This window comes from Ascaphus truei, unplaced genomic scaffold (genome assembly GCF_040206685.1).
Source record: "Ascaphus truei isolate aAscTru1 unplaced genomic scaffold, aAscTru1.hap1 HAP1_SCAFFOLD_626, whole genome shotgun sequence".
In the NCBI taxonomy this organism is placed as follows: Eukaryota; Metazoa; Chordata; class Amphibia; order Anura; family Ascaphidae; genus Ascaphus; species Ascaphus truei.
The window spans coordinates 1-144,179 of record NW_027456959.1 but is presented as its reverse complement, the minus strand read 5'-3'; the positions used below and the strand labels follow the sequence as shown (position 1 = coordinate 144,179).

Sequence of the window (144,179 nt, the reverse complement as noted above, 5' to 3'; positions counted from 1 at the left end):
CAATGCTATCACATGCCCCTTTTGCTACAGGTTCGCTGACCTTTAAATACAGCTTTCCCACAATGCTTCTCTGCCGAGCATAATCCTTCTTGGATGTTCACTGTGTTTGCCACTACCACCTGTCTTGGCCACCTCGTTGCTGTTGTCATGTCCATGTTCATGTTCCTAGTTCCTGGTTCCTGTGCTGAAGCGTTGGATCTCCAGCGTAACTTCAGCTTCCTATTTCCTGAGGCCTGCTTCCCTTCCCATAGCAGAGGCCTGTCTCTGGTTCCTGGGGCCTGGTGCTCTCTCCATTGCAGAGGCCGTGTCCTGGTTCCTGTGCTGAAGCGGTGGATCTCCAGCGTAACTTCAGCTTCCTGTTTCCTGAGGCCTGCTGCCCTTCCCATAGCAGAGGCCTGTCTCTGGTTCCTGGGGCCAGCTGCTCTCTCTTCATTGCAGAGGCCGTGTCCTGGTTCCTGTGCTGAAGCGGTGGATCTCCAGCGTAACTTCAGCTTCCTGTTTCCTGAGGCCTGCTGCCCTTCCCATAGCAGAGGCCTGTCTCTGGTTCCTGGGGCCTGCTGCTCTCTCTCCATTGCAGAGGACGGGTCCTGGTTCCTGTGCTGAAGCGGTGGATCTCCAGCATAACTTCAGCTCCCTGTTTCCTGAGGCCTGCTGCCCTTCCCTTAGCAGAGGATGCTCTACTAGTCCTGAGGTCTGTCACTTCCTGTGGCGCTGAGGAATGGTTTGGATGTAGTTGTAGACAAAAGTTCCTTTCTGGACGGATTCCCTCAGAGAAAAGAGAGAAAACAAGCATACACACTGCAATAGTGCATTACCCAGGGACAACTAGGATATATAAGGAAGCACATTTATTACAAATAAAAATACAATAAAATACAATGATTACACTAAAAATGCATTGAAATATACTAAAAAAAAGTACTATCTGTGCCATTAGAACCAGATGACTTGAAATTTGCTCCTCTTGGGTGTAAAATTGGAAACCTACTCACCAAAAGTGTCTAGGACATAAGCGGTTTTTAAATGGTCTTGTCCACAGGTCAAACCGCAAGCTGTAGGTGAAGATACGTACAGCTTGCAGTTTGACCTGTGGACAAGACCATTTCAAAAACGCTTATGTCCTAGTCACTTTTGGTGAGTAGGTTTCCAATTTTACACCCAAGAGGAGCAAATTTCAAGTCATCTGGTTCTAATGGCACAGATAGTACTTTTTTTTAGTATATTTCAATGCATTTTTAGTGTAATCATTGTATTTTATTGTATTTTTATTTGTAATAAATTTGCTTCCTTATATATCCTAGTTGTCCCTGGGTAATGCACTATTGCAGTGTGTATGCTTGTTTTCTCTCTTTTCTCTGAGGGAATCCGTCCTGAAAGGAACTTTTGTCTACAACTACATCCAAACCATTCCTCAGCGCCACAGGAAGTGACTTTCCTCCACAAATACCAAATCTGGGAAGGAGATTCCAGATTCACTTCTTTGGGCAGCTCCAGGACTATCTTTGAACTTTTATCACAGGTTTTTGTATATCAGTGTTTACATAAGCGCTTCTTGTACACCTTTATTTTCACCTAGTCCTGATGTCTGTAGCTCTCTCTCCTTGCACAGGCTCTTTCTGGACTCCTGCGCTGAAGCATTGGTTTACCAGTGCTGCCCGGCGGTGTGCCCACTCCGACCTGCCTACTCTTCCTGGAGACCGTACCATGGACCATGGTCGCCGCTCGCGCAGAACCCGCTTCCGCCCTGCAGCTGCTTAGCTGAAGCGGGACCTAGTTGACTTCCTGTTACCGAAACTCCGCTTTGATAACGTTCACCCTGATGTCTCCTATCCTGACCCTGGCTCGTCCATTGACTACGCTGCTCTCTCCAGTCCCGACCATGATATGTACGACTACGAACTACGCATTCCGTATCAGTCTGCGCGGTCTAAGGTCGGTGATTATACAACCCCACCTCAGCCCCGTGGTCCGGTCCTGGTTTGTGGCGAGCACAACCGTGACATCCTCGTGGACGTACATATCCTCTTTCCGAAACGGAAACCAAGGCGATGAGGACATACATTGATGAGAACTTGAAGCGAGGATTCATTCGCAAATCCTGTTCTCCTGCTGGTGCAGGTTTTTTCTTTGTGGCAAAGAAGGATGTGTCATTGAGAGCTTGTATTGATTACCGGGGTTTGAATAAAATCACTGTCAAGAACCGGTATCCTCTTCCTCTGATCACCGAACTCTGATCGTCTACATGGGGCAACTGTTTTTACCAAGCTCGATTTAAGAGGGGCCCTGTAACAGGGGAGTTATCCCTGTTCAGGTAATGTGCCTCTAATTCCGCAGTGTGGTGGTTAACTGCTGGTAGTCAATATACAAACACCACCTGCCTGGTTAGATTGCTTAGAAAAGCCTGTCTTTTGAGACAGGAAGGGAGACTCCTTAGCTCACACCTGAGCTGAACTTGGAGACAAAGCAGAGATTGTCCCTTACTCTCACAACTTGTGAGACTGACATGGGGACAGACGTCTTGAGTCTACTGTACCAGAAGAGGCTGCTTGCAAGACACAGAGGAAACTTCTAAACCTGAATGCTGACAAATCCTGAAGAAAAGGTAGCAACCAGGAACAGAGAAGATTTTACCTCCAAACCACAAGGAACAGATAAGACTTTCATTTATAAGACTTTTTTTTATATCTGTTCATTTCATGCTATATGTTTGGGGCTGGGAGACATGCTTATCTAAAGGGAGTGGTGGATTGCATAGTATTTCACTAGAAATACTCCCAAGTGAATAGAAGCTTTGTTTACCCCTTGTTTGGATGGTTTCCTGATGCTAAGGAAACAGGCGCAATAAAAGCCTTATTTAATTTCACTATAACCAGACTCCCTTGCATACCTCTGTGAGTGTCCGCCTACATATGGTGTCCGAAGTGGGACGAGAGGTGGTTCTTGAAGTTAAAGAACCCGGAGTTTGGCTGTGATTTTTTTTTATGCTTTTTGCCTACAAACAGTCTGAGCAACGTAAAAAAATAAAAATAAAAAAAAATCTCATGCAGCAGAGACCAGAATTAAAGTGATACACACCCATGCAGGAAACTTACACTGCACTGAAACTTACAAAACCACAGATGGACTCCTTTCCCCAATCCCAAGAGGAGAGAGAGACTGCTGAAGCAGGTAAACCTTATTTGCCTATCACAATAATAAAGTGTAATATGGTCATTGAAATAGGGGGTTTTGCCTACCAGCCATAGTCAGGGTTCAAGAAGTGAGTTAGCCCTTGAAAGGGATAGGCGTTTGTTGTTTTCAAATGTTTAGCTGAAGCAGTGAATACAGATGGTGACCCATGAACGGTACTGATTCTGCAAGTAAAGGCTGCCACACCGCATAGGACTACCAGTTGTGAATGGAGTATATGCAGAAAAAATTGAAAATTGATGCAAAACTGTGCTGAAGCAGGGGAATTTTCAGTAAACAAGTGCTGAGAGTAAAATTGCCTACTAGAAAAAAAAGGAATTGCTGAACTGTGTAAAAGGTATCCCAAAGTGTGAAGAGTGAATGTCATAATACCCAAAGTTGAGACTGAACTCAAGCAGAAAATCACATTATTTGGCTGAAGCAGAGAGATTGCACCTAGCAAGTAAATGGTGTAAAGCAAACATAAGTTTTTACCTAGCAACTACACATTCAGCATACCTAATGAGATTATACCTAGCAAGTAAATGGTGTAAAGCAAATAGACGTTTTACCTAGCAACTGCACATCCTGTATACCTGATGAGAGAAAATGCATGCACAGTACTGCTGATATTGTAAAACTTATCCAAGAAAGAAAAAGTCTACAGAGATGCCTGTGAGAGCTACGACCTCTACAAGCAAAATATGCCCACCTGTAGGACTACCACAGTTGGGGGTTCTAGCAAATACAGTGGCAACAGCTGCAATAGCACCTCCTGAGGTCAGGAAGAACACTACACCTGAGAGCCCCAAAATGGAGGACAAGATGCAGCGTTCCTGTAATGAACCCTACCCCACGGAAGAGTGTCCCTTCCAGTCCAATAAGGAGGAAGACATCTCTTACGGGGAACCCGAACCGAGTCACACCTACAAAACACCCCAAGAATGGTGGGGGTGCCTGAACTCGGCATGAACAGAAAAGACAGCTCTCTATGATGACGAATATGGTCGACAAGAGAAAGAGCGGGAGCAGCAGATCACCCAATATTTCTGTCAGCTAAAGCAACTGCAAGAAAAGCCTGGCGTATATAATGAAGCTGTTGAAGTATTAAATAAAGAAGGAGACTCCAGTATTCCTGATGGGACAGAGTCATCCAAAACAAAAAGACGGAAAAAGAAAAGCGGTTCTTCACTTACCGTGGAAGGAACAGACACGTCTGCAGACCCTGTGGAGAAAAAGGGGGACCGAGATGCCCTGCAGCCTAGAGAAAATGGAGAACTCGTCCCGCGGATAACCGAATATCCAGAGGGCCCAAGGCAGAAGTCGTGTACCCCAAAGAAGTGTCTGTCCGGTGCCAACAGTGAGGAACCCTCAACCAACCATCCCAGGGGAGCGGAGCCGGAACCAGTGAGTGTCGATCCCTTGACCAGTCCTGAGGATGCCCTGAAAAATGCCAGGCGTGACTGTGATATACTCCGTGAACAATTGAAACAAAAGAAAGATGATTACGCGGAGATACTGAAAGATAATGCTGAGTTACAGAAGACGGTGCTCGCAATGTACTCTGCAGCCAGAACAGAATTGGATGATCTCAAGACTGAGCTAGATACTGCAAATGCTACTATTTCCACCATGGATGAAAAGCAGAGCCAATCTGATAAAATGATGGCTACGCTAAAGCGGAAGTATGAGGAGGCACTGAAGCAGATGACAGTCTTCCAGCAAGAGGTTCACACTTTTCGCATAGAGCTGAATGCCTCACAACAGGAGGTCAACAGTGTCCAGACAGAGGTGGACGTATCTCAGAAAGAGTTTCAGACACTCCGCAGAGCACTGGATGCCTCACATCATGGGATTAACAGCTGCCGCACAGACCTGGAAGTTTCCAGAAAGGAACTACACAGTCTCACTGAGGAGCTGGACATTTCTTTTTTTTTTTTACCAAAATTTTTTATTAGGCAATAATAATTGTTAACAAATTTGTTAAAACAGATCATATGTGGCCTAATACAGTTTTTAACATTTTGAAAGAAAGAGACTCCACGTCCCCCTGTTCCTCCGGGGTCAATCGGGGTAGCATGGAGTTGAAACAGAAAGAAGATGAAAGAGAAAGAAGAGAGGGGGGAGGAAGGGGGGGGGGGAGCGGGTGTATCACCCCCTCGTCCTGATCCGCCCAAACACTTGCCATATCCCATGATGGCCTCCAGGGCTGTATTTATGTATTAGTTCTATTGGTCTGGGTCATACGTGTGTACCACGGATCCCAAGTTTTGTTGAAGGTGGTAGTGGACCTTTTCACAAATGCAGACAGTCTCTCCATGTCTTTTACATCATTGATTCTGTTTATCACCGTCTGTCTGGAGGGGGGAGACACCTTCTTCCAGGCGGCTGCCACCGCACATCTGGCCGCCGTGAGAATAAAGGAGATTAATTTGCCTGTTGGTCGGTCCAGTGTCTCTAAGGGCCTGGCCAAAAGGTAGGTCAGCGGTTCAATTGGGATTGTGAGGTCTGTGACCTCTTTTATAAGATTATGTATAGTTTCCCAGTATTTTTGAATTTCTGGACATGACCACCAGATGTGGGCCATGTCCCCCCGTTGACCGCAGCCTCTCCAGCATAGGTCGGAGGCCAGTGGGTAGATTTGGCTAATTTTGGCTGGGGTAAGATACCAGCGAAACAGGATTTTATAAATATTCTCTTTTATTGTGGTGCATATGGAAGTTCCTGAGGCTGTTTCCCAAATACTTTCCCAATCCTCTCGGTCTATAACAATGTCCAATTCTGCTGCCCAATGCAGCATATAGTCGTGCATTGGAGCTTCTGAGGCTTTCTCAAGCTCTGCACATATTTGCGTTATAAGACCTTTCTGGTGGCCGGGCTCTCTGCAGAGCCTTTCAAAGCCAGTGAGAGGGGGAAATTCCAACGTTGGGGATAGTGTTTGAGTGAAGTGCCGAATTTGTAGGTATTTGAAGACGTTTAGGTCTCTTAGTTCATATTTGGTCCGTAGATTTTGAAAACTCAGGAACTGCCCAAAGCTCAGGAGGTCAACAATTGCTCTGATATTTTTGGTTTCAAATTGGTCAAATTGTCTGGGCTCACATCCAGGTGGGATATTTTGTGCTGCCTTTGTCCAATTTCTATTCCCTGGATGTCTCTATTGAGCCTTATTGCTGATGCCAGCGGTTCTATGGTTAGTGCAAAGAGGAGAGGAGATAAGGGGCACCCCTGTCGAGTACCATTTGTAATCTCGAACCTCTGGTTATTGCCGCCAGGTAATTTTACCGTTGCTGATGGGTTGTGGTATAATCTGCGGACCCCCTCTAGGTATGCGTCTTTGAAGCCGAATTTACGCATAGTTTGGTCCAGGAATTGCCAGTTTATCCTATCGAACGCCTTCTCTGCGTCTAGGCTTAATAAAAGTGCCTGTCGCAGTTGTGCGGCCAGGTAGTATCTTGACACGTCTGGGACTCCTAGTCCTCCTCTCCCCCTTGGGGCCAGAAGAACCGTTTTGGCGACTCTAGGTTTTTTACCTTGCCAAATAAAGTGGAAAATTGATTTTTGAATATTCTTTAATTCTGAGCCAGGGATGGGGACCGGGAGTGTCTGGAAGTAATATAGCAATCTAGGGAGTATGTTCATTTTAACCGAGACCATCCTCCCGATCCATGATATTTGGTATCCTCCCCATATGTTTAGATCTTGTTTGATTTTTTTGAACAGTGCCGGATAGTTATGTTGGTAAAGAGTTTGGTAAGTCCTCGATATCTTAACTGCCAAGTATTTGATACAGGAGGAGCTCCAACGATAGTCAAAATTTAATTTGAGGAGTTTCACCTCTGGCTCTGGCAGGCTTAGATTCAGGGCCTCCGATTTGTCTTGGTTTATTTTATATCCTGAAATTTGTCCAAATTCATGGAGTTCTTTATGAAGGTTGGGTAGGGAGATTTGAGGTTTGGAGAGGGTTAGTATGACATCATCAGCAAATAGGGATATTTTGTGCTGCCTTTGTCCAATTTCTATTCCCTGGATGTCTCTATTGAGCCTTATTGCTGATGCCAGCGGTTCTATGGTTAGTGCAAAGAGGAGAGGAGATAAGGGGCACCCCTGTCGAGTACCATTTGTAATCTCGAACCTCTGGTTATTGCCGCCAGGTAATTTTACCGTTGCTGATGGGTTGTGGTATAATCTGCGGACCCCCTCTAGGTATGCGTCTTTGAAGCCGAATTTACGCATAGTTTGGTCCAGGAATTGCCAGTTTATCCTATCGAACGCCTTCTCTGCGTCTAGGCTTAATAAAAGTGCTTTGGTCCCCGAGAGGTGGACATGCTCAATTATGTTGATTATCTTCCGAGTATTATCTGAGGCTTGTCTGCCCATTACGAATCCGACTTGATCTATATTTATGAGCCTCGGTAAGATGGGATTTAATCTGTTAGCCAGAATTTTACTATATAGTTTGAGATCACTGTTAAGTAGGGAGATTGGACGATAGCTTCCACACTGCATCGGGTCTCTGCCGTCCTTATGAATAATGGCCAGATTGACTAGAGACATTGATGCGGGAATCTGATTCCCTTCCAAGAAATGGTTAAATGTAGCTAGAAGATGTTTGGATAGTGTGGGCAGGAATCTTTTATAGTAAACATTGGTGAAACCGTCAGGGCCGGGAGACTTGGTGATCTTTAATGATTTGACCGCCATTTCCAGTTCCTCTTTTGTAATCTCAGCATTGAGGACTGTGTTTTCCTCCTCCGTTAAGGTGGGGAGTTGGCATTTATTCAGATATTGTGTTATATTTTCTATGGTTATTGGTGGAGAGCGGTCATTTTTGGATCTGAGGTTATATAACTCCGTGTAGTATTTAGTGAATTCTTCTGCGATTTTATTCTCACTATATTGTATCTCACCAGATTTACTTTTGATAGCTGTTATTTGGGATCGCTTTTGCACCCCTCTTAGTTTACTTGCTAAGAGTCTGTCAGCCTTGTTCCCTTTGTCGTAGTACAGTTGGTTTGTCCATTTAAGGGCCTTTTCCACATCCTCCAGCTGAATTTGCCTAAGTTTTGATCTAGCTGCAAGCAATTGTTTATATAGTTTTTTTGTAGGGTCTGCCTTATGGGCTTGCTCTATTGTTTTAATGTTATCGGTTAGTTCCTTGATTTGTATTAGGCGGGCTTTTTTCCTATGGGAGGCGATGGAGATGATTTTCCCTCTGATGTTTGCCTTATGGGCTTCCCATAGGATTGCTGGAGAGGAAACTGTACCTGTGTTGAAAAAGAAATAGTCCTTAAGTGAGGCTCTTATTTCCCTTTCTATCTCTGGGTGATTTAATAGCGAATCGTTAAGTCTCCAAGAGTAATTTGTTGTTTTTTCAAAGGGGAGTGATAATGTCAAGGTGATTGGGGCGTGATCCGACCAGGTGATAGAGCCAATGTCTGAATCAGTGGTTGCCGCCAGTACGTTTTTTGTGGTCAGGAAATAATCTATTCGAGAATAAGTCTGGTGAGGAGCTGAGTAAAAAGTATAGTCTCTCTGGCCCTGATGCTGGGATCTCCATATGTCCACTAATGAAAATTCGCTTAGAATTCCCCTAAACCTTTTCCCTTTGATCTGGGAGTGGGTTGTGCGGGGGGGTCCCATCGTGGTTGATCTATCCTCGGTGGGGTTTAGCACCATATTTAGGTCTCCTCCCACTATCATCGAGGATAGATATCCCGGGTCGACGCCCTCGAGAACAGTCTGTAGGAATTCAATTTGGTTTTCGTTTGGGGCGTATACATTGATCAGCGTATACATTGATCAGGGCAATTGTCGAGCCATACACCACTAGAAATCTGCCTTCTGGGTCCGCTGTTGTTTTGATATGATTGAATGGGGTGCCTTGTCTGATCAGGATAGCTACACCCCTTTTCTTACTGCTGAATGAAGCAAAAAAGCTTGTTGGGAACATTTTTTTGAATAAATTTGGGGGGTCCTGGGATGTGAAGTGGGTCTCCTGTAGGAATATAATGTCCCCCCCTGTTTTTTTCATTTCCTGGAGGGCCAGTCGTCGCTTTCTATGATTTTGCAGTCCTTTTACGTTTAGAGATCTGACTCTAATCGGGGCTGACGTTGCCATTTTAATGCTTTAAATTTATGGTACGTGGTTGATCTCTACTGAGGCATGCTCAAACCAAGTCATAATACATTTTACACCACTTGCCATGCGATATCTATGCGCGGGCCTTCAGGGGTCTATCGGATAGGCATTTAGACTTTACATGTGTCTCATTAGTGTGAGCGCACTGGGTCACATTTGAGATAAACCTGTGGCTGGGTACTGAGTCCCTTTTGAATCCCCGATAGTAATATTTAGGTTGGACCCATTTCAAGGGTTGGGGTTGGAAGGGGGGGAGGGGGGGCACTGGGTACCCGTGATTACGGGGGGGGGGGGATTGCCAGCTGGATTTCATGTCTAATTGGGGAGGGGAAGGGGGGAGAGGGGGGGGTGGTCCTGGGGAGGGTGGTGGGGGTGGTGGGGGGGAAGTGGGGAGAGGGGGGGGGCGGAGGGGAAAGGGGGGACGGACGGAAGGGGGAGGGGGGGGGAGAGGGGGGCGGAGGGGAGAGGGGGGGTGGAGAGGGGGGAGCGGGCGGGGGGAGAGGGGGGAGCTGGCGGGGGGAGAGGGGGGCGGGGGGATAGGGGGGAGGGGGGGGTGGAGGGGAGAGGGGGTGAAGAGGGGGGGGTGGCGGTGAGGGGTGGTGGAGAGGGGGGGGGGGGAGGAGGGGAGAGGGGGGAGGAGGGGGAAAGGTGGGGGGTGGAAGTGGAAGGGGGGAGGGGGGAGGGAGGAAGGGAGAGGGGGGAGGGGGGGGATGGCGAGGGAAGGGAGGGGGAGGGGGGGGGAGGAATCCACAGTTTGTATGGCAGACTACCAGTGGGGACATTTATATTGGTGCAGCTGCTGCCCTATGTATAGTCCACGACGTGTGTATGTGATTACAAATTGGGTCAACATTGTGCAGGTTACAATGAGTCTCTCTGAGACCAGTGGCTCTGGTTAGAGCTTCTTTGGGCTCATTCTGTGCTCAGTCTGCTGGTTGGCGCCGTCCTAGTTGGCGGTGGGTTCCAGGATTATTGAGTTTAAGAGCGTTCTCTTTTGGGCTAGTAAGGAATGGCTGGGGAAGGGGTAAGGGAAGCATAGGGGGGGGACGGGGAGGGGTTAGGGAAGCTAGGGGGCGGGGAAACAGGGGTGTGGGGATGAGGAGGGGAAAATGCTAGGGAGCGAGTGGAGGGAGGGTGAGCAGGGAATAGAAGGGTTAGGATGGGGTAGGGGCAGCTTTATTAATAACTCCTACTAACTTTAAACTTTAAACCTTTTAGGGATGAAGGTAAGCACTTGTCATTTTTTGTTGCTGTGCGCATGTCTGGCCTGGAATGTATTTGTGGGGGCTCAGAGGTCACCAGCGCAGACAGGTTTTATTCCCGTATGCTGAGAGGCCCCACTCGTAGCAAAAATGTACTTACAGTTTTCTGTTGGTGGAGGGGGGGCCCGATCTCGTGCCTGAGGTGGATCAGGATGCAATCTTTGTGAGTGACCAAGCACTCTGGGTCGCCGGCTGTTGCAGCCCAGGGATTAATGAGGGGGGGGGGGGGCGGCACAGGCAAGGGAAACCGTGGAGGGTTTCCATCCGTCTGATCTCCATAAATGAGTCCTTTCCCTCCCCCACCCACGACGCCCAGCCCCTCCCCCCCACCCAAAGGGTCGCTTTACTGCGACTCAGCTGGTAAGCTTTGTGCCGGTCCCATGGTTGGCTCCTCCTGGACACGTGATCGGCGCTCTGTGCTGGTCATTCTGGATCCACAGTCGGTCTCCTCGGCTCGCAATTCCAGGCGGGGATGGCGCCCTCTTCTGGTTTGTGCCGTGTGTTCCTCGTTGTGGTGCTCCAGGGTTGTTCCAGCTTCTGTGCAGGGAGCTTGCGTGAGGGACCTCATGCGGTGCAACGTGACAGTGCAGTACTCGAACTGGGAAAGCAGAAAGGTTTGTTTTTAAGGCTTTATTTTCTGTTTTTTCGGCCTGCCAGGCGCTCGGATGCCCTTACTGCAGGACCTTCGTTCTCTTGGTCTTGGTTATCCTGTGGGTCAGCACTCCACGATGGAGGGGGGGATAGTCCCACTGCCTTTGCCATTCTTGTCATCTCCGTGGGGTGTCTGACAATGTGGGTCCTTCCATTCCTGACGACGATCAGTTTAAATGGAAACCCCCATTTATACTTAATCTCGTTTTCTCTGAGGAGGGTGGTCAGGGGTTTAAGCTCCATTCTTTTATTAATGGTTTGTTTAGCTAGATCATTGTAAATCTGTAGGTTGTCGTCGCGGTACACAAGGGGGTTAGCCTTCCTGCAGGCTGACATCAACCTCTCTTTGGTGAGATAACGATGCAGCCTGACTATGGTGTCTCTGGATTTGTGCGGGTCATCTGATCTGGGCCCGAGGGCACGATGGGCTCTGTCCATCTCGAGGTCCCTCGGGTCCAGGTCTGCACATAGCGTTGTGAAGAGCCCACGGAGGTATGCCTGGAGTTGATCTGGCATGATTGTCTCAGGGATACGCGGATCCTCAGGTTTTGCCTTCTCTCACGGTTTTCTTGATCTTCCAGGCTATCTTTTAAGAAGTTGATCTCCCTGCCCAGTCTGTATAGTTCATTATCAGTGGTCGTTTGCGTTTGGAGGGAATCCTCCATTTTCGTTTCCAGCGCCGTCGTTCTCTCCGCGAGACCCGCTATCTCCTGCCTCAATTCCGTGACGGCTGCTTTCAGGTCTCGTTGGATAGAGACATGTAGCTCATCCAGCATGCCAGACATCAGTTCACGCATAAATTCTCTCGTGGGGAGAGACTCCGGGGTTTGCGCTGGCTCTCTCTGCTCCTTAGCCGCGGCCTGCTGTTTAGGGCCTCGTGCAGTACTCGGCCCGGCGCCGTCTTGATTTTTCGGCGAGGGATCCGCGCTCCGCTGAGACTGCGGGAAGAAATTGATTGCGCCCTGGCCCGGCGTCGCTCTTTGTTTGGTAGTCATCGCGGGGTGCTTATGTGGTAGGAGGTAGTTTTTTTTATTTTTTAGGGTCGAAGGGTGAATTGAAGGGTATTTGTGAGTGTGGTTATATGTTGGGGCCTGTGGAGCTCAGCTCTCACACGTCCATGTTCTTTGGCATGCCGGACACGCCCCCAAGCCCCCTCATTTCTGAGGTGTCATTTACATATGTACTTTTTTGTATTTCCTTGCTTCTTTTATTTATTTGTTTATTTCAGTTTTTTTGCTTTTTGTTCCCCTCCTCTGGGGGGCCGAACCCCTATTCCTTGATATTTTTGGTCCTCTCCCTCTATTTAGGGCCACCTCAAGAGCTGCACTGGGCCCAGTGGGCTCTTTGTGCTAGATATTGGGACTCAGGAATATAGTTGGAGTGGGGGGAAAGTGTGGTGAAAAAGCCTCTTTATTTATTTGCAGCCCGGCAGTCTGTTGAGAGGCAGCACGATCAGTGGGCTGCACGGTCGGGTGGACCAAGATGGCCGCCAGCCACCTTCAGCAGGGCCGCCCGTCACACCTATCAGAGCGCCTCCTCTCTCCCCGACCGGCAGTCCCTCTCGTCGCCTCCGGGGCTCACGAGACCCCCGAATCTCAGGCCAGGACACACTTCTCTCTCCCGTCGGGTAGACTGAGTCAGGCTCGGCGCCTCACATGTCGGACGGCGCCATCTTGTGACTCCGTTTTGGCGGGAGAGCGGGGATGCGTGGCGGTCGTGGGAGAGGGGCTGCTGGTGTTTCCCTCCTTCCTGCACCGGAATCAACTTGCCCCAGTGGCAGCAACTGCCCCTACCTTTTAATTGTGGACACGGTCACTTTTAAGGGGCTCCACTTTAGATGCGCCGCACGATCCCGGCAGCCATCTTGTATTTCCTGGTGAGGGGAAGCTGTGCACCAAGAGCGCTCAGACAGCACTTTTTAACTTGTTAGTCAGGTCTAAGGACCTGGTTTCCTGTGCTGGGAGCTTTGGGCAGTCTTTTAGGGTTTTTTCCCCTGATCTTAGAGGGCTTTTTTGTTGGTTTAGCTCGGTGTATTCGTGGAGCTAGGCAAACCTGTGACCAACTCGTTCAACCTCCAGGCCACGCCCCCCGGAGCTGGACATTTCTAAAGAAACGATTGTCAATCTTAATACAGATCTCCAAGTCTCCCAGAAGGAGCTTCAGACCCTCAACCTAGAGAAGGAAATCTCACGCCAGGAGACTGTCATTCTCAAAGCAGATGTGCGTAAATGGAAGGAGGACTGCAAGGAGGCCCTGAATAGTACAGAGACTGAAAAAGGAGAAAATTTAAGATTACAAAGAAAAAACTTAAACCTCAAAGAAGAGAATTTTAATTTGACAAACGACGTCAAAGAAAAAAAATGAAAAGCTGCACGAGCTTAAAGAAATAAATAGACTTTTGGAAGGTGAGATGTTTGAAGCAGAGCACCGACAGCAGAACCAACTGCAAGGTCTGCGTACGCACCTCGAGAAGGCCAAGGAGAAGCAGTGAACTCTGCAGGAAGACAATCTGCAGGCTGTTAAAGAAATTCAAGTGCTGCAGGAACGACTGATTACCCAGTATGTCCCCGCAAAGCAGCATGAGAAACTGAAGGCTACCCTGAGCGTCACCAAAGCAACGCTAAAGGCCAAGCTTAGAACCCAGGTGACGCGGCACAAAAGGGAGCACAAGAAGGTCCAGAAACTGAAACAAGTAACTGTGGCCCAAGCAAAGAAGTTCATAGTGCTTCACAATGCAATAAAAATGTGGAAGCAAGCTCAGGGAAAGCAAAGCATGCAGATAAATTCCCTGAGAAGAGACTTGCAAGACGCACTCAAAAAACAGGGATCTCTCGCGGATGAGATGAAAGTTCAACAAGGACAAGTATTGACCCTGACTAAGCGTCAGTATCCCACAGCCACAAAAACCCATGAAGACAAGGGTACAGTGAGAGCTGGGAAACCGCTCGTCTGAAAGACAAGGTTGCAAAATGTGAACCACCTAAACAAGCACTAGCAAAACCTTCAGCCACCCAACAGGCAATAAAAGAAGGTACATGTGCTGAATCAAAACTAGAGGAATCCTTAGCTGATGAAGCTGAAAAGATGGGACATTCTCCCGAAGTGGGGGTGGAATTACAACTTAATCCCAAAGAGGCTGAACTAGCAACCCCATTGAGTGGAAAAAGGGCAGAGAGACAGCTTAAAGAGCAGAAAACTCAAAGGGCTGTTTTTAAACGCTCTGCAAATAAACTGCCATACAGTCTGCCTACAATAAGATGAGCGCCCGACGTGAGGGAAATCTCATGACCTCTCACTAGCAAAAAGACTATACTTAGAAAAAGTCCCCCTCGAGCGACTGAGGAGTGCTGATGTCAAGCACCTTCGGGAGGAGACACGAATAAACTGGAGAAAGGGCTCCAATCCCAGCGGAACTGAGGGTTCTCTTCCTCCATCCACTCTCATTCAAGTCACAGAGATATCTAGAATGAGAGTGGAAGGATGGGCTTTGGCCGTGGCAAGCCCGAGCTTCCCACAAACAGGGGAGGTATGTAACAGGGGAGTTATCCCTGTTCAGGTAATGTGCCTCTAATCCAGCAGTGTGGTGGTTAACTGCTGGTAGTCAATTAACAAACACCACCTGCCTGATTAGATTGCTTAGAAAAGCCTGTCTTTTGAGACAGGAAGGGAGACTCCTTAGCTCACACCTGAGATGAACTTGGAGACAAAGCAGAGATTGTCCCTTACTCTCACAACTTGTGAGACTGACATGGGGACAGACGTCTTGAGTCTACTGCACCAGAAGAGGCTGCTTGTAAGACACAGAGGAAATTTCTAAACCTGAATGCTGACAAATCCTGAAGAAAAGGTAGCAACCAGGAATAGAGAAGATTTTCCCTCCAAACCACAAGGAACAGATAAGACTTTCATTTATAAGACTTTTTTATATCTGTTCATTTCATGCTATATGTTTGGGGCTGGGAGACATGCCTATCTAAAGGGAGTGGTGGATTGCATAGTATTTCACTAGAAATTCTCCCAAGTGAATAGAAGCTTTGTTTACCCCGTGTTTGGATGGTTTCCTGATGCTAAGGAAACAGGCGCAATAAAAGCCTTATTTAATTTCACTATAACCAGACTCCCTTGCATACCTCTGTGAGCGTCCGCCTACAGGCCCATAACCTGATAAGCATAAAGCAGGGTGACACGTGGAAAACCGCTTTCAACACACGCGATGGCCACTATGAGTACTTGGTGATGCCCTTTGGAATATGCAATGCACCACAGTGTTCCAATTCTTCGTGAACAAAATTTTCAGAGACATGTTAGACTCCTCAGTTATCGTATACCTTGCTGATATCCTCATCTATTCTAAAACCCTGGAACAACATCATCAGTAAATGAGGGTGGTTCTTAAACGCCTCCTGGAGAACAATCTCTTTGCTAAATTCGAGAAGTGCGAATTCGAGAAATCCCGTCTTTCTTTTCTCGGATACATCATCTCGGCCCAGGGCATAGAAATGGATTCTGCCAAGGTTGCTGCTGTTCTGAACTGGTCAGTACCTAAGGGATTAAAAGCCATCCAGAGAATCTTGGGTTTTGCAAATTTTTACAGGCGATTCATTCGGGATTTTTCTAAAATATTTGCACCCATCACAGCCACGACAAAAAAACAGGCAGATCACATGAACTGGTCTCCGCAGGCTCAGGCGGCTTTTCTGAAGCTCAAGAAACTTTTTTCTCTTCTGCACCCATCCTGAAACACCCCGATCCTCGTCATCCTTTTATCGTCAAAGTGGATGCCTCTGACGTTAGAGCAGGCGCAGTTCTGTCACAGGAAGTGAGTTTCAGGGTCGGTTACATCGTGTTCCTTCTTCTCTAAGAAGTTTTCTCCTGCGGAACACAACTACGATGTGGGCAATCGTGAACTTCTAGCCATTAAAATGGTCCTGGAGGAATGGAGACACCTTTTGAAGGAACCGCCGTAACAGTCACGATTCTTACGGACCATAAAAACTTGGAATTCCTCGAGGGGGCACGCAGGTTAAACACTCGCCAGGCTAAATGGGCACTCTTTTTCACTCGCTTTAATTACGTGATCTCCTACCGGCCGGGTTCCAATAATATAAAGGCGGATGCTCTATCACGCGAGTTCAGACGACAGACTAAGGCCCCATAATTCCTTCATCTAAGATTGTATCTGCTATTTCGATTTTTCATCGTATTTAAAAAGCCCAGACCAAGGGTCCCGCTGGAATAACCATTCCCCCATCCAAACTTTTAATTCCCCCTCTCCATCGGCAGGAGGTTCTTCGATGGGGACATGGATCCAAGCTCACAGGCCACCCGAGAGTTCTGAAAACATGTGAGCTCCTGGAGAGGACCTTTTTGTGGCCAGAATTAAAAACAGAGGTACAGGACTTCGTCTCGGCCTGCAGTGTGTGTGCCCAAACTAAGGTTCCTCGAACACTTCCTTGTGGGCTTCTGCAGCCACTGCCTATACCCTCCAGATTTTGGATGCACCTTTCCATGGACTTTATTGTGGAACTTCCCCCCTCTCAAGGCATGACTACGAATTTGATTATTGTGGATCGTTTTACTAAACAGGCTCATTTTGTACCCCTAAAAAAGCTTCCCTCCTTCTGGGAACTGACAGACATCATCACCAAGGAGGTATTTCGTCTGCATGGACTGCCTTTAGAGACCGTGTCAGAAAAGGGGTCTCCGTTCATCTCAACATTTTGGAAGGCGCTCTGCAGGCGATTATGGATTGATTTTCATTTCTCATCTGCTTATCACTCACAATCTAATGGGCAAACTGTAACGATGCTCACCACAAACAGGACTTAGACTGCGAGGCTGAGGTGGGGATACAGATAACCGCCGACCTACAACCGTGAGATCCGGGCCGGATTGCATAGTCAGGGTCGTGTAGCTGGGTCAGTGTAGGAGAGTGTGGGTAGGTCGAAGTACTTGCCATATTCAGGGGTTGGAGAGAGAAGAGTGGTCGAGATCCGTAGCCGTGGTCAAGGAGAGGACAGAGATGGAGTCCAGTAGCGAGCCGAGGTCCAGGGGTACGAGAATAGAGGGGTCCGGGCATGAGCTGGGGTCACAACAAAGAGAGCCAGACAGGCAACGGCACAGCACAGCAACAAGCAAAGAGCAGCTTGTAGCAAGAATGGCACATAAGCAATAGTTTATGCTCAGCAATGTAGCAGAGAGCTGACTGGGTATTTAAAGGGCAGGCAGCTAATGGGAGCAAGGCACACAGCTGCAGAGTAAGGAATGTGGAGCAGCCCACAGCTGCAAGGTAAGGGCCATTCTATAGTGTGTGCGCCCATGCCTGTGCGAACGCGTGTGTACGTGACGCACAATTTTTGTGTGTATGGAGTCCGTGTGACAGGCTGGAAAGGTGTGTATGTGTGTGTGTGTGTTATAAATACTGTAACAGGGGACTTATCCTTGTTCACAAATGTGCCTCTAATCCAGCAGTGTGGTGGTTAACTGCTGGTAGGCAATTAACTAACACCACCTGGCTGATTACAGGTGGTAGAAAAAGCCTGCCTCTGAGACAGGAAGTGAGACTCCTTAGCTCACACCTGAGCTGAACTAGGAGACAGAGCAGAGATTCCTTAGTCCACAACTGGGCTGAACCAAGGAAGGACAGATGTCTTGAGCGACAAGCTGACCACAAGACAAAGGGGACAAGATTCTAACCTGGAGCCCGGAGATTGCCTTAGCACACACGGGTGCGGATCCAAGAGAGCAGAGAAGCTTCCCCTACAGCAGCCCAGCTAACAGATAAGACTTTTCATATAAGACTTTATTTTTCAATGACTGTTGTCTATATATATATCTATATGACTTGGGCTGATGAATAGCTTGGGTAGCCACCAAGTTAAAAGGGGCTGGAATATGAGGATACATATATGCCAAAGTGGAGCAGGTTTTTGTTTGGCTCACTATTTCGCTTATGTTGATTTTTTTTGCTGTGTTTAAAGCGACAGGCACAATAAAGCTTTGTTTTAATTTCACCTTACAACAGTCTCCATTGTGTACCTCTGCACATGTCCTCCTACAAATACGTTATAAATACATTTGTTAATAAATTATTTATTAACATTGTACATACATATAGACACACACACACACACACACACACACACATATATACATACATTTCAGCGGCGGTAGCGGCGCAAATTCTTATTTTACTCATCTCCCCCCCCCCTGTCGGCCGGTTCCACACATACACTGCCGTGCATGCACGCGGCACCATCATAGAAAGGCTGACTAACCTCAGCCAACTATAACTGCCAAGCACGCGCACTGCGCAGCAAGTGCACGCAGTATAGAACAGTCCTAAAGAGCACTCAGACATAGACTGGCCACTGATAGACAGAGGCGAGGTGCACAGCAGGTGAGGAATAATTAAGAGAATTAACCCCTTGTTTGCTTATGTCTGCGCGTAGGCAGCGTGCGCCATAGGATGTCTGTGTCATCACGGGGATGAAGCCTGGGGATGTTTCCTGCTGTTTTTCCGTTCCTAGCAGCGAGGGTCGCCCGCAATGCTGTCCCCCGCGGTTGCATCACGGGAGCGAGGACCCGAAATCTCCTTATGAGGGATCCGCTTGTTAGTAGTGCGGCATGTGCGTGCAGATGGAGGTCCGCGCCTCTATCATGGTGGCGCGTGATGCGTCCGAGGGGCGGAGCCTAGCTCCGATCCTGACACAAACCGAGCGCACCAATCCCTGGAACAATACCTCACGTGCTATACAAATGAACAACACAATAATTGGGCAGAGCTCTTACCACTAGCAGAGTTTGCCCGCAACAGTCTATCACATGATTCCCTGGGCTGTTCCCCATTTTTCGCAGCTTGGGGTTACCATCCCCGTCCCCTTCCTTCTCCACCAGTAGATGTTCCAGCGGCGGATACCAGGGCACAGAATTAACAGGACCTTTGGAAGGGGATTCAGGCAACCCTTCGCTCGGCTACCGAGAGACAAAATAAATCAGCGGATAAGTGCCGGAACCCATCACACCCATACTCCGTCGGCGATAAGGTATGGCTTTCAACGTGAAACATCCGTGTAACAGGCGAGTTATCCCTGTTCAGGAAATGTGCCTCTAATCCAGCAGTGTGCTGGTTAACTGCTGGTAGTCAATCAACCAACACCACCTGGCTGATTAGGTTTTTTAGAAAAGTCTGCCCTTGAAACAGGAAGGGAGATTGTTCCTGAGTCTCACAAGTTGTGGGACTGACCATAGGGACAGATGTCTTGAGCCTGCCAGAGACTGCATGCTGTCTGCAAGACACAGGGGAAAGAACCTCTAAACCTGAATGCTGACATAGCCTGAGGAAAAGGCAGCAACCCAGGAAGAGAGAAGACTTTCCCTCCAACTACAAGAAACAGATAAGACTTTCCTTTATAAGACTTTTGGTATATCTGCTTGGGGCTGGGAGACATGCTAATCTAAAGGGAGTTGTGGACTGCATAGGTTTAACTATAAATACTCCCAAGTGGAACAGAAGCTTTGTTTGACCCCTTATTTGCATATGTTTGGTTGATTTCTTGTGTTAAAGAAACAGGCGCAATAAAAGCCTTATTTAATTTCACCTTACAAAAGTCTCTATTGCATACCTCTGTGCACGTCCTCCTACAATCCATTTACGCCAATCTTCTGCTAAACTCGGACCACGGTTCATTGGTCCATATAGCATCATCCGAAAGATAAATGAAGTCACCTTTCAGCTGGAACTCCCCTCCTCTTTAAAAATTCCCACCACTTTCCATGTGTCCTTCCTGAAACCTGTGGTGAGGAATTGCTTTTCTAAAGATCCTCCCCCTCCTAGTCCGGTAAATGTTAAGGGTCAAATTGAATACGAAGTGCAGCAGATACTTGACTCTTGTAACTCCAGAGGATTGATTCAATATCTGGTTGATTGGAAGGGATATGGTCCTGAGGAAAGGAGCTGGGTGAAGTCTCAGGATCTTCATGCTCCAACTCTAGTCAAGGCGTTCCATAGTCGTCAGCCAGAAAAAACAGGACCTGATCGCCCCGGAGTTCGACCCTGAAGGGGGGGATACTATAAGGGATCTGTCTGAACATCCAGGAAGTGACATCATCTGGTCCGAAGCTACCATGGCCTCCTGCTTCCTGGCAAATCCTGCCATTACTTCCCTGACAGGAAATAAGCCTCCTTTTGCCTCTCATTGATAGCAGCTGCCTCTGGCCTTAAATAGCAGGCACTTGCTACTAGCCTTTGCTCATGCAAAGTACTGGTTACCTTGTCCTGTCTGAGCTCCCCTTTGCCTTTGTTTTGCCTGTTGTCTGTCTTGACCATGGAACTGAATCTGACTACCCCTTGCCTGCCTCAATCTCAGAACTGGACCTGACTACCCTTTGCCTGCCTTGACCTCAGAACCGGATCTGACTACCCTTTGCCTGGCGCCTGCCTCGACCCCGGAACGTACCTGATTACCCTTGCATCCCAGGCCAAGGTCGGTGTATTGCTCCCTACCTCTTCCCCGCGGGTGCGTGTCCTGTTTACAGTCAGCAATGTTATTCTCACCATTGTTTATCCTTGCAGGTAGTAGTATACTGGTCTTGTATAATAAAAAGTAGTGGTACCCCGTAAAATCCCACTTTAATCACAGCACGCAAATGACCCCTGACGGGCGGCCTGGCCTTCCCTTCCTATTACGGCCCCTCATTCTCAGCAAATAAGAATTCATTTATTTCTTATTTCTCTTTAGTATATTAAGCCATTTCATGAGTGGACAAGGCAGCAAAAGACAGCAACACATTCCCCCAGAGACTGCAACACATGGGCATACCTGTGGGGTTAATTACAGTCCCCAAGGGCTACCAACAGGTCAGGTTTTCAGAATATCCCTGCTTCAGCACAAGTGGCTCAATCGGTGTCTCAGTTAATCATTAATCATCACAAGTCCTAACAACAAATACACGTGTTTCACATGATTTCAGATCTTTAATACGTGGGCTTAAAAGTAAGAAAAGTGTAACCTGTGGCAGAGAATTACAGGGTAGCGCCGTTATAGGATTAGTGATTCCAAGGTGAACCCAAGGGGAGGAGGGTGGGGGGTGAATTGTACCAAAATTATAAAACATTTTTCTTATCAGATGTTAATTCGGTGATCCTCACATTGTCTCTGCACTAACTAACCTCCCTGATATAGGGGTGGGTATCTGGCGGTTTTTAGGAGAGCAAATGGATGTCTTGAGAGAATAATCTGTGTGTGAGTAGTGAATAGTTGGAATGATCTGTGTGGGTTTGAGATGAGGTGTGTGTTTGAGATGAGGTGTGGGTTTGAGATAAGGTGTGGGTTTGAGATGAGGTGTGGGTTTGAGATGAGGTGTGTGTTTGAGATGAGGTGTGTGTTTGAGATGAGGTGTGTGTTTGAGATGAGGTGTGGGTTTGAGATGAGGTGTGTGTTTGAGATGAGGTGTGTGTTTGAGATGAGGTGTGTGTTTGAGATGAGGTGTGGGTTTGAGATGAGGTGTGTGTTTGAGATGAGGTGTGGGTTTGAGATGAGGTGTGGGTTTGAGATGAGGTGTGGGTTTGAGATGAGGTGTGTGTTTGAGATGAGGTGTGTGTTTGAGATGAGGTGTGTGTTTGAGATGAGGTGTGGGTTTGAGATGAGGTGTGTGTTTGAGATGAGGTGTGTGTTTGAGATGAGGTGTGTGTTTGAGATGAGGTGTGTGTTTGAGATGAGGTGTGTGTTTGAGATGAGGTGTGTGTTTGAGATGAGGTGTGTGTTTGAGATGAGGTGTGCGTTTGAGATGAGGTGTGTGTTTGAGATGAGGTGTGGGTTTGAGATGAGGTGTGGGTTTGAGATGAGGTGTGGGTTTGAGATGAGGTGTGTGTTTGAGATGAGGTGTGTGTTTGAGTTGAGGTGTGTGTTTGAGATGAGGTGTGTGTTTGAGATGAGGTGTGTGTTTGAGATGAGGTGTGTGTTTGAGATGAGGTGTGGGTTTGAGATGAGGTGTGAGTTTCAGATGAGGTGTGTGTTTGAGATGAGGTGTGTGTTTGAGATGAGGTGTGTGTTTGAGATGAGGTGTGTGTTTGAGATGAGGTGTGTGTTTGAGATGAGGTGTGGGTTTGGAGTACCCCTCAGTTCCTGAGATAATTACCAGTGATACCTGGTTTAAATCTCCCTCCAGGGTAAACAAAATGGCTTATAAACAGGAAGCCACAACATCATTGGTTCTGGTTTCCTGTTGGACGGCCATTTATATCCGCTTTAAAAACCGGGCCGTCGTATAGTACCAGTAAAATAGCATTTCACAGCTCTGGACGTCCCCTCTCTGGAGGTCTCCACTCTGTAGGTCCCCGCTCTGAAGGCCCTGGATATCACCGTTCTGGAGGTCCCCGCTCTGTAGGTCCCCGCTCTGTAGGTCTCTGGACGTCACCGTGCTGGAGGTCCCCGCTCTGGAGGTCCCCACTCTGTAGGTCCCAGCTCTGAGGGCCCTGGACATCACCGTTCTGGAGGTCCCCGCTCTGAGGGTCCTGGACGTCACCATTCTGGAGGTCCTGCTCTGGAGGTCCCCGCTCTGTAGGTCCCCGCTATGAGGGTCCTGGATGTCACCGTTCTGGAGGTCCTACTCTGGAGGTCCCCGCTCTGTAGGTCCCCGCTCTGAGGGCCCTGGACGTCACCGTTCTGGAGGTCCCCACTCTGAGGGCCCGGGACGTCACCGTTCTGGAGGTCCTGCTCTGGAGGTCCCCGCTCTGTAGGTCCCCACTCTGAGGGCCCTGGACGTCATCGGTCTGGACGTCAACACTGGCTCCAATCCTGTGCAGAAAAAATAATGGGGCTCAGGGCGGATTCCAATCTTTGGCTGCAGCCATGGTGAACACTGGAGAGGGCGCAAGCGTTCCCTCAGCTTCCCCGCCGCCTGCAGCAGGAGAGATCTGTGTTCTGCATGCAGAGTCAATGGGGAGGCGTGTTGAGGGGGCAAGGCCGTGACGTCACGGAGCTGGGTCGCTCTCACTGGGCGTGAAAACAGATTTTTCTGTTTCTTCCTGAATCTTGAGCGCCGGCGCCTCTGCTCCCGTGCGTTCGCGCGCTCTATAGACAGCCTTATAGAGGCACATCTATGTGATCGCGCCGCGTGCACCACCCTGCACACCGTCGCGATCACCATGGCTGCAGCCTTAGTGTCAGCTCCTTGTGACCTTGGGCAAGTGACTTAATCTCCCAAAAACATAGATTGTAAGCTCCGCGGGGCAGGGACAAGGCAGTGCTGCATATACTGTCAGCACTACTGTATATAAGAAATAATATCATTATTGAAGTGCACTAAAGAGAGTTTGTAATGTTTAAGCCTTAAGCCAGAGGCGCTCAACTCCAGTCCTCAAGCCCCCCCGCCCTTCCCCTCCCCCCCAACAGGTCAGGTTTTCAGGATATCGCTGCTTCAGCACAGCTCGCTCAATCAGTCCCTGCTTAAGCATAGGTGGCTCAGTCTTTGACTGAGCCTCTGTCACGCCTGTATGCCCGCAGACCTAGCAAGACCCCAGTACTGAGGTGGGAAGGGTATTACCACACACCCACAGCAGTGAGGGCGTGCCCGGCGTGTGGTATGGCATTGCCGGGCCTGTCGAAAGATAGTTAGTGATACTTGCAACGCCTTGGGTGTACAGAGTAGAATAGTGGTGTCCGTGCGCCAGAGTCCAGGGATCAAGAAGTCAGAGTAGTCAAGTTCGTAAGCCAAAGTCCAGGGATACAGAGGTCAGCAAGGTAGAGTTCGTAAGCAGGGTTCAAGGGTAACAGAGAGCAGAGTAGTCCAGGACGAGCAGAGGTCAAACCAGGGACCTGAGATAAGTCCAGAGATAAGCAGGAGCAGGAACAAGCTGGAACACAGAAGAGAGCCAAGCATAGGACTGCACACACAGGGATAACAGAAGCTATGCAGAGCAATGATAGAAAGAACAGACAGGGGTTATAAAGGAGGGAACACCAATAGGAGAGAGAGGAGGAGCAGAAGGTGGAGTGGGAGACAGCAGAGATAGGTGAGGAGGAGAAGAGGAGGAGATGGGGGAACCTGTAAGGGAGATCGCTTGCAGGGCATGGGAGGAGGAGTCAGGAGGCTGGAAACCCCTACAAGAGGAGCGTGTGCGCGCGCCCTCTGTAATCTGAGAGTGCGCGCACACAGGCTGCGTCACGAGTGCCGCGCCGTGGGGACACCCGCAGAGGAGGATGGAGGAACGGAGCGAACAGCCGCTGGACGTAAGGGGATAGGAGCAGATACCGAGGGGAGCTGAGAGTGGGGAACGCCGCAGCAGGGGCTCGGGAACCGCGCGGGTGCGCGAGACTTGCGGGGCGCGCGCTGTGGTAACGGAACGGCGTCAGAGGCTGCCGGACAGGGACAGGTGTGGGTAAAAGAAGGGAGACTGGCAGGGGAAGGGACAGAGAGGGTAGGTGAGCGTGTGACATCAGGGACACATGAAGGGGAAGGAATCCCCTGAACCGTCATAGTATCCCCCCCTTGAGGACCGATCTCCGAGCGATCCAGCCACGGTTTTTGGGGAAATTTTAAATGAAATTGTCGAAGAAGTTTCGGAGCATGAATGTGACGTGCCGGTACCCACGAACGCTCCTCCGGACCATAGCCCTTCCAGTGGACAAGGAACTGGAGCTTATTCTTAGACCAGCGTGAGTCGATGATAGATTGGACCTCGTACTCTTGTTGTCCTAGGGTGGACACTGGGCTGGGTTTACGGGAAGGGTCCGGAAAATGTGAGCTCTGTATAAAGGGTTTAAGCAGGGAGACATGAAAGACGGAAGGAATCCTCATGGTGGGGGTAGATCAAGACGATAAGCGACTGGGTTGACTTTTTCAATGATTTTGAATGGGCCCAGAAATCTTGGTGACAGTTTAGGAGATGGAGTTTTAAGCCTGATGTTCTCGAGGATAACCACACTCTGTCACCAGGCTTGAATGAAGGACCATTTTTGCGATGACGATCCGCCTTGGTTTTTTGTTTGGCAACAGCAGATTGTAGGGATTTGAGGATCCTTTTCCAAGAGTTCTGTAGGGTCGTAACATGAGAGTCGGCTGCAGGAACGCCAGAAGGGGGAGAAGAGATAGGAAGACTGCTGGGGTGAAAGCCGAAATTAATGAAACAGGGAGACTCCTGGGTAGACTCATTTTTGAGAGAGTTGATTGCAAATTCGGCCCATGGTAACAGGTCCACCCAGTTGTCCTGTGAGTCCGATACGAAACATCTGAGATATTGCTCTAGGGTTTGGTTCATCCTTTCGGTCTGACCATTGGTCTGTGGATGGTATCCAGACGAAAAAAGGAGGGAAATTCCGAGTCTCTGGGAAAACGCCCGCCAGAACTTAGAGATGAATTGAGACCCTCTGTCAGAGACAATAGAGATGGGAACGCCATGTAATCTGAAAATTTCCTTGGAAAAAACATCGGCCAGAGTAGCAGAATTAGGAAGACCCTTGAGGGGAATAAAGTGTGAATGTTTAGAGAATCTGTCTACTACGACAACAATGGTATTCATTCCTTTAGAATTGGGGAGTTCGACAATGAAATCCATTGAGATGTGTTTCCAGGGTTGCTCCGGAATGGGAAGAGGCATGAGGAGGCCAGAAGGTTAGTGGTGGAGCGTCTTACTCTGGGCACATACAGGACAGGCACTAGTAAAGTCAAAAATGTCTTTGTTCATCCTTGGCCACCAAAATGTCCGTTTAATAAGATCCGCTGTCCTTTTGAAGCCTGGTTGACCGGCAGATCTAGAGGAATGACCCCAAAGTAGAATCTTGTGGCGAAACCGTGGAGCTGCATATAAGCGCCCTTCTGGTACCCTGAACCTGCTGGGAATGTGAGCCTGGGTTTTGTTGATTTTGTCCAACACATCAAAATTGTTAGCGGAGATTATGCATTTGGCAGGAAGAATCGGTTCCGTGGTTTCATTAGATTCAGTTTCCGTGGCGAACTGGCGAGAGAGAGCATCTGCTTTGACATTTTTGGTACCAGGAATATATGAAATAGTATAGTTAAAGCGGGAGAAGAAGAGAGACGACTGAGCTTGGCGAGATCCTAACTGTCTGGCTCCCTCGATATACAGCAAATTTTTGTGGTCGGTGAGGATAGCAACAGGTTCCTTGGTACCCTCTAAGAGATGCCTCCATTCTTGAAGAGCCAATTTAATGGCCAAAAGTTCACGATTACCAACATCATAATTTCTTTCGGCAGATGAAAATTTCCGCGAAAAAAAACCACAGGGATGGAGTCTTTCTTGGGGAGAAGACCTCTGGGAGAGAACTGCACCGGCTCCCACGTCCGAAGCGTCGACTTCCAAAGTGAAGGGAAGAGAGGTATCCGGATGGCGTAGGATGGGTGCGGACACAAAAGCTTTCTTAAGAACCTCGAAAGCGAGAATAGCTTCAGGAGACCAGGAGGTGGGGTCAGCGCATTTCTTGGTCAAAGCGGTGATGGGAAGAGCAATAGAAGAACATTTTTTGATGAATTTCCTGTAGTAATTGGCAAAGCCGAGAAAACGCTGCACAGCCTTGAGCGAATTAGGCAGCGGCCAGTCGAGAACGGATTTTAATTTTTCTGGATCCATAGAGAAACCTTGGCTGGAGATAATGTAGCCTAGGAAGGCAGTAGAGGTCTGGTGGAACAAACATTTCTCCATCTTGGCGTATAGGCTGTTAGAACAGAGCCTAGACAGCACCAGTTTAGTATGTTGAATGTGTTCCTCCAGGTTTGTAGAAAAAATGAGAATGTCATCCAGATATACTATGACAAATGTCCCCAACACATCTCGGAATATGTCGTACATGAACTCTTGAAAGACGGCAGGAGCATTGCATAATCCAAAGAGCATAACTAGATACTCATAATGTCCTGATCGCGTATTGAACGCTGTTTTCCACTCGTCCCCCTCCCTTATGCGAATGAGATTATAGGCCCCTCGTAAGTCGAGCTTGGAGAAGATAGAGGCCCCTGGAGATGATCGAACAGTTCAGAGATTAAGGGAAGGGGATATCGATTCTTTACCGTGATCTTATTGAGTCCGCGAAAGTCAATGCATGGCCTAAGTGATCCATCCTTTTTCTTCACGAAGAAGAAGCCTGCCCCGGCCGGGGAGGTAGAGTTGCGGATGAATCCTTTTTCAAAATTTTCTTGAATGTAGGACGTCGTGGCCTCAGTTTCAGGAACGGACAAAGGATACGATTTCGACTTTGGAAGGATGGTCCCAGGAATCAAATCGATAGGACAATCGTACGGACGATGGGGAGGTAGTACCTCAGCTTGTACCTTGTTGAACACATCCAAGTACTCATGATACACGGTCGGCAGGATCGATAGATTGGAAGGAATGGAATCCAGGCCGGCAAGCACCGCAACAGGAGGAGCTAGAGGAGCAGAGTCAGCGGAAGAAGGCCACTGGATAGGCAGTGTGCCGGTCCAATCAATGCGCGGATTGTGGAGTTGAAGCCAAGGCAATCCTAAAATAAGTTGAACAGTAGGAGAATGAAAAATATCAAAAATTATTACCTCTTTATGACCGCCGGCCAAGGTCAATGTGAGAGGAATGGACTCCCAGATGATAAATGCTGGCTGGAGCGGTCGACCGTCGATGGCCTCGAGACCAATAGGTGCCTTTCTCCTGACCATAGGGATTTGATTCTCAGAGGCGAAGGTTTGGTCCAGGAAGTTTCCACCAGATCCAGAATCAATGAAAGCTTTTACCTGCAGGAAAAGGTCAGGGCCCTCCAGAGTGGCAGGAAGCATAAACTTCTTTGGGAGATTTTCAGGGAGAGAGGGGCAGTATCCAGTAAAAACCCCTCTACCTTTAATGGATGTTCCCGTTTCCCGGCTTCAGGGGACAATTCTGGAGACGATGATCTGAAGAACCACAGTAGAAACAGAGTCCTTTCAGACGGCGTTGCATTCTTTCCGTGGCCCGAAGTTGTTGGCTACCGACTTGCATCGGCTCCGGGGCATCCAGTGCCAGGAGGGGTGAAGTAGATGACCTGTGAGAGACAACAGAGGAAGGAAGAGAACGAGAACAGTGTCTCTCGTGCCGTCGCTCCTGGGTACGCTGGTCCATGCGTACACGCAGGGTAATCAACTCCTCCAGGGAGGAGGGCCGGGCATGGTTACGGCTCCCAAAGTGGCAAAACTAGCAAAAAGGTTGTAATCGCCAACAGCGGACAGCTTTAAAGTGTCCCCCTTTAGTTTGTTTTTTTTTCATCCTTTCATCCAAGATCATCCTTCAAGGTGTCTGAGAGTTCGTGCCAATATGCGGCGGCGAGTGCCTCATCCTTCCATTGGGTCTCTGCGGCAAGAGTACGGAACTCGATTGCATACTTGGCAGCAGATCTTCGGGCCTGAGAAATATGGAAGAGAGAGAATGCGGCTGTCTCGCGCCATGCAGGAGTATCAAACACTTGCTGAAATTCACGCCTGAATTTAGGATAGTCTTGGGTTAGTTCGCTCTTACGTTCCCAGAGGGGAGAAGCCCAAGCGAGGGCGTCACCGGTAAGCAAGGCGTAGATGTAAGCCACCTTAGAACGACCAGTAGGGAACAGGGAGGGGGACATCTCGAATTGCACCTCGCATTGGTTTAGGAAACCGCGGCAGGTGAGGGGGTCCCCATCGTAGCGATTAGGTGAAGGAATACGGGGTCCAGAGTTGGCATAGGTCGTGGCAACCGGGGGTGCTGGAGCCATAGGAGTCTCCTGAAGGGAGAGGTTAGCCAATTGCTGGGAGACTGTGGACAGCTGATTGCTCAAAGGCCTCAAATTGTACAAATTGTACAAATTGTAAGGCCTCAAGTGAAACACCTGTACCCACCTCATGGGGGGTCTGCATTTGTTGGGCTCTGCATAATGTCACGCCTGTATGCCCGCAGACCTGGCAAGACCCCAGTACTGAGATGGAAAGGGTATTACCACGCACCCACAGCAGTGAGGGCGTGCCCGGAGTGTGGTATGGCGTTGCCGGGCCTGTTGAAAGATAGTTAGTGATACTTGCAACGCCTTGGGTGTACAGAGTAGAGTAGTGGTGTCCATGCGCCAGAGTCCAGGGACCAGAAGTCAGAGTAGTCAAGTTCGTAAGCCAAAGTCCAGGGATACAGAGGTCAGCAAGGTAAGCAGGGTTCAAGGGCAACAGAGAGCAGAGTAGTCCAGGATGAGCAGAGGTCAAACCAGGGACCTGAGATAAGTCCAGAGATAAGCAGGAGCAGGAACAAGCTGGAACACAGAAGAGAGCCAAGCATAGGACTGCACACACAGGGATAACAGAAGCTATGCAGAGCAATGATAGAAAGGACAGACAGGGGTTATAAAGGAGGGAACACCAATAGGAGAGAGAGGAGGAGCAGAAGGTGGAGTGGGAGACAGCAGGGATAGGTGAGGAGGAGAAGAGGAGGAGATGGGGAACCAGTAAGGGAAATCGCTTGCAGGGCATGGGAGGAGGAGTCAGGAGGCTGGAAACCCCTACAAGAGGAGCGTGTGCGCACGCCCTCTGTAATCTGAGAGTGCACGCACACAGGCTGCGTCACGAGGCGCGCAGAGCACCGCGCCACGGGGACACCCGCAGAGGAGGATGGAGGAACGGAGGGAACAGCCGCTGGACGTAAGGGGATAGGAGCAGATACCGAGGGGAGCTGAGAGTGGGGAACGCCGCAGCAGGGGCTCGGGAACCGCGCGGGTGCGCGAGACTTGCGGGGCGCGCGCTGTGGTAACGGAACGGCGTCAGAGGCTGCCGGAGAGGGACAGGTGTGGGTAAAAGAAGGGAGACTGGCAGGGGAAGGGACAGAGAGGGTAGGTGAGCGTGTGACATCAGGGACACATGAAGGGGAAGGAATCCCCTGAACCGTCACAGCCTCTTATTGAGCCACCTGTGCTGAAGCAGGGACTGATTGAGCCATTTGTGCTGAAGCTGGGATATCCTGAAAGCCTAACCTGTTAAGGGGGTGGGCTTTGGGACTGGAGTTGAGCCCCCTGCCTTAAGGTTACCGCCCAGACCGCTTTTGCATGGCATGTCTTGGGATGCCCCAGTGACTGAATGACCAGCCACTTTCCTCCATCAGAGGTAAAGGGAACGTTTGCAGATAGTGTTAGGACAGATAAGTATGTAACAATGTCATTTGTCATATTGGATGTAGCTTTTTTTTTTTTTTTTTACAGGAATCGGACACCTACAAGTATTTTAAAATGATACAAAAAACATACGCTCACCGCACTCAAAAATGAAAAATAGAAGAGAAAGTGGAATTAAACCAACAAATGGTGTTTTACCGCTGGTAGGAAAATCCCATACAAATAGGTAATAGCTCATCACACTGCTGCACATAGAAATCACATACACGGACGCGTGGACGAGGAAGGATGGGGGGTGCAGGGGAAACGTAAGGACACCGTTAAAAGGCTCGGAGGAGATAAAGAGCCCATGGCAGAGTGCCAGATACTGTGCAATCAGAGAATCAGGCTGTGTCGTGGGGTATACTGTATATATCAAACAGATGAATATAGTAAGCAGTCAATTGGTGTTAAGCCAAAAAAGAGAGATAATAGTCAATATATAGGGGGGCATTGTTAATTTCAGGGTAAAAGACCCTTTTTTTTTTAGGCCCATTCCCACGTAAAATAATAGTAACTCTGTACTGCCCCTGACTGGATGCAACCCCCCAAAAATGGCATTGTGGCAGAGAGCCGCCCAGTCTGTGCCTGGATACCCCGTTCTCGCGCTCCGATGTCGTGACGTTAGTTTGTAAACATGGCGAGCGGAGACTTGGGAGGGGTTTGCTTTCCTCTCTCAGCTGTCACTGTTTATTCAACAGGAGTTTGCCCGGCAGAGCCCCCCTCTCCCCATATCGGCTCTCTGAAAAGGATGAGGTGGTCTAACACTCCCCCCATTCACAGGCACCTAAGAAATGCAAGTTCCAAAAAAACACATGATTGCTGTTGCATGGTTACATTTGTTAAAGGAGTGTACAATTAATTACAGGTTTGATACTTGGTCACGGGAAATTGCAGCTTTAAACAGTGAGTGGCTGTCACACCCACGGCCGGTGCGGGAGTATTAGGGGGGTATATTTGTGTCCTGCGGAGGGGCTTGTCAGAGGGGGCCTGTGAGAGGATGTCCAAAGAGGTGCCTGTCAGAGGGGGCCTGTGAGAGTGTCCGAGGAGGTGCCTGTCAGTCTAGATTATGCTCTGTGTCAGTGTATAATGCCGCCAGGTTATACTTCATGTCAGTGTATAGTGCCGCCAGGTTATACTTCATGTCAGTGTATAGTGCCGCCAGGTTATACTTCATGTCAGTGTATAGTGCCGCCAGGTTATACTTCATGTCAGTGTATAGTGCCGTCAGGTTATACTTCATGTCAGTGTGTAGTACTGTCAGGTTATACTTCATGTCAGTGTATAGTGCCGTCAGGTTATACTTCATGTCAGTGTGTAGTACTGTCAGGTTATACTTCATGTCAGTGTATAGTGCCGCCAGGTTATACTTCATGTCAGTGTATAGTGCCGCCAGGTTATACTTCATGTCAGTGTATAGTGCCGCCAGGTTATACTTCATGTCAGTGTATAGTGCCGCCAGGTTATACTTCATGTCAGTGTATAGTGCCGCCAGGTTATACTTCATGTCAGTGTGTAGTACGGTCAGGTTATACTTCATGTCAGTGTATAGTGCCGCCAGGTTATACTTCATGTCAGTGTATAGTGCCGCCAGGTTATACTTCATGTCAGTGTATAGTGCCGCCAGGTTATACTTCATGTCAGTGTATAGTGCCGCCAGGTTATACTTCATGTCAGTGTATAGTGCCGCCAGGTTATACTTCATGTCAGTGTATAGTGCCGCCAGGTTATACTTCATGTCAGTGTATAGTGCCGCCAGGTTATACTTCATGTCAGTGTGTAGTACGGTCAGGTTATACTTCATGTCAGTGTATAGTGCCGCCAGGTTATACTTCATGTCAGTGTATAGTGCCGCCAGGTTATACTTCATGTCAGTGTATAGTGCCGCCAGGTTATACTTCATGTCAGTGTATAGTGCCGCCAGGTTATACTTCATGTCAGTGTATAGTGCCGTCAGGTTATACTTCATATCAATTGTGATGGTAGGGATAGCTGGCATCACAAAACTGAAATGAAGCCCAGCTAGCTACCCCTAAATCCACGTAACTTGGCCACCTATGTAAGGTTTATTTCAACCAAATGTATTTAATATCCGGGGGAGAACAGAGAATGTATAATGCTCTATGTGAGAATGTATTCCAAATGCAATCCCCAAGTCTAGTTGAGCAAGCAATATGAGGTAAAGTGTTTGTGATCTATGTGTAAGCACTGTGATGGCATTTGGGAGTCAGCCCTGTAAAGTGTTTATTGGATTATGTGTATATTTGTATGGAGGAGACTCTGATTTAATCAGCTGAGGTTCCTGCAGATAAATGTGTATTGAGACAATGTTTGGGAGCGTGGAGGTGTTACAGACATTTGGTGAGTGAGAAAGAGTGAACAATCAGGGATGGGGATGGGGATGGATTCTTAGCACGCCCTCTGGCTGTTGTGGCACCAACCTAATCCTTGCTCTGATTGTCCAGCAGCCCCCTCCCATGCAACGGATAGCCACAGAGGGATATATAAGGGGTGCTGCTGATCAGAGAATTCAGATTCCCTCAGAGAGGCTAACAGAGGGAGAGACACTCTGGGAAGGAGTGTGGAGATCTACCTTCAGAGAGCATCTGAGAGCAAGAGAGGCTATCAGAGACAGAGAGACACTCTGGGAAGGAGTGTGGAGATTCCCTCAGAGAGGCTAACAGAGGGAGAGACACTCTGAGAAGGAGAGTGGAGATCTACCTTCAGAGAGCATCTGAGAGACTGAGAGACACTCTGGGAAGGAGAGTGGAGATCTACCTTCAGAGAGCATTTGAGAGACTGAGAGACACTCTGGGAAGGAGAGTGGAGATCTAAATTCAGAGAGTATCTGAAAGACTGAGAGACACTCTGGGAAGGAGTGTGGAGATTCCCTCAGAAGACAGACTGAGAGTCATTCTGTGAAGAAGTTTGGATCTTGACTGTGACCAGCTGGAGAGAGATCTCAGAGGGGCTGCTGTGTGATCAACTCTCTGAGATCCTGGATGAGAAGCGGACAGGACAAGCCTTCTTGAAGCAGCCCCTGCACCTAGCGAGGCTAGAGTCTCCTCCCCAGGCCCTGCACCTAGTGAGGCTAGAGTCTACTCCCCAGGCCCTGCACCTAGCGAGGCTAGAGTCTCCTCCCCAGGCCCTGCACCTAGCGAGGCTAGAGTCTACTCCCCAGGCCCTGCACCTAGCGAGGCTAGAGTCTCCTCCCCAGGCCCTGCACCTAGCGAGGCTAGAGTCTACTCCCCAGGCCCCTGCACCTAGCGAGGCTAGAGACTGCTCCCCAGGCCCCTGCACCTAGCGAGGCTAGAGACTGCTCCCCAGACCCCTGCACCTAGCGAGGCTAGAGACTACTCCCAAGACCCCTGCACCTAGCGAGGCTAGAGACTGCTCCCCAGGCCCCTGCACCTAGCGAGGCTAGAGTCTACTCCCTAGGCCCCTGCACCTAGCGAGGCTAGATTCTGCTCCCCAGGCCCCTGCACCTAGCGAGGCTAGAGTCTCCTCCCCAGGCCCTGCACCTAGCGAGGCTAGAGTCTACTCCCCAGGCCCTGCACCTAGCGAGGCTAGAGTCTCCTCCCCAGGCCCTGCACCTAGCGAGGCTAGAGTCTACTCCCCAGGCCCCTGCACCTAGCGAGGCTAGAGACTGCTCCCCAGGCCCCTGCACCTAGCGAGGCTAGAGACTGCTCCCCAGGCCCCTGCACCTAGTGAGGCTAGAGACTACTCCCAAGGCCCCTGCACCTAGCGAGGCTAGAGATTACTCCCCAGGCTAGAGACTACTCCCAAGGCCCCTGCACCTAGCGAGGCTAGAGATTACTCCCCAGGCCCCTGCACCTAGCGAGGCTAGAGTCTGCTCCCCAGGCCCCTGCACCTAGCGAGGCTAGAGTCTGCTCCCCAGGCCCCTGCACCTAGCGAGGCTAGAGTCTGCTCCCCAGGCCCCTGCACCCAGCGAGGCTAGAGACTGCTCCCCAGGCCCCTGCACCCAGCGAGGCTAGAGACTACTCCCCAGGCCCCTGCACCTAGCGAGGCTAGAGTCTGCTCCCCAGGCCCCTGCACCTAGCGAGGCTAGAGTCTGCTCCCCAGGCCCCTGCACCTAGCGAGGCTAGAGTCTACTCCCCAGGCCCCTGCACCTAGCGTGTCTAGAGACTGCTCCCCAGGCCCCTACACCTAGCGAGGCTAGAGTCTACTCCCCAGGCCCCTGCACCTAGCGAGGCTAGAGTCTGCTCCCCAGGCCCCTGCACCTAGCGAGGCTAGAGTCTACTCCCCAGGCCCCTGCACCTAGCGAGGCTAGAGACTACTCCCCAGGCCCCTGCACCTAGCGAGGCCTGAGTCTACTCCCCAGGCCCCTGCACCTAGCGAGGCTAGAGACTACTCCCCAGGCCCCTACACCTAGCGAGGCTAGAGTCTACTCCCCAGGCCCCTGCACCTAGCGAGGCTAGAGACTACTCCCCAGGCCCTGCACCTAGCGAGGCTAGAGACTACTACCCAGGCCCCTGCACCTAGCGAGGCGAGATTCTGCTCCCCAGGCCCCTGCACCTAACGAGGCTAGAGACTGCTCCCCAGGCCACTGCACCCAGCGAGGCTAGAGTCTCCTCCCCAGGCCCCTGCATCTAGCGAGGCTAGAGTCTCCTCCCCAGGCCCCTGCACCTATCGAGGCTAGAGACTACTCCCCAGGCCCCTGCACCCAGCGAGGCTAGAGACTGCTCCCCAGGCCCCTGCACCTAGCGAGGCTAGAGACTCCTCCCCAGGCCCCTGCACCTAGCGAGGCTAGAGACTACTCCCCAGGCCCCTGCACCTAGCGAGGCTAGAGACTACTCCCCAGGCCCCTGCACCTAGCGAGGCTAGAGTCTACTCCCCAGGCCCCTGCACCTAGCGAGGCTAGAGTCTGCTCCCCAGGCCCCTGCACCTAGCGAGGCTAGTGTCTGCTCCCCAGGCCCCTGCACCTAGCGAGGCTAGAGTCTACTCCCCATGCCCCTGCACCCAGCGAGGCTAGAGACTGCTCCCCAGGCCCCTGCACCCAGCGAGGCTAGAGACTACTCCCCAGGCCCCTGCACCTAGCGACGCTAGAGTCTGCTCCCCAGGCCCCTGCACCTAGCGAGGCTAGAGTCTGCTCCCCAGGCCCCTGCACCTAGCGAGGTTAGAGTCTACTCCCCAGGCCCCTGCACCTAGCGAGGCTAGAGACTGCTCCCCAGGCCCCTACACCTAGCGAGGCTAGAGTCTACTCCCCAGGCCCCTGCACCTAGCGAGGCTAGAGACTACTCCCCAGGCCCCTGCACCTAGCGAGGCTAGAGTCTCCTCCCCAGGCCCCTGCACCTAGCGAGGCTAGAGACTACTCCCCAGGCTCCTGCACCTAGCGAGGCTAGAGTCTCCTCCCCAGGCCCCTGCACCTAGCGAGGCTAGAGACTACTCCCCAGGCCCCTGCACCTAGCGAGGCTAGAGTCTACTCCCCAGGCCCCTGCACCTAGCGAGGCTAGAGACTACTCCCCAGGCCCCTGCACCTAGCGAGGCTAGAGTCTACTCCCCAGGCCCCTGCACCTAGTGAGGCTAGAGTCTACTCCCCAGGCCCCTGCACCTAGCGAGGCTAGAGACTACTCCCCAGGCCCCTGCACCTAGCGAGGCTAGAGTCTACTCCCCAGGCCCCTGCACCTAGCGAGGCTAGAGACTACTCCCCAGGCCCCTGCACCTAGCGAGGCTAGAGTCTACTCCCCAGGCCCCTGCACCCAGCGAGGCCAGAGTCTCCTCCCCAGGCCCCTGCACCTAGAGAGGCTAGAGACTACTCCCCAGGCCCCTGCACCTAGCGAGGCTAGAGTCTACTCCCCAGGCCCCTGCACCTAGTGAGGCTAGAGTCTACTCCCCAGGCCCCTGCACTTAGTGAGGCTAGAGACTACTCCCCAGGCCCCTGCACCTAGCGAGGCTAGAGTCTACTCCCCAGGCCCCTGCACCTAGCGAGGCTAGAGACTACTTCCCAGGCCCCTGCACCTAGCGAGGCTAGAGTCTACTCCCCAGGCCCCTGCTCCTAGTGAGGCTAGAGACTACTCCCCTGGCCCTGCACCTAGCGAGGCTAGAGATTACTACCCAGGCCCCTGCACCTAGCGAGGCGAGATTCTGCTCCCCAGGCCCCTGCACCTAACGAGGCTAGAAACTGCACCCCAGGCCCCTGCACCCAGCGAGGCTAGAGTCTCCTCCCCAGGCCCCTGCACCTAGCGAGGCTAGAGTCTGCTCCCCAGGCCCCTGCACCTAGCGAGGCTAGAGTCTGCTCCCCAGGCCCCTACACCTAGCGAGGCTAGAGTCTCCTCCCCAGGCCCCTGCACCTAGCGAGTTTAGAGACAGCTCCCCAGGCCCCTGCACCTAGCGAGGCTAGAGTCTGCTCCCCAGGCCCCTGCACCTAGCGAGGCTAGAGTCTGCTCCCCAGGCCCCTGCACCTAGCGAGGCTAGAGTCTACTCCCCAGGCCCTGCACCTAGCGAGGCTAGAGTCTGCTCCCCAGGCCCCTGCACCTAGCGAGGCTAGAGTCTGCTCCCCAGGCCCCTGCACCTAGCGAGGCTAGAGACTGCTCCCCAGGCCCCTACACCTAGCGAGGCTAGAGTCTCCTCCCCAGGCCCCTGCACCTAGCGAGGCTAGAGACTACTCCCCAGGCCCCTACACCTAGCGAGGCTAGAGTCTCCTCCCCAGGCCCATGCACCTAGCGAGGCTAGAGTCTGCTCCCCAGGCCCCTGCACCTAGCGAGGCTAGAGTCTACTCCCCAGGCCCCTGCACCTAGCAAGGCTAGAGTCTGCTCCCCAGGCCCCTGCACCTAGCGAGGCTAGAGTCTGCTCCCCAGGCCCCTGCACCTAGCGAGGCTAGAGACAGCTCCCCAGGCCCCTACACCTAGCGAGGCTAGAGTCTCCTCCCCAGGCCCCTGCACCTAGCGAGGCTAGCGTCTCCTCCCCAGGCCCCTGCACCTAGCGAGACTAGAGTCTACTCCCCAGGCCCTGCACCTAGCGAGGCTAGAGTCTGCTCCTCAGGCCCCTGCACCTAGCGAGGCTAGAGTCTACTCCCCAGGCCCTGCACCTAGCGAGGCTAGAGTCCACTCCCCAGGCCCTGCACCTAGCGAGGCTAGAGTCTACTCCCCAGGCCCTGCACCTAGCGAGGCTAGAGTCCACTCCCCAGGCCCTGCACCTAGCGAGGCTAGAGTCTACTCCCCAGGCCCTGCACCTAGCGAGGCTAGAGTCTACTCCCCAGGCCCCTGCACCTAGCGAGGCTAGAGACTACTCCCCAGGCCCTGCACCTAGCGAGGCTAGAGACTACTCCCCAGGCCCTGCACCTAGCGAGGCTAGAGACTACACCCCAGGCCCTGCACCTAGCGAGGCTAGAGTCTACTCCCCAGGCCCCTGCACCTAGCGAGGCTAGAGACTGCTCCCCAGGCCCCTGCACCTAGCAAGGCTAGAGTCTACTCCCCAGGCCCCTGCACCTAGCGACGCTAGAGTCTACTCCCCAGGCCCCTGCACCTAGCGAGGCTAGAGTCTCCTCCCCAGGCCCTGCACCTAGCGAGGCTAGAGTCTCCTCCCCAGGCCCCTGCACCTAGCGAGGCTAGAGTCTCCTCCCCAGGCCCTGCACCTAGCGAGGCTAGAGTCTCCTCCCCAGGCCCTGCACCTAGCGAGGCTAGAGACTACTCCCCAGGCCCCTACACCTAGCGAGGCTAGAGTCTACTCCCCAGGCCCCTGCACCTAGCGAGGCTAGAGACTGCTCCCCAGGCCCCTGCACCTAGCGAGGCTAGAGTCTACTCCCCAGGCCCCTGCACCTAGCGAGGCTAGAGTCTACTCCCCAGGCCCCTGCACCTAGCGAGGCTAGAGACTGCTCCCCAGGCCCCTGCACCTAGCGAGGCTAGTGACTGCTCCCCAGGCCCCTGCACCTAGCGAGGCTAGAGACTGCTCCCCAGGCCCCTGCACCTAGCGAGGCTAGTGACTGCTCCCCAGGCCCCTGCACCTAGCGAGGCTAGAGACTGCTCCCCAGGCCCCTGCACCTAGCGAGGCTAGAGTCTGGTCCCCAGGCCCTGCACCTAGCGAGGCTAGAGACTGCTCCCCAGGCCCCTGCACCTAGCGAGGCTAGAGACTGCTCCCCAGGCCCCTACACCTAGCGAGGCTAGAGACTGCTCCCCAGGCCCCTGCACCTAGCGAGGCTAGAGTCTCCTCCCCAGGCCCCTGCACCTAGCGAGGCTAGAGACTGCTCCCCAGGCCCCTGCACCTAGCGAGGCTAGAGTCTGCTCCCCAGGCCCCTGCACCTAGCGAGGCTAGAGTCTGCTCCCCAGGCCCCTGCACCTAACGAGGCTAGAGTCTCCTCCCCAGGCCCCCAGTTGGTATTGTATCTTGTTTTGTACATAGTCTACTGGCTGCCAGAATAAACACCATTTTATTCAACAACTTTGTCCTGTCTGGTGCTAGTGATCCCTGTGGTTTCAGTGTAAAAGTACTGATCTCCCATGACATCAGCGTATAATGCTGCAAGGTTATACTTCATGTCAGTGTATAATGCTGCGAGGTTATACTTCATGTCAGTGTATAATGCTGCGAGGTTATACTTCATGTCAGTGTATAATGCTGCAAGGTTATACTTCATGTCAGTGTATAATGCCGCGAGGTTATAATTCATGTCAGTGTATAATGCTGCGAGGTTATACTTCATGTCAGTGTATAATGCCGCGAGGTTATACTTCATGTCAGTGTATAGTGCCGCCACGTTATACTTTGTGTACAATGCCGCCAGGTTATACTTCATATATCAGTGTATAGTGCTGTCAGGTTATACTTCATATTAGTGTATAGTGCCGTCAGGTTATACTTCATGTCAGTGTATAGTGCCGTCAGGTTATACTTCATGTCAGTGTATAGTGCCGTCAGGTTATACTTCATGTCAGTGTATAGTGTCGTCAGGTTATACTTCATATCAGTGTATAATGCTGTCAGGTTATACTTCATATCAGTGTATAGTGCTGTCAGGTACAGAGTACAAGTGGGAGAGGAGTGACACACTGTGGAGGGGGGGAGGTAGTTGGGGCGTAGTTGGTGTTATGGGGGGAAGTTTGGGTAACAGGGGCTAAGGGAATGACGGGGACAGTGGTGGCCAAGAGGGTGATTGGGGCAGTTGGGGGTGATATGAGGGAAGGCTGAGGGAGACAAGGGGGCAGTGGGTTATTGCCCCTGCTTTGCTCTGCACTCCCTGCCCCATGTGGAGGTCCCAGCAGGCAGGGTGTATACTGTACGGTGTGCTGCTTGAGAGCCCACAAGGGGTCGCTGGTCCATAGGAGCTCAGGTGAAGAGCTGCTCAGAGGACGCTGTGGCTTCTCCTCTTCCATGTCTCTATGGTCTGTCTGCACTGTCTGCACTGTCTGCACTGTCTGCACTGTCTGCACTGTCTGCACTGTCTGCACTGTCTGCACTGTCTGCACTGTCTGCACTGTCTGCACTGTCTGCACTGTCTGCACTGTCTGCACTGTCTGCCGTCAGCCACGGCACTCCCACTTTTTATTTTTGTTTTCTTCAGGGGCCACACATGAGGCCCTGAAGGGCTGCATGTTGGCCACCCCTGATATAACCTATATGTACCCCCCTCTTATTTATTTATAAAATATTTTACCAGGAAGTAATGCATTGAGAGTTACCTCTCGTTTTCACGTATATGTCCTGGGCACAGAGTTATGATGACAAAAACATGGTTACAAATACAGTCACATAAGTGAACAAGGTTATACATTATATACAAGACATTGCGTGCACTGTTAGGGATAATATATATTATGGACGTATGTAGCAGTTACAGACCAGATTAAAATGGGAGACAGCCTTAGTTTTGAAAGAACTTAAACTGGTGGCGGCTGTGAGAGTCTCCGGTAGACTGTTCCAGTTTTGGGGTGCACGGTAAGAGAAGGAGGAGCGGCCGGATACTTTGTTAAACCGTGGAACCATGAACAGTCGTTTGGAGTCAGATCTCAGATAAGTGCTGCGTGTGGTAGGGGTGGGCAGCTTGCCCAGAAAGTATTTGAAGGCAAGACAGGAAAGGTGAACTTTGCGCCTAGGAATGGAGAGATAAGATCCGGTGCAACAGCAACAGCCAAAATGACGTCAGATCCGAAGTAGAACAAAAGTAACTTTATTGATGTAGACACACACTTGTAAAACAGCATGCTGCAGCACGAACAGCCTTCTGTGGGAGTGATACGCTAGTACAGCGTGAAACGCTTAGGCTGCGGTTCCAGTCACCGCCACAGCGCACGGCTCGGGGTGCGCTGTGCTATCAAGCCCCGCCCCCCAGTACCTCCGGTCCCAGTCCCTACCTTGTCGCGCACCTTTCCCCAGCGGTGCGTGACAGGTTTTCAGGGACGCAGGAGAATTTGAACTCGACATCTGCGACGGAGGCGTGGCCACGCCCCCGCCGGCAGTTCAGCCAATAAGGGCGAACCAGCCGCGGGACATCATGGCCACGCCCCCGCAAACCCACAGCCATGCCCCCTCCCATCGCAAACCTTTCCTCTCCCCCCAGACCGCAGATCGCGGTGTAGCGCTGTGCACACGTGCCCCCCCCCCCGCCGGGCGCGCGTGTCACAGTGAAGACTGGGGACTCAGGCATAGAGGAGGCTGTGCTGCAGCCTGCTGTTTTACAAGTGTGTGTCTACATCAATAAAGTTACTTTTGTTCTACTTCAGATCTGCCGTCATTTTGGCTGTTGCACCGGATCTTCTCTCTCCATTCCTACATGCTCATCTTGCCGGACGCACGCTGCAGGAAGGGCTACCAAGGAGCTACACGACCCAGGACGGAAGAGCTGACAGGGGTAAGATTACCTTTCTTTACCCCTGAGCCCCGACCACTCTAGCGGTCTTCAGATGCTCCGTATGCCGCCCATCCAGCCATTACACTATTGAGTGTTTGAATCATTTGGCGGGATGCCTGAGCGCATGGCAGTAACATACTTTAGAACTTTGCGCATAGACTCGAGTGATGACCAATCTAGTTCTTTGAGCATTTCGCAGTGATGTGTGTTGTAGTTGCATTGGATACAAAGGCATATTGAATTATAGCGGGTATCAAAGTTTGCTAAGGTGGGTTTGGGGTGACGAACCATATACTAATGTCTCCATAGTCGATAATTGGCATTAGCCTCTGCTGTGCGATACGCTTTCTGACCAGCAGGCTTAGGGAGGATTTGTTCCTATATAGTGCACCTAGTTTGGCATAGGTTTTGGTTGTCAGGATATCAATGTGCATTCCGAATGTTAAGTGGGAGTCCAACCACATGCCCAGGTATTTAAAACTAGTAACAGGAGTTAGGGTGGTGTTAGCGTTGGTTCTAATCAGGAGCTCAGTCACTGGAAACTTTAGAAATGTAGCCTTGGTCCCAAATACCATTGTTACAGTCATGTCAGTTTTAAAAACAGTTTGTTTTGGGAAATCCAATTTTAAAGTCTCAAAAAGTCAGACTGTAGTACAGTATGTGTTGAAGGTCAGAGAGGCTATGGCTGTGTGCATATAGGATTGTGTCATCTGCATACATGTGTATTGAGGCTTCCTTACAAGCTGTGGGAAGATCATTGATGAACACTGAGAAGAGTAGGGGCCCCAGAACAGAGCCTTGCGGGACGCCACAGGTGATATCCAGGGGGTTGGAGTTGGAGCCATGTTGGGATCTACCTGATAGGTAGGACTGAAACCAGTTTAAAGCATGTTTCCCTATTCCAGAGCTCTGGAGTTTGTTAAGCAGGATAGCATGATCAACTGTATCAAAAGCCTTTGCAAAATCTACGAATAGTGCACCAGTGAGTTGTTCCATTCCACACTGGATCTTGGGTACTACTACTGTAGTGCCGACGACTACTCTAAGACAAAATCAGGGGCAATCACCAAAAAGACCCAGGAACATGCTGCAACATTTCACACATTTCTGCAGAGACTAATGGCCCATCGGATTAACAGCGGGGGTCCCTGGCAGTCCCATTCAAACTGAAAAGGACTGCCAGGAACCCCCGCTGTGTTAATCCGATGGGCCATTAGTCTCTGCAGAAATGTGTGGAATGTTGCAGCATGTACCCAGCATGTACTCATCATGTACCCAGCATGTACTCAGCATGTACCCAGCATGTACCTGGGTCTTGTTGGTGATAAAACCAGATTTTCCAAGGCAAGTGTTAGAATACTCATTGGCGCACCTGTAGTTGTATAAGCGCATAACGGATTAACTGGGTGGGCTCACTTCGGTATTGCTCCTCCCCTGTATGTCTTGTGATGTCACTATAGGGTGTATAGAGGGTATATACCGCTGAACCCTATGTTCTGGAAACAGGTACTTCAGTGTTCTGACTGTGAGTCCTGTAAATAGGTTTATGTGTATTTAGAAGTGCCCTGTCACCATTTTTGTTGTTTTCTGTTAAGAAAGTACCCTTGCAGTTAGTGCCAGAAGTAAGGGCCGACCATGGTTCTTGCTGTGAATAAGGACGCAGCATGCTCTTGGTAAGGAGTTCTCAGCAAGTGGTGGGGTTTACTAACTCAGTGCAAGAGACTGCCAATTTATTCTTTACCATGGGTAACACGTTTAAGCAGCTCCCCAGCATAGGAGTGAGGGCCACCAGGGGATGAAGTCAAAGGTAATATAGTTTTGCCATGAGTTTTTGGCACGTATGATGTATGTCTATACCTGTGGAACTTTATAGACGGATGTCCAATAATGCACTTTTGTTTTATAAAAAAACCATCATCACAGGTGGCTCAATCAATAGCACCTGTGCTGAAGCAGGCATATGCTAAAAACCTTACATGTTGGTTGCCCTTGAGGACTGGAGTTGAGCCCCCCCCCCCTTTGCTCAAAAGCAGCAATACTACATTTCGACTTTTTTCCTTTTCTTATGTGTATATGTAAAGCGTGTGACGATGTATAATTCTACATTCTTACCTAGGCTGGCAATCGTTCGGTCCTCCTGTTATAAATCTGTCAAAATACTAATTGTGCGACTAACATAATGGCTGCCTTTCAGTTTCAATGAATCCTTCAGTCAGTAGCTCAGCAGCTACAAAGTATCCTTATATTACCAAGGTAACAATTATCTATTGTTACAGTTTGCAGCTCAAACGCCTGGGAACATATGCAGGAAATGATTACAATCAGTAAAGTGTAAGGCTGCGCATATAGTGCCAGCGACGTGACATCACTCCAAAACGAATGCATTGTCACCGTCGCACGCGCTTATACTGTAGTAAGCGCGACGTGAGCGACCAAAAATTTGGTAGCCGGTCAAATTTGATTTTTCAGAGGCTGTCGCCACATGTGACAGCCTCTGAACCAATCAATGGCCAGGTCACTAGCGCCGTCGCTGCAACACAAACTTCAACTTTTGCGGGTGGCGACGGGTGACGTCATCCGTCGCGGACACTATACGAGCAGCCTTACAAAGGTCTTGCACTGCTGGGGAGGCGTGTTCCAAGTTGCTATAGAAATCAAAGGGTGCTTTAAAACTCATTAAAAATGTGTTTAATAATATATATATATTTGAAATGCATTAAGTATCTAATACTACTAATAAGCGATTTATTTTAATAACAATTAAAAAAAACAAAAAAAAAAACCCATAAGATTTCCCGTTTGGCTGCTACAACCTCCTTGTGCCTGGCTATCCAACTCCAAATAACATGTAACGTGTGATCAGAGATACAGCATCGGCACAAAAAGCTTCATTAGTAAAACATATTTATTATTTGTCATATAAAATTTATATAGAACAGCAGAGACGCAGAAAAGCATTGCAAAGTGAAGAGAGGGGCTGCGCCCCCCTCCCCCCCCCCCCCCCCCGCAGCGACGCTCCGCAGACTTCTCCCCGGCAACAAGAGGCCACGGGATAATAGTTAAACAATTATTAACACCTAAAGTACCAAGCGTGCCACACATCATTAACCCATTCACTGCCGCAGGTGAGGCTGCAGGCCATTCCGGCAACAAGTTAAAAAGCCGCCGCTCACATCCGATATCTTCGCCCTCCCGCCCCCATCAAGAAATGGAGCCGTTTGCAATCAATACTGAGTATGACCACATCTGTTCAGCCATTGAGGTCCATATTCACTATTCCATAGGCTCCCTTAAAGGGAATGCGGCTTAGGGGGTCTTACGGAATAGCACCGCTTAGTAAATATGGGCCTCTGTTCTTCAGCAGATGGCATAGAAAGATACTCGGCACCATTATACAGTACTGCGAGTTTATTTTTGACAAGATACAAATTCTCCCTGCCCCAGAACATAAGCTGCTGCTGCTTTAAATATGATACGTGTCAAGATATGTACAGCTAATATACTCGGGACCCAAACCCGCCGTGAGAGATTAAACGCTGCCCACGGGGGAGGGGAAGGTTTTAGTTTCTGCTCCTCACCGAGGACTGGTCAAGGGTAAGGGCAGCACAGAGGGCCTCTTTGTGAGGGGAATGGTTAAGGGACGGGCCTCTGTAGCCCTCTGGCAAGGAATGATTAAGGTTGCAGGTGTCTGGAGAGCCTGTGCATCAGGGAGCAGGGCCGGCCCATCGTGGATAAGTGACAGGGAACAGGACCGGTCCATCGTGGATATGTGACAGGGAGCAGGGCCGGCCCATCGTGGATAAGTGACAGGGAACAGGACCGGTCCATCGTGGATATGTGACAGGGAGCAGGGCCGGCCCATCGTGGATAAGTGACAGGGAACAGGACCGGCCCATCGTGGGTATGTGACAGGGAGCAGGGGCGGACCATCGTGGGTATGTGACAGGGAACAGGACCGGCCCATCGTGGGTATGTGACAGGGAACAGGACCGGCCCATCGTGGGTATGTGACAGGGAGCGGGGCCGGCCCATCGTGGATAAGTGACAGGGAACAGGACCGGCCCATCGTGGGTATGTGACAGGGAGCAGGGCCGGACCATCGTGGATAAGTGACAGGGAACAGGACCGGCCCATCGTGGGTATGTGACAGGGAGCAGGGCCGGCCCATCGTGGGTATGTGACAGGAAACAGGACCGGCCCATCGTGGGTATGTGACAGGGAGCAGGGCCGGCCCATCGTGGGTACGTGACAGGGAGCAGGGCCGGCCCATCGTGGGTACGTGACAGGGAGCAGGGCCGGCCCATCGTGGATACGTGACAGGGAGCAGGACCGGCCCATCGTGGGTGACAGGGAGCAGGACCGGTCCATCGTGGATATGTTACAGGGCACAGGACCGGCCCATCGTGTATATGTGACAGGGAGCAGGGCCGGCCCATCGTGGGTATGTGGGGGTGGGAGGTTCTGTCGGGCCTGTTGGCGTCAAGCAATGGTAAAGGGGAAGGGTTTCAAAAGGGATCTTTTAATTAGGAATGGGTAAGGGGGGGGGGGGGCTTCCCTGAATTAGTTATTAGTGATTGAAGCAGAAATCCCCATAATTATATATATAATTTAATATAATCTGAACCAGGGGTTTCCCCAGACCTGATCCATGGTCCCCAGACTTCCAGGGACCCCCAGTTTCCGGATATCTGGGGAAGTTTGTACTGGACTCTGCAGGGTCGCGGACAGAAAGCTGCAACACCATCTCCCGACGACGTTGCGACTCTGTTAGCCTCAGGAGAAAGGCCGACCCTGGCGGCCATCTTGTCTCCACCCTTGCCCAGCGGAAAGAGTGCAAATATCTCGGGAACCGGGAGGTCCCTTGAAGTTGGGGTAGCGGGGACGGGTTCAGGTATAGCTAAAAAAATAAAAATAATAAATGAGCAGCATGGGCTGCTGCTTAAAACAAAGGTGAGCGGTCACCTCGCAGGCCCCTCTGTGAAACAACTAGGCCCCAGCGAAGGTCAATGTAACAGGAAAGGACGAGGGGTCGGGCGCTCTTCTGCAGGACTTCCGGTTAGACGCGAGAGCCTCTTGTCAGGCGTGGACAGAGGGCCTCTCAAGCGGAGAATGGTAAGGGCAAGCGAGGTTTGAAGGCCCGTGCAGGCTCCTCTGGCAGGGAATGGTCAGGCCCCTTGTCGTGTTACTAATTAAACGCCGACTTCAGCTCTTTGAAGGCAGCTCTGCGGTTTTTCTTCTCTTCCTCCTGCCGCTTCCTCTCGTCCTGTTCTGCACGGATCTCGCTTTCAAACTTGCTGGCTGAGGACAAGGCCTGGACCTGTGGCCGGAGCGATGACACGAGGCACAGGAAGAGAGAAGAGGGGTGGGGGAGGCGTGAGAAACACATTGCATAGGAAAACAAAAAAGTACAAGGTCTCACAAAGCCCTGAATGGGTTAAATTCAGAGATTAAAGTATATGGGCACAAGGGGTTAGTCCGGAGGGGTGGCGGAGGTCCCCACCAGTTCGGGATTTAAGGATTTCCCTGCTTCAGCACAGGCGGCTCAATCAGTGCCACCTGTGCTGAAGCAGGCATATCCTGAAAACCTGACCCGCTGGTTACCCTTGAGGACGCAGTTGCCTACCCCTGGGGGTAGTCAGTACTGCTACTTTTTTCAAATGTATTTTGTATTTAATTCAAAAACCTACAGTGTCACTTTTTTGTAGTGGTATATTTGGGGAGACTAGTTCCTTTTCTGCATGTTACTACGTACCCAAAGGATCTTCGCCCCAATGATTAACAGCTTGAGAATAGTAATGCAATCAGACACAGAACCACTGCGGCCACAGGTTAAACTGATGTTTGAAGGGACTGCAGGGGTTAAAAGGATGCTCTGTAGTTCTATCTAGGACTAGCGGGGTTAAATTGTTGCAGGCCTGTCAAATACGGAGGAAGTCAAAAGGAGACTGTGAAGGTCTGTCTAGCACTGAGGAGCTTCACGTGATGTGGTGTGGGCCGCTCACGTGGCCAGGCTGATTTCCACACGCTACCACCACTGGTTTAGACGACCCTCTGTGATAACAGCAGTCTCGTGTCCCTCATCTCTTCTTCCACCTCAACCCGTTCCTGCCGTAAACTGCTCTCCTTCTCTCCCATCTGCCACACACTTTGCCCGTCCCCTCCTGACCCTCACCTTGGCCTCGAAGAAGTCCTTGGCTCCCCTCACTCCCTCAGTAGACACATCGATCTCGGACAGTTTCGCCAGAGCCATCAGCCCGCTGTCCTGTTCCAGCTCTCCGGCAGCCGCCTTGCGAAAGATCAGCAGGAACTGGGCGGGGAGAGGCACACGGTCACAGGAGGGTATATAGCGGGGAGAGGCACACGGTCACAGGAGGGTATATAGCGGGGAGAGGCACACGGTCACAGGAGGGTATATAGCGGGGAGAGGCACACGGTCACAGGAGGGTATATAGCGGGGAGAGGCACGCGGTCACAGGAGGGTATATAGCGGGGAGAGGCACACGGTCACAGGAGGGTATATAGCGGGGAGAGGCACACGGTCACAGGAGGGTATATAGCGGGGAGAGGCACGCGGTCACAGGAGGGTATATAGCGGGGAGAGGCACACGGTCACAGGAGGGTATATAGCGGGGAGAGGCACACGGTCACAGGAGGGTATATAGCGGGGAGAGGCACACGGTCACAGGAGGGTATATAGCGGGGAGAGGCACACGGTCACAGGAGGGTATATAGCGGGGAGAGGCACGCGGTCACAGGAGGGTATATAGCGGGGAGAGGCACACGGTCACAGGAGGGTATATAGCGGGGAGAGCACACGGTCACAGGAGGGTATATAGCGGGGAGAGCACAAGGTCACAGGAGGGTATATAGCGGGGAGAGCACAAGGTCACAGGAGGGTATATAGCGGGGAGAGCACAAGGTCACAGGAGGGTATATAGCGGGGAGAGACCTTGCATACAGGTGAAAGGTCCGTTCGCTGCTGTTCTGGACCAGAAGGTGCTTAGTAAATCTGGTCCCATATCACAAGGTGCTCAGTGGTAATGTCACTGCCTCTGAAGTGCCTCCTGTGCCTTCCCACCACTATCCTATCACACACAGCCCCGTATACCCCGAGCCTCCTCCTGTGCCTCCCCACCACTATCCTATCACACACAGCCCCGTATACCCCGAGCCTCCTCCTGTGCCTCCCCACCACTATCCTATCACACACATCCCCGTATACCCCGAGCCTCCTCCTGTGCCTCCCCACCACTATCCTATCACACACAGCCCGTATACCCCGAGCCTCCTCCTGTGCCTTCCCACCACTATCCTATCACACACAGCCCGTATACCCCGAGCCTCCTCCTGTGCCTCCCCACCACTATCCTATCACACACATCCCCGTATACCCCGAGCCTCCTCCTGTGCCTCCCCACCACTATCCTATCACACACAGCACCGTATACCCCGAGCCTCCTCCTGTGCCTTCCCACCACTATCCTATCACACACACCCCGTATACCCCGAGCCTCCTCCTGTGCCTTCCCACCACTATCCTATCACACACAGCCCCGTATACCCCGAGCCTCCTCCTGTGCCTCCCCACCACTATCCTATCACACACAGCCCCGTATACCCCGAGCCTCCTCCTGTGCCTTCCCACCACTATCCTATCACACACATCCCGTATACGCCGAGCCTCCTCCTGTGCCTCCCCACCACTATCCTATCACACACAGCCCCGTATACCCCGAGCCTCCTCCTGTGCCTCCCCACCACTATCCTATCACACACAGCCCGTATACCCCGAGCCTCCTTCTGTGCCTTCCCACCACTATCCTATCACACACAGCCCGTATACCCCGAGCCTCCTCCTGTGCCTTCCCACCACTATCCTATCACACACATCCCGTATACCCCGAGCCTCCTTCTGTGCCTTCCCACCACTATCCTATCACACACAGCCCGTATACCCCGAGCCTCCTCCTGTGCCTTCCCACCACTATCCTATCACACACAGCCCGTATACCCCGAGCCTCCTCCTGTGCCTTCCCACCACTATCCTATCACACACAGCCCCGTATACCCCGAGCCTCCTCCTGTGCCTCCCCACCACTATCCTATCACACACAGCCCGTATACCCCGAGCCTCCTCCTGTGCCTTCCCACCACTATCCTATCACACACATCCCGTATACCCCGAGCCTCCTCCTGTGCCTCCCCACCACTATCCTATCACACACAGCCCCGTATACCCCGAGCCTCCTCCTGTGCCTTCCCACCACTATCCTATCACACACAGCCCCGTATACCCCGAGCCTCCTCCTGTGCCTCCCCACCACTATCCTATCACACACAGCCCCGTATACCCCGAGCCTCCTCCTGTGCCTCCCCACCACTATCCTATCACACACATCCCGTATACCCCGAGCCTCCTCCTGTGCCTCCCCACCACTATCCTATCACACACAGCCCCGTATACCCCGAGCCTCCTCCTGTGCCTTCCCACCACTATCCTATCACACACAGCCCCGTATACCCCGAGCCTCCTCCTGTGCCTCCCCACCACTATCCTATCACACACAGCCCCGTATACCCCGAGCCTCCTCCTGTGCCTTCCCACCACTATCCTATCACACACAGCCTGTATACCCCGAGCCTCCTCCTGTGCCTTCCCACCACTATCCTATCACACACAGCCCCGTATACCCCGAGCCTCCTCCTGTGCCTCCCCACCACTATCCTATCACACACAGCCCGTATAGCCCGAGCCTCCTCCTGTGCCTTCCCACCACTATCCTATCACACACAGCCCGTATACCCCGAGCCTCCTCCTGTGCCTCCCCACCACTATCCTATCACACACAGCCCGTATACCCCGAGCCTCCTCCTGTGCCTTCCCACCACTATCCTATCACACACAGCCCGTATACCCCGAGCCTCCTCCTGTGCCTTCCCACCACTATCCTATCACACACAGCCCGTATACCCCGAGCCTCCTCCTGTGCCTTCCCACCACTATCCTATCACACACAGCCCGTATACCCCGAGCCTCCTCCTGTGCCTCCCCACCACTATCCTATCACACACATCCCGTATACCCCGAGCCTCCTCCTGTGCCTTCCCACCACTATCCTATTACACACAGCCCCGTATACCCCGAGCCTCCTCCTGTGCCTTCCCACCACTATCCTATATCACACACAGCCCGTATACCCCGAGCCTCCTCCTGTGCCTTCCCACCACTATCCTATCACACACACCCCGTATACCCCGAGCCTCCTCCTGTGCCTTCCCACCACTATCCTATTACACACAGCCCGTATACCCCGAGCCTCCTCCTGTGCCTTCCCACCACTATCCTATCACACACAGCCCCGTATACCCCGAGCCTCCTCCTGTGCCTTCCCACCACTATCCTATCACACACAGCCCGTATACCCCGAGCCTCCTCCTGTGCCTTCCCACCACTATCCTATCACACACAGCCCCGTATACCCCGAGCCTCCTCCTGTGCCTTCCCACCACTATCCTATCACACACAGCCCCGTATACCCCGAGCCTCCTCCTGTGCCTTCCCACCACTATCCTATCACACACAGCCCCGTATACCCCGAGCCTCCTCCTGTGCCTTCCCACCACTATCCTATCACACACATCCCGTATACCCCGAGCCTCCTCCTGTGCCTCCCCACCACTATCCTATCACACACAGCCCGTATACCCCGAGCCTCCTCCTGTGCCTTCCCACCACTATCCTATCACACACAGCCCGTATACCCCGAGCCTCCTCCTGTGCCTTCCCACCACTATCCTATCACACACAGCCCGTATACCCCGAGCCTCCTCCTGTGCCTCCCCACCACTATCCTATCACACACAGCCCCTATACCCCGAGCCTCCTCCTGTGCCTCCCCACCACTATCCTATCACACACAGCCCGTATAACCCGAGCCTCCTCCTGTGCCTTCCCACCACTATCCTATCACACAAAGCCCGTATACCCCGAGCTTCCTCCTGTGCCTTCCCACCACTATCCTATCACACACAGCCCGTATACCCCGAGCCTCCTCCTGTGCCTCCCCACCACTATCCTATCACACACAGCCCGTATACCCCGAGCCTCCTCCTGTGCCTTCCCACCACTATCCTATCACACACAGCCCGTATACCCCGAGCCTCCTCCTGTGCCTTCCCACCACTATCCTATCACACACAGCCCGTATACCCCGAGCCTCCTCCTGTGCCTCCCCACCACTATCCTATCACACACATCCCGTATACCCCGAGCCTCCTCCTGTGCCTTCCCACCACTATCCTATCACACACAGCCCCGTATACCCCGAGCCTCCTCCTGTGCCTTCCCACCACTATCCTATCACACACAGCCCCGTATACCCCGAGCCTCCTCCTGTGCCTTCCCACCACTATCCTATCACACACAGCCCGTATACCCCGAGCCTCCTCCTGTGCCTTCCCACCACTATCCTATCACACACAGCCCGTATACCCCGAGCCTCCTCCTGTGCCTCCCCACCACTATCCTATCACACACATCCCGTATACCCCGAGCCTCCTCCTGTGCCTTCCCACCACTATCCTATCACACACAGCCCCGTATACCCCGAGCCTCCTCCTGTGCCTTCCCACCACTATCCTATCACACACAGCCCCGTATACCCCGAGCCTCCTCCTGTGCCTTCCCACCACTATCCTATCACACACAGCCCGTATACCCCGAGCCTCCTCCTGTGCCTTCCCACCACTATCCTATCACACACACCCCGTATACCCCGAGCCTCCTCCTGTGCCTTCCCACCACTATCCTATCACACACAGCCCCGTATACCCCGAGCCTCCTCCTGTGCCTTCCCACCACTATCCTATCACACACATCCCCGTATACCCCGAGCCTCCTCCTGTGCCTCCCCACCACTATCCTATCACACACAGCCCCGTATACCCCGAGCCTCCTCCTGTGCCTTCCCACCACTATCCTATCACACACAGCCCGTATACCCCGAGCCTCCTCCTGTGCCTTCCCACCACTATCCTATCACACACATCCCGTATACCCCGAGCCTCCTCCTGTGCCTTCCCACCACTATCCTATCACACACAGCCCCGTATACCCCGAGCCTCCTCCTGTGCCTTCCCACCACTATCCTATCACACACAGCCCGTATACCCCGAGCCTCCTCCTGTGCCTTCCCACCACTATCCTATTACACACAGCCCGTATACCCCGAGCCTCCTCCTGTGCCTTCCCACCACTATCCTATCACACACAGCCCGTATACCCCGAGCCTCCTCCTGTGCCTTCCCACCACTATCCTATCACACACATCCCGTATACCCCGAGCCTCCTCCTGTGCCTTCCCACCACTATCCTATCACACACAGCCCCGTATACCCCGAGCCTCCTCCTGTGCCTTCCCACCACTATCCTATCACACACAGCCCCGTATACCCCGAGCCTCCTCCTGTGCCTTCCCACCACTATCCTATCACACATAACCCGTATACCCCGAGCCTCCTCCTGTGCCTCCCCACCACTATCCTATCACACACAGCCCGTATACCCCGAGCCTCCTCCTGTGCCTCCCCACCACTATCCTATCACACACAACTCGTATACCCCGAGCCTCCTCCTGTGCCTCCCCACCACTATCCTATCACACACAGCCCGTATACCCCGAGCCTCCTCCTGTGCCTCCCCACCACTATCCTATCACACACAACCCGTATACCCCGAGCCTCCTCCTGTGCCTCCCCACCACTATCCTATCACACAGCCCCGTATACCCCGAGCCTCCTCCTGTGCCTTCCCACCACTATCCTATCACACACATCCCGTATACCAGGCACAGGAGGAGGCTCGGGGTATCCTATCACACACAGCCCCGTATACCCCGAGCCTCCTCCTGTGCCTTCCCACCACTATCCTATCACACACAGCCCGTATACCCCGAGCCTCCTCCTGTGCCTTCCCACCACTATCCTATCACACACAGCCCGTATACCCCGAGCCTCCTCCTGTGCCTTCCCACCACTATCCTATCACACACAGCCCGTATACCCCGAGCCTCCTCCTGTGCCTTCCCACCACTATCCTATCACACACAGCCCCGTATACCCCGAGCCTCCTCCTGTGCCTCCCCACCACTATCCTATCACACACAGCCCGTATACCCCGAGCCTCCTCCTGTGCCTTCCCACCACTATCCTATCACACACAGCCCCGTATACCCCGAGCCTCCTCCTGTGCCTCCCCACCACTATCCTATCACACACAGCCCCGTATACCCCGAGCCTCCTCCTGTGCCTTCCCACCACTATCCTATCACACACACCCCGTATACCCCGAGCCTCCTCCTGTGCCTTCCCACCACTATCCTATTACACACAGCCCGTATACCCCGAGCCTCCTCCTGTGCCTTCCCACCACTATCCTATCACACACAGCCCCGTATACCCCGAGCCTCCTCCTGTGCCTCCCCACCACTATCCTATCACACAGCCCCGTATACCCCGAGCCTCCTCCTGTGCCTTCCCACCACTATCCTATCACACACATCCCCGTATACCCCGAGCCTCCTCCTGTGCCTTCCCACCACTATCCTATCACACACAGCCCCGTATACCCCGAGCCTCCTCCTGTGCCTTCCCACCACTATCCTATCACACACATCCCCGTATACCCCGAGCCTCCTCCTGTGCCTCCCCACCACTATCCTATCACACACAGCCCCGTATACCCCGAGCCTCCTCCTGTGCCTTCCCACCACTATCCTATCACACACAGCCCGTATACCCCGAGCCTCCTCCTGTGCCTTCCCACCACTATCCTATCACACACATCCCGTATACCCCGAGCCTCCTCCTGTGCCTTCCCACCACTATCCTATCACACACAGCCCCGTATACCCCGAGCCTCCTCCTGTGCCTTCCCACCACTATCCTATCACACATAACCCGTATACCCCGAGCCTCCTCCTGTGCCTCCCCACCACTATCCTATCACACACAGCCCGTATACCCCGAGCCTCCTCCTGTGCCTCCCCACCACTATCCTATCACACACAACTCGTATACCCCGAGCCTCCTCCTGTGCCTCCCCACCACTATCCTATCACACACAGCCCGTATACCCCGAGCCTCCTCCTGTGCCTCCCCACCACTATCCTATCACACACAACCCGTATACCCCGAGCCTCCTCCTGTGCCTCCCCACCACTATCCTATCACACAGCCCCGTATACCCCGAGCCTCCTCCTGTGCCTTCCCACCACTATCCTATCACACACATCCCGTATACCAGGCACAGGAGGAGGCTCGGGGTATCCTATCACACACAGCCCCGTATACCCCGAGCCTCCTCCTGTGCCTTCCCACCACTATCCTATCACACACAGCCCGTATACCCCGAGCCTCCTCCTGTGCCTTCCCACCACTATCCTATCACACACAGCCCGTATACCCCGAGCCTCCTCCTGTGCCTTCCCACCACTATCCTATCACACACAGCCCCGTATACCCCGAGCCTCCTCCTGTGCCTCCCCACCACTATCCTATCACACACAGCCCCGTATACCCCGAGCCTCCTCCTGTGCCTTCCCACCACTATCCTATCACACACACCCCGTATACCCCGAGCCTCCTCCTGTGCCTTCCCACCACTATCCTATTACACACAGCCCGTATACCCCGAGCCTCCTCCTGTGCCTTCCCACCACTATCCTATCACACACAGCCCCGTATACCCCGAGCCTCCTCCTGTGCCTCCCCACCACTATCCTATCACACACAGCCCCGTATACTCCGAGCCTCCTCCTGTGCCTCCCCACCACTATCCTATCACACACAGCCCGTATACCCCGAGCCTCCTCCTGTGCCTTCCCACCACTATCCTATCACACACAGCCCGTATACCCCGAGCCTCCTCCTGTGCCTCCCCACCACTATCCTATCACACACAGCCCGTATACCCCGAGCCTCCTCCTGTGCCTTCCCACCACTATCCTATCACACACAGCCCCGTATACCCAGAGCCTCCTCCTGTGCCTTCCCACCACTATCCTATCACACACAGCCCGTATACCCCGAGCCTCCTCCTGTGCCTTCCCACCACTATCCTATCACACACAGCCCGTATACCCCGAGCCTCCTCCTGTGCCTTCCCACCACTATCCTATCACACACATCCCGTATACCCCGAGCCTCCTCCTGTGCCTCCCCACCACTATCCTATCACACACAGCCCCGTATACCCCGAGCCTCCTCCTGTGCCTTCCCACCACTATCCTATCACACACAGCCCCGTATACCCCGAGCCTCCTCCTGTGCCTTCCCACCACTATCCTATCACACACAGCCCGTATACCCCGAGCCTCCTCCTGTGCCTTCCCACCACTATCCTATCACACACACCCCGTATACCCCGAGCCTCCTCCTGTGCCTTCCCACCACTATCCTATCACACACAGCCCCGTATACCCCGAGCCTCCTCCTGTGCCTTCCCACCACTATCCTATCACACACACCCCGTATACCCCGAGCCTCCTCCTGTGCCTTCCCACCACTATCCTATCACACACATCCCCGTATACCCCGAGCCTCCTCCTGTGCCTCCCCACCACTATCCTATCACACACAGCCCCGTATACCCCGAGCCTCCTCCTGTGCCTTCCCACCACTATCCTATCACACGCAGCCCGTATACCCCGAGCCTCCTCCTGTGCCTTCCCACCACTATCCTATCACACACATCCCGTATACCCCGAGCCTCCTCCTGTGCCTTCCCACCACTATCCTATCACACACAGCCCCGTATACCCCGAGCCTCCTCCTGTGCCTTCCCACCACTATCCTATCACACACAGCCCGTATACCCCGAGCCTCCTCCTGTGCCTTCCCACCACTATCCTATCACACACATCCCGTATACCCCGAGCCTCCTCCTGTGCCTTCCCACCACTATCCTATCACACATAACCCGTATACCCCGAGCCTCCTCCTGTGCCTCCCCACCACTATCCTATCACACACAGCCCGTATACCCCGAGCCTCCTCCTGTGCCTCCCCACCACTATCCTATCACACACAACTCGTATACCCCGAGCCTCCTCCTGTGCCTCCCCACCACTATCCTATCACACACAGCCCGTATACCCCGAGCCTCCTCCTGTGCCTCCCCACCACTATCCTATCACACACAACCCATATACCCCGAGCCTCCTCCTGTGCCTCCCCACCACTATCCTATCACACAGCCCCGTATACCCCGAGCCTCCTCCTGTGCCTTCCCACCACTATCCTATCACACACATCCCGTATACCAGGCACAGGAGGAGGCTCGGGGTATCCTATCACACACAGCCCCGTATACCCCGAGCCTCCTCCTGTGCCTTCCCACCACTATCCTATCACACACAGCCCGTATACCCCGAGCCTCCTCCTGTGCCTTCCCACCACTATCCTATCACACACAGCCCGTATACCCCGAGCCTCCTCCTGTGCCTTCCCACCACTATCCTATCACACACAGCCCGTATACCCAGAGCCTCCCCACCACTATCCTATCACACACAGCCCGTATACCCCGAGCCTCCTCCTGTGCCTTCCCACCACTATCCTATCACACACAGCCCGTATACCCCGAGCCTCCTCCTGTGCCTTCCCACCACTATCCTATCACACACAGCCCCGTATACCCCGAGCCTCCTCCTGTGCCTTCCCACCACTATCCTATCACACATAACCCGTATACCCCGAGCCTCCTCCTGTGCCTCCCCACCACTATCCTATCACACACAGCCCGTATACCCAGAGCCTCCTCCTGTGCCTCCCCACCACTATCCTATCACACACAACCCGTATACCCCGAGCCTCCTCCTGTGCCTCCCCACCACTATCCTATCACACACAGCCCGTATACCCCGAGCCTCCTCCTGTGCCTCCCCACCACTATCCTATCACACACAACCCGTATACCCCGAGCCTCCTCCTGTGCCTCCCCACCACTATCCTATCACACAGCCCCGTATACCCCGAGCCTCCTCCTGTGCCTTCCCACCACTATCCTATCACACACATCCCGTATACCAGGCACAGGAGGAGGCTCGGAGTATCCTATCACACACAGCCCCGTATACCCCGAGCCTCCTCCTGTGCCTTCCCACCACTATCCTATCACACACAGCCCGTATACCCCGAGCCTCCTCCTGTGCCTTCCCACCACTATCCTATCACACACAGCCCGTATACCCCGAGCCTCCTCCTGTGCCTTCCCACCACTATCCTATCACACACAGCCCGTATACCCCGAGCCTCCTCCTGTGCCTTCCCACCACTATCCTATCACACACAGCCCCGTATACCCCGAGCCTCCTCCTGTGCCTCCCCACCACTATCCTATCACACACAGCCCCGTATACCCCGAGCCTCCTCCTGTGCCTTCCCACCACTATCCTATCACACACACCCCGTATACCCCGAGCCTCCTCCTGTGCCTTCCCACCACTATCCTATTACACACAGCCCGTATACCCCGAGCCTCCTCCTGTGCCTTCCCACCACTATCCTATCACACACAGCCCCGTATACCCCGAGCCTCCTCCTGTGCCTCCCCACCACTATCCTATCACACACAGCCCCGTATACTCCGAGCCTCCTCCTGTGCCTTCCCACCACTATCCTATCACACGCAGCCCGTATACCCCGAGCCTCCTCCTGTGCCTCCCCACCACTATCCTATCACACACACCCCGTATACCCCGAGCCTCCTCCTGTGCCTTCCCACCACTATCCTATCACACACAGCCCCGTATACCCCGAGCCTCCTCCTGTGCCTTCCCACCACTATCCTATCACACACAGCCCCGTATACCCCGAGCCTCCTCCTGTGCCTTCCCACCACTATCCTATCACACACAGCCCCGTATACCCCGAGCCTCCTCCTGTGCCTTCCCACCACTATCCTATCACACACATCCCCGTATACCCCGAGCCTCCTCCTGTGCCTTCCCACCACTATCCTATCACACACAGCCCGTATACCCAGAGCCTCCTCCTGTGCCTCCCCACCACTATCCTATCACACACAGCCCGTATACCCCGAGCCTCCTCCTGTGCCTTCCCACCACTATCCTATCACACACATCCCGTATACCCCGAGCCTCCTCCTGTGCCTTCCCACCACTATCCTATCACACACAGCCCGTATACCCAGAGCCTCCTCCTGTGCCTTCCCACCACTATCCTATCACACACAGCCCGTATACCCCGAGCCTCCTCCTGTGCCTTCCCACCACTATCCTATCACACACAGCCCGTATACCCCGAGCCTCCTCCTGTGCCTTCCCACCACTATCCTATCACACACAGCCCGTATACCCCGAGCCTCCTCCTGTGCCTTCCCACCACTATCCTATCACACACATCCCGTATACCCCGAGCCTCCTCCTGTGCCTCCCCACCATTATCCTATCACACACAGCCCGTATACCCCGAGCCTCCTCCTGTGCCTCCCCACCATTATCCTATCACACACAGCCCGTATACCCCGAGCCTCCTCCTGTGGTGCTCAACGTTCAAGACATACACAACGACGGTTTTCACCGCATAACCTCTGTCTAAGAGTCTAACATACCCAGGGACAGATACATAATTACTGGGAGCATTTTGGAGGCAGATACAAACACCTGAAGAATAAGCAGTTAAACAGGCATTTGGATAAACACATTTTATTCTTTTCCCTATTACTATCCCTGAGAGGGGATGTCCTAACAGTACAGGTATATGGGCTACAGCCTGAAAGAAGGAGGTCCCGGTACCTCCCACCACTTAAGCAAAGCATACATAAGGATGGCGCTTCTCTACACTAGTACCTCCCACCTTGAGAAAGCGCAGGTCCACGCACGCGCGAAACGTACGTCGGCATGACGTCACCACGTTGACGTCTCGGAGGAGAAGGCTAACTGGTGAGATCAGTCCATGTCATTTCGGCGACTGCGGGATAAGTAACGCTCAGGACACTGATTCAAGTGCCGGTATCAATGTATATTGTATGTGAATGCGGGCTAATATGGTGATGATTATATACAAATAGAGCCTCCGCAACATACAGCGTTTATCCCGAGATATAACAGTGTGCAGCATTAAGCCTGATTGGGTATTGTGTACCAGTCCTGTATACTAGATACTGTGCATCAACATATGTAAATGAGGGACATTCGACGACGTGCACACCACTAGATAGAGATGTATCTTGTATGCATGCATCTACCCATTATTTACCTATGCACACTGGAGTTACCTATGAGAGTGGAAATTGCCTTATAGCACTTATTTATATATCAACTGTTTATGTGCTGTACCTCTCACATTGAATTCTACTGGTAACCTACCTTGATTGCTAACCGTGTGACGACACCAGTTACCATCAGATTTTAATTGGTTTTATCTAGTTTAGAGTAAGCATTATGTGTTGTTTGTTTTGAATATTAATAAAAGATTTGTAATTTTGCCATTGGCGTTTTAGTGGTAATTGTCCGCCCACAGTGATGGGCACGGTTACTTACCTGTAATGTATGGTTGATTGAACCTCTAGCATTTTTGGCAATTAAGCCCCTTTATCACCGAGCCTTGTGTGCAATAACTGAGGATCTTTGGGGAGGATTCTTTACCTCCTCTATTTGTGTTTATGTGTATGTTTACCCTATCCTCTTTGCACCGGCTGGCATAGAGTATTATCATACTCGAAATATTTGAAATTAATATTTGGGTGAGCGGTAGACTACAAGTTGTGTTTACCTTCCCACCACTATCCTATCACACATAACCCGTATACCCCGAGCCTCCTCCTGTGCCTCCCCACCACTATCCTATCACACACAGCCCGTATACCCCGAGCCTCCTCCTGTGCCTCCCCACCACTATCCTATCACACACAACTCGTATACCCCGAGCCTCCTCCTGTGCCTCCCCACCACTATCCTATCACACACAGCCCGTATACCCCGAGCCTCCTCCTGTGCCTCCCCACCACTATCCTATCACACACAACCCATATACCCCGAGCCTCCTCCTGTGCCTCCCCACCACTATCCTATCACACAGCCCCGTATACCCCGAGCCTCCTCCTGTGCCTTCCCACCACTATCCTATCACACACATCCCGTATACCAGGCACAGGAGGAGGCTCGGGGTATCCTATCACACACAGCCCCGTATACCCCGAGCCTCCTCCTGTGCCTTCCCACCACTATCCTATCACACACAGCCCGTATACCCCGAGCCTCCTCCTGTGCCTTCCCACCACTATCCTATCACACACAGCCCGTATACCCCGAGCCTCCTCCTGTGCCTCCCCACCACTATCCTATCACACACAGCCCGTATACCCAGAGCCTCCCCACCACTATCCTATCACACACAGCCCGTATACCCAGAGCCTCCCCACCACTATCCTATCACACACAGCCCGTATACCCCGAGCCTCCTCCTGTGCCTTCCCACCACTATCCTATCACACACAGCCCGTATACCCCGAGCCTCCTCCTGTGCCTTCCCACCACTATCCTATCACACACAGCCCCGTATACCCCGAGCCTCCTCCTGTGCCTTCCCACCACTATCCTATCACACATAACCCGTATACCCCGAGCCTCCTCCTGTGCCTCCCCACCACTATCCTATCACACACAGCCCGTATACCCAGAGCCTCCTCCTGTGCCTCCCCACCACTATCCTATCACACACAACCCGTATACCCCGAGCCTCCTCCTGTGCCTCCCCACCACTATCCTATCACACACAGCCCGTATACCCCGAGCCTCCTCCTGTGCCTCCCCACCACTATCCTATCACACACAACCCGTATACCCCGAGCCTCCTCCTGTGCCTCCCCACCACTATCCTATCACACAGCCCCGTATACCCCGAGCCTCCTCCTGTGCCTTCCCACCACTATCCTATCACACACATCCCGTATACCAGGCACAGGAGGAGGCTCGGAGTATCCTATCACACACAGCCCCGTATACCCCGAGCCTCCTCCTGTGCCTTCCCACCACTATCCTATCACACACAGCCCGTATACCCCGAGCCTCCTCCTGTGCCTTCCCACCACTATCCTATCACACACAGCCCGTATACCCCGAGCCTCCTCCTGTGCCTTCCCACCACTATCCTATCACACACAGCCCCGTATACCCCGAGCCTCCTCCTGTGCCTCCCCACCACTATCCTATCACACACAGCCCCGTATACCCCGAGCCTCCTCCTGTGCCTTCCCACCACTATCCTATCACACACACCCCGTATACCCCGAGCCTCCTCCTGTGCCTTCCCACCACTATCCTATTACACACAGCCCGTATACCCCGAGCCTCCTCCTGTGCCTTCCCACCACTATCCTATCACACACAGCCCCGTATACCCCGAGCCTCCTCCTGTGCCTCCCCACCACTATCCTATCACACACAGCCCCGTATACTCCGAGCCTCCTCCTGTGCCTCCCCACCACTATCCTATCACACACAGCCCCGTATACCCCGAGCCTCCTCCTGTGCCTTCCCACCACTATCCTATCACACACAGCCCCGTATACTCCGAGCCTCCTCCTGTGCCTTCCCACCACTATCCTATCACACACATCCCCGTATACCCCGAGCCTCCTCCTGTGCCTTCCCACCACTATCCTATCACACACAGCCCGTATACCCCGAGCCTCCTCCTGTGCCTCCCCACCACTATCCTATCACACACAGCCCGTATACCCCGAGCCTCCTCCTGTGCCTTCCCACCACTATCCTATCACACACAGCCCGTATACCCCGAGCCTCCTCCTGTGCCTTCCCACCACTATCCTATCACACACAGCCCCGTATACCCCGAGCCTCCTCCTGTGCCTCCCCACCACTATCCTATCACACACAGCCCCGTATACCCCGAGCCTCCTCCTGTGCCTTCCCACCACTATCCTATCACACACATCCCGTATACCCCGAGCCTCCTCCTGTGCCTTCCCACCACTATCCTATCACACACAGCCCGTATACCCAGAGCCTCCTCCTGTGCCTCCCCACCACTATCCTATCACACACAGCCCGTATACCCCGAGCCTCCTCCTGTGCCTTCCCACCACTATCCTATCACACACAGCCCGTATACCCCGAGCCTCCTCCTGTGCCTTCCCACCACTATCCTATCACACACAGCCCCGTATACCCCGAGCCTCCTCCTGTGCCTTCCCACCACTATCCTATCACACACAGCCCGTATACCCCGAGCCTCCTCCTGTGCCTTCCCACCACTATCCTATCACACACATCCCGTATACCCCGAGCCTCCTCCTGTGCCTCCCCACCATTATCCTATCACACACAGCCCGTATACCCCGAGCCTCCTCCTGTGGTGCTCAACGTTCAAGACATACACAACGACGGTTTTCACCGCATAACCTCTGTCTAAGAGTCTAACATACCCAGGGACAGATACATAATTACTGGGAGCATTTTGGAGGCAGATACAAACACCTGAAGAATAAGCAGTTAAACAGGCATTTGGATAAACACATTTTATTCTTTTCCCTATTACTATCCCTGAGAGGGGATGTCCTAACAGTACAGGTATATGGGCTACAGCCTGAAAGAAGGAGGTCCCGGTACCTCCCACCACTTAAGCAAAGCATACATAAGGATGGCGCTTCTCTACACTAGTACCTCCCACCTTGAGAAAGCGCAGGTCCACGCACGCGCGAAACGTACGTCGGCATGACGTCACCACGTTGACGTCTCGGAGGAGAAGGCTAACTGGTGAGATCAGTCCATGTCATTTCGGCGACTGCGGGATAAGTAACGCTCAGGACACTGATTCAAGTGCCGGTATCAATGTATATTGTATGTGAATGCGGGCTAATATGGTGATGATTATATACAAATAGAGCCTCCGCAACATACAGCGTTTATCCCGAGATATAACAGTGTGCAGCATTAAGCCTGATTGGGTATTGTGTACCAGTCCTGTATACTAGATACTGTGCATCAACATATGTAAATGAGGGACATTCGACGACGTGCACACCACTAGATAGAGATGTATCTTGTATGCATGCATCTACCCATTATTTACCTATGCACACTGGAGTTACCTATGAGAGTGGAAATTGCCTTATAGCACTTATTTATATATCAACTGTTTATGTGCTGTACCTCTCACATTGAATTCTACTGGTAACCTACCTTGATTGCTAACCGTGTGACGACACCAGTTACCATCAGATTTTAATTGGTTTTATCTAGTTTAGAGTAAGCATTATGTGTTGTTTGTTTTGAATATTAATAAAAGATTTGTTATTTTGCCATTGGCGTTTTAGTGGTAATTGTCCGCCCACAGTGATGGGCACGGTTACTTACCTGTATTGTATGGTTGATTGAACCTTTAGCATTTTTGGCAATTAAGCCCCTTTATCACCGAGCCTTGTGTGCAATAACTGAGGATCTTTGGGGAGGATTCTTTACCTCCTCTATTTGTGTTTGTGTGTATGTTTACCCTATCCTCTTTGCACCGGCTGGCATAGAGTATTATCATACTCGAAATATTTGAAATTAATATTTGGGTGAGCGGTAGACTACAAGTTGTGTTTACCTTCCCACCACTATCCTATTACACACATCCCCGGGAGCTGGGCGGCACCGGGCACAAGGCCTCTCTCCCCCCACCCCTTGCATGCAGAGCGGGCAGGAGGCTGCTCATTCCATCAGGTAATCAAACACGCGTGTGTGTGCGCACAGCACTGAGACGTCTACCCTGTGCAGGCAGTTTCCCACACTGCTCACCTTGCTCCATAACCCTGGCCACCTGAGACACTTTAGTAGTTAGTGCATCATCACTTCCCCCCCCTGCCCCATGGCTGTGATACACTGGAAAAGGTCTCGCCTCTCAATGCGGAGCCAGAAACATGTACAGAAATAAACATGGGAAACACGCCCTCCCAGAACCAGTGTACCGATGCCAGCGGCGCCCGCCATCTTGTAGCCGACACCTTTCAGTCATTTCTGGAGTTGGTTTATAAACATGGAGAGCGGAGACTTGGGAGCTTCTTCCCTTTGTCTTCGTGATCAGCAAGAGTTTGCCCAGGCAGGCCCCCATCTGTCCCCCTCCCCTAATCCTTCTTGGTTCTCGGATAGGAACAAGGGGGTGAGGAATCACTTGATTGGCCAAGACTTTCCCATTCCGAAGAACAGCAATTTGTAATGGTTTTCCAAAAGAACATAAGCAGCCAAATCCTTGCTATTAGCACCGTTAGCTTTGTTTAAGGAAGCCAATTAGACTGTTACATTCTTTACCAAAAACTGTTTTGTGGCTGTTTACGTGAGATTGCTCCTGTAAAGCTGCGGCTCATTTTATCACGCCGACGCCAAACTAACCATGCGCCTCGCACGAAAAATCCGCGTGTCAAATTAGGAAGAGTCAAGGCACTGATACACACACATGTACGCGCTCCTATACACACACACACGTGTACGTGCGCGCGCTCCTATATACACACACATGTGTACGTGCGCGCGCTCCTATACACACACACACACACGTGTACGCGCTCCTATATACACACGTGTACGTGCGCACGCTCCTATCTACACACACGTGTACGTGCGCGCGCCCCAATATACACACACGTGTACGTGCGCGCACTCCTATATACACACACACATGTACGCACTCCTATATACACACACGTGTACGTGCGCGCGCTCCTGCACACACACGTGTACACGCTCCCATATACACACACACGAGTACGTGCGCGCGCTCCTATATATACACACACACGTGTACGCGCTCCTATATACACACACGTGTACGTGCGCGCGCTCCTATACACACACACACACGTGTACGCACTCGTGTACGTGCGCGCGCTCCTATACACACACACACACACACACACACACACGTGTACGCGCTCCCATATACACACACACACACACACACACACACGTGTACGTGCGCGCGCTCCTATATACACACACACACACACGTGTACGTGCGCTCCTATACACACACACACACGTGTACGTGCGCGCGCTCCTATACACACACACACACACACGTGTACGTGCCTATATACACACACGTGTACGTGCGCGCGCTACTATATACACACACACGTGTACGCACTCCTATATACACACACGTGTACGTGCGCGCGCTCCTATACACACACACACACACGCGCTCCTATATACCCACACGTGTACGTGCGCGCACTCCTATATATACACACACACACGTGTACGCGCTCCTATATACACACACGTGTACGTGCGCGCGCTCCTACATACACACACACACACACGTATACGTGCGCTCCTATATACACACGTGTATGTGCGCGCGCTCCTATATATACACACACGTGTACGTGCGCTCGCTCAAATTTACACACGTGTACGTGCGCGCGCTCCTACATACACACACGTATACGTGCGCTCCTATATACACACACACGTACGTGCGCGGGCTCCTATATACACACACGTGTACTCCTATATACACACGTGTACGTGCGCGCGCTCCTATATACACACGTGTACGTGCGCGCGCTCCTATATACACACACGTGTACGAGCGCGCGCTCCTATACACACACACACGTGTACGTGCGCGTGCTCCTATACACACACACGTGTACGTGCTCCTATACACACACGTGTACGTGCGCGCGCTCCTATACACACACACGTGTACGTGCGCGCGCTCCTATACACACACACGTGTACGTGCGCACACTCCTATACACACGTGTACGTGCGCGCGCTCCTATACACACGTGTACGTGCGCCAATATACACACACACGTGAACGTGCGCGCGCTCCTATATACACACACACGTGTGCGCGCGCTCCTATATACACACACGTGTACGCGCTCCTATACACACACACACGTGTACGTGCTCCTATATACAAACACGTGTACGTACGCGCGCTCCTACACACATACACACACACACATACACACACGTGTACGCGCTCCTATATACACACGTGTACGTGCTCCTATATACACACGTGTACGTGCTCCTATATACACACACACGTGTACGTGCGCGCGCTCCTATATACACACACGTGTACGTGCGCACGCTCCTATATACACACACACACACTTGTACGTGCGCTCCTATACACACACACGTGTACGCGCTCCTAAATACACACACGTGTACGTGCGCGCGCTCCTATATACACACACGTGTACGTGCGCACACTCCTATGTGTACGTGTACGTGCGCTCCTATATATACACAGACACACACACACACACGGGTACGCGCTCCTATATATATATATATACACACACACACGTGTACGTGCGCGCGCTCCTATATACACACACACACGCGTACGTGCGCACGCTCCTATACACACACACACACACGTGTACGTGCGCTCCTATATACACACGCGTGTGTACGTGCGCGCGCTCCTATATACACACACACGTGTACGTGCGCGCGCTCCTATATACACACGTGTATGTGCGCGCGCTCCTATATACACACACATGTGTATGTGCGCGCGCTCCTATACACACACACGTGTACGTGCTCCTATATACACGTGTACGTGCGCTCCTATATACACGTGTACGTGTGCGCGCTCCTATATACACACACGTGTACGTGCGCTCCTATATATACACAGACACACACACGTGTACGCACTCCTATATATATATACACACACACGTGTACGTGCGCGCGCTCCTATATATACACACACACACACACGTACGTGCGCTCCTATATACTCACACACACACACGTGTACGTGCGCGTGCTCCTATATACACACACACACACACGTGTACGTGCGCGTGCTCCTATATACACGTGTACGTGCGCGCGCTCCTATATACACGTGTACGTGCGAGCGCTCCAATATACACGTGTAAGTGTCAAATTAGGAAGAGTCAAGGCACTGATACACACACGTGTACGCGCTCCTATACACACACACACGTGTACGTGCGCGCGCTCCTATATACACACACATGTGTACGTGCGCGCGCTCCTATACACACACACACGTGTACGCGCTCCTATATACACACGTGTACGTGCGCACGCTCCTATCTACACACACGTGTACGTGCGCGCGCCCCAATATACACACACGTGTACGTGCGCGCACTCCTATATACACACACACATGTACGCACTCCTATATACACACACACACGTGTACGTGCGCGCGCTCCTGCACACACACGTGTACGCGCTCCCATATACACACACACGAGTACGTGCGCGCGCTCCTATATATACACACACACGTGTACGCGCTCCTATATACACACACGTGTACGTGCGCACGCTCCTATCTACACACACGTGTACGTGCGCGCGCCCCAATATACACACACGTGTACGTGCGCGCACTCCTATATACACACACACATGTACGCACTCCTATATACACACACACACACGTGTACGTGCGCGCGCTCCTGCACACACACGTGTACGCGCTCCCATATACACACACACGAGTACGTGCGCGCGCTCCTATATATACACACACACGTGTACGCGCTCCTATATACACACACGTGTACGTGCGCGCGCTCCTATACACACACACACGTGTACGCACTCGTGTATGTGCGCGCGCTCCTATACACACACACACACACACACACGTGTACGCGCTCCCATATACACACACACACGTGTACGTGCGCGCGCTCCTATATACACACACACACACACGTGTACGTGCGCTCCTATACACACACACACACACACGTGTACGTGCGCGCGCTCCTATACACACACACACACGTGTACGTGCCTATATACACACACGTGTACGTGCGCGCGCTACTATATACACACACACGTGTACGCACTCCTATATACACACACGTGTACGTGCGCGCGCTCCTATACACACACACACGCGCTCCTATATACCCACACGTGTACGTGCGCGCACTCCTATATATACACACACACACACGTGTACGCGCTCCTATATACACACACGTGTACGTGCGCGCGCTCCTACATACACACACACACACACGTATACGTGCGCTCCTATATACACACGTGTATGTGCGCGCGCTCCTATATATACACACACGTGTACGTGCGCTCGCTCAAATTTACACACGTGTACGTGCGCGCGCTCCTACATACACACACGTATACGTGCGCTCCTATATACACACACACGTACGTGCGCGGGCTCCTATATACACACACGTGTACTCCTATATACACACGTGTACGTGCGCGCGCTCCTATATACACACGTGTACGTGCGCGCGCTCCTATATACACACACGTGTACGAGCGCGCGCTCCTATACACACACACACGTGTACGTGCGCGTGCTCCTATACACACACACGTGTACGTGCTCCTATACACACACGTGTACGTGCGCGCGCTCCTATACACACACACGTGTACGTGCGCGCGCTCCTATACACACACGTGTACGTGCGCACACTCCTATACACACGTGTACGTGCGCGCGCTCCTATACACACGTGTACGTGCGCCAATATACACACACACGTGAACGTGCGCGCGCTCCTATATACACACACACGTGTGCGCGCGCTCCTATATACACACACGTGTACGCGCTCCTATACACACACACACGTGTACGTGCTCCTATATACAAACACGTGTACGTACGCGCGCTCCTACACACATACACACACACACATACACACACGTGTACGCGCTCCTATATACACACGTGTACGTGCTCCTATATACACACGTGTACGTGCTCCTATATACACACACACGTGTACGTGCGCGCGCTCCTATATACACACACGTGTACGTGCGCACGCTCCTATATACACACACACACACTTGTACGTGCGCTCCTATACACACACACGTGTACGCGCTCCTAAATACACACACGTGTACGTGCGCGCGCTCCTATATACACACACGTGTACGTGCGCACGCTCCTATGTGTACGTGTACGTGCGCTCCTATATATACACAGACACACACACACACACGGGTACGCGCTCCTATATATATATATATACACACACACACGTGTACGTGCGCGCGCTCCTATATACACACACACACGCGTACGTGCGCACGCTCCTATACACACACACACACACGTGTACGTGCGCTCCTATATACACACGCGTGTGTACGTGCGCGCGCTCCTATATACACACACACGTGTACGTGCGCGCGCTCCTATATACACACGTGTATGTGCGCGCGCTCCTATATACACACACATGTGTATGTGCGCGCGCTCCTATACACACACACGTGTACGTGCTCCTATATACACGTGTACGTGCGCTCCTATATACACGTGTACGTGTGCGCGCTCCTATATACACACACGTGTACGTGCGCTCCTATATATACACAGACACACACACGTGTACGCACTCCTATATATATATACACACACACGTGTACGTGCGCGCGCTCCTATATATACACACACACACGTACGTGCGCTCCTATATACTCACACACACACACGTGTACGTGCGCGTGCTCCTATATACACACACACACACACGTGTACGTGCGCGTGCTCCTATATACACGTGTACGTGCGCGCGCTCCTATATACACGTGTACGTGCGAGCGCTCCAATATACACGTGTAAGTGTCAAATTAGGAAGAGTCAAGGCACTGATACACACACGTGTACGCGCTCCTATACACACACACACGTGTACGTGCGCGCGCTCCTATATACACACACATGTGTACGTGCGCGCGCTCCTATACACACACACACGTGTACGCGCTCCTATATACACACGTGTACGTGCGCACGCTCCTATCTACACACACGTGTACGTGCGCGCGCCCCAATATACACACACGTGTACGTGCGCGCACTCCTATATACACACACACACATGTACGCACTCCTATATACACACACACACACGTGTACGTGCGCGCGCTCCTGCACACACACGTGTACGCGCTCCCATATACACACACACGATACGTGCGCGCGCTCCTATATATACACACACACGTGTACGCGCTCCTATCTACACACACGTGTACGTGCGCGCGCCCCAATATACACACACGTGTACGTGCGCGCACTCCTATATACACACACACATGTACGCACTCCTATATACACACACACACACGTGTACGTGCGCGCGCTCCTGCACACACACGTGTACGCGCTCCCATATACACACACACGAGTACGTGCGCGCGCTCCTATATATACACACACACGTGTACGCGCTCCTATATACACACACGTGTACGTGCGCGCGCTCCTATACACACACACACGTGTACGCACTCGTGTATGTGCGCGCGCTCCTATACACACACACACACACACACACGTGTACGCGCTCCCATATACACACACACACGTGTACGTGCGCGCGCTCCTATATACACACACACACACACGTGTACGTGCGCTCCTATACACACACACACACACGTGTACGTGCGCGCGCTCCTATACACACACACACACACGTGTACGTGCCTATATACACACACGTGTACGTGCGCGCGCTACTATATACACACACACGTGTACGCACTCCTATATACACACACGTGTACGTGCGCGCGCTCCTATACACACACACACGCGCTCCTATATACTCACACGTGTACGTGCGCGCACTCCTATATATACACACACACACGTGTACGCGCTCCTATATACACACACGTGTACGTGCGCGCGCTCCTACATACACACACACACACGTATACGTGCGCTCCTATATACACACGTGTATGTGCGCGCGCTCCTATATATACACACACGTGTACGTGCGCTCCTATATACACACGTGTACGTGCGCGCGCTCCTATATACACACGTGTACGTGCGCGCGCTCCTATATACACACACGTGTACGTGCGCGCGCTCCTACATACACACACGTATACGTGCGCTCCTATATACACACACACGTACGTGCGCGGGCTCCTATATACACACACGTGTACTCCTATATACACACGTGTACGTGCGCGCGCTCCTATATACACACGTGTACGTGCGCGCGCTCCTATATACACACACGTGTACGAGCGCGCGCTCCTATACACACACACACGTGTACGTGCGCGTGCTCCTATACACACACACGTGTACGTGCTCCTATACACACACGTGTACGTGCGCGCGCTCCTATACACACACACACGTGTACGTGCGCGCGCTCCTATACACACACGTGTACGTGCGCACACTCCTATACACACGTGTACGTGCGCGCGCTCCTATACACACGTGTACGTGCGCCAATATACACACACACGTGAACGTGCGCGCGCTCCTATATACACACGTGTGCGCGCGCTCCTATATACACACACGTGTACGCGCTCCTATACACACACACACACACGTGTACGTGCTCCTATATACAAACACGTGTACGTACGCGCGCTCCTACACACATACACACACACACATACACACACGTGTACGCGCTCCTATATACACACGTGTACGTGCTCCTATATACACACGTGTACGTGCTCCTATATACACACACACACGTGTACGTGCGCGCGCTCCTATATACACACACGTGTACGTGCGCACGCTCCTATATACACACACACACACTTGTACGTGCGCTCCTATACACACACACACGTGTACGCGCTCCTAAATACACACACGTGTACGTGCGCGCGCTCCTATATACACACACGTGTACGTGCGCACGCTCCTATGTGTACGTGTACGTGCGCTCCTATATATACACAGACACACACACACACACGGGTACGCGCTCCTATATATATATATACACACACACACGTGTACGTGCGCGCGCTCCTATATACACACACACACGCGTACGTGCGCACGCTCCTATACACACACACACACACACACGTGTACGTGCGCTCCTATATACACACGCGTGTGTACGTGCGCGCGCTCCTATATACACACACACGTGTACGTGCGCGCGCTCCTATATACACACGTGTATGTGCGCGCGCTCCTATATACACACACATGTGTATGTGCGCGCGCTCCTACACACACACACGTGTACGTGCTCCTATATACACGTGTACGTGCGCTCCTATATACACGTGTACGTGCGCGCGCTCCTATATACACACACGTGTACGTGCGCTCCTATATATACACAGACACACACACGTGTACGCACTCCTATATATATATACACACACACGTGTACGTGCGCGCGCTCCTATATATACACACACACACACACACACGTACGTGCGCTCCTATATACTCACACACACACACGTGTACGTGCGCGTGCTCCTATATACACACACACACACGTGTACGTGTGCGTGCTCCTATACACACGTGTACGTGCTCCTATATACACGTGTACGTGCGCGTGCTCCTATATACACGTGTACGTGCGCGCGCTCCTATATACACGTGTACGTGCGAGCGCTCCAATATACACGTGTAAGTGCGCGCGCTCCTATATACACACAAGTGTACGTGTGCGCGCTCCTATATACACACACGTGTACTCCTATATACACACCTGTACATGCATGCGCTCCTATATACACACGTGTACATGCATGCACTCCTATGTACACACACGTGTACATGCATGCACTCCTATATACACACGTGTACATGCATGCACTCCTATATACACACACACGTGTACATGCATGCACTCCTATATACACACGTGTACATGCATGCACTCCTATATACACACACGTGTACATGCATGCACTCCTATATACACACACGTGTACATGCATGCACTCCTATATACACACACACGTGTACATGCATGCACTCCTATATACACACACACGTGTACATGCATGCACTCCTATATACACACACACGTGTACATGCATGCACTCCTATATACACACACACGTGTACATGCATGCACTCCTATATACACACACACGTGTACATGCATGCACTCCTATATACACGTGTACATGGTTGCACTCCTAAATACATTAAAAAACATTTTTTTTAAAAGGCAACCTCCGAGATGTGACCCCTACACATGTCACGGACATTGGTTCTAGGAGGCATTGCCCTTTTAAATACCTTATCACGCATTGCCCCTTTAAGTGAAGCTGTGTTCAGATACAGTGTGGAGGTAAATCAGCATATGGAGATGAAACCTGTAATTCTGCATTAGTTTGTGCCCCGGGGAAGTTCACACTCACAAGGAATCTCATCTCCCTCCGGCCGTTTCCATCACCAAATTACTTAACCGTTTGGTAACACAGGAGGGAGAGGGAGTACGGGGTGTGATACCTTTTATTGGACCAACAAGTAGTTAATAATAGCATGTTCTTGTATAGCGCTGCTAGTTTTACGTAGCGCTGTTCAGAGACATTTTGCAGGCACACGTCCCTGCCCCGTGGAGCTTACAATCTATGTTTTTGGTGCCTGAGGCACAGGGAGATAAAGTGACCTGCCCAAGGTCACAAGGAGCCAACACCGGGAATTGAACCCCTGCAACAATCTCACTGAGCCGCTCCTTCTCCCAGGTTCCCCTGCTTCACACTCAGTGCCAGTCAGTGTCTTTACTCACTGAGCCACTCCCTCTCCCAGGATCCCCTGCTTCACACTCAGTGCCAGTCAGTGTCTTTACTCACGGAGCCGCTCCTTCTCCCAGGTTCCCCTGCTTCACACTCAGTGCCAGTCAGTGTCTTTACTCACTGAGCCGCTCCTTCTCCCAGGTTCCCCTGCTTCACACTCAGTGCCAGTCAGTGTCTTTACTCACTGAGCCGCTCCTTCTCCCAGGTTCCCCTGCTTCACACTCAGTGCCAGTCAGTGTCTGTACTCACTGAGCCGCTCCTTCTCCCAGGTTCCCCTGCTTCACACTCAGTGCCAGTCAGTGTCTTTACTCACTGAGCCGCTCCTTCTCCCAGGTTCCCCTGCTTCACACTCAGTGCCAGTCAGTGTCTGTACTCACTGAGCCGCTCCTTCTCCCAGGATCCCCTGCTTCACACTCAGTGCCAGTCAGTGTCTTTACTCGCTGAGCCGCTCCCTCTCCCAGGATCCCCTGCTTCACACTCAGTGCCAGTCAGTGTCTGTACTCACTGAGCCGCTCCTCCTCCCAGGTTCCCCTGCTTCACACTCAGTGCCAGTCAGTGTCTTTACTCGCTGAGCCGCTCCTTCTCCCAGGATCCCCTGCTTCACACTCAGTGCCAGTCAGTGTCTTTACTCACTGAGCCGCTCCTTCTCCCAGGTTCCCCTGCTTCACACTCAGTGCCAGTCAGTGTCTTTACTCACTGAGCCGCTCCTTCTCCCAGGTTCCCCTGCTTCACACTCAGTGCCAGTCAGGTCTTTACTCACTGAGCCGCTCCTTCTCCCAGGTTCCTCTGCTTCACACTCAGTGCCAGTCAGTGTCTGTACTCACTGAGCCGCTCCTCCTCCCAGGTTCCCCTGCTTCACACTCAGTGCCAGTCAGTGTCTTTACTCACTGAGCCGCTCCTTCTCCCAGGTTCCCCTGCTTCACACTCAGTGCCAGTCAGTGTCTGTACTCACTGAGCCGCTCCTTCTCCCAGGTTCCCCTGCTTCACACTCAGTGCCAGTCAGTGTCTGTACTCACTGAGCCGCTCCTTCTCCCAGGATCCCCTGCTTCACACTCAGTGCCAGTCAGTGTCTTTACTCACTGAGCCGCTCCTCACAGGTTCCCCTGCTTCACACTCAGTGCCAGTCAGTGTCTTTACTCACTGAGCCGCTCCTTCTCCCAGGATCCCCTGCTTCACACTCAGTGCCAGTCAGTGTCTTTACTCACTGAGCCGCTCCTTCTCCCAGGTTCCCCTGCTTCACACTCAGTGCCAGTCAGTGTCTGTACTCACTGAGCCGCTCCTTCTCCCAGGTTCCCCTGCTTCACACTCAGTGCCAGTCAGTGTCTTTACTTACTGAGCCGCTCCTTCTCCCAGGTTCCCCTGCCTCACACTCAGTGCCAGTCAGTGTCTTTACTTACTGAGCCGCTCCAGTTGATATGTTACAAGCTTTGGAACTTCTCCGGGTCAGGTTAACCCCCCGAGAGGTGGGAAAGCCTCTTAACTACTTGTTGTTCCAATAAAAGGTATCATACCCCGTACTCCCTCTCGTGTTACTCCATGGAAGAAAGGACCCCCACGCCCCCACCCTTCTTTCTAACCATATGGGTGTCCCATGACATGACCAGGGGCGGATTGTGCCGCCAAGAAACTGGGCAAATGCCCGGTGGGTCCATGGGCAATAAGGGGGGCTTGATGGCGGTTGCAGAGGGCCCGCGCCCTTCCTGACAACCAATGAACTGATTGAAGGGTGGAGAGCGCTAGTGTCTCTTCGGAGCGGTATCGCCCCCTGCGTCGCGTTGTCACGGTGACACATGGGAAGAGGGCCAGTAAGACTGATATCCGTCTCCGCTCCAGCCCTGGACGTGGATACCACATCATGAGGTCTGGCAGGTCGGGGCCCTCCCCTGCTCCCCCCATGACATAGCAGCGTCAGGGGCTTTGTTTAGCTCATTTGCTAGGGGCAAATGCCATAACGCCGGCAGAGGAGACTCCGGCTCTTTCGTACCCGTCACCGGTGACGTCACAATCAGGTGACCGATGGCGATGGCGATGCGCCGGAGGAATTCGGGCACTCAAAGGGTTGAAAAGGTGCATTCTGTGGCCCTCATTCAATAACCAGCGAAGCCCCTTCCCTGAACTGGAAAACGTTTTAGACCCAATTATTAGAATGGACCTGATCGTTTCTTCTGCCCTCGAAGCTGATCAGTACCATATACTGTACCACCAGGAGCCTATATATCGTTTCACTTCATACATCGCTCGCCTGGGGTCTAGAATGGATAGTGTGTTTTTTTTTGTTTTTACAGCTAGAAACGGCTTTAGATTCTTTATAATAGGATATGGCTGCATCCCCCCCCCCCCCCCCGATAAAAAAAAGGGATTATAAAAATGAGAAAGATGGGATTATATTATATTCCGCTGTATAACACCGCTCCCACTCCCCTGCGCTTTGTATTGTATACCCAATACATCTTGGTTCGAATGTATCTGCATTCATTGATTTTAATAGTGCATACTTGAGTACCGATTGTATGATTATTGGACTACGCCCTCTCTCTATTATACTTAAAGCAGCAATTTCTGCCGCTTGTTCCATCTTTGTTTTTCTTGCAATGTCCGACAACTGTAAAAAAAAAAAATATATATAAATATATATTTTTTAAATTGACATTGTCAATCAGGGGGTCCCAATCAGGGGGTCCCAATCAGGGGTCCCAATCAGGGGGTCCCAATCAGGGGGTCCCAATCAGGGGGTCCCTGGAGCGTCGAGCACCGTGGATGAGCAAAGGGGGACGCTGTGATTCAGATGGTTAAAAAAAAAAAAATATATGTTTTTTCCCCTGTTTTTAGTAAAGATAATTTGGAGAACTTTGCAATTCTATAAATAATTTCATGCGGAAGGCGGAACTGCTCGCGCTTTTTGTAAGATCTGAACGGGGGGGACGGGGGGGGGGAATGAATCGCCGCAGTCAACATTTAAGAAATGAAATGGAGCTGACTGACAATTTTCGGAGAAGATTGCACAATACGTTTTTATAAATAACTAGACGAGACCCGGAGTTGCTTGGGATTAAAATTTTGCGCTCCCTCCTCTCTCCACTCCCCCAGTCTTTCTCCGCTCCCCCCCCCTGCGCAGCTCCTGTCTCCCGTGCCCCCCCTGCGCAACTCCGGTCTCGCGCCCCCCCCCCCTCTGCGCAGCTCTGGCGCCCCCCCCCCCTGCGCAGATCTGTTCCCCCCCCTGCGCAGCTCTGGGCCACCCCCCCTGCGCAGCTCTGCCCCCCCCCCCTGCGCAGCTCTTGTCCCCCCCCCCTGCGCAGCACACAGTGTCACATACACAGTGAGACACACACACAGTGTGAAACACACAGTGTCACACACACACACAGTGAGACACACACACACAGTGTGAAACACACAGTGTCACACACACAGTGTCACACACACACACTATCACACCCCACCCCCCCGCGCCCATCTCCCTCCCCACGCGGGCAAGCAAGGGAGCGCCGTGGGGAAGGGGACCAGAGGGAAGGGGAGGAGCAGCCAGGCGGGACGAGTCACGGGACCGGCGCGTCACCCGCTCGCCGGGGAAGCTGGGGGATGTAGTCCGGCGGCGCAGTGACTGCGCACCACCACCCCACCCCCCCGCACCCATCTCCCTCCCTAGGTAACGGGAGCATTGTGCGCATGCGCAATGAGCTGCGGGTGAGGGGGGGTGATGGAAGGGGGGGGGAGCCGACGGGGAGGTGAGCTGCGGGTGAGGGGAGGTGAGCTGCGGGTGAGGGGAGGTGATGGGGGGAGCCAGCGGGGAGGTGAGCTGGGGGGGTGATGGGTGGGGGGGAGCCGGCGGTCCAGGCCGCTGGGTGAAGAGGACAGTGGCCAGGTGCTTGTGCGTGGCAGTGAGTGCCGAGGGGGAAGGTGAGCTGTGAGTGAGGAGGAGAAGAGAGTGGCAGTTGGGTGACGTCATAGAGCCACACAGGCCAATGAGAGGCGTGCGGGGCCGGGCAGGGATACGGACCAATCTGATTGGCCAGAGGCCGAGTGACAGACCCACGGACCAATCAGATTCACCACATCTACCAACAACCCCACAAATTACAAATTGATATATTATAAGATGTTTCCAACTTTTACCATTTCCATGGAAAAAAAGCACTTGGGGGGGGCGGGAGGGGGGGGGGGGTAGGGAGTTACAATCTGTAGCGAATGTCTTTTGGCGATACGGCGGCTTGTCAGCTATTAAAACTAAAGGTGAATGGTTGTCTTTGTTTTCATAGTAATTGTGACGCCATCATTAGTCAAAACAGGTCGGGGGAAGCGGCCGATATACAGAATACAGGACCTACATTCAGTTAGAGCAGATACAGTGCGGGCGGTTACATGGAAGGGGAACGGATTACACGTGTCAGCGGTGGGGATTACACGTGTTAGCGGTGGGGATTACACGTGTTAGCGGTGGGGATTACACGTGTTAGCGGTGGGGATTACACGTGTTAGCGGTGGGGATTACACGTGTTAGCGGTGGGGATTACACGTGTTAGCGGTGGGGATTACGGCTTCAAATCCCTTTAAATGCAGCAGGCCCCCCCCGGGCAGGAAAAGGGTTACCAAGGGATTTTATTGACATTTTAGAGCAGGGCGGCCAACTCCAGTCCTCAGGGCCACCAAACAGGTCAGGTATTAGGAATATCCCTGCTTCAGCACAGGTGTCTCAGTCTTCGAGCCACCTGTGCTGAAGCAGGGATATCCCAAAAACCGCACCTGTTGGTGGCCCTTGGGGACTGGAGTTGGCCGCCCCTGGTGTGGAATATAAGAAGTATTTTTCAATAAGTGCAATATAAGGGTTTCCTTAGGTGATACTACGCCCCCGCGAGGCTGGAGATGATTGACATTAAGGCCTCGCCCATGGTTATCGCCAGCGCCCCCTCTCCCGTCTCACGGTGTATAGTGACTGGGCAGGAAGGAAGCCGCTCCCACGCGAGGCCTCTGCAACCTATTACTTACCAGGATTCTGCCGGCTTCAGCACGCGTGACTATGGCAACGCGGAGTCAAATTACGTCACGGTTGCTATGGTAATGTAATGTCAAATTACGCCGTGGTTCATATGACGTCACACGACCCGCGGCGTCAAGGAGGGAGCAGCCAACGGAAAAGGTAAGGCTGGGGGGGGGGGGGGGGGGGGCGCCGCAAAAAAAGATTGCGCGCCCCCCGGCCTAACAGAAGGTTCTAGAGCAGAGGTCTCCAAAGCGTCTATCACTGGCTGTCACTGAGTAGGTCGCCCCTAAGCAGTGCCGCCGGTGCTCCGGCACCGGAAGTTGGGCCCGGCCGGCACCGGAAGTTGGGCCCGGCCAGAGGACTTCTGCGTCCGACTGCCAGGACTCGAGTTGACGGGCCTCTCTCCTGCTGGTCAGCACCGGAAGTTGGGCCTAAATTCTGTGGGACCGACGCAGCACCAGAGGCCTCCCCACAATGTAAGAGTGTGTGTGTGTGTGGGGGGGGGGGGGGGTGTGTGTGTGTGCATGTGTATTGTGTGTGCGCATGTGTACTGAGGGTGTAGTGTGTGCGCATGTGTATTGAGGGGGTATTGTGTGTGCATGTGTATTGAGGGGGTATTGTGTGTGCATGTGTATTGAGGGGGTATTGTGTGTGCATGTGTATTGTGGGGGTACTGTGTGTGCATGTGTATTGTGGGGGTACTGTGTATTGTGGGGGTACTGTGTGTGTGTGTGTGGGGGTATTATGCGTGTGTGGGGGGAGCGGGGGTATTGTGTACGTGTGTGGGGGGGTATTGTGTGCGTGTGTGGGGGGGGCGGGGGGTATTGTGTGTGTGTGGTGGAGGGGGGTATTGTGTGTGTGTGGTGGGGGGCGGGGGTATTGTGTGTGTGTGGTGGGGGGAGGGCGGGGGTATTGTGTGTGTGTGTGGGGGGGGCGGTGGTATTGTGTGTGTGTGGTGGGGGGGAGGGCGGGGGTATTGTGTGTGTGTGGTGGGGGAAGGGCGGGGGTATTGTGTGTGTGTGGGGGGGGGCGGGGGTATTGTGTGTGTGTGGTGGGGGGGAGGGCGGGGGTATTGTGTGTGTGTGTGTGGGGGGGTGGGGGTATTGTGTGTGTGTGGGGGGCGGGGGTATTGTGTGTGTGTGTGGGGGGGGGGGTATTGTGTGTGTGTGTGTGGGGGGGGCGGGGGTATTGTGTGTGGGGGGGGGTTGCGGGGGTATTGTGTGTGTGTGGGGGGGCGGGCGGTTGTATTGTGTGTGTGGGGGGGGGGCGGGGGTATTGTGTGGGGGGGACGGACGAAGTATTGTGTGTGTGTGGGGGGCGGGGGTATTGTGTGTGGGGGGGCGGGGTATTGTGTGGGGGGGACGGACGGAGGTATTGTGTGTGTGTGGGGGGCGGGGGTATTGTGTGTGGGGGGGGGGCGGGGGTATTGTGTGTGTGGGGGGGACGGACGGAGGTATTGTGTGTGTGGGGGGGGGGGGGGTATTGTGTGTGGGGGGGGGGGCGGGGGTATTGTGTGTGTGGGGGAGGGTGGGAGATTTGGGGGAGTTTTTTCAGTCTAGGTTTCAGAAGCTCGGGACCTTTTCATTGATCGGAAGTAGCTTTCACTACAGACGGGGTGGAGGCCCCGGGTATGGAGGTTCGGTTACTCGGAGTGGCAGGGAGAGGAGCCTCGCAGGTCTCAGTGTATAGATGCGGTAGTAATCCCGCCCTGTCCTGGTTGTTGTTGTGTAGTCGGGGAACGTGTCCTGCCCGTTAGCCTGCGCAGTAACGTTCTGTGCTTAGAAGCGCTCTGCATTCACCCAGAGGAAGCGTGTGTCCCAACGGGGCTCTCCACGCAGTGCCCGGCCATAGCCGTACCGTACACAGTAACCGGGGTACTGATCCCAATGAGGGAGCAGAATCCCAGGAGGGGCCCAGTGACACGGAGTATAACGGACACGATACAGGACACGGACAATACAGCCAACGCAGGAAAGAACATCTTCTGTGACGTCCCGCAGCGCTGCCGCCGAGCAGCACAGGGATTATACCAGGGAGCCGGGGGAGAGCAAGGAGGCGAGGCCTTGAGCGGTTCACCCTTATTGGCTGGAACCGCTCACGTGACGTGGCCGTCACAAGCCAAGAACAAACCTGCAGATTGCGCCAGGAGACAGCCGCCCTGCAGCTCCACGCGGCGCGCACGCCGCGGCAGGTATGGGCGCTGCTGTTGTTTTTCAGGCGTGTGGCGCCGCTACACGTGGCACCGCGCGTGGCTTCCTGTATAATCACGGCCTGACCTAGGAATAAGCGTTAATGTACAAACCCTATAATTTCCCCCGTGTGTGTGTAACGGAAGAATGTTTTACATGAAGAGCGTGATCACGCCCAGCCTGCACCCAGCACCCTGACCAGGTCTGAGAGACTGAGCCCAGCCTGCACCCAGCACCCTGACCAGGTCTGAGAGACTGAGCCCAGCCTGCACCCAGCACCCTGACCAGGTGTGAGAGACTGAGCCCAGCCTGCACCCAGCACCCTGACCAGGTGTGAGAGACTGAGCCCAGCCTGCACCCAGCACCCTGACCAGGTGTGAGAGACTGAGCCCAGCCTGCACCCAGCACCCTGACCAGGTGTGAGAGACTGAGCCCAGCCTGCACCCAGCACCCTGACCAGGTGTGAGAGACTGAGCCCAGCCTTCACCCATCACCCTGACCAGGTCTGAGAGACTGAGCCCGGCCTGCACCCAGCACCCTGACCAGGTCTGAGAGACTGAGCCCAGCCTGCACTGACCCAGCACCCTGACCAGGTCTGAGAGACTGAGCCCAGCCTGCACCCAGCACCCTGAACAGGTCTGAGATACTGAGCCCAGCCTGCACCCAGCACCCTGACCAGGTCTAAGAGACTGAGCCCAGCCTGCACCCAGCACCCTGACCAGGTGTGAGAGACTGAGCCCAGCCTGCACCCAGCACCCTGACCAGGTCTGAGAGACTGAGCCCAGCCTGCACCCAGCACCCTGACCAGGTGTGAGAGACTGAGCCCAGCCTGCACCCAGCACCCTGACCAGATGTGAGAGACTGAGCCCAGCCTGCACCCGGCACCCTGACCAGGTCTGAGATACTGAGCCCAGCCTGCACCCAGCACCCTGACCAGGTCTGAGAGACTGAGCCCAGCCTGCACCCAGCACCCTGACCAGGTCTGAGAGACTGAGTCCAGCCTGCACCCAGCACCCTGACCAGGTCTGAGAGACTGAGCCCAGCCTGCACCCAGCACCCTGACCAGGTGTGAGAGACTGAGCCCAGCCTGCACCCAGCACCCTGACCAGGTGTGAGAGACTGAGCCCAGCCTGCACCCAGCACCCTGACCAGGTGTGAGATACTGAGCCCAGCCTGCACCCAGCACCCTGACCAGGTGTGAGAGACTGAGCCCGGCCTGCACCCAGCACCCTGACCAGGTGTGAGAGACTGAGCCCAGCCTGCACCCAGCACCCTGACCAGGTCTGAGAGACTGAGCCCAGCCTGCACCCAGCACCCTGACCAGGTGTGAGAGACTGAGCCCAGCCTGCACCCAGCACCCTGACCAGGTGTGAGAGACTGAGCCCAGCCTGCACCCAGCACCCTGACCAGGTGTGAGAGACTGAGCCCAGACATGTATCTAGTCCATGTGATATAAACTCCCTTAGAGCCGGGCAAGGAGGGTTAAACATAGTAGATTGAAAAAAAGACATTGACTTCAACCTATGTTAAATTTAAACAACAGATAACTTATCCTATATCCGTACTTACTGACCCAGAGGAAGGCAAACAAAAAAACCCCAGTGACACATTATCCAATGATATCTTGCCCAATATTGGCAATCAGATTACTCCCTGGATCAACATCCTTCCCATGTTTACTTATTTGGTATATCCCTGTATACCTTTCCCATCTAAAAAGATGTCCAACTTTTTTGAACAAATCTATTGTATCTGCCATCACAGTCTCCATGGGTAATGAATCCCACATTGTAACTGCCCTTACTGTAAAGAACCATTTCCTTTGTTGCTGGTGAAATCTCCTTTCCTCCAACCTTAAGGGATGGCCCCGAGACCTTTGTACTGCCCGTGGGATGAATAATAATAACTGCCTTGGGATCTAATAATATAGAGACCTCTCCTTTTATTGGACATTTCCTGGGTCCCCACCAATCAACTCACGGTATAACAATGTAATACTTTCAAATATGAGCTGAGCGAGTAAAGCACCCGCTTTCCCTCAGCCTCCGCGCGCCTCCAGTCCTATGGACGCAGCCTTACTCCGAGCTCCCGCTGTAAATACAAATCCCCCTCCCCAGCCTTACTCCGAGCTCCCGCTATAAATACAAATCCCCCTCCCCAGCCTTACTCCGAGCCCCCCTGTAAATACAAATCCCCCTCCCCAGCCTTACTCCGAGTTCCCGCTGTAACTACAAATCCCCCTCCCCAGCCTTACTCCGAGCTCCCACTGTAAATACAAATCCCCCCTCCCCCACCTTACTCCGAGCTCCAGCTGTAAATACAAATCCCCCTCCCCAGCCTTACTCCGAGCTCCCGCTGTAAATACAAATCCCCGTCCCCAGCCTTACTCCGAGCTCCCATTAAAACTAAAACTAAGCAGCCAATGTGGACCCGAATTACTACAATCTAGGTTCCTACGACTTGGTGCCCCAGCCATTGCCAAACCAATTGCTTCCATAGTCAACTCTATCCTGTCTGCAGGCCATATCCCTAAGACCTGGAAAACTGCCAGAGTTGTCCCAATCTTCAAAAGTGGGGACAAAAACACTGTCTCAAACTACAGGCCAATCTCACTTCTCCCAATTCTATCCAAAGTTATGGAAAATGTGTCCACTCCCAATTAAGCGATTTCTACACCAAGATAAATTTCCCTAGCCAATTCCAGTCTGGGTTTCGTCCCAAACACTCCACTGTAACTACCCTGCTAAAAGTTTGCAATGAAATCCAGTGTGGAATGGAACGGGGACAACTCACTGGTGCAGTATTCCTAGATTTTGCAAAGGCTTTTGACACAGTTGATCATGTTATCCTGCTTAACAAACTCCAGAGCTCTGGAATAGGGAAGCATGTTTTAAACTCGTTTCAGTCCTACCTATCAGGAAGATCCCAACATGTGTCCATCTCAGGCTCTAACTCCAACCCCCTGGATATCACCTGTGGTGTCCCGCAAGGCTCTGTTCTGGGGCCCCTACTCTTCTCAGTGTTCATTAATGATCTTCCCACAGCTTGTAAGGAAGCCTCAATACACATGTATGCAGATGACACAATCCTATATGCACACAGCCATAGCCTCTCTGACCTTCAACACATACTTCAGTCTGACTTTTTGAGACTCGAAAACTGGATTTCCCAAAACAAACTGTTTTTAAACACTGACAAGACGGTAACAATGGTATTTGGGACCAAGACTAAATTTGTAAAGATTCCAGTGACTGAGCTCCTGATTAGAACCAACGCTAACACCACCCTAACTCCTGTTACTAGTTTTAAATACCTGGGCTTATGGTTTGACTCCCACTTAACATTTGGGATGCACATTGATACCCTGACAACCAAGACCTATGCCAAACTAGGGGTACTTTACAGGAACAAATCCTCCAAGTCTCCTGGTCAGAAAGCGTATCGCACAGCAGATGCTAATGCCAATTATTGACTATGGAGACATAGTATATGGCTCGGCTCCTCAAACCCACCTTAGCAAACTTGACACCCTCTACAATTCAATTTGTCGTTTTGTTCTCCAATGCAACTACAACACACATCACTGCGAAATGCTCAAAGAACTAGATTGGTCATCACTCGAGTCTAGGCGCAAAGTTCACCTTTCCTGTCTCACCCTCAAATACTTTCTGGGCAAGCTACCCAGCTACCTGAACAAGCTCCTCACCCCTACCACATGCAGCACCTATCATCTGAGATCAGACTCCAAAAGACTATTCATGGTCCCAAGGCTCAACAAAGTATCCGGACGTTCCTCCTTCTCCTTCCGTGCACCCCAAAACTGGAACAACCTACCAGAGACTCTCATATCCACCACCAGTCTAAATTCTTTCAAATCTAAGGCTGTCTCACACTTTAATCTGGTCTGTAACTGTTTCATATGCTCATAATATATATTTTCTTAAACTGTGCACGCAATGTCTTGTATATAATGTATACCCTGTTCATTTATGTAATTGTATTTGAAACCATGTATTATTTGTTTTACTCTGTGCCCAGGACATACTTGAAAACGAGAGGTAACTCTCAATGTATTACTTCCTGGTAAAATATTTTATAAATAAATAAATAATTATAAATACAAATCCCCCTCCCCAGCCTTACTCCGAGCTCCCGCTGTAAATACAAATCCCCCTCCCCAGCCTTACTCCGAGCTCCCGCTGTAAATACAAATCCCCCTCCCCAGCCTTTCTCCGAGCTCCCGCTGTAAATACAAATCCCCCTCCCCAGCCTTACTCCGAGCTCCCGCTGTAAATACAAATCCCCCTCCCCAGCCTTACTCCGAGCTCCCGCTTTAAATACAAATCCCCCTCCCCAGCATTACTCCGAGCTCCCTCTGCAACTACAAATCCCCCTCCCCAGGATTACTCTGAGCTCCCGCTGTAAATACAAATCCCCCTCCCCAGCCTTACTCCGAGCTCCCACTGTAAATACAAATCCCCCTCCCCAGCCTTACTCCGAGCTCCCGCTGTAAATACAAATCCCCCTCCCCAGCATTACTCCGAGCTCCCGCTGTAAATACAAATCCCCCTCCCCAGCCTTACTCCGAGCTCCCGCGGTAAATACAAATCCCCCTCCCCAGCCTTACTCCGAGCTCCCGCTGTAACTACAAATCCCACCTCCCCAGGATTACTCCGAGCTCCCGCTGTAAATACAAATCCCCCTCCCCAGCCTTACTCCGAGCTCCCGCTGTAAATACAAATCCCCCTCCCCAGCATTACTCCGAGCTCCCATTATAAATACAAATCCCCCCTCCCCAGCCTTACTTCGAACTCCCGCTGTAAATACAAATCCCCCTCCCCAGCCTTACTCCGAGCTCCCACTGTAAATACATATCCCCCTCCCCAGCCTTACTCCGAGGTCCCGCTGTAAATACAAATCCCCCTCCCCAGCCTTACTCCGAGCTCCCGCTGTAAATACAAATCCCCCTCCCCAGCATTACTCCGAGCTCCCGCTGTAACTACAAATCCCCCTCCCCAGCCTTACTCCGAGGTCCCGCTGTAAATACATATCCCCCTCCCCAGCCTTACTCCGAGGTCCCGCTGTAAATACATATCCCCCTCCCCAGCCTTACTCCGAGGTCCCGCTGTAAATACATATCCCCCTCCCCAGCCTTTCTCCGAGCTCCCGCTGTAAATACATATCCCCCTCCCCAGCCTTACTCCGAGCTCCCGCTGTAAATACAAATCCCCCTCCCCAGCCTTTCTCCGAGGTCCCGCTGTAACTACAAATCCCCGTCCCCAGCCTTACTCCGAGCTCCCATCTATACTATAATTCTAAGTTGGATTCCGTTTGTTTGTATGTGCGAAGCATCAAAATCTCAGAAACAGCACCACGAAGCACAACGAAACTGTCACTGGACATTCTGCTGAGGATTTGTAGGTCAACACAACTATTTTGAGCTTCCAATGTGACTCACCTAACAAATTATGGACATTCTAAGTTTCCCTCGGCTGTCCAGCAAAAATGTTAGAGCAGGAGCGGGGGGCGTGGCTATTAAGGGAGGGGGCGTGTCCTTGCCTGGATTGGGGCTGTGTGTGTGTCTCTGTGTGTCTGTGTGTGATGTGAGATGTGGGGGTGAGGGATGGGGGACATGTGCAAGCTAACGGGGGGGGAGATGTGCCAGTGGGGGGCTGGGCACTACATCCAGCAGCAGGCAGGGAGGCAGAGGGAGAGGGGGGGGGACATGTATTCAATATTACATTCCCTGGGCGAAGCCGGGCACAAAAGCTAGTTGTAAATAAAAATATTTAAAATGCTCAGCGTTGCCTGATATTTTGTTTTCAACGTCTCGCCAAGATTTCATCCACGAAGCCGTATCGCTCACTTTGTTCCTAAATGGTGCGGCAGTTTTTAAAGCTGCAGTTCAGTCTTTTTTTTTTTTTTACATTTATTTTTTTACTTCAATAGTTTCATGTGGGCAATCTCTAATTAGCTAAAGAACAGTATAGCTGCAGCTCAATTCGTTCTCCATGTATTGATAGGTCGAAATTTGGTGACATATTAAAAGCTGGGATTTGTTTATATTCTGCTTGTCTGTCAGTGGAAGCTCATGAATATTCATGAGCACTCCTGCACTGACATGTGCTAGAGGGAGGGCAGGGCTGACAAAGGGGTGTGCCAGGGCTTGTGACAGGACATGAAGGGGCAGTGCCTTAGCAAATGGCTGTTAAAATAGAATACAAGAAAATTGGTCTTTCAAAGTTGTTTTTTTAAAAACAGAAAATGCTAAAAGTATTTTTTCTTACTACAGAACTGATTTATTAAAAAAAAACCACACATGCAGGATATTGCCTGAACTGCAGCTTTAAGGGCGCAATTTTCCTGCAGTTCGAGATGAACTCGTTTTCGGCAACGTTCACATTTTGCCGCAAACGCAGCCGTTTCTGGCAAAAAAGGGAAGCCTTCAAATGCCTTTACTTTTTAACCGAAACATTTGAGTCTCTGGGATAGGGGTGGGGGGCAAGGTCAGGTTTTCAGGATATCCCTGCTTCAGCACAGGTGTCTCAATCAGTGGCTCAGTCGAAGACTGCACCACCTGTGCTGAAGCAGGGCTATCCTTAAAACCTGACCTGTTGATGTCCCTTGAGGACTGTAGTTGCCCACCCCTGCTCCTACTGTAGCTGTCGGCGTCTCCATGTCTCTGGCACGGCGTTCTCATGTGACCTGTATTCGTACAGCCTACAGCCGCCCCTTATTCCAGGTGTTGAGTCGTTAGTCATATTGTGAAAGAGGTTTCTTTTCATACATATTTTTGCACAAATTACGCTGTCCCTTTTTATCCATTTTGGTGCATTGACTAAAGCTCAACTGCAGTGCCCAAGCCCCCCCAACAGGCCAGGTTTTCAGGATATCCCTGCTTCAGCACAGGTGGCTCAATCAGAGCATCCCTGGACTAAGGTATACTTCATTTATCTTTGCAGGTAGTGGGACTCTACCCTTATGAGTCATCTTCACCTTCTATACACTTTACCCTTATTTTAAATAGTTTCCCTTTTTTACTCCAACGGGACAGGTTTTTAAAAAATATATCTTTTCGGACAAAAAGTAAAGAAAACACTCGATTCACAAATACTTCCCCAAAAATGAAACAGCCCAATATTTGCTATCCGCATGGCTAGATTTGTTTGAGGAAGAGAATTAGACCGCTCACTTCTTTACACAAGGTTGTTTTCTGTTCTGTTTCCTTTTTAATCTGTGGTTAACGTGCGATTTTTCTAAAGCAATCTCCTCTCCCTATTTGGTCTTACAGTCTATAGTGGGTAAAAATGCCACGTTGTGAGCACAGTCACATGTCTCAGACAGGTCTGCGCCCCCGCCTGTCCCCATTATCTCCCAGCATGCAGTGCTTCCACTGCCGCCAGGGATTCTGGGTAATGACATGGGTCACCTTGTGCACTGAGTGAAATGAAATGAGGGGTCATCCTAGTCGGAAGCTACCATGTCATGCTCTGATCACATTGCGGTTTCCTATTGGCCAATGGGAGTGAGGTTTGGATGGCAGCCATATTGATGTCCCAAAAGGGACCAGACACCCCAGCACAGGGGTGGCCAATCAATGGCCACCAACGGTGCAGGTATTATGGATACCCCTGCTTCAGCACAGGTGGCTCAATCTGATTGAGCCACCAGTGCTGTAGCAGGGATATCCTGAAAACCTGACCTGTTGGTGGCCCTTGAGGACTGGAGATGGCCGCCCTGCCTCAATACATAAATAAAAAATAAAAAAAAACAGTAGGTGGAAAATCACAAAACTACAAATGTATCGAGAGGGAAATGTTAGAAATGGTACAGGACCCCCCACGCCCGGCCGGCAGGACCCCCCACGCCCGGCCGGCAGGACCCCCCACGCCCGGCCGGCAGGACCCCCCACGCCCGGCCGGGTCTTTCCATGGACACACAAGCTTGTTCCATGTGGGTGTCCCTGCTGCTGCTCATAATTCATTGCAGGAGTTGGGTTACCTCTCTGTAGCTCAGCTTCCCGTCAAAGTCCTCGTCCACCTCCTTAATCATGTTCTTGAGCCCGAGGTGAGTCTGGGGGGCGCCCAGCTTCTCCATCATCAACTTCAGCTCCATTAGGTCAATGTAACCGTCCCGCCCGGCGTCATACCTGCACAAGGGGGTCAAAGGACAAAGGTCACCGCCGTGTTCCCTATGGGCAGGTAGTTTGAGGTCCAAGAGGTGAAACGGGCTCCATTTGGGGAGAGGAGGAACAGCAAATGGACATAATATACCTATAACAGGCCTGTTTGTGAGACACACCCCCCCATTATACCCTGAATGGGACGGCTTGTTATACGGAGCAACAGGAGGACTTAGGGGAGGAGGGAGGAGTACGTGCAATATAGGGAGGGGGTAGTTCTGCTCCTGGGGTTACAGTTTGCAGCTTGGGCAGAAGCTTTAGATTGTAGCCTAACACGCCTTTCTGGCCAAAAGATCCGGTCAGAAGCAAGTGACAAGGATCCACAACCCAAAGGAAATGCACCAATGGCCGGCAACCTTTCAGATCAGGGCATTGTACTGATCGGGGCCAGAGGTTAGAAGGGCCCGTGGCGACGTCGCAAAGCTTCGCTTTTAAACGCGGCCCGTAGCAGGCGGATAAAACAATCATTAATGAGCTCCTCACAGCTGGTGCACAAACACGCACTCACGGGGAGGGTTATAGGGCTGCAGACTGCACTTTGCCCAGGATGCGAGGTTAAAGCGCACACCGGTTTAACACCTTGGCTGCTGGACAGGCCAGAATGCAAAGAGCCGTTTGTATGTAGAAATAGCAGAGAGGGATCCTGTATGAAGGGGGGGGGGGGGCATTGGATAATGCTACCTGTGTACCCAGCCCCTGTTATTTATATTATTATGTTACGTGTAGTACTGCTGTGAAGCGCTGTGTACATTAATGGTGCTATATAAAGACACACACACACACACACACACACACAGACAGACACACACACACACACACACACACACACACCATGGCTCAGCCCCGGGGACCCCCCGCTTCCGGGGATATTTGCCTCCGTACGGGGCACCGGTATCTCCTGCAAGTTTAAAGCTCCCGCGTCACGCGGGCCAATAGGAAGCAGCACCGGATGACATCACGGCTTCCTATTGGCCCGCGGGGCGCGGGCGCTTTGAACTCCGCTATTACGTGAACCCCAGCTAGCCGAGCGCATACAGGCACCCCCTTCGGAGGTCAGTATCCTGGGAAGCAGGGGGTCCTGGAGCCGACATGAACGGGGGGCCAGCTCCGGAGACCCCGGCTTCAATCCCGTGCTAAAACTGAGAAATAACGGAAAAAAAACCCAGCTCGGATTGCGTCTTTGAAGCCGCAATCCAAACCCAAAAGCCCCTACAACTCTCCGATCCGATCAGTACAATGCCCCGATCAGTACAACGCCCCGATCAGTACAACGCCCCGATCAGTACAATGCCCCCGATCAGTACAATGCCCCCGATCAGTACAATGCCCCCGATCAGTACAATGCCCCGATCAGTACAATGCCCCGATCAGTACAGTGCCCCCGATCAGTACAATGCCCCCGATCAGTACAATGCCCCGATCAGTACAACGCCCCGATCAGTACAACGCCCCGATCAGTACAACGCCCCCGATCAGTGTAATGCCCCCGATCAGTACAACGCTCCGATCAGTACAATGCCCCCGATCAGTACAACGCTCCGATCAGTACAATGCCCCCGATCAGTACAATGCCCCCGATCAGTACAATGCCCCGATCAGTACAATGCCCCGATCAGTACAATGCCCCCGATCAGTACAACGCTCCGATCAGTACAATGCCCCGATCAGTACAACGCCCCGATCAGTACAACGCCCCGATCAGTACAACGCCCCGATCAGTACAACGCCCCGATCAGTACAACGCCCCGATCAGTACAACGCCCCGATCAGTACAACGCCCCGATCAGTACAACGCCCCGATCAGTACAACGCTCCGATCAGTACAATGCCCCCGATCAGTACAATGCCCCGATCAGTACAATGCTCCGATCAGTACAACGCCTCGATCAGTACAACGCCCCGATCAGTACAACGCTCCGATCAGTACAACGCCCCGATCAGTACAATGCCCCCGATCAGTACAATGCCCCGATCAGTACAATGCCCCGATCAGTACAATGCCCCCGATCAGTACAACGCTCCGATCAGTACAATGCCCCGATCAGTACAACGCCCCGATCAGTACAACGCCCCGATCAGTACAACGCCCCGATCAGTACAACGCCCCGATCAGTACAACGCCCCGATCAGTACAACGCCCCGATCAGTACAACGCCCCGATCAGTACAACGCCCCGATCAGTACAACGCTCCGATCAGTACAATGCCCCCGATCAGTACAATGCCCCGATCAGTACAATGCTCCGATCAGTACAACGCCCCGATCAGTACAATGCCCCCGATCAGTACAACGCCCCGATCAGTACAACGCCCCGATCAGTACAACGCCCCCGATCAGTACAACGCCCCCGATCAGTACAACGCCCCCGATCAGTACAATGCCCCGATCAGTACAATGCTCCGATCAGTACAATGCCCCCGATCAGTACAATGCCCCGATCAGTACAATGCTCCGATCAGTACAACGCCCCGATCAGTACAATGCCCCCGATCAGTACAACGCCCCGATCAGTACAATGCCCCCGATCAGTACAATGCTCCCGATCAGTACAATGCCCCCGATCAGTACAATGCTCCCGATCAGTACAACGCCCCGATCAGTACAACGCCCCGATCAGTACAACGCCCCGATCAGTACAACGCCCCGATCAGTACAACGCCCCGATCAGTACAACGCCCCGATCAGTACAACGCCCCGATCAGTACAACGCCCCGATCAGTACAACGCCCCCGATCAGTACAACGCCCCGATCAGTACAACGCCCCGATCAGTACAACGCCCCGATCAGTACAACGCCCCGATCAGTACAACGCCCCGATCAGTACAATGCCCCCGATCAGTACAATGCCCCCGATCAGTACAATGCCCCGATCAGTACAACGCCCCGATCAGTACAACGCCCCGATCAGTACAACGCCCCGATCAGTACAACGCCCCGATCAGTACAATGCTCCGATCAGTACAACGCCCCGATCAGTACAACGCCCCGATCAGTACAACGCCCCGATCAGTACAATGCTCCGATCAGTACAACGCCCCCGATCAGTACAATGCTCCGATCAGTACAACGCCCCGATCAGTACAACGCCCCGATCAGTACAATGCCCCCGATCAGTACAACGCCCCGATCAGTACAACGCCCCCGATCAGTACATGCCCCGATCAGTACAACGCCCCGATCAGTACAATGCCCCCGATCAGTACAATGCTCCCGATCAGTACAATGCCCCCGATCAGTACAACGCCCCGATCAGTACAACGCCCCGATCAGTACAACGCCCCGATCAGTACAACGCCCCGATCAGTACAACGCCCCGATCAGTACAACGCCCCGATCAGTACAATGCCCCCGATCAGTACAATGCCCCCGATCAGTGTAATGCCCCCGATCAGTACAACGCTCCGATCAGTACAATGCCCCTGATCAGTACAACGCTCCGATCAGTACAATGCCCCCGATCAGTACAATGCCCCCGATCAGTACAATGCCCCGATCAGTACAATGCCCCGATCAGTACAATGCCCCCGATCAGTACAACGCTCCGATCAGTACAATGCCCCGATCAGTACAACGCCCCGATCAGTACAACGCCCCGATCAGTACAACGCCCCGATCAGTACAACGCCCCGATCAGTACAACGCCCCGATCAGTACAACGCCCCGATCAGTACAACGCCCCGATCAGTACAACGCCCCGATCAGTACAACGCTCCGATCAGTACAATGCCCCGATCAGTACAATGCTCCGATCAGTACAACGCCTCGATCAGTACAACGCCCCGATCAGTACAACGCTCCGATCAGTACAACGCCCCGATCAGTACAATGCCCCCGATCAGTACAATGCCCCGATCAGTACAATGCCCCGATCAGTACAATGCCCCCGATCAGTACAACGCTCCGATCAGTACAATGCCCCGATCAGTACAACGCCCCGATCAGTACAACGCCCCGATCAGTACAACGCCCCGATCAGTACAACGCCCCGATCAGTACAACGCCCCGATCAGTACAACGCCCCGATCAGTACAACGCCCCGATCAGTACAACGCCCCGATCAGTACAACGCTCCGATCAGTACAATGCCCCCGATCAGTACAATGCCCCGATCAGTACAATGCTCCGATCAGTACAACGCCCCGATCAGTACAATGCCCCCGATCAGTACAACGCCCCGATCAGTACAACGCCCCGATCAGTACAACGCCCCCGATCAGTACAACGCCCCCGATCAGTACAACGCCCCCGATCAGTACAATGCCCCCGATCAGTACAACGCCCCGATCAGTACAATGCCCCCGATCAGTACAATGCTCCCGATCAGTACAATGCCCCCGATCAGTACAATGCTCCCGATCAGTACAACGCCCCGATCAGTACAACGCCCCGATCAGTACAACGCCCCGATCAGTACAACGCCCCGATCAGTACAACGCCCCGATCAGTACAACGCCCCGATCAGTACAACGCCCCGATCAGTACAACGCCCCCGATCAGTACAACGCCCCGATCAGTACAACGCCCCGATCAGTACAACGCCCCGATCAGTACAACGCCCCGATCAGTACAATGCCCCCGATCAGTACAATGCCCCGATCAGTACAATGCCCCGATCAGTACAACGCCCCGATCAGTACAACGCCCCGATCAGTACAACGCCCCGATCAGTACAACGCCCCGATCAGTACAATGCTCCGATCAGTACAACGCCCCGATCAGTACAACGCCCCGATCAGTACAACGCCCCGATCAGTACAATGCTCCGATCAGTACAACGCCCCGATCAGTACAATGCTCCGATCAGTACAACGCCCCGATCAGTACAACGCCCCGATCAGTACAATGCCCCCGATCAGTACAACGCCCCGATCAGTACAACGCCCCGATCAGTACATGCCCCGATCAGTACAACGCCCCGATCAGTACAATGCCCCCGATCAGTACAATGCTCCCGATCAGTACAATGCCCCCGATCAGTACAACGCCCCGATCAGTACAACGCCCCGATCAGTACAACGCCCCGATCAGTACAACGCCCCGATCAGTACAACGCCCCGATCAGTACAACGCCCCGATCAGTACAATGCCCCCGATCAGTACAATGCCCCCGATCAGTACAATGCCCCGATCAGTACAACGCCCCGATCAGTACAACGCCCCGATCAGTACAACGCCCCGATCAGTACAACGCCCCGATCAGTACAACGCTCCGATCAGTACAACGCCCCGATCAGTACAACGCCCCGATCAGTACAACGCCCCGATCAGTACAATGCTCCGATCAGTACAACGCCCCGATCAGTACAACGCCCCGATCAGTACAATGCTCCGATCAGTACAACGCCCCGATCAGTACAACGCCCCGATCAGTACAATGCTCCGATCAGTACAATGCTCCGATCAGTACAACGCTCCGATCAGTACAACGCCCCCGATCAGTACAATGCTCCGATCAGTACAACGCCCCGATCAGTACAACGCCCCGATCAGTACAATGCCCCCGATCAGTACAACGCCCCGATCAGTACAACGCCCCCGATCAGTACATGCCCCGATCAGTACAATGCCCCCGATCAGTACAATGCTCCCGATCAGTACAACGCCCCCGATCAGTACAACGCCCCGATCAGTACAATGCCCCCGATCAGTACAACGCCCCGATCAGTACAACGCCCCGATCAGTACAACGCCCCGATCAGCACAATGCCCCCGATCAGTACAACGCCCCGATCAGTACAACGCTCCGATCAGTACAACGCCCCGATCAGTACAACGCCCCGATCAGTACAACGCCCCGATCAGTACAACGCCCCGATCAGTACAACGCCCCCGATCAGTACAACGCCCCGATCAGTACAACGCCCCGATCAGTACAACGCCCCGATCAGTACAACGCCCCGATCAGTACAACGCCCCGATCAGTACAATGCCCCCGATCAGTACAATGCCCCGATCAGTACAATGCCCCGATCAGTACAACGCCCCGATCAGTACAACGCCCCGATCAGTACAACGCCCCGATCAGTACAACGCCCCGATCAGTACAATGCTCCGATCAGTACAACGCCCCGATCAGTACAACGCCCCGATCAGTACAACGCCCCGATCAGTACAATGCTCCGATCAGTACAACGCCCCCGATCAGTACAACGCCCCGATCAGTACAACGCCCCGATCAGTACAATGCCCCCGATCAGTACAACGCCCCGATCAGTACAACGCCCCCGATCAGTACATGCCCCGATCAGTACAACGCCCCGATCAGTACAATGCCCCCGATCAGTACAACGCCCCCGATCAGTACAATGCCCCCGATCAGTACAACGCCCCCGATCAGTACAACGCCCCCGATCAGTACAGTGCCCCCGATCAGTACAACGCCCCGATCAGTACAACGCCCCGATCAGTACAACGCCCCCGATCAGTACAACGCCCCCGATCAGTACAATGCCCCCGATCAGTACAACGCCCCGATCAGTACAACGCCCCCGATCAGTACAATGCCCCCGATCAGTACAATGCCCCCGATCAGTACAACGCTCCGATCAGTACAACGCCCCGATCAGTACAACGCCCCGATCAGTACAATGCCCCCGATCAGTACAACGCCCCGATCAGTACAATGCCCCCGATCAGTACAATGCTCCGATCAGTACAATGCTCCGATCAGTACAACGCCCCGATCAGTACAACGCCCCGATCAGTACAACGCCCCGATCAGTACAATGCCCCCGATCAGTACAACGCCCCGATCAGTACAATGCCCCCGATCAGTACAACGCCCCGATCAGTACAACGCCCCGATCAGTACAATGCCCCCGATCAGTACAACGCCCCGATCAGTACAACGCCCCGATCAGTACAATGCCCCCGATCAGTACAACGCCCCCGATCAGTACAATGCCCCCGATCAGTACAACGCCCCCGATCAGTACAACGCCCCCGATCAGTACAACGCCCCCGATCAGTACAATGCCCCCGATCAGTACAACGCCCCCGATCAGTACAATGCCCCCGATCAGTACAACGCCCCGATCAGTACAATGCCCCCGATCAGTACAATGCCCCCGATCAGTACAACGCTCCGATCAGTACAATGCCCCGATCAGTACAACGCCCCGATCAGTACAATGCCCCCGATCAGTACAACGCCCCGATCAGTACAATGCCCCCGATCAGTACAACGCCCCGATCAGTACAATGCTCCGATCAGTACAACGCCCCGATCAGTACAACGCCCCGATCAGTACAACGCCCCGATCAGTACAATGCTCCGATCAGTACAACGCCCCCGATCAGTACAATGCTCCGATCAGTACAACGCCCCGATCAGTACAACGCCCCGATCAGTACAATGCCCCCGATCAGTACAACGCCCCGATCAGTACAACGCCCCCGATCAGTACATGCCCCGATCAGTACAACGCCCCGATCAGTACAATGCCCCCGATCAGTACAATACCCCGATCAGTACAATGCCCCCGATCAGTACAACGCCCCCGATCAGTACAACGCCCCGATCAGTACAATGCCCCCGATCAGTACATGCCCCGATCAGTACAACGCCCCGATCAGTACAATGCCCCCGATCAGTACAACGCCCCGATCAGTACAACGCCCCGATCAGTACAATGCCCCCGATCAGTACAACGCCCCCGATCAGTACAACGCCCCGATCAGTACAATGCCCCCGATCAGTACAACGCCCCCGATCAGTACAACGCCCCGATCAGTACAATGCCCCCGATCAGTACAACGCCCCGATCAGTACAATGCCCCGATCAGTACAACGCCCCCGATCAGTACAACGCCCCCGATCAGTACAACGCCCCCGATCAGTACAATGCTCCGATCAGTACAACGCCCCGATCAGTACAATGCTCCGATCAGTACAATGCCCCGATCAGTACAACGCCCCGATCAGTACAATGCCCCGATCAGTACAATGCCCCCGATCAGTACAATGCCCCCGATCAGTACAACGCCCCGATCAGTACAATGCCCCCGATCAGTACAATGCCCCGATCAGTACAATGCCCCGATCAGTACAATGCTCCGATCAGTACAATGCCCCCGATCAGTACAATGCCCCGATCAGTACAATGCCCCGATCAGTACAATGCTCCGATCAGTACAATGCCCCCGATCAGTACAATGCCCCGATCTGTACAATGCCCCCGATCAGTACAACGCCCCCGATCAGTACAATGCCCCGATCAGTACAATGCTCCCGATCAGTACAACGCTCCGATCAGTACAATGCCCCCGATCAGTACAACGCCCCGATCAGTACAATGCCCCGATCAGTACAATGCTCCCGATCAGTACAACGCTCCGATCAGTACAATGCCCCCGATCAGTACAATGCCCCGATCAGTACAATGCCCCCGATCAGTACAACGCCCCGATCAGTACAATGCCCCCGATCAGTACAATGCCCCGATCAGTACAATGTACAATGCTCCCGATCAGTACAACGCCCCGATCAGTACAATGCCCCCGATCAGTACAATGCCCCCGATCAGTACAACGCCCCGATCAGTATAATGCCCCGATCAGTACAACGCCCCGATCAGTACAACGCCCCCGATCAGTACAATGCCCCGATCAGTACAATGCCCCCGATCAGTACAATGCCCCCGATCAGTACAATGCCCCGATCAGTACAACGCCCCGATCAGTACAACGCCCCGATCAGTACAACGCCCCGATCAGTACAACGCCCCGATCAGTACAACGCCCCGATCAGTACAACGCCCCGATCAGTACAACGCCCCGATCAGTACAACGCCCCCGATCAGTACAATGCCCCGATCAGTACAATGCCCCCGATCAGTACAATGCCCCCGATCAGTACAACGCCCCGATCAGTACAATGCCCCCGATCAGTACAATGCCCCGATCAGTACAACGCCCCCGATCAGTACAATTCCCCCGATCAGTACAATTCCCCCGATCAGTACAACGCCCCGATCAGTACAACGCCCCGATCAGTACAACGCCCCGATCAGTACAATGCCCCGATCAGTACAACGCCCCCGATCAGTACAGTGCCCCGATCAGTACAACGCCCCCGATCAGTACAACGCCCCGATCAGTACAACGCCCCGATCAGTACAACGCCCCGATCAGTACAATGCCCCGATCAGTACAACGCCCCGATCAGTACAACGCCCCGATCAGTACAACGCCCCGATCAGTACAACGCCCCCGATCAGTACAACGCCCCCGATCAGTACAACGCCCCCGATCAGTACAACGCCCCGATCAGTACAACGCCCCGATCAGTACAACGCCCCGATCAGTACAACGCCCCGATCAGTACAACGCCCCGATCAGTACAACGCCCCGATCAGTACAACGCCCCGATCAGTACAACGCCCCGATCAGTACAACGCCCCGATCAGTACAACGCCCCGATCAGTACAACGCCCCGATCAGTACAACGCCCCGATCAGTACAATGCCCCGATCAGTACAACGCCCCGATCAGTACAACGCCCCGATCAGTACAATGCCCCGATCAGTACAACGCCCCGATCAGTACAACGCCCCGATCAGTACAACGCCCCGATCAGTACAACGCCCCCGATCAGTACAACGCCCCGATCAGTACAATGCCCCCGATCAGTACAATGCCCCCGATCAGTACAACGCCCCGATCAGTACAACGCCCCGATCAGTACAATGCCCCCGATCAGTACAATGCCCCCGATCAGTACAATGCCCCCGATCAGTACAATGCCCCGATCAGTACAACGCCCCGATCAGTACAATTCCCCCGATCAGTACAACGCCCCGATCAGTACAACGCCCCGATCAGTACAACGCCCCGATCAGTACAATGCCCCCGATCAGTACAACGCCCCGATCAGTACAATGCCCCCGATCAGTACAACGCCCCCGATCAGTGTAATGCCCCCGATCAGTACAACGCCCCGATCAGTACAACGCCCCGATCAGTACAACGCCCCGATCAGTACAACGCCCCGATCAGTACAACGCCCCGATCAGTACAACGCCCCCGATCAGTACAACGCCCCCGATCAGTACAACGCCCCCGATCAGTACAACGCCCCGATCAGTACAACGCCCCGATCAGTACAATGCTCCGATCAGTACAACGCCCCGATCAGTACAATGCCCTCGATCAGTACAATGCTCCCGATCAGTACAACGCCCCGATCAGTACAATGCCCCCGATCAGTACAACGCCCCCGATCAGTACAATGCCCCCGATCAGTACAACGCCCCCGATCAGTACAACGCCCCCGATCAGTACAACGCCCCGATCAGTACAACGCCCCGATCAGTACAATGCTCCGATCAGTACAATGCCCCCGATCAGTACAATGCCCCCGATCAGTACAACGCCCCGATCAGTACAATGCCCCCGATCAGTACAACGCCCCCGATCAGTACAACGCCCCGATCAGTACAACGCCACGATCAGTACAACGCCCCCGATCAGTACAACGCCCCGATCAGTACAACGCCCCGATCAGTACAACGCCCCGATCAGTACAATGCCCCCGATCAGTACAACGCCCCGATCAGTACAACGCCCCGATCAGTACAACGCCCCGATCAGTACAATGCCCCGATCAGTACAACGCCCCGATCAGTACAACGCCCCGATCAGTACAATTCTCCGATCAGTACAACGCCCCCGATCAGTACAATGCCCCCGATCAGTACAATGCCCCGATCAGTACAATGCCCCGATCAGTACAACGCCCCGATCAGTACAATTCTCCGATCAGTACAACGCCCCCGATCAGTACAATGCCCCCGATCAGTACAATGCCCCGATCAGTACAACGCCCCGATCAGTACAATTCTCCGATCAGTACAATGCCCCCGATCAGTACAACGCCCCCGATCAGTACAATGCCCCGATCAGTACAACGCCCCGATCAGTACAATTCTCCGATCAGTACAACGCCCCCGATCAGTACAATGCCCCCGATCAGTACAACGCCCCGATCAGTACAATGCTCCGATCAGTACAATGCCCCCGATCAGTACAATGCCCCCGATCAGTACAACGCCCCCGATCAGTACAACGCCCCGATCAGTACAATGCCCCCGATCAGTACAATGCCCCCGATCAGTACAATGCCCCCGATCAGTACAATGCCCCCGATCAGTACAATGCCCCGATCAGTACAATGCCCCCGATCAGTACAACGCTCCGATCAGTACAACGCCACGATCAGTACAACGCCCCCGATCAGTACAATGCCCCCGATCAGTACAACGCCCCGATCAGTACAATGCCCCCGATCAGTACAATGCCCCCGATCAGTACAACGCCCCGATCAGTACAACGCCACGATCAGTACAACGCCCCCGATCAGTACAATGCCCCCGATCAGTACAATGCCCCCGATCAGTACAATGCCCCGATCAGTACAACGCCCCCGATCAGTACAATGCCCCCGATCAGTACAACGCCCCGATCAGTACAACGCCACGATCAGTACAACGCCCCCGATCAGTACAATGCCCCCGATCAGTACAACGCCCCGATCAGTACAATGCCCCCGATCAGTACAATGCCCCGATCAGTACAACGCCCCGATCAGTACAACGCCCCGATCAGTACAATTCTCCGATCAGTACAATGCCCCGATCAGTACAATGCCCCGATCAGTACAATGCCCCCGATCAGTACAACGCCCCGATCAGTACAATGCCCCCGATCTGTACAACGCCCCGATCAGTACAACGCCCCGATCAGTACAATGCCCCCGATCAGTACAACGCCCCGATCAGTACAACGCCCCGATCAGTACAACGCCCCGATCAGTACAATGCCCCTATCAGTACAATTCTCCGATCAGTACAATGCCCCCGATCAGTACAACGCCCCGATCAGTACAATGCCCCCGATCAGTACAACGCCCCGATCAGTACAACGCCCCGATCAGTACAACCCCCCCGATCAGTACAACGCCCCGATCAGTACAACGCTCCGATCAGTACAACGCCCCGATCAGTACAACGCCCCCGATCAGTACAACGCCCCGATCAGTACAACGCCCCGATCAGTACAACGCCCCGATCAGTACAACGCCCCCGATCAGTACAACGCCCCGATCAGTACAATTCTCCGATCAGTACAATGCCCCCGATCAGTACAATGCCCCCGATCAGTACAATGCCCCCGATCAGTACAATGCCCCCGATCAGTACAACGCCCCGATCAGTACAACGCCCCGATCAGTACAACGCCCCGATCAGTACAATGCCCCCGATCAGTACAATGCCCCCGATCAGTACAATGCCCCCGATCAGTACAATGCCCCCGATCAGTACAACGCCCCGATCAGTACAACGCCCCGATCAGTACAACGCCCCGATCAGTACAACGCCCCGATCAGTACAACGCCCCGATCAGTACAATGCCCCGATCAGTACAACGCCCCCGATCAGTACAATGCCCCGATCAGTACAACGCCCCGATCAGTACAACGCCCCGATCAGTACAATGCCCCGATCAGTACAACGCCCCCGATCAGTACAATGCCCCCGATCAGTACAATGCCCCGATCAGTACAATGCCCCCGATCAGTACAATGCCCCCGATCAGTACAACGCCCCGATCAGTACAATTCCCCCGATCAGTACAATGCCCCGATCAGTACAACGCCCCGATCAGTACAACGCCCCGATCAGTACAACGCCCCGATCAGTACAACGCCCCGATCAGTACAATGCCCCGATCAGTACAACGCCCCCGATCAGTACAACGCCCCCGATCAGTACAATGCCCCCGATCAGTACAACGCCCCGATCAGTACAATTCCCCCGATCAGTACAATGCCCCGATCAGTACAACGCCCCGATCAGTACAACGCCCCGATCAGTACAACGCCCCGATCAGCACAATGCCCCGATCAGCACAATGCCCCGATCAGCACAACGCCCCGATCAGTACAACGCCCCGATCAGTACAACGCCCCGATCAGTACAACGCCCCGATCAGTACAATGCCCCGATCAGTACAACGCCCCGATCAGCGTAATGCCCCGATCAGTACAACGCCCCGATCAGCACAATGCCCCGATCAGCGTAATGCCCCGATCAGTACAACGCCCCGATCAGCACAATGCCCCGATCAGTACAACGCCCCGATCAGTACAACGCCCCGATCAGTACAATTCTCCGATCAGTACAATGCCCCCGATCAGTACAATGCCCCCGATCAGTACAATGCCCCCGATCAGTACAATGCCCCCGATCAGTACAACGCCCCGATCAGTACAACGCCCCGATCAGTACAACGCCCCGATCAGTACAATGCCCCCGATCAGTACAATGCCCCCGATCAGTACAATGCCCCCGATCAGTACAATGCCCCCGATCAGTACAACGCCCCGATCAGTACAACGCCCCGATCAGTACAACGCCCCGATCAGTACAACGCCCCGATCAGTACAACGCCCCGATCAGTACAATGCCCCGATCAGTACAACGCCCCCGATCAGTACAATGCCCCGATCAGTACAACGCCCCGATCAGTACAACGCCCCGATCAGTACAACGCCCCCGATCAGTACAATGCCCCCGATCAGTACAATGCCCCGATCAGTACAATGCCCCCGATCAGTACAATGCCCCCGATCAGTACAACGCCCCGATCAGTACAATTCCCCCGATCAGTACAATGCCCCGATCAGTACAACGCCCCGATCAGTACAACGCCCCGATCAGTACAACGCCCCGATCAGTACAACGCCCCGATCAGTACAATGCCCCGATCAGTACAACGCCCCCGATCAGTACAATGCCCCCGATCAGTACAACGCCCCGATCAGTACAATTCCCCCGATCAGTACAATGCCCCGATCAGTACAACGCCCCGATCAGTACAACGCCCCGATCAGTACAACGCCCCGATCAGCACAATGCCCCGATCAGCACAATGCCCCGATCAGCACAACGCCCCGATCAGTACAACGCCCCGATCAGTACAACGCCCCGATCAGTACAACGCCCCGATCAGTACAATGCCCCGATCAGTACAACGCCCCGATCAGCGTAATGCCCCGATCAGTACAACGCCCCGATCAGCACAATGCCCCGATCAGCGTAATGCCCCGATCAGTACAACGCCCCGATCAGCACAATGCCCCGATCAGTACAACGCCCCGATCAGTACAACGCCCCGATCAGTACAATGCCCCGATCAGTGTAATGCCCCGATCAGTGTAATCCCCCGATCAGTGTAATCCCCCGATCAGCACAATGCCCCCGGGGCAAGTTCTGCGCTTCGGTTTTTAAATCAAAATGTTTTTTTTTTAGTTCAAAACAAAAACAAACAAAAAAAACTGTTTTTCCTAATCTGCAGCCGCGCAGGTAACCATGGTAACCGTTCGCCTGCGCTGGGCTCTGGGGAGAGCTGCACTTTTTTTCTCCCTGGCACATCCTTTTCCAGGATCTCCTGAATGGAGAACCCTATGGAAACGTAGCGTGAAACCGCCAGGAACTGCGGGATTCGTCGGATCCGGTGGATCCGCCGGATTCCCCCCCAACCCCCCTCCCCCCCCCCCCCCCCCCCAGTTCCAATCCTGTACAAATAATAACAACAATTTAAAAAAAAAAAGTTGGTGGCAAGTTTGCAGCTTTAAGACAGGGGGGCTCATCTCCAGTCCTCAAGACCCCTCAACAGGTCAGGTTTTTAGGATATCCCAGCTTCAGCACAGGTGGCTCAATCACCTGTGCTGAAGCAGGGACTGATTGAGCCACCTGTGCCAAAGCTGGGACGGATTGAGCCACCTGTGCTGAAGTTGGGATATCCTTAAAACCTGACCTGTTGGGGGGCGGGGAGAACTGGAGGTTAGCGCCCCTGCTTTAAGTCACAAAGGTCCCTGCCCCAATAACTGCACAGTCCGTTCTGTGCACAAGCGGTGATTCATCACGGCCCTGTCCCACAGGGCAGCCAGACAGGGCAAATACAGTGTGAGCACAGCCGGAGCTACCCCAGGGACCAGCCACACCTGGGAGGGAGGCGGGTAACCCTTTCACTGCCAGGGGCCGGCACTGCCGGGGTTAATGGTGAACGCTGCCAGTTATAGCTGCTGAACCGGGAATGCCAGCACACAACGCTCTGTAACACCAACACACACACACAGCTCAGTAACTGCAAAAACTTCACAAACACACACACACTGTTCTGTAACTGCACAACTTCACCAACACACACACCTCAGTAACTGCACAAATTTATCAACACGCACATACACTATGCTATGTAACTGCACAACTTCACCAACACACCAATACATATACACACATACACAATGCTCTGTAACTGCACAACTTCACCAACACACCAATACATATACACACATACACTATGCTATGTAACTGCACAACTTCACCAACACACCAATACATATACACACATACACAATGCTCTGTAACTGCACAACTTCACCAACACACCAATACATATACACACATACACAATGCTCTGTAACTGCACAACTTCACCAACACACCAATACATATACACACATACACAATGCTCTGTAACTGCACAACTTCACCAACACACTGCTATACACACACACAAAGGAGCTGATACACAATCTTATACACAAAGGTTCTGAAACACACACCAATATAGACACACACGATATAAACACAATGGTGCCAATACAGACACACAATGAGATATACACCCAAACGCAGATACACACACATTATATATATATATACTAGCTGATATACCCGGCGTTGCCCGGGCGTGGAAGGGCAGGGGGCATGGAGTGGAAGGGCAGGGGGCATGGAGTGGAAGGGCGGGGGGGGGGGGGAGGGGCGTGGAAGGGTGGGGGGGGGGCATAGGGCAGGGGGGCAAAGGGCAGGGAGGGGCGGGCTGGGGGGCAAAGGGCAGGGAGGGGCGGGCAGGGGGGCAAAGGGCAGGGAGGGGCGGGCAGGGGGGCAAAGGGCAGGGAGGGGCGGGGGGGGCAAAGGGCAGGGAGGGGCGGGGGGGCAAAGGGCAGGGAGGGGCAGGGGGGCAAAGGGCAGGGAGGGGCGGGGGGGGCAAAGGGCAGGGAGGGGCGGGGGGAGCAAAGGGCAGGGAGGGGCGGGGGGGGCAAAGGGCAGGGAGGGGCGGGGGGGGCAAAGGGCACGGAGGGGCGGGGGGGCAAAGGGCAGGGAGGGGCTGGGGGGGGCAAAGGGCAGGGAGGGGCGGGGGGGCAAAGGGCAGGGAGGGGCGGGGGGGCAAAGGGCAGGGAGGGGCGGGGGGGCAAATGGCAGGGAGGGGCGGGGGAGCAAAGGGCAGGGAGGGGCAGGAGGGGGCAAAGGGCAGGGAGGGGCGGGGGGGCAAAGGGCAGGGAGCGGCGGGGGGGCAAAGGGCAGGGAGGGGCGGGGGGGCAAAGGGCAGGGAGGGGTGGGGGGGCAAAGGGCAGGGAGGGGCAGGGGGGGGGCAAAGGGCAGGGAGGGGCGGGGGGCAAAGGGCAGGGAGGGGCAGGGGGGGGGCAAAGGGCAGGGAGGGGCGGGGGGCAAACGGCAGGGAGGGGTGGGGGGGGGCAAAGGGCAGGGAGGTGCAGGGGGGCAAAGGGCAGGGAGGGGCTGGGGGGGGCAAAGGGCAGGGAGGGGCGGGGGGGGGTAAAGGGCAGGGCGGGGGGGGGTAAAGGGCAGGGAGGGGGGGGGCAAAGGGCAGATTTCAGGATAGCCCTGCCTCAGCACAGGTGGTTCAGTCAAACTCCAGTCCTCAAGGGCCATTAACAGACCAGGATTTCAGGATATCCCTGCTGCAGCACAGGTGGCTCAATCAGTGGCTCAGTCAAAGCCTCTGTTTGAGCCACCTGTACTGAAGCTGGGACTGATTTAGCGATCTGTACTGAAGCTGGGACTGATTTAGCGATCTGTACTGAAGCTGGGACTGATTTAGCGATCTGTGCTGAAGCTGGGACTGATTTAGCGATCTGTACTGAAGCTGGGACTGATTGAGCCACCTGTGCTGTAGCATGGATATCCTGAAAACCTGGCCTGTTGGTGGCCCTTGAGGACTGGAGTTCAAAACCTGGCCTGTTGGTGGCCCTTGAGAACTGGAGTTCGACTGAGCCACCTGTGCTGAAGCAGAGATTTCCTGAAAACCTGGCCTGTTGGTGGCCCTTGAGGACTGGAGTTCGACGGAACTACTGATATATATTAACACTGAGTGTTGTGTACGGTAACTCAAACTCAGGATGCAAATAAACACCGCGGGATACAGAGGCCTCTCCGGGGGGAATATAACCGGGTTATAAACAGAGGCCTCTCCGGGGGGAATATAACCGGTTATATACAGAGGCCTCTCCAGGGGGAATATAACCGGGTTATATACAGAGGCCTCTCCAGGGGGAATATAACCGGGTTATATACAGAGGCCTCTCCAGGGGGAATATAACCGGGTTATATACTGAGGCCTCTCCAGGGGGAATATAACCGGGTTATATACAGAGGCCTCTCCAGGGGGAATATAACCGGGTTATATACAGAGGCCTCTCCAGGGGGAATATAACCGGGTTATATACAGAGGCCTCTCCAGGGGGAATATAACCGGTTATATACAGAGGCCTCTCCAGGGGGAATATAACCGGGTTATATACAGAGGCCTCTCCAGGGGGAATATAACCGGTTATATACAGAGGCCTCTCCGGGGGGAATATAACCGGGTTATATACAGAGGCCTCTCCAGGGGGAATATAACCGGGTTATATACAGAGGCCTCTCCAGGGGGAATATAACCGGGTTATATACAGAGGCCTCTCCAGGGGGAATATAACCGGGTAATATACAGAGGCCTCTCCAGGGGGAATATAACCGGGTTATATACAGAGGCCTCTCCAGGGGGAATATAACCGGGTTATATACAGAGGCCTCTCCAGGGGGAATATAACCGGTTATATACAGAGGCCTCTCCAGGGGGAATATAACCGGTTATATACAGAGGCCTCTCCGGGGGGAATATAACCGGTTATATACAGAGGCCTCTCCGGGGGGAATATAACCGGGTTATATACAGAGGCCTCTCCGGGGGGAATATAACCGGGTTATATACAGAGGCCTCTCCGGGGGGAATATAACCGGGTTATATACAGAGGCCTCTCCAGGGGGAATATAACCGGGTTATATACAGAGGCCTCTCCAGGGGGAATATAACCGGGTTATATACAGAGGCCTCTCCAGGGGGAATATAACCGGGTTATATACAGAGGCCTCTCCAGGGGGAATATAACCGGGTTATATACAGAGGCCTCTCCAGGGGGAATATAACCGGTTATATACAGAGGCCTCTCCAGGGGGAATATAACCGGGTTATATACAGAGGCCTCTCCAGGGGGAATATAACCGGTTATATACAGAGGCCTCTCCAGGGGGAATATAACCGGGTTATATACAGAGGCCTCTCCAGGGGGAATATAACCGGGTTATATACAGAGGCCTCTCCAGGGGGAATATAACCGGGTTATATACAGAGGCCTCTCCAGGGGGAATATAACCGGTTATATACAGAGGCCTCTCCAGGGGGAATATAACCGGTTATATACAGAGGCCTCTCCAGGGGGAATATAACCGGGTTATATACAGAGGCCTCTCCGGGGGGAATATAACCGGGTTATATACAGAGGCCTCTCCAGGGGGAATATAACCGGGTTATATACAGAGGCCTCTCCAGGGGGAATATAACCGGGTTATATACAGAGGCCTCTCCGGGGGGAATATAACCGGGTTATATACAGAGGCCTCTCCAGGGGAATATAACCGGTTATATACAGAGGCCTCTCCAGGGGGAATATAACCGGTTATATACAGAGGCCTCTCCAGGGGGAATATAACCGGGTTATATACAGAGGCCTCTCCAGGGGAATATAACCGGTTATATACAGAGGCCTCTCCAGGGGGAATATAACCGGTTATATACAGAGACCTCTCCAGGGTGAATATAACCGGGTTATATACAGAGGCCTCTCCAGGGGGAATATAACCGGGTTATATACAGAGGCCTCTCCGGGGGGAATATAACCGGGTTATATACAGAGGCCTCTCCAGGGGGAATATAACCGGGTTATATACAGAGGCCTCTCCAGGGGGAATATAATCGGTTATATACAGAGGCCTCTCCAGGGGGAATATAACCGGGTTATATACAGAGGCCTCTCCAGGGGTAATATAACCGGGTTATATACAGAGGCCTCTCCGGGGGGAATATAACCGGGTTATATACAGAGGCCTCTCCAGGGGGAATATAACCGGGTTATATACAGAGGCCTCTCCAGGGGGAATATAACCGGGTTATATACAGAGGCCTCTCCAGGGGGAATATAACCGGTTATATACAGAGGCCTCTCCGGGGGGAATATAACCGGGTTATATACAGAGGCCTCTCCAGGGGGGAATATAACCGGGTTATATACAGAGGCCTCTCCAGGGGGAATATAACCGGGTTATATACAGAGGCCTCTCCAGGGGGAATATAACCGGTTATATACAGAGGCCTCTCCAGGGGGAATATAACCGGGTTATATACAGAGGCCTCTCCAGGGGGAATATAACCGGTTATATACAGAGGCCTCTCCAGGGGGAATATAACCGGGTTATATACAGAGGCCTCTCCAGGGGGAATATAACCGGGTTATATACAGAGGCCTCTCCGGGGGGAATATAACCGGGTTATATACAGAGGCCTCTCCAGGGGGGAATATAACCGGGTTATATACAGAGGCCTCTCCGGGGGGAATATAACCGGGTTATATACAGAGGCCCTCTCCAGGGGGAATATAACCGGGTTATATACAGAGGGCCTCTCCAGGGGGAATATAACCGGGTTATATACAGAGGCCTCTCCAGGGGGGAATATAACCGGTTATATACAGAGGCCTCTCCAGGGGGAATATAACCGGGTTATATACAGAGGCCTCTCCAGGGGGAATATAACCGGGTTATATACAGAGGCCTCTCCAGGGGGAATATAACCGGGTTATAATACAGAGGCCTCTCCAGGGGGAATATAACCGGTTATATACAGAGGCCTCTCCAGGGGGAATATAACCGGGTTATATACAGAGGCCTCTCCAGGGGGAATATAACCGGGTTATATACAGAGGCCTCTCCAGGGGGGAATATAACCGGGTTATATACAGAGGCCTCTCCGAGGGGGGAATATAACCGGGTTATATACAGAGGCCTCTCCAGGGGGAATATAACCGGGTTATATACAGAGGCCTCTCCAGGGGGGAATATAACCGGGTTATATACAGAGGCCTCTCCGGGGGGAATATAACCGGTTATATACAGAGGCCTCTCCAGGGGTAATATAACCGGGTTATATACAGAGGCCTCTCCAGGGGGAATATAACCGGTTATATACAGAGGCCTCTCCGGGGGGAATATAACCGGGTTATATACAGAGGCCTCTCCAGGGGAATATAACCGGGTTATATACAGAGGCCTCTCCAGGGGGAATATAACCGGTTATATACAGAGGCCTCTCCAGGGGGAATATAACCGGGTTATATACAGAGGCCTCTCCCGGGGGGAATATAACCGGGTTATATACAGAGGCCTCTCCGGGGGGAATATAACCGGGTTATATACAGAGGCCTCTCCAGGGGGGAATATAACCGGGTTATATACAGAGGCCTCTCCGGGGGGAATATAACCGGTTATATACAGAGGCCTCTCCGGGGGGAATATAACCGGTTATATACAGAGGCCTCTCCAGGGGGAATATAACCGGGTTATATACAGAGGCCTCTCCGGGGGGAATATAACCGGGTTATATACAGAGGCCTCTCCAGGGGGAATATAACCGGGTTATATACAGAGGCCTCTCCAGGGGGAATATAACCGGGTTATATACAGAGGCCTCTCCAGGGGGAATATAACCGGGTTATATACAGAGGCCTCTCCAGGGGGAATATAACCGGTTATATACAGAGGCCTCTCCGGGGGGAATATAACCGGTTATATACAGAGGCCTCTCCCGGGGGGAATATAACCGGGTTATATACAGAGGCCTCTCCAGGGGGGAATATAACCGGGTTATATACAGAGGCCTCTCCGGGGGGAATATAACCGGGTTATATACAGAAGGCCTCTCCAGGGGGAATATAACCGGGTTATATACAGAGGCCTCTCCGGGGGGAATATAACCGGTTATATACAGAGGCCTCTCCGGGGGGAATATAACCGGGTTATATACAGAGGCCTCTCCAGGGGGAATATAACCGGTTATATACAGAGGCCTCTCCAGGGGGAATATAACCGGGTTATATACAGAGGCCTCTCCGGGGGGAATATAACCGGTTATATACAGAGGCCTCTCCGGGGGGAATATAACCGGGTTATATACAGAGGCCTCTCCGGGGGGAATATAACCGGGTTATATACAGAGGCCTCTCCGGGGGGAATATAACCGGTTATATACAGAGGCCTCTCCGGGGGGAATATAACCGGTTATATACAGAGGCCTCTCCAGGGGGAATATAACCGGGTTATATACAGAGGCCTCTCCAGGGGGAATATAACCGGGTTATATACAGAGGCCTCTCCAGGGGGGAATATAACCGGGTTATATACAGAGGCCTCTCCAGGGGGGAATATAACCGGGTTATATACAGAGGCCTCTCCGGGGGGAATATAACCGGGTTATATACAGAGGCCTCTCCAGGGGGAATATAACCGGTTATATACAGAGGCCTCTCCGGGGGGAATATAACCGGTTATATACAGAGGCCTCTCCGGGGGGAATATAACCGGGTTATATACAGAGGCCTCTCCAGGGGGAATATAACCGGGTTATATACAGAGGCCTCTCCGGGGGGAATATAACCGGGTTATATACAGAGGCCTCTCCAGGGGGAATATAACCGGGTTATATACAGAGGCCTCTCCGGGGGGAATATAACCGGTTATATACAGAGGCCTCTCCGGGGGGAATATAACCGGGTTATATACAGAGGCCTCTCCAGGGGGAATATAACCGGTTATATACAGAGGCCTCTCCAGGGGGAATATAACCGGGTTATATACAGAGGCCTCTCCGGGGGGAATATAACCGGTTATATACAGAGGCCTCTCCGGGGGGAATATAACCGGGTTATATACAGAGGCCTCTCCAGGGGGAATATAACCGGTTATATACAGAGGCCTCTCCAGGGGGAATATAACCGGGTTATATACAGAGGCCTCTCCGGGGGGAATATAACCGGTTATATACAGAGGCCTCTCCAGGGGGAATATAACCGGGTTATATACAGAGGCCTCTCCAGGGGAATATAACCGGTTATATACAGAGGCCTCTCCAGGGGGAATATAACCGGTTATATACAGAGGCCTCTCCAGGGGGAATATAACCGGGTTATATACAGAGGCCTCTCCAGGGGGAATATAACCGGTTATATACAGAGGCCTCTCCAGGGGGAATATAACCGGTTATATACAGAGACCTCTCCAGGGTGAATATAACCGGGTTATATACAGAGGCCTCTCCAGGGGGAATATAACCGGGTTATATACAGAGGCCTCTCCGGGGGGAATATAACCGGGTTATATACAGAGGCCTCTCCAGGGGGAATATAACCGGGTTATATACAGAGGCCTCTCCAGGGGGAATATAATCGGTTATATACAGAGGCCTCTCCAGGGGGAATATAACCGGGTTATATACAGAGGCCTCTCCAGGGGGAATATAACCGGGTTATATACAGAGGCCTCTCCGGGGGGAATATAACCGGGTTATATACAGAGGCCTCTCCAGGGGGAATATAACCGGGTTATATACAGAGGCCTCTCCAGGGGGAATATAACCGGGTTATATACAGAGGCCTCTCCAGGGGGAATATAACCGGTTATATACAGAGGCCTCTCCGGGGGGAATATAACCGGGTTATATACAGAGGCCTCTCCGGGGGGAATATAACCGGGTTATATACAGAGGCCTCTCCAGGGGGAATATAACCGGGTTATATACAGAGGCCTCTCCAGGGGGAATATAACCGGTTATATACAGAGGCCTCTCCAGGGGGAATATAACCGGGTTATATACAGAGGCCTCTCCAGGGGGAATATAACCGGTTATATACAGAGGCCTCTCCAGGGGGAATATAACCGGGTTATATACAGAGGCCTCTCCAGGGGGAATATAACCGGGTTATATACAGAGGCCTCTCCGGGGGGAATATAACCGGGTTATATACAGAGGCCTCTCCAGGGGGAATATAACCGGGTTATATACAGAGGCCTCTCCGGGGGGAATATAACCGGGTTATATACAGAGGCCTCTCCAGGGGGAATATAACCGGGTTATATACAGAGGCCTCTCCAGGGGGAATATAACCGGGTTATATACAGAGGCCTCTCCAGGGGGAATATAACCGGTTATATACAGAGGCCTCTCCAGGGGGAATATAACCGGGTTATATACAGAGGCCTCTCCAGGGGGAATATAACCGGGTTATATACAGAGGCCTCTCCAGGGGGAATATAACCGGGTTATATACAGAGGCCTCTCCAGGGGGAATATAACCGGTTATATACAGAGGCCTCTCCAGGGGGAATATAACCGGGTTATATACAGAGGCCTCTCCAGGGGGAATATAACCGGGTTATATACAGAGGCCTCTCCAGGGGGGAATATAACCGGGTTATATACAGAGGCCTCTCCGGGGGGAATATAACCGGGTTATATACAGAGGCCTCTCCAGGGGGAATATAACCGGGTTATATACAGAGGCCTCTCCAGGGGGGAATATAACCGGGTTATATACAGAGGCCTCTCCGGGGGGAATATAACCGGTTATATACAGAGGCCTCTCCAGGGGTAAATATAACCGGGTTATATACAGAGGCCTCTCCAGGGGGAATATAACCGGTTATATACAGAGGCCTCTCCGGGGGGAATATAACCGGGTTATATACAGAGGCCTCTCCAGGGGGAATATAACCGGGTTATATACAGAGGCCTCTCCAGGGGGAATATAACCGGTTATATACAGAGGCCTCTCCAGGGGGAATATAACCGGGTTATATACAGAGGCCTCTCCGGGGGGAATATAACCGGGTTATATACAGAGGCCTCTCCGGGGGGAATATAACCGGGTTATATACAGAGGCCTCTCCGGGGGGAATATAACCGGGTTATATACAGAGGCCTCTCCGGGGGGAATATAACCGGTTATATACAGAGGCCTCTCCGGGGGGAATATAACCGGTTATATACAGAGGCCTCTCCAGGGGGAATATAACCGGGTTATATACAGAGGCCTCTCCAGGGGGAATATAACCGGGTTATATACAGAGGCCTCTCCAGGGGGAATATAACCGGGTTATATACAGAGGCCTCTCCAGGGGGAATATAACCGGGTTATATACAGAGGCCTCTCCGGGGGGAATATAACCGGGTTATATACAGAGGCCTCTCCAGGGGGAATATAACCGGTTATATACAGAGGCCTCTCCGGGGGGAATATAACCGGTTATATACAGAGGCCTCTCCGGGGGGAATATAACCGGGTTATATACAGAGGCCTCTCCAGGGGGAATATAACCGGGTTATATACAGAGGCCTCTCCGGGGGGAATATAACCGGGTTATATACAGAGGCCTCTCCAGGGGGAATATAACCGGGTTATATACAGAGGCCTCTCCGGGGGGAATATAACCGGTTATATACAGAGGCCTCTCCGGGGGGAATATAACCGGGTTATATACAGAGGCCTCTCCAGGGGGAATATAACCGGTTATATACAGAGGCCTCTCCAGGGGGAATATAACCGGGTTATATACAGAGGCCTCTCCGGGGGGAATATAACCGGTTATATACAGAGGCCTCTCCAGGGGGAATATAACCGGGTTATATACAGAGGCCTCTCCAGGGGGAATATAACCGGGTTATATACAGAGGCCTCTCCGGGGGGAATATAACCGGGTTATATACAGAGGCCTCTCCAGGGGGAATATAACCGGGTTATATACAGAGGCCTCTCCGGGGGGAATATAACCGGTTATATACAGAGGCCTCTCCAGGGGGAATATAACCGGGTTATATACAGAGGCCTCTCCGGGGGGAATATAACCGGGTTATATACAGAGGCCTCTCCAGGGGGAATATAACCGGTTATATACAGAGGCCTCTCCAGGGGGAATATAACCGGGTTATATACAGAGGCCTCTCCAGGGGGAATATAACCGGTTATATACAGAGGCCTCTCCAGGGGGAATATAACCGGGTTATATACAGAGGCCTCTCCAGGGGGAATATAACCGGGTTATATACAGAGGCCTCTCCGGGGGGAATATAACCGGTTATATACAGAGGCCTCTCCAGGGGGAATATAACCGGGTTATATACAGAGGCCTCTCCAGGGGGAATATAACCGGGTTATATACAGAGGCCTCTCCAGGGGGAATATAACCGGGTTATATACAGAGGCCTCTCAGGGGGGAATATAACCGGGTTATATACAGAGGCCTCTCCGGGGGGAATATAACCGGGTTATACACGGTGTAACCCGATCAGCTGTACATTTCCTCTCGGGCTTTTCCTTATGCGATGGGTCTCACTTCACACACGTGTCCATATATACACAAGACACCCATACAGTATGCATAAGGATATACAGAGGAATGTGTCACACACACACACACACACACGCGCAGTATGCACAAGGATATACAGAGGAATGTGTCACACACACACACACACACACACACACACGCGCAGTATGCACAAGGATATACAGAGGAATGTGTCACACACACACACACACACACACGCGCAGTATGCACAAGGATATACAGAGGAATGTGTCACACACACACACACACACACACGCAGTATGCACAAGGATATACAGAGGAATGTGTCACACACACACACACACGCACGCACACACACACACACACACACACACACGCGCGCGCGCAGTATGCACAAGGATATACAGAGGAATGTGTCACACACACACACACACGCACGCGCAGTATGCACAAGGATATACAGAGGAATGTGTCACCACACACACACACACACACACACACACGCGCAGTATGCACAAGGATATACAGAGGAATGTGTCGCACACACGCACACACACACACACGCGCAGTATGCACAAGGATATACAGAGGAATGTGTCACACACACACACACACACGCACACACACACACACACGCGCAGTATGCACAAGGATATACAGAGGAATGTGTCACACACACACACACGCGCAGTATGCACAAGGATATACAGAGGAATGTGTCACACACACACACGCACACACACACACACACACACGCGCAGTATGCACAAGGATATACAGAGGAATGTGTCATACAGAGGAATGTGTCACACACACACACGCGCAGTATGCACAAGGATATACAGAGGAATGTGTCACACACACACGCGCAGTATGCACAAGGATATACAGTGGAATGTGTCACACACACACACGCGCAGTATGCACAAGGATATACAGAGGAATGTGTCACACACACACACGCGCAGTATGCACAAGGATATACAGAGGAATGTGTCACGCACACACACGCAGTATGCACAAGGATATACAGAGGAATGTGTCACACACACACGCACACACGCAGTATGCACAAGGATATACAGAGGAATGTGTCACACACACACACGCAGTATGCACAAGGATATACAGAGGAATGTGTCACACACACACACACGCACACACACACACACAGTATGCACAAGCAGGCGTTCCCTGGAATGTGGCGACTGTTGTAACTTGTCAAGTGATTTCAACAGGGGGGAGAGAGAGAGAAGATCAACTGTAACTGTGTGTGTGTGTGTGTGTGTGTGTGTGTGTGCCTCCCTGTAACTGTGTGTGTGTGTGCCTCCCTGTAACTGTGTGTGTGTGTGTGTGCCTCCCTGTAACTGTGTGTGTGTGTGTGCCTCCCTGTAACTGTGTGTGTGTGTGCCTCCCTGTAACTGTGTGTGTGTGTGTGTGTGTGTGTGTGTGTGCCCCCCTGTAACTGTGTGTGTGCCCCCTGTAACTGTGTGTGTGTGTGCCCCCTGTAACTGTGTGTGTGTGTGTGTGTGTGTGTGTGTGTGTGTGTGTGTGTGTGTGTGTGTGTGTGTGTGTGTGTGTGTGTGTGTGTGTGTGTGCCCCCCTGTAACTGTGTGTGTGCCCCCTGTAACTGTGTGTGTGTGTGCCCCCTGTAACTGTGTGTGTGTGTGTGTGTGTGCCCCCTGTAACTGTGTGTGTGTGTGTGTGTGTGCCCCCTGTAACTGTGTGTGTGTGCCCCCTGTAACTGTGTGTGTGTGTGCCCCCCTGTAACTGTGTGTGTGTGTGCCCCCTGTAACTGTGTGTGTGTGTGTGTGTGTGCCCCCTGTAACTGTGTGTGTGTGTGTGTGTGTGTGTGTGTGTGTGCCCCCTGTAACTGTGTGTGTGTGTGTGTGTGTGTGTGTGTGTGTGTGTGTGTGTGTGTGTGCCCCCTGTAACTGTGTGTGTGTGTGTGTGTGTGCCCCCTGTAACTGTGTGTGTGTGTGTGTGTGTGTGTGTGTGTGTGTGTGTGCCCCCTGTAACTGTGTGTGTGTGTGTGTGTGTGTGCGCCCGTGTGTGTGTGTGTGCCCCCTGTAACTGTGTGTGTGTGTGTGTGTGTGTGCCCCCTGTAACTGTGTGTGTGTGTGTGCCCCCTGTAACTGTGTGTGTGTGTGTGTGTGTGTGTGTGTGTGTGTGTGTGTGTGTGTGTGTGTGTGTGTGTGTGTGTGCGCCCGTGTGTGTGTGTGTGCCCCCTGTAACTGTGTGTGTGTGTGTGTGCCCCCTGTAACTGTGTTTGTGTGTGTGCCCCCTGTAACTGTGTGTGTGTGTGTGCCCCCCTGTAACTGTGTGTGTGTGTGCCCCCCTGTAACTGTGTGTGTGTGTGTGTGTGTGTGTGCCCCCCTGTAACTGTGTGTGTGTGTGTGCCCCCCTGTAACTGTGTGTGTGTGTGCCCCCCTGTAACTGTGTGTGTGTGTGTGTGTGTGTGCCCCCCTGTAACTGTGTGTGTGTGTGTGTGTGTGCCCCCTTTGCACACAGTTCCCTGGCTGCAGATTCTGGCACACCCGGTAAGTATCTCTGGAAGTCGGGGGGTCGCCCGGAGCTGAGATTAATGGGGACCGGCTCCGGAGACTCCGGCTTTAATCCTGTCACAAAACAAGCACACAAGCCAGCAATGCGACCTGTAGTGCCGCCTCAGGCCGCGCTTATTGCCGGTGACGTCGCCCAAAAACAAATACATTGCCGCCGCCGCGTGCGCTTATAGTCGCGAAAACCTAAAGCCGCCGCCCGGCGAAACATAACTTTCGCCAACTACGGCACTATAAGCATGGCCTTAGGCTGTGCACATGCTCCCGAAGACTGTGCTGAGGCGTGCGCGCGACGCGATCACAACGCCTTACGGCAATGATCGGAGCCACGGATCCCGCGCGTGCGACAGCGCGAAGAACCAGCTTAATTTTATACCACGGCGCGACGGGCAGGTCACGTGAGCCGTTCGCCCAATGAGGGCGAACCAGCTCCGTGACGTCACGGCCACATCCCACTCGCGTCTAGCATGGCCAGAAACCGCTCCCGCCGAACGCGGGTGACATCACGCCCGCGCCTCCGTGCGGTCTTCGGGAGCATGGACGCCGCATGGGCCGAGTCCCCAGTGTAAGCTGCGGCGAGCGCTACGGCGTGCGCGGCGGGAACAAGATCCGCCCCTCTGTGGTGCTGGGACAGTGGCGGCCTGCGCGCGTGTACGGATCGCGACCACATTTTCTAAAGACGAGATTTTTTGTATTTTCTTGTGGCGACGGAGCGCTGGTAACGGCGGCGGTTCAGCAAATGAGGGCCAATGTCTTGGCCGCGCCCCCCGTCGCGATCTTGTCTTTCCCCCCTGCAGCTCAGCAGCCAACCGCAGACCGCGGCCTTCACGCGCCGCCAGCAGCGGACACGGGAGCCGCAGCATTAATGTCGAGACGATGCACACGGTGCGTCTGCGCGGTCTGGCAATATGTCTCTGAACTTTACCAATTAGGCAACATTACCAGTCCCCCCAGGCTTGCCGGGCACAGGGTGGGGGAGGGGGGTGCTAGAAATGGGGCGACTGCATTTTGGATCATTTGGAGAGTTGTTAGAGAAGCAGAACAGTGTTAGGCTTAATATATAGCGGGTGCGGGCGCATGCACGTGACGCGAGCGATTCGTTTATATGTTGTAAGCGGTGGCGTGCGCGGCGATAGACTTCAGTGATAGCCACGCTGTGATTGGCTTAGCAGCGTCACGTGGCGCGGCAGCAGCGCGAAAATATACATTTTCATTTATTTGCTGTGATCTGCTGCGCCACCGCTCACTATCGTGCGCCCGCAGCTGAAGTATAGAACGCCAGGCCTGGACACAGCGCCCGCAGCTGAAGTATAGAACGCCAGGCCTGGACACAGCGCGCGCAGCTGAAGTATAGAACGCCAGGCCTGGACACAGCGCGCGCAGCTGAAGTATAGAACGCCAGGCCTGGTCACAGCGCGCGCAGCTGAAGTATAGAACGCCAGGCCTGGACACAGCGCGCGCAGCTGAAGTATAGAACGCCAGGCCTGGACACAGCGCGCGCAGCTGAAGTATAGAACGCCAGGCCAGGACACAGCGTGCGCAGCTGAAGTATAGAACGTCAGGCCTGGACACAGCGCGCGCAGCTGAAGTATAGAACGCCAGGCCTGGACACAGCGCGCCAGCTGAAGTATAGAACGCCAGGCCTGGACACAGCGCGCGCAGCTGAAGTATAGAACGCCAGGCCGGGACACAGCGCGCGCAGCTGAAGTATAGAACGCCAGGCCGGGACGCAGCGCGCGCAGCTGAAGTATAGAACGCCAGGCCTGGACACAGCGCCCGCAGCTGAAGTATAGAACGCCAGGCCTGGACACAGCGCGCGCAGCTGAAGTATAGAACGCCAGGCCTGGACACAGCGCGCGCAGCTGAAGTATAGAACGCCAGGCCTGGACACAGCGCCCGCAGCTGAAGTATAGAACGCCAGGCCAGGACACAGCGCCCGCAGCTGAAGTATAGAACGCCAGGCCTGGACACAGCGCGTGCAGCTGAAGTATAGAACGCCAGGCCTGGACACAGCGCCCGCAGCTGAAGTATAGAACGCCAGGCCTGGACACAGCGCGCGCAGCTGAAGTATAGAACGCCAGGCCTGGACACAGCGCCCGCAGCTGAAGTATAGAACGCCAGGCCAGGACACAGCGTGCGCAGCTGAAGTATAGAACGCCAGGCCTGGACACAGCGCCCGCAGCTGAAGTATAGAACGCCAGGCCTGGACACAGCGCGCGCAGCTGAAGTATAGAACGCCAGGCCTGGACACAGCGCGCGCAGCTGAAGTATAGGACGCCAGGCCTGGACACAGCGTGCGCAGCTGAAGTATAGAACGCCAGGCCTGGACACAGCGCCCGCAGCTGAAGTATAGAACGCCAGGCCTGGACACAGCGCGCGCAGCTGAAGTATAGAACGCCAGGCCTGGACACAGCGCGCGCAGCTGAAGTATAGAACGCCAGGCCTGGACACAGCGCGCCAGCTGAAGTATAGAACGCCAGGCCTGGACACAGCGCCCGCAGCTGAAGTATAGAACGCCAGGCCTGGACACAGCGCGCGCAGCTGAAGTATAGAACGCCAGGCCTGGACACAGCGCGCGCAGCTGAAGTATAGAACGCCAGGCCTGGACACAGCGCCCGCAGCTGAAGTATAGAACGCCAGGCCTGGACACAGCGCGCGCAGCTGAAGTATAGAACGCCAGGCCTGGACACAGCGCGCGCAGCTGAAGTATAGAACGCCAGGCCTGGACACAGCGCGTGCAGCTGAAGTATAGAACGCCAGGCCTGGACAAAGCGCCCGCAGCTGAAGTATAGAACGCCAGGCCTGGACACAGCGCCCGCAGCTGAAGTATAGAACGCCAGGCCTGGACACAGCGCGCGCAGCTGAAGTATAGAACGCCAGGCCTGGACACAGCGCGCGCAGCTGAAGTATAGAACGCCAGGCCTGGTCACAGCGCCCGCAGCTGAAGTATAGAACGCCAGGCCTGGACACAGCGCCCGCAGCTGAAGTATAGAACGCCAGGCCTGGACACAGCGCGCGCAGCTGAAGTATAGAACGCCAGGCCTGGACACAGCGCGCGCAGCTGAAGTATAGAACGCCAGGCCTGGACACAGCGCGCGCAGCTGAAGTATAGAACGCCAGGCCTGGACACAGCGCGCGCAGCTGAAGTATAGAACGCCAGGCCTGGACACAGCGCGCGCAGCTGAAGTATAGAACGCCAGGCCGGGACACAGCGCGCGCAGCTGAAGTATAGAACGCCAGGCCTGGACACAGCGCCCGCAGCTGAAGTATAGAACGCCAGGCCTGGACACAGCGCGCGCAGCTGAAGTATAGAACGCCAGGCCTGGACACAGCGCGCGCAGCTGAAGTATAGAACGCCAGGCCTGGACACAGCGCGTGCAGCTGAAGTATAGAACGCCAGGCCTGGACACAGCGCGTGCAGCTGAAGTATAGAACGCCAGGCCTGGACACAGCGCCCGCAGCTGAAGTATAGAACGCCAGGCCTGGACACAGCGCCCGCAGCTGAAGTATAGAACGCCAGGCCTGGACACAGCGCGCGCAGCTGAAGTATAGAACGCCAGGCCTGGACACAGCGCGCGCAGCTGAAGTATAGAACGCCAGGCCAGGACACAGCTCGCGCAGCTGAAGTATAGAACGCCAGGCCGGGACACAGCGCGCGCAGCTGAAGTATAGAACGCCAGGCCGGGACACAGCGCGTGCAGCTGAAGTATAGAACGCCAGGCCTGGACACAGCGCGCGCAGCTGCAGTATAGAACGCCAGGCCTGGACACAGCGCGCGCAGCTGAAGTATAGAACGCCAGGCCTGGACACAGCGCGCGCAGCTGAAGTATAGAACGCCAGGCCGGGACACAGCGCCCGCAGCTGAAGTATAGAACGCCAGGCCTGGACACAGCGCCCGCATCTGAAGTATAGAACGCCAGGCCTGGACACAGCGCGCGCACCTGAAGTATAGAACGCCAGGCCAGGACACAGCGCGCGCAGCTGAAGTATAGAACGCCAGGCCTGGACACAGCGCCCGCAGCTGAAGTATAGAACGCCAGGCCTGGACACAGCGCCCGCAGCTGAAGTATAGAACGCCAGGCCTGGACACAGCGCCCGCAGCTGAAGTATAGAACGCCAGGCCTGGACACAGCGCCCGCAGCTGAAGTATAGAACGCCAGGCCTGGACACAGCGCACGCAGCTGAAGTATAGAACGCCAGGCCTGGACACAGCGCCCGCAGCTGAAGTATAGAACGCCAGGCCTGGACACAGCGCGCGCAGCTGAAGTATAGAACGCCAGGCCTGGACACAGCGTCCGCAGCTGAAGTATAGAACGCCAGGCCTGGACACAGCGCCCGCAGCTGAAGTATAGAACGCCAGGCCTGGACACAGCGCCCGCAGCTGAAGTATAGAACGCCAGGCCAGGACACAGCGCCCGCAGCTGAAGTATAGAACGCCAGGCCAGGACACAGCGCTTGCAGCTGAAGTATAGAACGCCAGGCCTGGACACAGCGCGCGCAGCTGAAGTATAGAACGCCAGGCTTGGACACAGCGCCCGCAGCTGAAGTAAAGAACGCCAGGCCTGGACACAGCGTGCGCAGCTGAAGTATAGAACGCCAGGCCTGGACACAGCGCCCGCAGCTGAAGTATAGAACGCCAGGCCTGGACACAGCGCCCGCAGCTGAAGTATAGAACGCCAGGCCTGGATACAGCGCGCGCAGCTGAAGTATAGAACGCCAGGCCTGGACACAGCGCCCGCAGCTGAAGTATAGAACGCCAGGCCAGGACACAGCGCTTGCAGCTGAAGTATAGAACGCCAGGCCTGGACACAGCGCGCGCAGCTGAAGTATAGAACGCCAGGCCTGGACACAGCGCGCGCAGCTGAAGTATAGAACGCCAGGCCTGGACACAGCGCGTGCAGCTGAAGTATAGAACGCCAGGCCTGGACACAGCGCGCGCAGCTGAAGTATAGAACACCAGGCCTGGACACAGCACGCGCAGCTGAAGTATAGAACGCCAGGCCTGGACACAGCGCCCGCAGCTGAAGTATAGAACGCCAGGCCTGGACACAGCGCCCGCAGCTGAAGTATAGAACGCCAGGCCTGGACACAGCGCCCGCAGCTGAAGTATAGAACGCCAGGCCTGGACACAGCGCGCGCAGCTGAAGTATAGAACGCCAGGCCTGGACACAGCGCGCGCAGCTGAAGTATAGAACGCCAGGCCTGGATACAGCGCGCGCAGCTGAAGTATAGAACGCCAGGCCGGGACACAGCGCGCGCAGCTGAAGTATAGAACGCCAGGCCTGGACACAGCGCCCGCAGCTGAAGTATAGAACGCCAGGTCTGGACACAGCGCGCGCAGCTGAAGTATAGAACGCCAGGCCTGGACACAGCGCCCGCAGCTGAAGTATAGAACGCCAGGCCTGGACACAGCGCGCGCAGCTGAAGTATAGAACGCCAGGCCAGGACACAGCGCGCGCAGCTGAAGTATAGAACGCAAGGCCTGGACCCAGCGCCCGCAGCTGAAGTATAGAACGCCAGGCCTGGACACAGTGCGCGCAGCTGAAGTATAGAACGCCAGGCCTGGACACAGCGCGCGCAGCTGAAGTATAGAACGCCAGGCCTGGACACAGCGCCCGCAGCTGAAGTATAGAACGCCAGGTCTGGGCACAGCGCGCGCAGCTGAAGTATAGAACGCCAGGCCTGGACACAGCGCGCGCAGCTGAAGTATAGAACATCAGGCCTGGACACAGCGCGCGCAGCTGAAGTATAGAACGCCAGGCCTGGACACAGCGCCCGCAGCTGAAGTATAGAACGCCAGGCCGGGACACAGCGCCCGCAGCTGAAGTATAGAACGCCAGGCCTGGACACAGCGCTTGCAGCTGAAGTATAGAACGCCAGGCCTGGACACAGCGCGCGCAGCTGAAGTATAGAACGCCAGGCCTGGACACAGCGCGCGCAGCTGAAGTATAGAACGCCAGGCCTGGACACAGCGCGCGCAGCTGAAGTATAGAACGCCAGGCCTGGACACAGCGCGCGCAGCTGAAGTATAGAACGCCAGGCCGGGACACAGCGCGCGCAGCTGAAGTATAGAACGCCAGGCCTGGACACAGCGCCCGCAGCTGAAGTATAGAACGCCAGGCCTGGACACAGCGCGCGCAGCTGAAGTATAGAACGCCAGGCCTGGACACAGCGCGCGCAGCTGAAGTATAGAACGCCAGGCCTGGACACAGCGCGTGCAGCTGAAGTATAGAACGCCAGGCCTGGACACAGCGCGTGCAGCTGAAGTATAGAACGCCAGGCCTGGACACAGCGCCCGCAGCTGAAGTATAGAACGCCAGGCCTGGACACAGCGCCCGCAGCTGAAGTATAGAACGCCAGGCCTGGACACAGCGCGCGCAGCTGAAGTATAGAACGCCAGGCCTGGACACAGCGCGCGCAGCTGAAGTATAGAACGCCAGGCCAGGACACAGCTCGCGCAGCTGAAGTATAGAACGCCAGGCCGGGACACAGCGCGCGCAGCTGAAGTATAGAACGCCAGGCCGGGACACAGCGCGTGCAGCTGAAGTATAGAACGCCAGGCCTGGACACAGCGCGCGCAGCTGCAGTATAGAACGCCAGGCCTGGACACAGCGCGCGCAGCTGAAGTATAGAACGCCAGGCCTGGACACAGCGCGCGCAGCTGAAGTATAGAACGCCAGGCCGGGACACAGCGCCCGCAGCTGAAGTATAGAACGCCAGGCCTGGACACAGCGCCCGCACCTGAAGTATAGAACGCCAGGCCTGGACACAGCGCGCGCACCTGAAGTATAGAACGCCAGGCCAGGACACAGCGCGCGCAGCTGAAGTATAGAACGCCAGGCCTGGACACAGCGCCCGCAGCTGAAGTATAGAACGCCAGGCCTGGACACAGCGCCCGCAGCTGAAGTATAGAACGCCAGGCCTGGACACAGCGCCCGCAGCTGAAGTATAGAACGCCAGGCCTGGACACAGCGCCCGCAGCTGAAGTATAGAACGCCAGGCCTGGACACAGCGCACGCAGCTGAAGTATAGAACGCCAGGCCTGGACACAGCGCCCGCAGCTGAAGTATAGAACGCCAGGCCTGGACACAGCGCGCGCAGCTGAAGTATAGAACGCCAGGCCTGGACACAGCGTCCGCAGCTGAAGTATAGAACGCCAGGCCTGGACACAGCGCCCGCAGCTGAAGTATAGAACGCCAGGCCTGGACACAGCGCCCGCAGCTGAAGTATAGAACGCCAGGCCAGGACACAGCGCCCGCAGCTGAAGTATAGAACGCCAGGCCAGGACACAGCGCTTGCAGCTGAAGTATAGAACGCCAGGCCTGGACACAGCGCGCGCAGCTGAAGTATAGAACGCCAGGCTTGGACACAGCGCCCGCAGCTGAAGTAAAGAACGCCAGGCCTGGACACAGCGTGCGCAGCTGAAGTATAGAACGCCAGGCCTGGACACAGCGCCCGCAGCTGAAGTATAGAACGCCAGGCCTGGACACAGCGCCCGCAGCTGAAGTATAGAACGCCAGGCCTGGATACAGCGCGCGCAGCTGAAGTATAGAACGCCAGGCCTGGACACAGCGCCCGCAGCTGAAGTATAGAACGCCAGGCCAGGACACAGCGCTTGCAGCTGAAGTATAGAACGCCAGGCCTGGACACAGCGCGCGCAGCTGAAGTATAGAACGCCAGGCCTGGACACAGCGCGCGCAGCTGAAGTATAGAACGCCAGGCCTGGACACAGCGCGTGCAGCTGAAGTATAGAACGCCAGGCCTGGACACAGCGCGCGCAGCTGAAGTATAGAACACCAGGCCTGGACACAGCACGCGCAGCTGAAGTATAGAACGCCAGGCCTGGACACAGCGCCCGCAGCTGAAGTATAGAACGCCAGGCCTGGACACAGCGCCCGCAGCTGAAGTATAGAACGCCAGGCCTGGACACAGCGCCCGCAGCTGAAGTATAGAACGCCAGGCCTGGACACAGCGCGCGCAGCTGAAGTATAGAACGCCAGGCCTGGACACAGCGCGCGCAGCTGAAGTATAGAACGCCAGGCCTGGATACAGCGCGCGCAGCTGAAGTATAGAACGCCAGGCCGGGACACAGCGCGCGCAGCTGAAGTATAGAACGCCAGGCCTGGACACAGCGCCCGCAGCTGAAGTATAGAACGCCAGGTCTGGACACAGCGCGCGCAGCTGAAGTATAGAACGCCAGGCCTGGACACAGCGCCCGCAGCTGAAGTATAGAACGCCAGGCCTGGACACAGCGCGCGCAGCTGAAGTATAGAACGCCAGGCCAGGACACAGCGCGCGCAGCTGAAGTATAGAACGCAAGGCCTGGACCCAGCGCCCGCAGCTGAAGTATAGAACGCCAGGCCTGGACACAGTGCGCGCAGCTGAAGTATAGAACGCCAGGCCTGGACACAGCGCGCGCAGCTGAAGTATAGAACGCCAGGCCTGGACACAGCGCCCGCAGCTGAAGTATAGAACGCCAGGTCTGGGCACAGCGCGCGCAGCTGAAGTATAGAACGCCAGGCCTGGACACAGCGCGCGCAGCTGAAGTATAGAACATCAGGCCTGGACACAGCGCGCGCAGCTGAAGTATAGAACGCCAGGCCTGGACACAGCGCCCGCAGCTGAAGTATAGAACGCCAGGCCGGGACACAGCGCCCGCAGCTGAAGTATAGAACGCCAGGCCTGGACACAGCGCTTGCAGCTGAAGTATAGAACGCCAGGCCTGGACACAGCGCGCGCAGCTGAAGTATAGAACGCCAGGCCTGGACACAGCGCCCGCAGCTGAAGTATAGAACGCCAGGCCTGGACACAGCGCGCGCAGCTGAAGTATAGAACGCCAGGCCTGGACACAGCGCCCGCAGCTGAAGTATAGAACGCCAGGCCAGGACACAGCGCGCGCAGCTGAAGTATAGAACGCCAGGCCTGGACACAGCGCGCGCAGCTGAAGTATAGAACGCCAGGCCTGGACACAGCGCGCGCAGCTGAAGTATAGAACGCCAGGCCTGGACACAGCGCGCGCAGCTGAAGTATAGAACGCCAGGCCTGGACACAGCGCGCGCAGCTGAAGTATAGAACGCCAGGCCTGGACACAGCGCGCGCAGCTGAAGTATAGAACGCCAGGCCTGGACACAGCGCGCGCAGCTGAAGTATAGAACGCCAGGCCTGGACACAGCGCGCGCAGCTGAAGTATAGAACGCCAGGCCTGGACACAGCGCCCGCAGCTGAAGTATAGAACGCCAGGCCTGGACACAGCGCCCGCAGCTGAAGTATAGAACGCCAGGTCTGGACACAGCGCGCGCAGCTGAAGTATAGAACGCCAGGCCTGGACACAGCGCCCGCAGCTGAAGTATAGAACGCCAGGTCTGGACACAGCGCGCGCAGCTGAAGTATAGAACGCCAGGCCTGGACACAGCGCCCGCAGCTGAAGTATAGAACGCCAGGTCTGGACACAGCGCCCGCAGCTGAAGTATAGAACGCCAGGCCTGGACACAGCGCGCGCAGCTGAAGTATAGAACGCCAGGCCAGGACACAGCGCGCGCAGCTGAAGTATAGAACGCCAGGCCTGGACCCAGCGCCCGCAGCTGAAGTATAGAACGCCAGGCCTGGACACAGCGCGCGCAGCTGAAGTATAGAACGCCAGGCCTGGACACAGCGCCCGCAGCTGAAGTATAGAACGCCAGGTCTGGGCACAGCGCGCGCAGCTGAAGTATAGAACGCCAGGCCTGGACACAGCGCGCGCAGCTGAAGTATAGAACGTCAGGCCTGGACACAGCGGGCGCAGCTGAAGTATAGAACGCCAGGCCTGGACACAGCGCCCGCAGCTGAAGTATAGAACGCCAGGCCGGGACACAGCGCCCGCAGCTGAAGTATAGAACGCCAGGCCTGGACACAGCGCCCGCAGCTGAAGTATAGAACGCCAGGCCTGGACACAGCGCCCGCAGCTGAAGTATAGAACGCCAGGCCGGGACACAGCGCGCGCAGCTGAAGTATAGAACGCCAGGCCTGGACACAGCGTGCGCAGCTGAAGTATAGAACGCCAGGCCTGGACACAGCGCCCGCAGCTGAAGTATAGAACGCCAGGCCTGGACACAGCGCGTGCAGCTGAAGTATAGAACGCCAGGCCTGGACACAGCGCCCGCAGCTGAAGTATAGAACGCCAGGCCTGGACACAGCGCGCGCAGCTGAAGTATAGAACGCCAGGCCTGGACACAGCGCTGGCAGCTGAAGTATAGAACGCCAGGCCTGGATACAGCGCGCGCAGCTGAAGTATAGAACGCCAGGCCTGGACACAGCGCCCGCAGCTGAAGTATAGAACGCCAGGCCTGGACACAGCGCGCGCAGCTGAAGTATAGAACGCCAGGCCTGGACACATCACCCGCAGCTGAATTATAGAACGCCAGGCCTGGACACAGCGTGCGCAGCTGAAGTATAGAACGCCAGGCCTGGACACAGCGCGCGCAGCTGAAGTATAGAACGCCAGGCCGGGACACAGCGCGCGCAGCTGAAGTATAGAACGCCAGGCCTGGACACAGCGCCCGCAGCTGAAGTATAGAACGCCAGGCCTGGACACAGCGCGCGCAGCTAAAGTATAGAACGCCAGGCCGGGACACAGCGCGCGCAGCTGAAGTATAGAACGCCAGGCCTGGACACAGCGCGTGCAGCTGAAGTATAGAACGCCAGGCCTGGACACAGCGCCCGCAGCTGAAGTATAGAACGCCAGGCCTGGACACAGCGCCCGCAGCTGAAGTATAGAACGCCAGGCCTGGACACAGCGCGCGCAGCTAAAGTATAGAACGCCAGGCCGGGACACAGCGCGCGCAGCTGAAGTATAGAACGCCAGGCCTGGACACAGCGCGTGCAGCTGAAGTATAGAACGCCAGGCCTGGACACAGCGCCCGCAGCTGAAGTATAGAACGCCAGGCCTGGACACAGCGCCCGCAGCTGAAGTATAGAACGCCAGGCCTGGACACAGCGCGCGCAGCTGAAGTATAGAACGCCAGGCCTGGAAACAGCGCGCGCAGCTGAAGTATAGAACGCCAGGCCTGGACACAGTGCGCGCAGCTGAAGTATAGAACGCCAGGCCTGGACACAGCGCGCGCAGCTGAAGTATAGAACGCCAGGCCTGGACACAGCGCCCGCAGCTGAAGTATAGAACGCCAGGCCTGGACACAGCGCGCGCAGCTGAAGTATAGAACGCCAGGCCTGGACACAGCGCCCGCAGCTGAAGTATAGAACGCCAGGCCTGGACACAGCGCGCGCAGCTGAAGTATAGAACGCCAGGCCGGGACACAGCGCCCGCAGCTGAAGTATAGAACGCCAGGCCTGGACACAGCGCGCGCAGCTGAAGTATAGAACGCCAGGCCTGGACACAGCGCGCGCAGCTGAAGTATAGAACGCCAGGCCAGGACACAGCGCGCGCAGCTGAAGTATAGAACGCCAGGCCTGGACACAGCGCCCGCAGCTGAAGTATAGAACGCCAGGCCTGGACACAGCGCCCGCAGCTGAAGTATAGAACGCCAGGCCTGGACACAGCGTGCGCAGCTGAAGTATAGAACGCCAGGCCGGGACACAGCGTGCGCAGCTGAAGTATAGAACGCCAGGCCTGGACACAGCGCCCGCAGCTGAAGTATAGAACGCCAGGCCTGGACACAGCGCCCGCAGCTGAAGTATAGAACGCCAGGCCTGGACACAGCGCGCGCAGCTGAAGTATAGAACGCCAGGCCTGGACACAGCGCGCGCAGCTGAAGTATAGAATGCCAGGCCTGGACACAGCGTGCGCAGCTGAAGTATAGAACGCCAGGCCTGGACACAGCGCCCGCAGCTGAAGTATAGAACGCCAGGCCTGGACATAGCGCCCGCAGCTGAAGTATAGAACGCCAGGCCTGGATACAGCGCGCGCAGCTGAAGTATAGAACGCCAGGCCTGGACACAGCGCGCCAGCTGAAGTATAGAACGCCAGGCCTGGACACAGCGCGCGCAGCTGAAGTATAGAATGCCAGGCCTGGACACAGCACGCGCAGCTGAAGTATAGAACGCCAGGCCTGGACACAGCGTCCGCAGCTGAAGTATAGAACGCCAGGCCAGGACACAGCGCCCGCAGCTGAAGTATAGAACGCCAGGCCTGGACACAGCGCGCGCAGCTGAAGTATAGAACGCCAGGCCTGGATACAGCGCGCGCAGCTTAAGTATAGAACGCCAGGCCTGGACACAGCGCGCGCAGCTGAAGTATAGAACGCCAGGCCTGGACACAGCGCCCGCAGCTGAAGTATAGAACGCCAGGCCTGGACACAGCGCCCGCAGCTGAAGTATAGAACGCCAGGCCTGGACACAGCGCCCGCAGCTGAAGTATAGAACGCCAGGCCTGGACACAGCGCGCGCAGCTGAAGTATAGAACGCCAGGCCTGGACACAGCGCGCGCAGCTGAAGTATAGAATGCCAGGCCTGGACACAGCGCCCGCAGCTGAAGTATAGAACGCCAGGCCTGGACACAGCGCGCGCAGCTGAAGTATAGAATGCCAGGCCTGGACACAGCGCGCGCAGCTGAAGTATAGAACGCCAGGCCTGGACACAGCGCCTGCAGCTGAAGTATAGAACGCCAGGCCTGGACACAGCGCGCGCAGCTGAAGTATAGAACGCCAGGCCTGGACACAGCGCCCGTAGCTGAAGTATAGAACGCCAGGTCTGGGCACAGCGCGCGCAGCTGAAGTATAGAACGCCAGGCCTGGACACAGCGCGCGCAGCTGAAGTATAGAACGTCAGGCCTGGACACAGCGCGCGCAGCTGAAGTATAGAACGCCAGGCCTGGACACAGCGCCCGCAGCTGAAGTATAGAACGCCAGGCCGGGACACAGCGCCCGCAGCTGAAGTATAGAACGCCAGGCCTGGACACAGCGCCCGCAGCTGAAGTATAGAACGCCAGGCCTGGACACAGCGCCCGCAGCTGAAGTATAGAACGCCAGGCCTGGACACAGCGCTTGCAGCTGAAGTATAGAACGCCAGGCCTGGACACAGCGCCCGCAGCTGAAGTATAGAACGCCAGGCCTGGACACAGCGTGCGCAGCTGAAGTATAGAACACCAGGCCTGGACACAGCGCCCGCAGCTGAAGTATAGAACGCCAGGCCTGGACACAGCGCGCGCAGCTGAAGTATAGAATGCCAGGCCCTGACACAGCGCGCGCAGCTGAAGTATAGAACGCCAGGCCTGGACACAGCGCGCGCAGCTGAAGTATAGAACGCCAGGCCTGGACACAGCGCGCGCAGCTGAAGTATAGAACGCCAGGCCTGGACACAGCGCCCGCAGCTGAAGTATAGAACGCCAGGCCAGGACACAGCGTGCGCAGCTGAAGTATAGAACGCCAGGCCTGGACACAGCGCGTGCAGCTGAAGTATAGAACGCCAGGCCTGGACACAGCGCCCGCAGCTGAAGTATAGAACGCCAGGCCTGGTCACAGCGCGTGCAGCTGAAGTATAGAACGCCAGGCCTGGACACAGCGCCCGCAGCTGAAGTATAGAACGCCAGGCCTGGACACAGCGCCCGCAGCTGAAGTATAGAACGCCAGGCCTGGATACAGCGTGCGCAGCTGAAGTATAGAACGCCAGGCCTGGACACAGCGCGCGCAGCTGAAGTATAGAACGCCAGGCCTGGACACAGCGCGCGCAGCTGAAGTATAGAACGCCAGGTCTGGACACAGCGCGCGCAGCTGAAGTATAGAACGCCAGGCCTGGACACAGCGTGCGCAGCTGAAGTATAGAACGCCAGGCCAGGACACAGCGCGCGCAGCTGAAGTATAGAACGCCAGGCCTGGACACAGCGCGTGCAGCTGAAGTATAGAACGCCAGGCCTGGACACAGCGCGTGCAGCTGAAGTATAGAACGCCAGGCCTGGACACAGCGCGCGCAGCTGAAGTATAGAACGCCAGGCCGGGACACAGCGCGCGCAGCTGAAGTATAGAACGCCAGGCCTGGACACAGCGCGCGCAGCTGAAGTATAGAACGCCAGGCCTGGACACAGCGCGCGCAGCTGAAGTATAGAACGCCAGGCCTGGACACAGCGCCCGCAGCTGAAGTATAGAACGCCAGGCCTGGACACAGCGCCCGCAGCTGAAGTATAGAACGCCAGGCCTGGACACAGCGCGCGCAGCTGAAGTATAGAACGCCAGGCCTGGACACAGCGCGCGCAGCTGAAGTATAGAATGCCAGGCCTGGACACAGCGCCCGCAGCTGAAGTATAGAACGCCAGGCCTGGACACAGCGCGCGCAGCTGAAGTATAGAATGCCAGGCCTGGACACAGCGCGCGCAGCTGAAGTATAGAACGCCAGGCCTGGACACAGCGCCTGCAGCTGAAGTATAGAACGCCAGGCCTGGACACAGCGCCTGCAGCTGAAGTATAGAACGCCAGGCCTGGACACAGCGCTTGCAGCTGAAGTATAGAACGCCAGGCCTGGACACAGCGCGCGCAGCTGAAGTATAGAACGCCAGGCCTGGACACAGCGCGCGCAGCTGAAGTATAGAACGCCAGGCCTGGATACAGCGCTTGCAGCTGAAGTATAGAACGCCAGGCCTGGACACAGCGCGCGCAGCTGAAGTATAGAACGCCAGGCCGGGACACAGCGCTTGCAGCTGAAGTATAGAACGCCAGGCCTGGATACAGCGCGCGCAGCTGAAGTATAGAACGCCAGGCCTGGACACAGCGTGCGCAGCTGAAGTATAGAACGCCAGGCCTGGACACAGCGCTTCCAGCTGAAGTATAGAACGCCAGGCCTGGACACAGCGCGCGCAGCTGAAGTATAGAACGCCAGGCCTGGACACAGTGCGCGCAGCTGAAGTATAGAATGGCAGGCCTGGACACAGCGCTTGCAGCTGAAGTATAGAACGCCAGGCCTGGACACAGCGCGCGCAGCTGAAGTATAGAACGCCAGGCCTGGACACAGCGCGTGCAGCTGAAGTATAGAACGCCAGGCCTGGACACAGCGCGCGCAGCTGAAGTATAGAACGCCAGGCCAGGACACAGCGCCCGCAGCTGAAGTATAGAACGCCAGGCCTGGACACAGCGCGCGCAGCTGAAGTATAGAACGCCAGGCCTGGACACAGCGCGTGCAGCTGAAGTATAGAACGCCAGGCCTGGACACAGCGCCCGCAGCTGAAGTATAGAACGCCAGGCCTGGACACAGCGCGTGCAGCTGAAGTATAGAACGCCAGGCCTGGACACAGCGCCCGCAGCTGAAGTATAGAACGCCAGGCCTGGACACAGCGCCCGCAGCTGAAGTATAGAACGCCAGGCCTGGACACAGCGCCCGCAGCTGAAGTATAGAACGCCAGGCCTGGACACAGCGCCCGCAGCTGAAGTATAGAACGCCAGGCCTGGACACAGCGCCCGCAGCTGAAGTATAGAACGCCAGGCCTGGACACAGCGCGCGCAGCTGAAGTATAGAACGCCAGGCCTGGACACAGCGCGCGCAGCTGAAGTATAGAACGCCAGGCCTGGACACAGCGCGTGCAGCTGAAGTATAGAACGCCAGGCCTGGACACAGCGCTTGCAGCTGAAGTATAGAACGCCAGGCCTGGACACAGCGTGCGCAGCTGAAGTATAGAACGCCAGGCCTGGACACAGCGCGCGCAGCTGAAGTATAGAATGCCAGGCCTGGACACAGCGTGCGCAGCTGAAGTATAGAACGCCAGGCCTGGACACAGCGCCCGCAGCTGAAGTATAGAACGCCAGGCCTGGACACAGCGCGTGCAGCTGAAGTATAGAACGCCAGGCCTGGTCACAGCGCCCGCAGCTGAAGTATAGAACGCCAGGCCTGGACACAGCGCGTGCAGCTGAAGTATAGAACGCCAGGCCTGGACACAGCGCCCGCAGCTGAAATATAGAACGCCAGGCCTGGACACAGCGCATGCAGCTGAAGTATAGAACGCCAGGCCTGGACACAGCGCGCGCAGCTGAAGTATAGAACGCCAGGCCTGGACACAGCGCCCGCAGCTGAAGTATAGAATGCCAGGCCTGGACACAGCGCCCGCAGCTGAAGTATAGAACGCCAGGCCTGGACACAGCGCCCGCACCTGAAGTATAGAACGCCAGGCCTGGACACAGCGCGCGCAGCTGAAGTATAGAACGCCAGGCCTGGACACAGCGCGCGCACTATATTACACGCCTTAGAGAGAAGCAGAACAGTATAAGGCTTTGTCCCCGCTGGCGCTGAGAGCTCTCCAAGCATGAGCGCGGGTTGTCCTTTAAATTTCGCAAGCGCTCGCGGGGGGGGGGGGCGGTGCAGGGGAAGCTGAGCGCGCTAGAGTGTATAAAAATTTTGTTTAGCTAAGCGAGAGCGCCAGTGAGCGTGTGTGCACGCGCATATGCCCGCATCGCGTGAGCGGGGACTTGCATATATTTATATGCAAGTCACCTCGCCAAGCGCCGCCCGCTCAGCGCTAGCGGGGACGCAGCCTTAGGGCTGGGACCCGCTGTGCCCGGCGGTGCGGGCGGCCGCGTGAGCGTTCCCCACCAGCAGGGAAATCCTTCTGGAGAAAGAAGAGGTTTTTTTATTTTAAGAGAGAGTGTTAGAGAGAGAAGCAGAGAGAGAGAGTGTTAGAGAGAGAGAAGCAGAGAGAGAGAGAGTGTTAGAGAGAGAAGCAGAGAGAGAGAGTGTTAGAGAGAGAGAAGCAGAGAGAGAGAGAGTGTTAGAGAGAGAAGCAGAGAGAGAGAGTGTTAGAGAGAGAGAAGCAGAGAGAGAGAGAGTGTTAGAGAGAGAAGCAGAGAGAGAGAGTGTTAGAGAGAGAGAAGCAGAGAGAGAGAGAGTGTTAGAGAGAGAAGCAGAGAGAGAGAGTGTTAGAGAGAGAGAAGCAGAGAGAGAGAGAGTGTTAGAGAGAGAAGCAGAGAGAGAGAGAGTGTTAGAGAGAGAAGCAGAGAGAGAGAGAGTGTTAGAGAGAGAGAAGCAGAGAGAGAGAGAGAGTGTTAGAGAGAGAAGCAGAGAGAGAGAGAGTGTTAGAGAGAGAAGCAGAGAGAGAGAGTGTTAGAGAGAGAAGCAGAGAGAGAGAGAGTGTTAGAGAGAGAAGCAGAGAGAGAGAGTGTTAGAGAGAGTGTTAGAGAGAGAGAAGCAGAGAGAGAGAGTGTTAGAGAGAGAGAAGCAGAGAGAGAGAGTGTTAGAGAGAGAAGCAGAGAGAGAGAGTGTTAGAGAGAGAAGCAGAGAGAGTGTTAGAGAGAGAAGCAGAGAGTAAGAAACAGAAGGGTGTTAGACTTGGAGAAAGTACAACAGAAGAAGTATTCGGGAGAGTCAGACAGATGCATGGCAGTAGGGATGAATCTCCGGGAAGCGCAGGGATATGTGAAAACAAAAATGTATATAGATAGTGCAATATTGCTGTGACAAATTAAATAAATTGGCTGATCTAATGCAGATGTACTCACAAGTGTGAGAAGGTTAAAGGCACGTAAAGGTATCTTTCCCAGAGTATGGATGTCACACTGTATTCAGGAAATCAATCTCAGCCCCATATAGAATCCAAGAGACCTTAGAAAAGAAGACTGGACATAGCGCAGACTGTATACCAAGGATTTATAAAAGGTAAGTGAAAGGTATTACACTCACATGATTTCAAAAGTTTAAAAGCATTTCGATCACACGCAGTGGATCTCAGCAGACGGATAGATGGTGTATCTGGTTCCCCTCTTTCCGTGGCGTGCGTGTCACTGGTTTGCGTTCCAACTGCACAGGAAGTGATGTCATCGGCTTCCAGGGGTTCCGGCCAGTAGTACAGACGTCACTCTACGCGTTTCATCTCATCGATTTCATCAGGAGTGACTTTGTGATGGATGTGGGATGCATATATACCCCTAGCTTAGTTCCCATTGGTGAATGGCTAACTAGATTATAATTGGGTTAACGATTATACTGAGTGGATACACGAGATAGAAAGAGACATGTAATTATCTATCTCATGTGTATCCACTCAGTATAATCGTTAACCCAATTATAATCTAGTTAGCCATTCACCAATGGGAACTAAGCTAGGGGTATATATGCATCCCACATCCATCACAAAGTCACTCCTGATGAAATCGATGAGATGAAACGCGTAGAGTGACGTCTGTACTACTGGCCGGAACCCCTGGAAGCCGATGACATCACTTCCTGTGCAGTTGGAACGCAAACCAGTGACACGCACGCCACGGAAAGAGGGGAACCAGATACACCATCTATCCGGCTGCTGAGATCCACTGCGTGTGATCGAAATGCTTTTAAACTTTTGAAATCATGTGAGTGTAATACCTTTCACTTACCTTTTATAAATTCTTGGTATACAGTCTGCGCTATGTCCAGTCTTCTTTTCTAAGGTCTCTTGGATTCTATATGGGGCTGAGATTGATTTCCTGAATACAGTGTGACATCCATACTCTGGGAAAGATACCTTTACGTGCCTTTAACCTTCTCACACTTGTGAGTACATCTGCATTAGATCAGCCAATTTATTTAATTTGTCACAGCAATATTGCACTATCTATATACATTTTTGTTTTCACATATCCCTGCGCTTCCCGGAGATTCATCCCTACTTCTCAACACGAGGACTGACAGAGCAATCCTCACCGGGTCATAGCAGCACCTGTTTTATGTGTTTGCATAAGTATCACCTTTTGATTATTATTATCACTACGATTATATGTATAGCTAGTATTTTTATATAGAGCGCCACTATTAGATAAGTTTCCTTTTTCAGATGCATGGCAGTGAAAGGGTTAAGGAAGACGGGGGATGGAGAGCTGGCCCCTGAAATGAATGCGGCGGCAGTGACGGGGTTAAGCAGCTGTTTCCCAGGATGGCTTTTCAGTCTCACAAAGCTGGGATTGTGTGTGTGACAGTCACACAGCTGCACAACAAGTGGCATGAGGGCGAGAAGCACACCCTGCCCCCCACCCCGCCCCGGGCACAGGTCACACATAGCAAACTGATAGCAGCAGCGGTGCCAGGCTCCTCCACACCCTGCCCGCAGGGAGACAGGCGGTGCCAGCCACACACACACACTCTGCCCGCAGGGAGACAGGCAGTGCCAGCTACACACACACACTCTGCCCGCAGGGAGACAGGCAGTGCCAGCTACACACACACACTGCCCGCAGGGAGACAGGCAGTGCCAGCCACACACACACACTCTGCCCGCAGGGAGACAGGCAGTGCCAGCCACACACACACACTCTGCCCGCAGGGAGACAGGCAGTGCCAGCTACACACACACACACTCTGCCCGCAGGGAGACAGGCAGTGCCAGCTACACACACACACTGCCCGCAGGGAGACAGGCAGTGCCAGCCACACACACACACTCTGCCCGCAGGGAGACAGGCAGTGCCAGCCACACACACACACACTGCCCGCAGGGAGACAGGCAGTGCCAGCCACACACACACACACACACTCACACACACCCACACCCTGCCCGCAGGGAGACAGGCAGTGCCAGTCACACACACACACACACACACTGCCAGCAGGGAGACAGGCAGTGCCAGCCACACACACACACTCTGCCCGCAGGGAGACAGGCAGTGCCAGCTACACACACACACTCTGCCCGCAGGGAGACAGGCAGTGCCAGCTACACACACACACACACTCTGCCCGCAGGGAGACAGGCAGTGCCAGCTACACACACACACACACACACACTCTGCCCGCAGGGAGACAGGCAGTGCCGCTACACACACACACACACTCTGCCCGCAGGGAGACAGGCAGTGCCAGCCACACACACACTCTGCCCGCAGGGAGACAGGCAGTGCCAGCCACACACACACACACACACTGCCCACAGGGAGACAGGCAGTGCCAGCCACACACACACACACTGCCCGCAGGGAGACAGGCAGTGCCAGCCACACACACACACACTGCCCGCAGGGAGACAGGCAGTGCCAGCCACACACACACACACACACACTGCCCGCAGGGAGACAGGCAGTGCCAGCCACACACACACACACACACACTGCCAGCAGGGAGACAGGCAGTGCCAGCCAGACACACACACACACACACTGCCCGCAGGGAGACAGGCAGTGCCAGCCACACACACACACACACTGCCCGCAGGGAGACAGGCCGTGCCAGCCACACACACACACACACTCTGCCCGCAGGGAGACAGGCAGTGCCAGCCACACACACACACACACTGCCCGCAGGGAGACAGGCAGTGCCTGCCACACACACACACACACTGCCCGCAGGGAGACAGGCAGTGCCAGCCACACACACACACACTCTGCCTGCAGGGAGGCAGGCAGTGCCAGACACACACACACACACACTGCCCGCAGGGAGACAGGCAGTGCCAGCCACACACACACACACTGCCCGCAGGGAGACAGGCAGTGCCAGCCACACACACACACACTGCCCCCAGGGAGACAGGCAGTGCCAGCCACACACACACACTCTGCCCGCAGGGAGACAGGCAGTGCCAGCCACACACACACACACACTGCCCACAGGGAGACAGGCAGTGCCAGCCACACACACACACACTGCCCGCAGGGAGACAGGCAGTGCCAGCCACACACACACTGCCCGCAGGGAGACAGGCAGTGCCAGCCACACACACACACACACACACACTGCCCGCAGGGAGACAGGCAGTGCCAGCCACACACACACACACACACACATACACTGCCAGCAGGGAGACAGGCAGTGCCAGCCAGACACACACACACACACACTGCCCGCAGGGAGACAGGCAGTGCCAGCCACACACACACACACACTGCCCGCAGGGAGACAGGCCGTGCCAGCCACACACACACACACACTCTGCCCGCAGGGAGACAGGCAGTGCCAGCCACACACACACACACACTGCCCGCAGGGAGACAGGCAGTGCCTGCCACACACACACACACACTGCCCGCAGGGAGACAGGCAGTGCCAGCCACACACACACACACTCTGCCTGCAGGGAGGCAGGCAGTGCCAGACACACACACACACACACTGCCCGCAGGGAGACAGGCAGTGCCAGCCACACACACACACACTGCCCGCAGGGAGACAGGCAGTGCCAGCCACACACACACACACTGCCCCCAGGGAGACAGGCAGTGCCAGCCACACACACACACTCTGCCCGCAGGGAGACAGGCAGTGCCAGCCACACACACACTCTCTCTCACACTCACACTGCCCACAGGGAGACAAGCAGTGCCAGCTACTTACTTACACTTTCTCACACACTCACACACTCACACACTCACACACTCACACACTCACACACTCACACACTCACACACTCACACACTCACACACTCACACACTCACACACTCACACACTTACACACTTACACACACACTCTGCCTGCAGGGAGACAAGCAGTGCCAGACAAACACACACACAGTTACAGGGGACACACACACACACACAGTTCCAGGGGGGCACACACACACAGTTACAGGCACACACACAGTTCCAGGGGGGCACACACACAGTTACAGGGGGGCGCACCCAGTTACAGGGGGGCGCACACAGTTACAGGGGGGCGCACAGTTACAGGGGGGCACACAGTTACAGGGGGGCACACACACACAGTTACAGGGGGGCACACACACACAGTTACAGGGGGGCACACACACACAGTTACAGGGGAGCACACACACACACAGTTACAGGGGGGCACACACACACAGTTACAGGGGGGCACACACACACAGTTACAGGGGGCACACACACACAGTTACAGGGGGCACACACACACAGTTACAGGGGGGCACACACACACACACAGTTACAGGGGGGAACACACACACACACAGTTACAGGGGGGAACACACACACACAGTTACAGGGACACACACACACAGTTACAGGGGGGCGCACACACACACACACACACACAGTTACAGGGGGGCACACACACACACACAGTTACAGGGGGCACACACAGACACAGTTACAGGGACACACACACACAGTTACAGGGGGACACACACACACACACACAGTTACAGGGGGGCACACACACACACACACACACACAGTTACAGGGGGGGGGCACACACACACACAGTTACAGGGGGGCACAAACACACACAGTTACAGGGGGGCACACACACACACACACACAGTTACAGGGGGGGCACACACACACACACAGTTACAGGGGGGCACACACACACACACACAGTTACAGGGGGGCACACACACACACACACACACACACACACACAGTTACAGGGGGGCACACACACACACACACACACACAGTTACAGGGGGGCACACACACACACAGTTACAGGGAGGGCACACACACACACACACACAGTTACAGGGGGGGCACACACACACACAGTTACAGGGGGGCACACACACAGTTACAGGGGGGCACACACACACACACACACACACACACACACACAGCTACAGGGGGGGCACACACATAGTTACAGGGGGGGGCACACACACACAGTTACAGGGCGGGCACACACACACACACACACACACACACACACACACACACACACACACACACACACACAGTTACAGGGGGGCACACACACAAAGTTACAGGGGGCACACACACAGTTACAGGGGGGCACACACACACACAGTTACAGGGGGGCACACACACACACACACAGTTACAGGGGGGCGCACACACACACACACACACACACACACACACACAGTTACTGGGGGGCACACACACACACACTTACAGGGAGGCACACACACACACACACACACACACAGTTACAGGGGGGCACACACACACACACACACACACACAGTTAGAGGGGGCACACACACACACACACAGTTACAGGGGGGCACACACAGGGTACACACAGTTACTGGGGGGAACGCAAGCACACACAGTTACAGGGGGTACACACACAATTACAGGGGGGAAAACACACACAGTTACAGGGCACTCACACACACACAGTTACAGGGGGTACACACACACACAGTTACAGGGGGTACACACACACACACACACACACACACACACAGTTACAGGGCACTCACACACACAGTTACAGGGCACTCACACACACAGTTACAGGGCACTCACACACACACAGTTAGAGGGCACTCACACACACACAGTTACAGGGCACTCACACACACACAGTTACAGGGCACTCACACACACAGTTACAGGGGCACACACACACACACACACACACACACACAGTTACAGGGACACACACACACACAGTTACAGGGCACTCACACACACACACACACACACACACACACACAGTTACAGGGGGCACACACACACACACACACACACACACAGTTACAAGGGCACACACACACACACACACACACTTACAGGGGGCACACACACACACCCACACAGTTACAGGGCACTCACACACACACACAGTTACAGGGGGCACACACACACACACACACACAGTTACAGGGGGGCACACACACACACAGTTACAGGGGGCACACACACACAGTTACAGGGGGCACACACACACAGTTACAGGGGGCACACACACACAGTTACAGGGGGCACACACACACACACACAGTTACAGGGGGGCACACACACACACAGTTACAGGGGGCACACACACACAGTTACAGGGGGCACACACACACAGTTACAGGGGGCACACACACACACACACACACACCGTTACAGGGGGCACACACACACACACACTTACAGGGGGCACACACACACAGTTACAGGGGGCACACACACACAGTTACAGGGGGCACACACACACACACACACAGTTACAGGGGGCACACACACACACACAGTTACAGGGGGCAGGTGCAGGTGTTATAGCCCGGGGCAGGTGCAGTTATAGCCCGGGGCAGGTGCAGTTATAGCCCGGGGCAGGTGCAGTTATAGCCCGGGGCAGGTGCAGGTGTTATAGCCCGGGGCAGGTGCAGTTACAGCCCGGGGCAGGTGCAGTTACAGCCCGGGGCAGGTGCAGTTACAGCCCGGGGCAGGTGCAGTTACAGCCCGGGGCAGGTGCAGTTACAGCCCGGGGCAGGTGCAGTTACAGCCCGGGGCAGGTGCAGTTATAGCCCGGGGCAGGTGCAGTTATAGCCCGGGGCAGGTGCAGTTATAGCCCGGGGCAGGTGCAGTTATAGCCCGGGGCAGGTGCAGGTGTTATAGCCCGGGGCAGGTGCAGTTATAGCCCGGGGCAGGTGCAGTTATAGCCCGGGGCAGGTGCAGTTACAGCCCGGGGCAGGTGCAGTTATAGCCCGGGGCAGGTGCAGGTGTTATAGCCCGGGGCAGGTGCAGTTACAGCCCGGGGCAGGTGCAGTTATAGCCCAGGGCAGGTGAAGTTATAGCCCGGGGCAGGTGCAGTTATAGCCCGGGGCAGGTGCAGTTATAGCCCGGGGCAGGTGCAGGTGTTATAGCCCGGGGCAGGTGCAGTTACAGCCCGGGGCAGGTGCAGTTATAGCCCGGGGCAGGTGCAGTCACAGCCCGGGGCAGGTGCAGTTACAGCCCGGGGCAGGTGCAGTTACAGCCCGGGGCAGGTGCAGTTACAGCCCGGGGCAGGTGCAGTTACAGCCCGGGGCAGGTGCAGTTACAGCCCGGGGCAGGTGCAGTTATAGCCCGGGGCAGGTGCAGTTATAGCCCGGGGCAGGTGCATTTATAGCCCGGGGCAGGTGCAGTTATAGCCCGGGGCAGGTGCAGGTGTTATAGCCCGGGGCAGGTGCAGTTATAGCCCGGGGCAGGTGCAGTTATAGCCCGGGGCAGGTGCAGTTACAGCCCGGGGCAGGTGCAGTTATAGCCCGGGGCAGGTGCAGGTGTTATAGCCCGGGGCAGGTGCAGTTACAGCCCGGGGCAGGTGCAGTTATAGCCCGGGGCAGGTGCAGTTATAGCCCGGGGCAGGTGCAGTTATAGCCCGGGGCAGGTGCAGTTATAGCCCGGGGCAGGTGCAGGTGTTATAGCCCGGGGCAGGTGCAGTTATAGCCCGGGGCAGGTGCAGTTATAGCCCGGGGCAGGTGCAGTTACAGCCCGGGGCAGGTGCAGTTATAGCCCGGGGCAGGTGCAGGTGTTATAGCCCGGGGCAGGTGCAGTTACAGCCCGGGGCAGGTGCAGTTATAGCCCAGGGCAGGTGAAGTTATAGCCCGGGGCAGGTGCAGTTATAGCCCGGGGCAGGTGCAGTTATAGCCCGGGGCAGGTGCAGGTGTTATAGCCCGGGGCAGGTGCAGTTACAGCCCGGGGCAGGTGCAGTTATAGCCCGGGGCAGGTGCAGTCACAGCCCGGGGCAGGTGCAGTTACAGCCCGGGGCAGGTGCAGTTACAGCCCGGGGCAGGTGCAGTTACAGCCCGGGGCAGGTGCAGTTACAGCCCGGGCAGGTGCAGTTACAGCCCGGGGCAGGTGCAGTTATAGCCCGGGGCAGGTGCAGTTATAGCCCGGGGCAGGTGCATTTATAGCCCGGGGCAGGTGCAGTTATAGCCCGGGGCAGGTGCAGGTGTTATAGCCCGGGGCAGGTGCAGTTATAGCCCGGGGCAGGTGCAGTTATAGCCCGGGGCAGGTGCAGTTACAGCCCGGGGCAGGTGCAGTTATAGCCCGGGGCAGGTGCAGGTGTTATAGCCCGGGGCAGGTGCAGTTACAGCCCGGGGCAGGTGCAGTTATAGCCCGGGGCAGGTGCAGTTATAGCCCGGGGCAGGTGCAGTTATAGCCCGGGGCAGGACAAGCCCCCATTGCCCTCGCAAACCCCACTGTAACACGGCCCCCTTTAAAGCAGGGACAGCGTCCACGTCCCCACGCCGCCGTGGCCCATCCTGACTTTGTACAGGGACGGCCAGTGGTAGCAGTGGCTTCGCAATAAAAGCAGTGGTACTGTGACCGGTGCAGGGCAGCGCTCACCGCAAGGTACAGGGAGGGGAGGAAAGGTTATGCTTTCTAAGGTATGAAGGGGGAGACATTTTGTGCTAAAACAATAAAGAAATAGTGGCGCCCCGTGATTCCCTATCCCACTTCAAAGAGTGGGCGCAGTTCTGCCAGCAGCAGTGCCAGGCTCCTCCTCACACCCACCGCCAAGGTTATCACTACACACAGAGTGACTGTATGTCCGGCAGCAGCAGGGCCACCCCTCACCCACACACACTCAGGAGGAGAAGTTATAAGCCAGGGGGGAGAGGGAGGAAGAGAGAAGCAGGAACTAGGTGGTGGATTAGCTGGAGGGGTCGGTGGCGAAACTGAGACTCACCCCGGATAAGGAGGGAGTGAGCGAGGGGGGAGGGAGTGAGCGATGGGGGAGGGAGTGAGCGAGGGGGGAGGGAGTGAGCGAGGGGGGAGGGAGTGAGCGAGGGGGGAGGGAGTGAGCGAGGGGGGAGGGGGGGAGGGAGTGAGCGAGGGGGGAGGGGGGAGGGAGTGAGCGAGGGGGGAGGGGGGGAGGGAGTGAGCGAGGGGGGAGGGGGGGAGGGAGTGAGCGAGGGGGGAGGGGGGGAGTGAGCGAGGGGGGAGGGGGGGAGTGAGCGAGGGGGGAGGGGGGGAGTGAGCGAGGGGGGAGGGGGGGAGGGAGTGAGCGAGGGGGGGAGGGAGTGAGCGAGGGGGGAGGGGGGGAGGGAGTGAGCGAGGGGGAGGGAGGGAGTGAGCGAGGGGGAGGGAGTGAGCGAGGGGGGGGGGAGGGAGTGAGCGAGGGGGGGGGGAGGGGAGTGAGCGAGGGGGGGGAGGGAGTGAGCGAGGGGGGGAGGGAGTGAGCGAGGGGGGGGGAGGGAGTGAGCGAGGGGGGAGGGAGTGAGCGAGGGGGGGAGGGAGTGAGCGAGGGGGGGGGAGGGAGTGAGCGAGGGGGGGAAGGGAGTGAGCGAGGGGGGGGAAGGGAGTGAGCGAGGGGGGGGAGGGAGTGAGCGAGGGGGGGAGGGAGTGAGCGAGGGGGGGGAGGGAGTGAGCGAGGAGGGAGGGAGCGAGGGGGGGGGAGGGAGCGAGGGGGGAGGGAGTGAGCGAGGGGGGGAGGGAGTGAGCGAGGGGGGAGGGAGTGAGCGAGGGGGGAGG

The 144,179-nt window shown here is 54.2% G+C and overlaps 1 protein-coding gene across 1 annotated transcript; it reads right to left on the bottom strand.

Annotated features, from left to right (window-relative positions):
- Nucleotides 1–44,029: 44,029 nt before the first annotated feature.
- On the bottom strand, nt 44,030–134,802 carry LOC142485712 (EF-hand domain-containing protein D1-like). Its single transcript, XM_075584517.1, has 4 exons — nt 134,784–134,802; nt 88,920–89,067; nt 47,315–47,449; nt 44,030–46,459 (listed from the first exon to the last, which is right to left on the bottom strand). Coding segments are annotated over exons 1-4 (417 nt in total). The 5' UTR covers nt 134,786–134,802; the 3' UTR covers nt 44,030–46,327.
- Between the last annotated feature and the right edge of the window lie 9,377 nt (nt 134,803–144,179).

Excerpts from the sequence above, each read along its gene's own strand:
- LOC142485712 (XM_075584517.1), bottom strand. Across the intron at positions 47,450-88,919 it reads GGAAGCTGAGCTACAGAGAG|TTCCTGCTGATCTTTCGCAA; the intron begins GTAACCCAACTC and ends CTCCCCGCCCAG. Across the intron at positions 46,460-47,314 it reads AGGACTTCTTCGAGGCCAAG|GTCCAGGCCTTGTCCTCAGC; the intron begins GTGAGGGTCAGG and ends CTCCGGCCACAG.